At 38.6% G+C, this 144179-nt stretch overlaps 1 protein-coding gene and 1 pseudogene across 1 annotated transcript; one reads left to right on the top strand and one right to left on the bottom strand.

Annotated features, from left to right (window-relative positions):
- Window positions 1-73133: 73133 nt before the first annotated feature.
- On the bottom strand, window positions 73134-93006 carry LOC132518408 (eukaryotic translation initiation factor 3 subunit E-like; annotated as a pseudogene).
- Window positions 93007-128111: 35105 nt separating this feature from the next.
- C3H5orf46 (chromosome 3 C5orf46 homolog) lies at window positions 128112-140161 on the top strand. Its single transcript, XM_060146469.1, has 4 exons — window positions 128112-128231; window positions 132604-132751; window positions 135952-136010; window positions 139121-140161. Exons 1-3 carry the CDS (start codon window positions 128162-128164, stop codon window positions 135998-136000), a joined length of 267 nt encoding a protein of 88 aa, XP_060002452.1. The 5' UTR covers window positions 128112-128161; the 3' UTR covers window positions 136001-136010; window positions 139121-140161.
- Window positions 140162-144179: the final 4018 nt, after the last annotated feature.

The raw sequence follows: 144179 nt of genomic DNA, 5'->3' as shown, positions 1-144179 counted from the left end.
CCCTAACCCCTGGAAACCATCATTCTACTTTCTGTTTCTGAGTTTGACTACTGTAAATACCTCATACAAGTGGAATCATATAGGGACACCCTGGTGGCCCAGTGGATAAGACTCTGCAGTCCCAATGCAGGGGGCCTGGGTCTGATCCCTGGTCAGGGAACTAGATCCCACATGCATGCCACAACTAAGAGTTCGCATGCCACAACTAAGGAGCCTGAGAGCCACAAAAAAAGGAGCCCACCTGCTGCAACTAAGGAGCCCTGCAGCCACAACAAAGGAGCCCATGTGCTGCAACTAAGACCTGGTGCAACCAAATAAATTAAATAAATAAATAAATATTTTTAAAAGTGGAACTGTAGTATTTGTCCGTGTGTGTCTGTCTTGTCTCACTTAGCATAATTTCCTCAAGATTTGTCTATGTTGTAGCATGTGACAGGACTGCTTTCTTTTCTGTGGCTGAATAACATCCCACTGTATGTATATACCACACTTTCTGTCTATCATCCTTCTTTCTTACTGCCACATGATATCCTCACAATTCATTCCCATTACTAGCGGTAGCTTGGGTAAAACCTCTTCTCCTCAGAGCCTAAAGAACTAACTAATATGTTTTTCACCTGTCATCTGATTTAATGTTCCCCATAGACCTATGTGATATTTTATCTCCATTTTAAACTTAGAAAGTGAGGCTAAGAATCTTAACCTAAGTCACAAAACTAGAGAGTGGCACAGACTGGATTCAAACCTAGAAATGTGTGACCACAGAGGCCATGCTATTGTGCTGCCTTCCAGACTTAAAATGCCAACAGTTGGGAATGTAAATTGGTGTAGCCACTATGGAGAACAGTATGGAGGTTCCTTAAAAAACTAAAAATAGAGCTATCATATGACCCAGCAATCCCACTCCTGTGTATATAACCGGAAAAAACTATAATTTGAAAAGATACATGCGCTCCAGTGTTCATAGCAGCACTGTTTACAATAGCCAAGACATGGAAACAACCTAAGTGTCCATTGACAGATGAATGGATAAAGAAGATGTGGTACATATATACAATGGAATATTACTCAGCCATAAAAAAGAATGAAATAATGCCATTTGTGGCAACATGGATGGACCTAGAGATTATCATACTCAGTGAACTAAGTCAGACAGAGAAAGACACATTGATATTACTTATATGTGGAATCTAAGAAAAAGATACAAATCAACTTATTTACAAAACAGAAACAGACTCACAGACATAGAAAACAAACTTATGGTTCCCAAAGGGGAAAGGGGGTGAGAGAGGGACAAATTAGGAGTTTGGGATTAGCAGATACAAAGTACTATGTATAAAATAGATAAACAACAAGGTCCTACTATATAGCACAGGGAACTATTATATTCAATACCCTGTAATAAACAGTAATGGAAAAGAATATGAAAAAGAATGTTTATACATGTATAACTGAATCACTTTGCTGTACACCAGAAATTAATACAATGTTGTTAATCAGCTATACTTCAATAAAAAAAATTTTTTAATGCCAGCAGGCTGTGATCTCACACTTCTAACTGAAAATAATAGTGTAATATTTTTCATAATACTTTCATATCTTTAGCCAATTGGATAATAAGACTGTTTTACTTGTTCCTATGTGGGATATAAATGAAAAAGGTAATAACATTCTCATTTACAGATGAGGAACCCTAAGATTCCACCCAATTTGGAGACTGTATAAAGTAAACCACTGCAGAGCAAAAGACACATGCTTTAGAGCCAACCTGCTCCACATAACAGGTATATGAACTTCTGCACCTCTTTAGTAGAGAAGGAGAAATAATGACATTGATCTCACAGAATAATGGGAGGATTAAAGTTAAATGAAATCTAGCCCAATAATGGGCAAATAAAAGGTGTTCAATAAATGACTGTTCTCTTCCTCTTCCATTCCAGATCCCACCCACCAATTCTAAGAATGAAATCACACTGTCCTTAATAGCCACAAAACTCTTCAAGGTCAAACTATAATGTGAAATGCATGAAGTATGATTCATCATATAGGATTTCCTTAGATTTAAAGAATGTCATTTTATCCAGGACTACTCATGTCTATTTATGCTTACTTGCTAATTTATTTCCACCCCACCTTCTTCTAAAAAGTATTTGAGGCAGACAACTCAACTCCTAAATCAAATTTCCTAGATATAAACAGTGACATAAACACGAAAGAGCTCATTCTTTCTGAAATCTTCCAAGGAAACAATTGCCTATAGAAAAGGAAAGACGTGTTAAGGCACAAAGATCTGAAAGCCACATACATTTAGAATTGAGTACTGACTTTATCGTCAAAAAAGCTACATTCTAAAAATTTGCCCTCTCTGAGCCCTAATTTCCACATTGGTGAAATGAGAAAGTGGGATTAGTTGATCCTTCATTTTCTTCCCAATTTTATGATGTAATGACATTATGGAAGAAGAGCATCAATCATGGAGTCTGCCCACTACCTTAAAATTGAAGTGCAGGAGAGTGCCAGCTGCTACAAAGAGTCTTCCCTGTCCACCTGGCTTCAGGAAACACTCCCTCCTCTAACCTCCTCTAGCATATATATATTGACTTGATCACCCATTTGACACATTATTTTAAGGATTAAATTATGACTTGCTTTTGTTTTCATAGCTGTATATCTAACAGAACAGAGACAGTACCTTATACATTTTCATAACCACAATACATGATAAAGTATCAAAAGACAGTGACTGCCTGCTGATAAGGGAAACTTTTCATTCGCCCAGAATTTAAATTCTTTAATCCGTTTACAATTATGAATACTCCCTGGTCCATGCAGAACATTTTCTGTCATTAACATTGGTCTCAGACATTATAAACCACTTTCACCTTAATTATTACATTTGTTGCCTCCAATAACCTCAAATCTTGCACAGTTTTGTCTGATCTACATTTCTAGAACATTTTACAAGCAGGGAAGCACGACAAGTAAAGGACAATACAGATTAGGTTATGGGGCCTAAATCCACCATTACCAGCCATGAAAACCAGAAAATTACTTAAAATTTCTGAGACTTGGTTGAGATTAAACTATTTCATAGAATTATTGTGAGGATTAATTAGAAAATATTTGAAAATTCCTAGGATTTAGTAGGTACTTAATAAACGGTAACTATTAGTTCCATAAAAAATTAAGGTATTGGGAAGGAAAACATAAAACTATCTTTGTGCACAGATGACATGATCGTCTATGTAGAAAATCCAAAACAATCATAAAAAGACTCCCAGAATTAATAAGCGATTATGGCAAGGTTGCAAGATACAAGGTTAATATACAAAATCAATCACTTTTCTATATTCTAGCAATGAAAAATTGAATTTAAAATTAAAAACACAGGGTAGCTTGTGCTCTAGAGCATAAGCTTGTGCCTCTCCATTCTTCAATCAAAGAATGAAGCTTTCCTTTGCTTCTGAACTGAGCTCAGTTTTGTTCTATTGTCCTGAGAGACACTGGGCAGGAGGACTGTTGTTAGGGACTGACTCCAGAGGGTGGTAACAAAACCAGCCATGTGGCTGACAGGGTCTCAGTGCTCCAGTAGGGGGTCAGGTCTGAGCCTCTCAGGTGGGAGAGCCAAGTTCAGGACATTGGACCACCAGACACCTCCAGGCCCCACGTAATATCAGTTGGCGAGAGCTCTCCCAGAGATCTCCATCTCAACACAAAGACCCAGATCCACTCAAGGACCATCAAGCTGTGGTGCCGGACATCCCATACCAAATAACTAGCAAGACAGGAACACAACCCCACCCATTAGAGGAGAGGTTGCCTAAAATCATACTAAGTTCACAGACACTCCAAAACACACCACCAGACGTGGTCCTGCCCACCAGAAAAAAAGATCCAGCCTCATCCACCAGAACACAGGCACCAGTCTCCTCAAGCAGGAAGCCTACACAACCCACTGAACCAACGTTACCCACTGGGGGCAGATACCAAAAACAAGGGGAATTACAAACCTTCAGCCTGAGAAAAGGAGACCCCAAACACAGTAAGTTAAGCAAAATGAGAAGACAGAAAAATACGCACCAGATGAAGGAACAAGGTAAAAACCCACCAGACCAAACAAATGAAGAGGAAATAGGCAGTCTACCTGAAAAAGAATTCAGAGTAATGATAGTAAAGATGATCCAAAATGTTGGAAACAGAATGGAGAAATTACCAGAAACATTTAACAAGGACACAGAAGAACTAAAGAGCAAACAGACAATGATGAACAACACAATAAATGATATTAAAAATTCTTTAGAAGGAATCAATAGCAGAATAACTGAGACAGAAGAACGGAGAAGTGACCTAGATGATAAAAGAGTGGAAATAACTACCAGAGAGCAGAATAAAGAAATAAGACTGAAAAGAATTGAGGACAATCTCAGAGACTTCTGGGACAACATTAAATGTGCCAACGTTCGAATTATAGGGGCCCCAGAAGAAGAAGAGAAAAAGAAAGGGGCTGAGAAAATATTTGAAGAGATTATAGTTGAAAACTTCCCTAATATGGGAAAGGAAATAGTCAGTCAAGTGCAGGAAGTGCATAGAGTCCCATACAGGATAAATCCAAGGAGAAATATGCCAAGACACATATTAAGCAAACTATCAAAAATTAAATACAAAGAAAAAATATTAAAAGAGGTTGAGGGAAAAGCAACATATAACATACAAGGGAATCCCCATAAGGTAAACAGCTGATCTTTCAGCAGAAACTGCAAGCCAGAAGGGAGTGGCAGGATATATTTAAAGTGATGAAAGGGAAAAACCTACAACCAAGATTACTCTGCCCAGCCAGGATCTCATTCAGATTCAACAGAGAAATTAAAAATTTTACACAGAAGCAAAAGTTAAGAGAATTCAGCACCAACAACACAGGTTTACAACAAATGCTAAAGGGACTTCTCTAGGCAGGAAACACAACAGAAGGAAAAGACCTACAATAACAAACCCAGAACAATTAAGAAAATGGTAATAGAAACATACATATCGATAACTACCTTAAATGTAAATGGATTAAATGCTCCAACCAAAAGACATAGACTGGCTGAATGTTTACAAAAACAAGAGCCATACATATGCTGTCTACAAGAGACCCACTTCAAACCTAGGGACACATACAGACTGAAAGTGAGGGGATGGAAAATGATATTCCATGCAAATGGAAATCAAAAGAAAGCTGGAGTAGCAATACTCATATCAGACAAAATAGACTTTAAAATAAAGACTATTACAAGAGACAAAGAAGGACACTACATAATGATCAAGGGATCAATCCAAGAAGAAGATATAACAATTGTAAATATTTATGCACCCAACATAGGAGCACCTCAATACCTAAGGCAAATGCTAACAGCCATAAAAGGGGAAATCGACACTAACACAATAATAGTAGGGGATGTTAACACCCCACTTTCACCAATGGACAGATCATCCACAATGAAAATAAATAAGGAAACACAAGCTTTCAGACACATTAAACAAGATGGACTTAATTGATATGTATAGGACATTCCATCCGAAAACAACAGAATACACTTTCTTCTCAAGTGCTCATGGAGCATTCTCCAGGATAGACCATATCTTGGGTCACAAATCAAGCCTTGATAAATTTAAGAAAATTGAAATCGTATCAAGTATCTTTTCTGACCACAATGCCATGAGACTAGATATCAATTACAGGAAAAAATCTGTAAAAAATACATAAACCTGGAGGATAAAAAATATACTACTTAATAACCAAGAGATCACTGAAGAAATCAAAGAGGAAATCAAAAAATACCTAGAAACAAATGACAATGAAAATATGACAACCCAATACCTATGGGATGCAGCAAAAGCAGTTCTAAGAAGGAGGTATAGAGCAATACAAGCCTACCTCAAGGAACAAGAAACATCTCAAATAAACAAATAAACCTTACATCTAAATCAGTTAGAGAAAGAAGAACAAAGAAAACCCAAAGTTAGCAGAAGGAAAGACATCATAAAGATCAGATCAGAAATAAATGAAAGAAATGAAGGAAACAATAGCAAAGATCAATAAAATTAAAAGGTGGTTCTTTGAGAAGATAAACAAAATTGATAAAGCACTAGCCAGACTCATGAAGAAAAAAAGAGATAAGACTCAAATCAACAGAATTAGAAATGAAAAAGGAAAAGTAACAACTGACACTGCAGAAATACAAAGGATCAGGAGGGATTACTACAAGCAACTATATGCCATCAAAATGGACAACCTGGAAGAAATGGACAAATTCTTAGAAAAGCATAACCTTCCAAGACTGAACCAGGAAGAAATAGAAACTATAAACAGACCAATCACAAGCACTGAAATTGAAACTGTGATTAAAAATCTTACAACAAACAAAAGCCCAGGACCAGATGGCTTCACAGGCGAATTCTAACAAACATTTTGAGAAGAGCTAACACCTATCCTTCTCAAACTCTTCCAAAATATAACAGAGGGAGAAACACTCCCAAACTCATTCTACGAGGCCACCATCACCCTGATACCAAAACCAGACAAGGATGTCACAAAGAAAGAAAACTACAGGCCAATATCACTGATGAACATAGATGCAAAAATCCTCAACAAAATACTAGCAAACAGAATCCAACAGTACATTAAAAGGATCATACACCATTATCAAGTGGGATTTATCCCAGGGATGCAAGGACTCTTCAATATACACAAATCAATCAATGTGATACACCATATTAACAAATTGAAGGATAAAAACCATATGATTATCTCAACAAATGCAGAAAAAGCTTTCAACAAAATTCAACAGCTATTTATGATAAAAACCCTCTGGAAAGCAGGCATAGAAGGAATTTACCACAACATAATAAAGACCATATATGACCAACCCACAGCCAACATCGTTCTCAATGGTGAAAAACTGAAAGCATTTCCACTAAGATCAGGAACAAGACAAGGTTGCCCACTCTCACCACTATTATCCAACATAGTGCCGGAAGTTTTAAACACAGCAGTCAGAGAAGAAAAAGAAATAAAAGGAATCCAAATCAGAAAAGAAGAAGTAAAGCTGTCACTGTTTTCAGATGACATGATACTATACACAGAGAATCCCAAAGATGCTACCAGAAAACTACTAGAGCTAATCAATGAATTTGGTAAAGTGGCAGGATACAAAATTAATGCACAGACATCTCTTGCAATCCATACACTAATGATAAGAAATCTGAAAGAGAAATTAAGGAAACACTCCCATTTACCACTGCAAGAAAAAGAATAAAATACCTGGGAATAAACCTACCTAAGGAGACAAAAGACCTGTATGCAGAAAATTATAAGACACTGATGAAAGAAATTAAAGATGATACAAATAGATGGAGAGATATACCATGTTCTTGGATTGGAAGAATCAACATTGTGAAAATGACTTCACTACCCAAAGCAATCTATAGATTCAATGCAACCCCTATCAAACTACCACTGGCATTTTTCACAGAACTAGAATAAAAAATTTTGCAATTTGTATGGAAACACAAAAGACCCCGAATAGCCAAAGCAATCTTGAGAACGAAAGAAGGAACTGGAGGAATCAGGCTCCCTGACTTCAGACTATACTGCAAAGCTACAGTTATCAAGACAGTATGGTACTGGCACAAAAACAGAAAGATAGATCAATGGAACAGGATAGAAAGCCCAGAGATAAACCCATGCACATATGGACACCTTATCTTTGATAAAGGTGGCAGGAATGTACAGTGGAGAAAGGACAGCCTCTTCAATAAGTGGTGCTGGGAAAACTGGACAGGTACATGTAAAAGTATGAGATTAGATCACTCCCTAACACCATACACAAAAATAAGCTCAAAATGGATTAAAGACCTAAATGTAAGGCCAGAAACTATCAAACTCTTAGACGAAAACATAGGCAGAACACTCTATGACATAAATCACAGCAAGATCCTTTCTGACCCACCTCCTAGAGTAATGGAAATAAAAACAAAAATAAACAAATGGGACCTAATGAAACTTCAAAGCTTTTGCACAGCAAAGGAAACCATAAACAAGACCAAAAGACAACCCTCAGAATGGGAGAAAATATTTGCAAATGAAACAACCGACAAAGGATTAATCTCCAAAATTTACAAGCAGCTCATGCAACTCAATAACAAGAAAACAAACAACCCAATCCAAAAATGGGCAGAAGACCTAAATAGACATTTCTCCAAAGAAGATATACAGACTGCCAACAAACACATGAAAGAATGCTCAACATCATTAATCATTAGAGAAATGCAAATCAAAACTACAGTGAGATATCATCTCACACCAGTCAGAATGGCCATCATCAAAAAATCTAGAAACAATAAATGCTGGAGAGGGTGTGGAAAAAAGCAAACACTCTTGCACTGCTGGTGGGAATGTGAATTGGTTCAGCCACTATGGAGAACAGTATGGAGGTTCCTTAAAAAACTACAAATAGAACTACCATATGACCCAGCAATCCCACTACTGGGCATATACCCTGAGAAAACCAAAATTCAAAAAGAGTCATGTACCAAAATGTTCATTGCAGCTCTATTTACAATAGCCCGGAGATGGAAACAACCTAAGTGCCCATCATCGGATGAATGGATAAAGAAGGTGCAGCACATATATACAATGGAATATTACTCAGCCATAAAAAGAAACGAAATTGAGCTATTTGTAATGAGGTGGATAGACCTAGAGTCTGTCATACAGAGTGAAGTAAGTCAGAAAGGAAAAGACAAATACCGTATGCTAACACATATATATGGAATTTAAGAAAAAAAAATGTCATGAAGAACCTAGGGGTAAAGCAGGAATAAAGACGCAGACCTCCTAGAGAACGGACTTGAGGTTATGGGGAGGGGGAAGGGTGAGCTGTGACAGGGCGAGAGAGAGTCATGGGCATATACACACTAACAAACGTAGTAAGGTAGATAGCTAGTGGGAAGCAGCCGCATGGCACGGGGATATTGGCTCGGTGCTTTGTGACGGCCTGGAGGGTTGGGATGGGGAGGGTGGGAGGGATGGAGACGCAAGAGGGAGGACATATGGGAACATATGTTTATGTGTGACTGATTCACTTTGTTATAAAGCAGAAACTAACACACCATTGTAAAGCAATTATACCCCAATAAAGATGTTAAAAAAAAAAAAAAAACTACAATGAGCTATCACATCACACTGGTCAGAATGGCCATCATCAAAAAATCTGTAAACAGTAAATGCTGGAGAGTGTGTGGAGAAAAGGGAACCCTCTTGCCCTGTTGGTGGGAATATAAATTGATACAGCCACTGTGGAGAACAGTATGGAGGTTCCTTATAAAACTAAAAATTGAACTACCATATGACCCAGCAATCCTACTACTGGGCTATACCCTGAGAAAACCATAATTCACAAAGAGTCTTGTACCAAAATGTTCATTGCAGCTCTATTTACAACAGCCAGGACATGGAAGCAACATAAGTGTCCACTTACAGATGAATGGATAAAGAAGGTGTGGCACATATATACAATGGAATATTACTCAGCCATAAAAAGAAATAAAATTGAGATATTTGTAGTGAGGTGGATGGACCTAGAGTCTGTCATACAGAGGGAAGTAAGTCAGAAAGAGAAAAACAAATAATGTATGCTAACACATATATATGGAATCTAAAAAAAAAAAAAAGGTTCTGAAGAACCTAGAGGCAGGACAGGAATAAAGACTAAAGATGCAGACGTAGAGAATGGACTTGAGGACACAGGGAGGGGGAAGGGTAAGCTGGGACGAAGTAAGAGAGTGGCATGGACATATATACACTACAAAATGTAAAGAGATAGCTAGTGGGAATCAGCCGCATAGCACAGGCAGATCAACTCGGTGCTTGATGACCACCTAGAGGGGTGGGATAGGGAGAGTGGGAGGGAGATGCAAGAGGGAGGAGATATGGGGATATATGTATACGTATAGCTGATTCACTTTGTTATACAGCAGAAAGTAACACAACATCGTAAAGCAATTATACTCCAGTAAAGAAGTTATAAAAAATTAAAAACACAATATCATTTACATCAGCACCCATAAAAATGAAGTACTTAGGTATAAATATAGCAAAATGTGTACACGATCTATATGTGGAAAACTATAAAACCATTATGTATGAAAATTTTTAAACAACTTAATAAATGAAGTTATATTCCATAGTCATGGATAGGAGGACTCAATATTATCAAGATGTCAGGGGCTTCCCTGGTGGCGCAGTGGTTGAGAATCCACCTGCCGATGCAGGGGACACGGGTTCGTGCCCCAGCCCACGAAGATCCCACATGCCGTGGAGCGGCTAGGCCCGTGAGCCATGGCCGCTGAGCCTGCACGTCTGGGAGAGACCACAACAGTGAGAGGCCCGCGTACAGCAAAAAAAAAAAAAAAAAAAAGATGTCAGTTTTTCCAAACTTGATCTACAGATTCAATGCAATCACAATCAAAGTCCAGCAAGTTATTTTGTAGATACTGACAAACTGATTCTAAAGTTTGTATGAAGACACAAGACCCAGGATAGTCAATACGATGGTGAAGAAGTAAAACAAAGTTGGAAGAGAGATGCTATAAAGCTTAGACTTACTATAAAGCTACAGTAATCAAGACAATGTGGGATTGGCAAAAGAAGACAAAAAGATCAATGGAACAGAACAGAGAGCCCAGAAATAGACCACATAAATATAGTCAATTGATCTTTGACAAAGAAGCAAAGGCATACAATGGCAAAAAGACAGTCTTTTAAATATATGATGCTGGAACAAATGAACATCCACAAGCAAAAAATAAATAAATCCAGACATAGACTTTACATCCTTCACAAAGATTAACTCAATAGAAAGATTACCTTAAAATGTAAAATGCAAAATTATAAAACTCCTAGAGGATAATGCAGGAGAAAACCTAGATAACTTTGGGTACAGTGATGACTTTTTAGATACAATACCAAAAGCATGATCCATGAAAGAAATAATTGATAAGCTGTAGATAACCAAAATTGAAAACTTCTGCTCTGCAAAAGACAATGTCAAGACAGTGAGAAGACAAGCCACAGACTGGGTGAAATACTGGCAAAAGATATCTGATAAAGGGCTGCTAACCTAAATATACAAAAAACTCTTAAAACAACAATAAGAAAACCTGATTTAAAAATGGGCTAAAGACCTTAAAAGAGACCTTACCAAAGAATATATACAGATGACAAATAAGCATATTTTAAAAATGCACCACATCATATTTCATCAGGGAAATGCAAATTAAAACAACAGTGAATAAAAACAATGAATAAAAAAACATATTAAAACTACACAGCTATCAGAATGGCCAAAATCCAGAACACTGGAAACACCAACTGCTGGTGAGAATGTGAAGCAACAAGAATTCTCATTCATCGCTGGTGGGAATGCAAAATGGTACAGCCACCTTGGAAGAGAGTTGGGCAGTTCCTTACAATACTAAACATACTTTTACAATACAATCCAACAATACTGTCCTTGGTATTTACCCAAAGGAGTTTAAAATGTATGTCCACACAAAAACCTCCAATGGATGTTTATAGCAGCTTTACTCATAACTGTCCAGACTTGGAAGCAGCCAAGATGTCCTTCAGTAGGTGAATGGATAAGTAAAGTGTAGTACATCCAGAAGCAGGAATATTAATCAGTCTCAATAGAAATGAGCTATCAAACCATTAAGATATATAGAGAAACCTTAAATGCATATTACTAAATGAAAGAAGCCAATCTAAAAAGGCTACACACTGTAGGATCCTAACTATTGATATATGACACTCTTGAAAAGGCAAAACTGTAGAGATAGTAAAAAAAGTCAGTGGTTGCCAGGAGTTGGGTGTGGGGTGGTGTTTAGAATGAATAATACAAGCAAAGAGGATATTTAGGGGAGTGAAAATACTTTGTATGATACCATAATGAAGGATACGTGTCATTACACATTTGTCCAGACCCATAGGTAATCATAGGATGTACAACACAAAGAGTAAACTATAATATAAACTATGGACTTTGGGTAATTATGATGTGCCAATGCAGGTTCATCAGTTGTAATAAATGTGCCACTCCCATAGGGGATGGTCATAACGGGGAGGCTATGCATATGGATGTTGCAGGGGGTATATGGGAAATATCTGTATCTTCCCCTCAATTTTGCTGCTATTTTAAAACTGCTCTAAAAAACTGTCTTAATTTAAAAAAATTTTTAAATTAATCTTACCTTGTGACTTCCAGCCTCAAAAGTCTTCCAATGACTCCTCCCAGCTTCAGAATAAAAATCTTCCTACTCATCTCTGCTTTCAAAGTTCACATAATTTAGCTATGACTTACCTATTGGAATATATGTTGAATCTATGTGAGTTCTTGGACTTTGACAACATCCTGGCTTGTGAATATATCTTCTTATTCCTCCACTTGGCACTGTAGAAAGAGTAAGAATTTTAAAGCTAGACACAAACTGAGTTTGAATTCAGGCTCTGCCACTTCATATCCATGGGACCCTACACATTTCACTTAATCTAGCTCCATCTGTGAAAAGGTGATGGTAACATAAGGATTGCTGATAATATCTATAGTACTTATAACTCAGGACCTGGCACAGAGTAGGCACTCACTAGTTGGGAACGGTAGTGATAATGAGGATGATGGGTTTTTGGCCACTGAGCAGAGATGCAGAAAGTGGTAGGTAGTGGGAAAGAAAGAAGGTGATCTGATCAGAAAAGGGACTTTAGTTTTGCATCTTGGGGACTGAGGATTTCCATGTCATGATGAGGCCTAGGGTGTGTCTGCCAATGTGGAAAAGAACACATAAATGAATAGAGAACAAAATCAGCCTTCTGTTAGGAGAAGCGTGGAACACATGCTGAGTAGAAAACAGCACTGGTCACTAGAGGCCAATACATGGGCTTATCTCCAGTGTGGCAACAGGACCCACTTGAAGGAATGCTTCAGTCCCAAGATTAGATGATAGCATTTGCTTCATAAATTCCTTTAAAATTGAAGACCTGATATTTTAGAGTGACAATACAATAAATACATTTCCATGGTTTATTAACTTGAATGACAGAAAATAATCATTTGTGAAGGATGTAAGAATTAAAGTAACGGCATGCTATTTTTTGTCATTCATTCACAAAGTTCATTACTTTAACAAGCAGTCACTGAGCAAGTGCTGTATGCTGGATAGAGTTCTAGACAGTGAGTATACCAACATAAATTCATCAATGTGTGTGGTCTAGGGGTGGGGGGAATGGTGACAAACATGTAAGTTATCACAATGCAACATTTTTCTTCCTATTCTATACAAAGTAGAATGGAAAAATGGTCCAATACACTGGGTCAAGTATATACATATACGATGAGAAATAATAAATATAATAAATAAGCATATGCATACTTTCATCTTAGTAGCAACAGAATGGAGGATCTTTATTGTTGACCCTGTTACATAGACCCTAAGTATTATAGGTATTAATTCTAATTGAAAAATGAAATTGCATACAGATATAGATAGGTAGCACGGCTACTTTCCGAAGTGCAGTTCTAACAAGTCCAGCAGGCTGACAGCTAACTAACTACAAGATGTATTTGCTAAAGATATTACAGACAACTCTCTATAAAGAATAATAATTTAAAAGTGGAACTCAGAGACCCTCTAAGATCCCCCCAGACGCAGGCCCTCACTGATCCCCTGCGGATACCAGGGTCTCACCTGGGGGCCACCTCAGTGCCTGCCACCTCCCAAAACCAGTGCAGGGTCGGGGGTAGGGAGAGATGCATAAACAGTAACAGGACCCGGGATGGGCACTCTCTGTATGGAAGCCTAGAGCCTAAGTGTTCAAAAGGCTGCAGAGGAGGAAGATGGCGGAAGAGTAAGACGCGGAGATCACCTTCCTCCCCACAGATACACCAGAAATACATCTACACGTGGAACAACTCCTACAGAACACCTACTGAACGCTGGCAGAAGACCTCAGACTTCCCAAAAGGCAAGAAACTCCCCCACGTACCTGGGTAGGGCAAAAGGAAAAAAGAAAAAACAGAGACAAAAGAATAGGGACGGGACATGCACCTCTGGGAGGGAGCTGTGAAGGACGAAAGGTTTCCACACACTAGGAAGCCCCTTCGTGGGTAGAGACTGTGGGTGGCGGAGGGGGAAAGCTTCGGAGCCACGGAGAAGAGCACAGCAACAGGGGTGCGGAGGGCAAAGCGGGGAGACTCCCGCACAGAGGATCGGTGCCGACCGACACTCACCAGCCCGAGAGGCTTGTCTGGTCACCCGCCGGGGCGGGCGGGGCTGCGAGCTGAGGCTCGGGCTTCGGTCGGAGCGCAGGGAGAGGACTGGGGTTGGCGGCGTGAACACAGCCTGAAGGGGTTAGTGCACCACTAGCCGGGAGTGAGTCCGGGAAAAGGTCTGGGCCTGCCGAAGAGGCAAGAGACTTTTTCTTCCCTCTTTCTTTCCTGGTGCGCGAGGAGAGGGGATTAAGAGTGCTGCTTAAAGGAGCTCCAGAGATGGGCGCGAGCGCGGACCCCAGAGACGGGCAGGAGACGCTAGGGCTGCTGCTGCCGCCACCAAGAAGCCTGGGTGTGAGCACAGGTCACTCTCCACAACTCCCCTCCAGGGAGCCTGTGCAGCCCGCCACTGCCAAGGTCCCGGGATCCAGGGACAACTTCCTCGTGAGAACGCACGGCTCGCCTCAGGCTGGTGCAACGTCACGCTGGCCTCTACCGCCGCAGGCTCACCCCGCACTCCGTGCACCTCCCTCCCCCCGGCCTGAGTGACCCAGAGCCCCCGAAGCAGCGGCTTCTTTAACCCCGTCCTGTCTGAGCAAAAAACAGACGCCCTCCAGCAACCTACACGCAGAGGCGGGGCCAAATCCAAAGCTGAGCCACTGGGAGCTGTGAGAACAAAGAAGAGAAAGGGAAATCTCTCCCAGCAGCCTCAGAAGCAGATTAAAGCTCCACAATCAACTTGATGTACCCTGCATCTGTGGAATACATGAACACACAACGAATCATCCCAAATTGAGGAGGTGGACTTTGAGAGCAAGATTTATTATTTTTTCCCCTTTTCCTCTTTTTGTGAGTGTGTATGTGTATGCTTCGGTGTGAGATTTTGTCTGTATAGCTTTGCTTCCACCATTTGTCCTAGGGTTCTATCCGTCCGTTTTTTTAAATTTTTTTCCTTAATAATTATTTTTTTTATTTTAATAACTTTATTATATTTTACTTTATATTATTTTATTTTATTTATTTCTTTTTTCCTTCCTTTCCTCCTTCCTCCCTGGTTCCCTCCGTCCCTCCCTCCCTCACTCCTTTCTTTCTTTCTTTCTTTCTTTCCTTCTTTCATTTCTTTCTTTCTTCCTTCCTTTCTTTCTTTCTACTTCTACTTTCTTTCTACTTTTTCTCCCTTTTTCTTTCTTTCTTTCTACTTTTTCTTTCTTTCTTTCTAATTTTTCTCCCTTTTATTCTGAGCCATGTGGATGAAAGGCTCTTGGTGCTGCAGCCAGGAGTCAGTGCTGTGCCTCCGAGGTGGGAGAGCCAACTTCAGGACACTGGTCAACAAGAGACCTCCCAGCTCCACATAATATCAAACGGCAAAAATCTCCCAGAGATCTCCATCTGAACGCCACCACCCAGCTTCACTCAACGACAAGCAAGCTACAGTGCTGGACACCCTATGCCAAACAACTAGCTAAACAGGAACACAACCCTACCCATTAGCAAAGAGGCTGCCGAAAATCATAATGAGTCCACGGACACCCCAAAACACACCACCAGACGTGGACCTGCCCACCAGAAAGGCAAGATCCAGCCTCATCCACCAGAACACAGGCACTAGTCCCCGCCACCAGGAGGCCTACACAACCCACTGAACAAACCTTAGCCACTGCGGACAGACACCAAAAACAATGGGAACTACGAACCTGCAGCCTGCAAAAAGGAGACCCCAAACACAGTAAGATAAGCAAAATGAGAAGACAGAAAAACACACCGCAGATGAAGGAACAAGATAAAAACCCACCAGATGTAACAAATGAAGAGGAAATAGACAGTCTACCTGAAAAAGAATTCAGAATAATGATAGTAAAGATGATCCAAAATCTTGGAAATAGAAGAGACAAAATGCAAGAAACATTTAACAAGGACCTAGAAGAACTAAAGATGAAACAAACAATGATGAACAACACAATAAATGAAATTTAAAATGCTCTAGATGGTATCAATAGCAGAATAACTAAGGCAGAAGAACGGATAAGTGACCTGGAAGATAAAATAGTGGAAATAACTACTGCAGAGCAGAATAAAGAAAAAAGAATGAAAAGAACTGAGGACAGTCTCAGAGACCTCTGGGACAACATTAAACGCACCAACATTTGAATTATAGGGGTTCCAGAAGAAGAAGAGAAAAAGAAAGGGACTGACAAAATATTTGAAGAGATTACAGTTGAAAACTTCTCTAACATGGGAAAGGAAATAGCAAATCAAGTCCAGGAAGCACAGATAGTCCCATACAGGATAAATCCAAGGAGAAATATGCCAAGACACATATTAATCAAACTGTCAGAAATTAAATACAAAGAAAACATATTAAAAGCAGCAAGAGAAAAACAACAAATAACACACAAGGGAATCCCCATAAGGTTAACACCTGATCTTTCAGCAGAAGCTATGCAAGCCAGAAGGGACTGGCAGGACATACTTAAAGTGAGGAAAGGGAAAAAACCTACAACCAAGATTACTCTGCCCAGCCAGGATCTCATTCAGATTTGATGGAGAAATTTAAACCTTTACAGACAAGCAAAAGCTGAGAGAGTTCAGCACCACCAAACCAGCTCTACAACAACTGCTAAAGGAACTTCTCTAGGCAAGAAACACGAGAGAAGGAAAAGAGCTACAATAACAAACCCAAAACAATTAATAAAATGGGAATAGGAACATACATATTGATAATTACCTTAAATGTAAATGGACTAAATGCTCCCACCAAAAGACACAGATTGGCTGAATGGATACAAAAACAAGACCCATATATTTGCTGTCTACAAGAGACCCACTTCAGACCTAGAGACACATACAGACTGAAAGTAAGGGGATGGAAAAAGATACTCCATGCAAATGGAAACCAAAAGAAAGCTGGAGTAGCAATACTCATATCAGACAAAATAGACTTTAAAATAAAGACTATTAGAAGAGACAAAGAAGGACACTACATAATGATCAAGGGATCGATTCAAGTAGAAGATATAACAATTGTAAATATTTATGCACCCAACATAGGAGCACCTCAATACATAAGGCAAATACTAACAGCCATAAAAGGGGAAATCGACAGTAACATATTCATAGTAGGGGGCTTTAACACCCCACTTTCACCAATGGACAGATCATCCAAAATGAAAATAAATAAGGAAACCCAACCTTTAAATGATACATTAAACAAGACGGACTTAATTGATATTTATAGGACATTCCATCCAAAAACAACAGAATACACATTTTTCTCGAATGCTAATGGAACATTCTCCAGGATAGATCATATCTTGGGTCACAAATCAAGCCTGGGTAAATTTAAGAAAATTGAAATTGTATCAAGTATCTTTTCCGACCACAACGCTATGAGACTAGGTATCAATTACAGGAAAAGATCTGTAAAACATACAAACACATGGAGGCTAAACAATACACTACTTAATGACGCAGTGATCACTGAAGGAGTCAGAGGAAATCAAGAAATACCTAGAAACAAATGACAATGGAGACACGACGACCCAAAATCTATGGGATGCAGCAAAAGCAGTTCTAAGAGGGAAGTTTATAGGAATACAATCCTACCTCAAGAAACAGGAAACATCTCAAATAAGCAACCTAACCTTGCACCTAAAGGAATTAGAGAAAGAGGAACAAAAAAACTCCAAAGTTAGCAGAAGGAAAGAAATCATAAAAATCAGAACAAAAATAAATGAAAAAGAAATGAAGGAAATGATAGCAAAGATCAATAAAACTAAAAGCTGGTTCTTTGAGAAGATAAACAAAACTGATAAACCATTAGCCAGACTCATGAAGAAAAAAAGAGATAAGACTCAAATCAACAGAATTAGAAATGAAAAAGGAGAAGTAACAACTGACACTGCAGAAATACAAAAGATCATGAGAGATTACTACAAGCAACTCTATGCCAATAAAATGGACAACCTGGAAGAAATGGACAAATTCTTAGAAAAGCACAACCTGCCAAGACTGAATCAGGAAGAAATAGAAAATACGAACAGACCAAGCACAAGCACTGAAATTGAAACTGTGATTAAAAATCTTCCAACAAAGAAAAGCCCAGGACCAGATGGCTTCACAGGCAAATTCTATCAAACATTTAGAGAAGAGCTAACACCTATCCTTCTCAAACTCTTCCAAAATATAACAGAGGGAGAAACACTCCCAAACTCATTCTACGAGGCCACCATCATCCTGATACCAAAACCAGACAAGGATGTCACAAAGAAAGAAAACTACAGGCCAATGTCACTGATGAACATAGATGCAAAAATCCTCAACAAAATACTAGCAAACAGAATTCAAGAGCACATTAAAAGGATCATACACCATGATCAAGTGGGGTTTATTCCAGGAACACAAGGATTCTTCGATATATGCAAATCAATCAATGTGATAAACCATATTAACACATTGAAGGATAAAAACCATATGATCATCTCAATAGAGGCAGAGAAAGCTTTCGACAAAATTCAACACCCATTTATGATAAAAACCCTGCAGAAAGTAGGCATAGAGGGAACTTTCCTCAACATAATAAAGGCCATATATGACAAACCCACAATGAACATCGTCCTCAATGGTGAAAAACTGAAAGCATTTCCACTAAGATCAGGAACAAGACAAGGTTGCCCACTCTCACCACTCTTATTCAACATAGTTTTGGAAGTTTTAGCCACAGCAATCAGAGAAGAAAAGGAAGTAAAAGGAATCCAAATTGGAAAAGAAGAAGTAAAGCTGTCACTGTTTGCAGATGACGTGATACAGTACATAGAGAATCCTAAAGATGCTACCAGAAAACTACTAGAGCTAATCAGTGAATTTGGTAAAGTAGCAGGATACAAAATTAATGCACAGAAATCTCTGGCATTCCTATACACTATGATGAAAAATCTGAAAGTGATATCAAGAAAACACTCCCATTTACCACTGCAACAAAAAGAATAAAATATCTAGGAATAAACCTACCTAAGGAGACAAAAGACCTGCATGCAGAAAATTATAAGACACTGATGAAAGAAATTAAAGATGATACAAATAGATGGAGAGATATACCATGTTCTTGAATTGGAAGAATCCACACTGTGAAAATGACTCTACTACCCAAAGCAATTTACAGATTCAATGCAATCCCTATCACACTACCACTGGCATTTTTCACAGAACTAGAACAAAAAATTTTGCAATTTGTATGGAAACACAAAAGACCCCGAATAGCCAAAGCAGTCTTGAGGGGAAAACACAGAGCTGGAGGAATCAGACTCCCTGACTTCAGACTATACTACAAAGCTACAGTTATCAAGACAGTATGGTACTGGCACAAAAACAGAAAGATAGATCAATGGAACAGGATAGAAAGCCCAGAGATAAACCCACGCACATATGGGCACCTTATCTTTGATAAAGGAGGCAGGAATGTACAGTGGAGAAAGGACAGCCTCTTCAATAAGTGGTGCTGGGAAAACTGGACAGGTACATGTAAAAGTATGAGATTAGATCACTCCCTAACACCATACACAAAAATAAGCTCAAAATGGATTAAAGACCTAAATGTAAGGCCAGAAACTATCAAACTCTTAGACGAAAACATAGGCAGAACACTCTATGACATAAATCACAGCAAGATCCTTTTTGACCCACCTCCTAGAGAAATGGAAATAAAAACAAAAATAAACAAATGGGACCTAATGAAACTTCAAAACTTTTGCACAGCAAAGGAAACCATAAACAAGACCAAAAGACAACCCTCAGAATGGGAGAAAATATTTGCAAATGAAGCAACTGACAAAGGATTAATCTCCAAGATTTACAAGCAGCTCATGCAACTCAATAACAAAAAAACAAACAACCCAATTCAAAAATGGGCAGAAGACCTAAATAGACATTTCTCCAAAGAAGATACACAGATTGCAAACAAACACATGAAAGAATGCTCAACGTTGTTACTCATTAGAGAAATGAAAATCAAAACTACAATGAGATATCATCTCACACCAGTCAGAATGGCCATCATCAAAAAATCTAGAAACAATAAATGCTGGAGAGGGTGTGGAAAAAAGCAAACACTCTTGCACTGCTGGTGGGAATGTGAATTGGTACAGCCACTATGGAGAACAGTATGGAGGTTCCTTAAAAAACTACAAATAGAACTACCATATGACCCAGGAATCCCACTACAGGGCATATACCCTGAGAAAACCAAAATTCAAAAAGAGTCATGTACCAAAATGTTCATTGCACCTCTATTTACAATAGCCCGGAGATGGAAACAACCTAGGTGTCCATCATTGGATGAATGGATAAAGAAGATGTGGCACATATATACAATGGAATATTACTCAGCCATCAAAAGAAACGAAATTGAGCTATTTGTAATGAGGTGGATAGACCTAGAGTCTGTCATACAGAGTGAAGTAAGTCACAAAGAGAAAGACAAATACCGTATGCTAACACATATATATGGAATTTAAGAAAAAAAATGTCATGAAGAACCTAGGGGTAAGACAGGAATAAAGACACAGACCTACTAGAGAACGGACTTGAGGATATGGGGAGGGGGAAGGGTAAGCTGTGACAAAGCGAGAGAGAGGCATGGACATATATACACTACCAAACGTAAGGTAGATAGCTAGTGGGAAGCAGCCGCATAGCACAGGGGGATTAGCTCGATGCTTTGTGACCGCCTGGAGGGGTGGGATAGGGAGGGCTGGAGGGAGGGAGACGCAAGAGGGAAGAGATATGGGAACATATGTATATGTACAACTGATTCACTTTGTTATGAAGCAGAAACTAACACACCATTGTAAAGTAATTATAGTCCAATAAAGATGTAAAAAAAGATAAAATAAAATAAATAAAAGTGGAACTAAAATCTTATTTAAAAAATAATAATAAATATGAACCCATGCTTTAAGTACGTAGACAGAATACAAATACAATATTATTTAATCATCAGAAAGCCCCTGAGTAGGTATTATTACTACTACTACTACTATTATTATTATTATCACTACCATTTTACTGATGTTGAAACTGAAAATCAGAGGAGGTTCAGCAATTTGCTCCAGGTATATGAGTAATGACAGATGAAAGGACGGATCCCAGACTTTCTTTTCTCCAAAGCCTGTGCTGTTAATGATTCAACCAGTGTTTTTCAAAACGTGGTCCATGGTCTACCTACATCAAAACCACCTGAGATGCTTGTTAAAAATGCAAACTCTTTAGTTTCACCCAGGCCCACTGAATCAGTATTGCTGAGATGGAGCCAAGAATTGTGCATTTCCTTGTGTTTTTTTGCCTACTGACTGTTAACACATTGCTAAGCTACTCTGCCTTCTGACATTTAAGACACCATTATGGCAAAAAGATGAAAATCTTACTAATAAGTGCATATGACCAAAGACCTTCTGAAGGTTATCCCATCTAGAAGCCTTCACCGAATAGATAGGAAAACCCAACATCTAGAAAGTATAGGGTCTAAGCTTTGTGTAACAATCCTAAAGTTACACTATGAGTGGGAAGGCCTGCTGATACCTGAGAATTCTGGAACTTTTCCCCTCCTTTCCAACTCCAATTTGCTCTATGACTTTGAAGAGGTCAATTTTTATGCCTGGGCATTGGTTTCTTTGCTGTTAGCTCTGGTGAGCTGACCTATGCTTCACAAGGCTGATCCCAAGATCCACACAGAGAAGGAACTTTCCCAGACTATATAGCTGAATCAAATGCTCCAGGATTTCTAGCGAGGGCAAAGATATGTTCAACAAAGCCAGGCAACAAAATATCACTTTTCACTTCTCTGTTTCAATGTCTTTGAAAACATTTTCCTATTATCATTTCCCACTATCCCTAAATTCTTTCAGGAGTAGAAGTGAATATAACATGTAAATAAATGTCTCTCCTACTTTCTTCCATATGGCCACAAAAAGTAGCAAGTTTAATAAAGTTTCCCCCAATTTTTTAAAGTGATAAAGAAGGGACCTTAAAAATATTTATTTTAACCCTCTTTGATTTTTATAGGTGATAAAACCAGCCAGTGAATGGACCCAGTGGAATACTCCTGGTGTTATTCCACTACACCTAATGAATGCTTATGCTTCTAGTCTCTGCTTCCTCAAAGCAGTGCTAGTGTTGCTATAGCTGCTGTGTGTTTTTTTATAACAGTAACCTTAGCCTGTTGCCCTGGGGCAGGGCAGTATTTCTCAAAGTTTGGGACTCCCTACTCTGGTCGACTATAAGAAGATTTAGTTGGTTTTAAGTAATACTGAATCACATAATAGAAAAATAATTCCTCTATCAATTTAAAAAATATTTTTACTTACTTCAAAGAGAAAGTCTCAGGATGACTCTAATACAGGCTTAGTAGCTCTGTGACTTGGTAATCTTCCTTTTTAAGAAATTCAAAGTAGGCAGTTGATCACCTTTTCTTTATGGCAAGTGATATAAGCTTTCCAAATATGATAATGATGTGAATTTTTCTTTTAAAATCAATCAACTTAAAGAAGAGTATTAAGCTAATAATACTATAAGGGACATGATAAAAATTCATAAAAATTGTATGAGAATGATTAAAATGATGAAATGATTCAAAATACAGACTCTGGAGTCAAACACACATGGGATTCCAATGTGCGGAATCTTCTAGATGTCTAAGATGTAGAGTAGGTTATATATCCTTTCAGTGATTCACTGTTACTGTTGGCAGAATGAGGACATTTGTAATGCCTACCCATGGTTTGTTGTGAGGATTAGCCAAATGATCACTGTCAAGTTCTTACCACAGGGCCTGGCCCATGGTGAGTGGCCAGCAACTGCCAATTGCTATTTTATCAGCAGTGGCAGCGCCAACATTACCTTGGCTGAGGAATGTTGATACATTTTATCTCCTATAATCACAGATTATAAAACCTAGGGAATATAAAAGAAAAAAACCTCTAAAGATTATCTAATCTAAATTTCCCCAGACCCCACCACCTGAGGGTGTTGAGAAAAGGGAACCCTCCTACATTGTTGGTGGGAATGTAAATTGATACAGCCACTATAGAGTTTCCTTAAAACACTAAATATAAAACTACCATATTACCCAGCAATCCCACTCCTGGGCATATATTCAGAGAAAACCATAATTCGAAAAGATACATGCACCTCAATGTTCACTGCAGCACTATTTACAATAGCCAGGACATGGAAGCAACCTAAATATCCAACAACAGAAGAATGGATAAAGAAAATGTGGTACGTATGTACAACGGAATGTTACTCAACTATAAAAAAGAACGAAATAATGCTATTTGCGGCAACATGGATGGACCTAGAGATTATCATACTAAGTGAAGTAAGACAGAGAAAGACAAATACCATATGATATCACTTATATGTAGAATCTAATAAAAAATGATACAAATGAACTTATTTACTAAACAGAATTCACAGATCTCAAAATCAAACTTATGGTTACCAAAGGAGAAACGTTGGGGGAAGTAATAAATTAGGAGATTGGGATTAACATATACACACTACTATATATAAAATAGATAACTAGCAAGAAACTGCTCTATAGCACAGGGAACTCTACTCAATATTATTTAATAACCTACTTGGGAAAAGAATCTGAAAAAGAATGGATATATATATATATTGATATATATATATGTATAACTGATTCACTTTGCTGTATGTACACTTGAAACTAATACAACATTGTGAATCAACTATACTCCAATAAAAACTTTTAAAAAATAAAAATATTTCAAAAAATAAATAAATAAATAAATAAAAATAAAATAAAAGCAACATGTTTTCTAGAATAGCATGTCTCCTTTTAAGCTAACCAATGAATAAGAAAAATAATATCTGTTTAAAAAATTTTTAAAAACAAACAACCTCTAAAGTTTATCTAATCTAACCTTCCCCAGACCCCACCACCTGAGGCTTAAAGTTCCTCTAAAGGAGTTTTTAACCTTTATGGTTTATGACTTTTCATTTGTTTTAAATATTTTTAATGCTTTTATTAATCTTAAACTAAAATTTAGCATACATTTTAATTCTGATGTAGGCAGTAGTATATGCAGTACTCTGATGTTGTCACTAATAGAAATCACAGCCATTTTCACATTACATCTCTTGAAATATTTATATTCTTTGCCACTTAGAGATTTATGATCGCTATTAGATCATCTGATTATTAACATATTAAAAAGAAGCAAATTTATTACTAGATCACAAATTTATAATATTTTGATAACTGCATTTCAATATAATTGGTTCCTTGTAATCCTATGTGTTTTATGTTATGCATTTACAAGCATTCTGAGAAGAAAACCACCGGCATTATCACACTGCCTCAGCTGTCCACAGCACACACAAAAAGTTTAAAGACCCCTGCTCTATCACCTTGCCAAGAAACGTCGATGCAGTCCACTTGCACACCTTGGGAGATTCCCCATCTCCAGAGAAAACCAGTTCTTATCTGCCCCATGAGCCCTTAACACCATAGACAACAAATTCTCCTTGGTTATAGAAGAAACAAAAACCACTGTGCTAAAACAAATTTCTGAAAAACAGAAACTAATTCTGATATATACCTTGCAAAAGTATTTGATTTACCAGCCAAGAAAAATATTAACATAGGTGGCTGAATTTCCAAGATTTAAATCACCGAGTGAATCAAAGTAGCAAGATTTCATTCTATTTCATAGCATACTCTGTCTACAAGCCACTTATCTACTAAGTCAGAACGAATACTGCTTCACTGTTGCTCACACATCACTTGTATTGCTAACGACAAGAAGAAAGCGGTGTGGGGGGAGCATCAGCTTTCAATCATCTTAACTAACACACCTTCTCTGCAAAAGTCATGTAGCTAATTAAATCAATTTTGTTTTATTTTTTCAACAAATGTTTTTCTCTTTTCAAAATTAGGAGGCAGTTACCTAATTCATGACATAACAAAGGACAAGAGAGTTAGGTTGGTGGTCAAGCAATGTGCAGATCCAAGGCATTTTTGCTTCCAATCGAATGCTCTCTCTAGCACTCAGGACCAGAGAAGAGGATTTGGGGAACAGGAGGTAGACGGAAGAAGAGAGAGAAAAGGAAGAATAAATTAATAATTTTACATTTAACAAACGATTTCCATAGAATAGCTTTTCATGCTTCCCCCCAAACCCTGTGTAATATTATCAATACTTTTTTGTTAAAGAAATAAAAGACCAGAAAAGTTAAGTGATTTGTTCAAATTCATGAAGCCAAAAGGAGCAGAGTCAAGGTTTGAGCTCAGGAAGACTAGTTAAGAGGCTGCCTCTGACTTTTCCTTGCCCTGCCTCAATCCATCCCCTTACAGAGCTGGTGGCACAGTCTTTCTAAAGGAAAGATCTGATCATGCCACTTTCAGATTCATTATCTTTTCAGAACCTTTGCAAAAAAGTCCAGGGCTTAAGAGATCCATCTTGATCTGGCTACTGCTTACTTCTGCTGTGCTACAGCTGGCTCCACTGGCCTTTGAGAAATGATTGTTAAATACTCACGAATTTCCAAGTCAGTTGATAAACTGTTGGTAGCTTGAATTTGGCCTTGGTGAGAATATTTACACCACAGAAATTGGCAAAAGTTACAAACGAAGGCTCTTTTTTTTTTTTTATTTTTTTGAGAAGAAATTTACCAACACACCTCTGCTCCGTAGCACACATCATTTGAACACACCCCCCCCTCTTATTTTCATCCATGCTGAATTACTTTCTGTTCCCTAATAAGCCATGCTATTTCTTTGCCTAGAACACTATTTTCCTTCTTCTCTTTCCCTGGCTCTAATCCTATGAATGTTTCAAGTTTTAATTTTTGTATGGCTTTCTTCCTGACCTTCATTGCCTTCTAACTTTCATCCCTGCAAGGCTGGGTGAGATATCCCACCCCAACACCCCATTCCCATAGCACACTAGGCTTTCCCCTCCCAAGACAGTGCTGTAATTACCCTACTACTGGCCAGATTATGTCACTTGACTACAAACTACTCAGGTGCAGAAACTTCTTATTTTTTTATTTTAATACCATTCTCTACCATGTGTCTGACATCTACTGAAAGATCAATATTTGGTAAATAAACATGGTGAATGACAGAGTTAAGAAGGTCCCCAGGGACAAAATCCCTGAAAAACAGGACTTGTAACTTATTTATATTCAGAGGTGTGATACCAGGAATTGGGAAAATCATTCTCAAACCATAAAAGAACCCAAGGGAAGAAAAAGACAAAATGAGGGTCTTAAGAAACAGGGATGTCAGTTTATTTCTGGTTCTAGCCCAAGGATGACAAACAGTTATTTAGACGGCACCACTACCTATTACCAAGGGCATGAGATCCCCGTTTGATCTCTGCACCCTTTTCTGCTGGGCCCAGGAGACTCCTCCATGCCAGCGCCACTGTCATCAATCAAAGCCAGCATCTAAAGTGAAACGCATTTGCCAACCCAGAGGAGGTCATGTGACACAACGAATACTGCCTTCCTCCTAGAAGCCTTTCTGCCGTACTTTCAAGTATCTCACCAGGTTGCTTCCTCCCTTTTGGAGTCAGGATTGAAACTAAGAGAAGTGAAGAGGCGTAGGAGGAGGAAGTAAGGAAGCTGCATGGAAGGGGAAACTTCAAAAAGAGGATGTTAGGGAGGGCCCCCTGTAATCTGTTCTCACATTCCTCCTCCCCTTTCCTTTCTTCCCTTGAGTTTCTTCTTTTTCCTTCTTACTAATTCTCTCTGTGATTGTTTTCCCTTCTGCCCATCTCATTCCAGCTTTTGAGTCTTTGTTTACCTTTTCTCTCTGCAGCAGCTTCTCATTTCTTCTCTGTTCCCTTTTCTGACCTCCCCATCTCCCTTTCTCCTCTACCATCCTCCTTCTTTCTCAACTTTTGTTTCTTACCCTTCCTCCTGCCTTTTAACAGGTTCCAGTATCTCTCTCTGAATTTTTTTTCTTCTGTCTCATTTCCCTCTCTCTCTTTGTCAACTAGATTCTAGAAGAATTAATTACCTTTATTTTGGACACCATTTTCCTCCTCTTTCCCTGGTCCTACTTCTGCTTATCCTTCAAGTTTTACCTTCTGTATCACTTACTTTCTGACATCCATTCCCTTTAATTTTTATAAAGGAAAAAATTTATTTAGAGCACATTTTTCCCCCTAATAGATCTTTCAACTAAATAGCAAAATATTTTATTTCATCTAAAGGCAATAGATTAAAAAACAAATTGTACCACATACATAGTAATGTAATCTTGCAAATTATTTTCCAGCTGGCTTTATAAATTTTGCATATATTCTAAATGGATAATTTCATCAAACATAGTTCTCTTTAAATTAAAGCCTAACAAGCAGTGGCACAAAAAGAAAATTAATCTTGTCATTTCTTGAGCATTTACTATGTACACATCGTTCAATATATTACTCAAATTCTAAAGCCTTTGATTTTCCTATCTATCTTTACACGTAATCTGATTTCTAAAGATGTTTCATGGGAAATATTGTTTTTAAGTGAGCGCAGGCTGATTAGAGCATTTACATTTTTACTACCTGTTAGGGAACCTTGACTACCTGTAGTTCTTGGATAGAAAAATTATGTGTGACCTCCTTTCTTAATGAATATCTGTGCCTTATCTCTCATTAGTTTAGAAATATAAAAATGTAATACTGAAAAAAATGTAATGCTCTTTCCTACAAAATGGAACACAAAAATTCTGAGTTAATAGAAGTGTCATAACTAGGAAGACGCAGGTCATCATAGGCAAGGCATTCTGCAGAGGGTGGAGAAGCTTGGTTAACCTTGTTTTAGTAGAGAGGCATCAGTGTTTCCTCAAAGTCTGTCATTCCAGTGGCTGACCAAGTGCAAAAACAAGCTTAGAGCTAACAAACAAAAGAAATTCAGCAAATCTCTTAAGAAAATCCCCAGTTACCAGACCAGAAAAAAAATGGAAACATCCTACAGAGAACTCTCTTATTTCCACCAAAAACTTACGACAGAAGAGCAATTAGGGAACATTAAGTCCAAATCCTCCACTTTACTAGGAAACACTTTGGTTATAATTAAAAATATGAGCTTTAGAGATAAAAAGACTTGGGTTTAAATTGTCACTCAGAAACTCACAACCTGTGTTCTAAGATAATAATAACACCTGAATATCAGGTTGCTCTAAGCATTAAATAGGTGAGGCTCATAAAGGTATGGCAACATAAGAAATGTTCAATCAATATTAACTATAAGTTCCAGAGAAGGAAAGGGTATTTCTTGAAGTCACATACTTGTCGAAGAGCAAGTTTAAGGCCAGCTCACTGTCAAATTGATTTTTATGTCAATGCTCTTTCAATTTCCTGAGATCATTAAACTATGGCCCACGGGCCAAATCTGGCCTCTTGTCTGATTTTGACAAGAGCCACACTCATTCAGTTAGGTACTGTTGATGGTTGCTCCAGTGCCAACATGGCAGAGTTGAGTAGCTGTAAACTGCAGAGCCAAAAATATTTACCAAAAATCCTTTACAAAAAAGTTTGCTGAGCCTTGTGACTAGGACTTGATTTCAAGTCTAGATCACTTAGGGAGACTGAGTTAGCTTTACTATAATCCTTCCTCTACCCTTAGCGGTCTTAGTCAAAAAGGTAAAGGTTTAGTGGTGAATTCTTACCTTCCCAAGTCTTAGTTTTGGTAGCTTAAACCAAAAACAAAAATAAAACAAGCAGGAGAGTAATTTGTTTCCTGTAATGAATAGACTTCAGATTCAAAAGGGTGTTCAGAGTTCCTCATTCAGGTCTTCCAATTCCATGCAAATCTCAAATTTCTACCCTATTTTGCTCTCTACCAATTTGAGAATCTCTAAATGCAGTTAAAATTTATAGGCACCCCTCCTCCCCATGCAGCTATGTTTTCTTTATCAAGGTCAAGGAATGACAGTGCTAAATCTGTCCTTAGCACCCTCTTTGCCCAGATGGAGAAACTGATGTCCAGACAGGGACACTCTCTTGTCATAGATCCCAAGCACAGTGTTTTTTTTTTTTTTTTTTTCATTAAACTAAAACTTCCCCCATGATTTACTTTATGTTGCTCAACTATTTAGAGTTTCAGTGGTGGCAAGTAAGATCACAGATTTAGAATTTTACAGTAAGAATTGTATCCTTTATTAATTTTTTTTTTTTTGGCCGCACTGTGCAACTTGCAGGATCTTATTTCCCCTGCCAGGGATTGAACCCTGCCTGGGTAGTGAAAGCACCGAGTCCTAACCATTGGACCACCAAGGAATTCCTATTAAATTATTTTTTAACTGCTTTGCTGGGAGAATGAAAGTCAGTGCTCACCAGCCAGGGATGAGAACCAACCAACTTATTTGAGTTCCTTAAAATATTAAAGTTATAGACTTACTTTCACACACAATTATAAATATTCCTCTGAGATTGCCTTTTTCGCCAAGACGTGAGAAGAGGCCCTAATGGACTCAAAAGTAAAGGAGACCGCATGACACTGGGAAAGGGAGAGGAAGGAGGTCCATGCAGCCATGAGCAGCAAAATTCAAAGAGGTCCTTGGAAATGTTGCTAACAATATATATTTGGAAGAAATGGTGAATTTATCTGGAAAAAAAATTATGATCTATAAAAGGGTTACATTACATTTGCCCCTTGAACTGCAAGAGTGTGAACTGCATGGGTCCACCTATATGCAGATTTTTTTCACTAAATTTGTACTCCATACAAATTATACTACATAATCTGAGGTTAGTTGAATATGCATATGCAGAACCACGAATACAGAGGGCCAACGGTAAAGTTACACATGGATTTTTGACAGTGTGAAGGGTTGGCACCCCAGCCCCTGCATTGTTCAAGGGTTAAATGTATTTATTAAGGATATATCTTTAGTTGAGACTTTAAACTCCAGCCCCTCAACCACTCCCCCCCTCATTATTGACAAAAGGCACTGTCATATATTCTGCAGGGCTGATGGATTGATTGCTTTATCTGTGATTCACCGGTCTGTGGATATACAATAACATATTCACATCTATATGTCCACTAGGCTATAAATTTTATAGTGATGATATAATTGTTCATCATCCCAGTCAGGTCCTCCTCTGACTCCTGAGCTCTCTTAGGGTCAATCAACAAAGCATGAACACTTGAGAATCTCTCCTGACTCTGGTATCCAGATTCAATCAGTGACCAAATCTTTTTAGTGTTTCCCTCTGAGTTATTTCTTAAACCTATCCTCCACTTTCTATTTCTATGATATCACTCCAGTTCAGACTACCAGTAGTTCATGTCACGTTATTTCTCATCTGCGTGTGGTCCCTCCTAATTCTAATCCTGTCAAACTACCACCAAACCAATATTCCTAAAAACAATTTTGATCAGGTACCTCTCCTGCTTAAATACCTACAATATATCTCCTTTAAAGTCCAAACTTTTAATCAGGCATTCAAGCAACATTCTTTCCAATCCCATTTCTAGGATTTTGTTTTCCTCTTTGAAAACAAGGAGGAATAGCCTGCGTTTCATATGTCTGCATGTGTCGGGGAAGAAATTTTCCCTTCTAGATTCTTTTGGCTGGTCTAAAAATTAAATTGACATGAGATAGATTAACAGGAGAAACATCAAACAAAAGTCGAAAAACATAAATATACAGGAGAGACCCAGGTAAAATGAGTAACTTGCCCAAATGGTCAAAGACCGCACCTTAAATATCATCTTTAGCTAAAGGCAAAAGAGGATGTTCGGGGTTGTCGTTTGGGACTTCAAAGGGGAGGAAGGTAATTTACACGGTGATGGAAAAGCAAATGTTAAGTAAAAAAATGTTTGCTGGCCGTGCAGAGACAATTGGACACAGACTGGACTCTGATATCTAGGTCTTGCCTGAGTTTCCCCCTCACCACACCTAGCCCATATTCTTTGCAGACATCTCTGATGATAGCTCTATTCCTGGAACAGATCTTTTATCTAAATTAGTTAGGCAGCCAAGGGGGAGGTAGAAAGAAAGGCCTCCTTAGTCTTCTGGTTCTTAAAAATAACCAGCCTAAATCAATCCTCATGCCAAAGAGGCACCATTTGGGCTGGCAAATTTGGTTCTCCTACAGGGACAATTGGAGGAGATGGACATAGTGAGAAGTGAGGAAAAACCATCTGTCTTTGGTGCTATTAGATTTGTGCTTTTCCTGATCAATACCACAAGTCCTGAAGTTACTTGTTCTGTCACTAAACCTTGATTGGCAGTACCTTGAGATCTGCTGTAGAGGCCACAGAATAATACCTTTTCTCTCTAAATTAAAATTGCCTCAGGCAGTAAAATCTTAGAGGTTACCTTTGAAGCAATTAATTTGCAAATCTGTTGTTCCATTTATAAAACATTTTAAATTAACCATATTTTAAAAATCACTTTGTCAACTGAAGGAAAAATGCACAATATTAAGAGTTGTAGGTTTCAGCTTTATTCAAGGAGCTTACTGAGGACAATAGGCTGGGAAACAGCCTCTCAGTAGCTCTGAGGGAATTGCTCCAAAAAGGTAGGGGGAGAAGCCAGTATATATATGATCTTTGGCTAGGGAATACGCTCAGTCAAGCACACATCTTGGTAAAAGAAAACTGCTAGTCACAAGGAACAGATATCTCAGTCAATGATTTCAGTTCTTTTCTATGTATGGGAAGATGAATGAATTTGGGTTTATTAAAATTCTTCCTGAGATATACATCTAACTATCTAAGGGGCCTGTTTTTCCAAAGCACGGAGTGCCTCATTCTGCTTTCCGTCTTGAATTCCTTTCAGGGTGCACTGTCTGTCAGTGACTGCAATAGCTTATGACTTAATCCTTGTAGAACTGGATGGTGGGCAACATTCTTTATTTTACAACTTTAAAACAGCCTCTGAAAAATACTTGATTGATAACTTTTTAAAATGTAGTCAATTAAATACCCTAAAATTTTTAAAACTACATTTACAAACTTAATTTCCCTTTCAAGTATTTTAATTGTTTGATTTAACAAATAAATAATTTTTCAGTACTAATGAATTTTCATAAATTTAGCAAAATTGATAAACTTAACTGTCTTAGATATTGAAATTCTGAGAATAATATAGCAAAATATCAACATGAAGGGATAAATGTAAATCAATTATTCAATTAACCATTTCAAATCTATTTATGAGGTTATAATTTCAATTAACTAAACTTCCTTGTTTATTATAAATATATGAAATTACAAATATGCACACCCTACTCTTTCTTTTGAGATGTAACTGGCATACCCTAAATATTTTAAATGTACAATTTCATAATTTTGGACATATGTATACATATGTAAAACCATTACCACAATCAATGAAATAAACATGTCCATCACCCCCCAAATTTTCTCGTGCCTCTTTGTAAAGAATTCTCAAAACTCAATAATAGAAACAGGATTTCAAGCCAAATTGAAAAATGGGGAAAAGATTTGAACAGATATTTGACCAGAAAGAAACAATTAGCACATAAGCACATGAAAAAATGTTTGGCATCATTAGTAACTGGGGAAATGAAAAGTACAACCACAATTAGATACTCTCACACACCTAATCGAGTGACTATACAGTAAGTCCCCTACACACGAACCTTCAAGTTGTGAACTTTCAAAGATGCGAACGTGCATTCACATGTCCAATCACATAAGTTGGTTCACGTGTCTGGTGTACATTGTCACATGTGTGCATCCTCTACAAATGGTTGTGCTTTTGTGTACTTTACTGTACATACTGTATAGAGTACAATAATATAGTATCTTTATTTCAAGCCCAGGATGTCTGGAAGCAAGTGTAAAAGCAGCAGTGATGTAGCTGGTACTGTACTGTACTTTTCAAGGTACTGTACTATAAGATTAAAAATGTTTTCTTTACTGTTTGTGTTTGTTTGTTTTTTATGTATTATTTGTGTAAAAAGTACTATAAACCTATTACAGTACAGTGCTATATAGCTGATTGTGTTAGGTGTGTATCTAGGCTAACTTTGTTGGACTTACCAACAAATTGGACTTACAAACGCACTCTCCGAACGGAACTCATTCGTATGTACAGGACTTACTGTAATTAAAAAGATTGACCATACTAAGTGTTGGAGAAGATGTGAAGGAACTGGAACTCTCATATACAGCTTCATGATACACAGTGGTACTGCAGAGTGGAACACCACTTAAAAAAAATAATTTGGGGGCTTCCCTGGTGGCGCAGTGGTTGAGAGTCCGCCTGCCGATGCAGGGGACACGGGTTCGTGCCCCGGTGTGGGAAGATCCCACATGCCTCGGAGCGGCTAGGCCCGTGAGCCATGGCCGCTGAGTCTGCGCGTCCGGAGCCTGTGCTACGCAACGGGAGAGGCCACAACAGTGAGAGGCCCGCGTACCGCAAATAATAATAATAATAATTTGGCAGTTTCTTTAAATAGTTAAGCTTACACCTACTATTTCTAGCAATTCTCCTCCTAGGTACTCAAGACAAATGAAAGCATATCTTTATGTAAAGACTTGTGCTGGAATGCTCAAAGCAGTTTCATTGTAATAGCCAAATACTGGAATCTACTCAAATGTCCAACAACATTTGACGGAATGTATCAGTAGTCTGGGGAGGGAGGGAGGAGTGGGAGAGAGAAGTTACAAGGGCCTTACAGAAAAGTTTGAAAGTTATGGAAATATTCATTGTTTTGATTGAGGTGACAGTTTGATGGGTGTGTGCATGTGTCAAAATCTACCAAGTTATATACTCTTAACTATGTGCAGTTTATTGTCTATTGTCTATTGTCAATTGTCTATTGTCTATTGTTTATTGTCAATCAAGTTTTTAAAAAATAAAACAATTGATCCAGTGCCAGTTAAAAAGCCTTTCATTTTTATCGCAGAGGATCAAGAAGATCCTCATTTTTTGGCTGTCAAGGAACACCTATAAAAACAGATAAAATTTTAAAAATAATTTATGACTCATGTCAAAATTAGACCTTGTTTCATATATCTGTTACTACCATTCTCACTTTTTAGATTATATAGAAACCACATGTATCAATGGGGATATGGCAGGTGATGCTGCACTGCAAACAATCCTAAAATCTCAGTATCTTTGAACTATAAAAGTTATTTTTTAAAACATCACATGGCCATTGTGGATCAGGGACTCCACTTATTTTATGACTCAGTGACCCAGGCTGAAGAGGACTCACAATACTGAATGCTGCCAGGTAATGCCCAGGCAGGGTGCTCTGGAGGGAACTTACAGTGAAATGCTCAGCCCAGAAATGACAAAGCTCATCTCCACTCGAAACTCTTTAGACAGAGGAGCTAAGGCGTAAGGTCCCACTCAAGTTCAAGTGCTGATTCACACCCGGAGCGTGACAGAGCAGGACTGTGAGGTTTCATCACACAACTCAGAAGAGCGTGCAATTTTAAACTTATGATTTATTTATGGAATTTTCCATTTAATATTTTTGGACTGCTCTTGAAATAGTTCACAATAATCCTCATTTATCTGTCATGATAAAGGAGTATCACAAAGAGAAGACAGCCTTCTGTTTTTGTTTGTTTGCTGTGTTTTGTTTTTCATTATGTTTTGCTTCACTGTTCAAAAACTAAAATTCTCATTTATTGAACTGAATGTCAAGGACCTTCAGGGTTAGTGTATATTGATGAAGAATCATGCCTCCCTTTCATGTTGGTCACCAGTTTCATTCACCTACCATATCACATTCTTTCCTTTCTTTCACTTTGAGCACACCTCAATTTAACAAAGTCCTGTTAACTCAAACTTAAGATTCTCTTTGGAATCCAGCACCTACTCTTTACTGCCATCAATACCACGTTAGTTCACATCCTCATTCTTCTCAAACCCGGGTCATTTCAATTGTGTCTATACTGATTTCTGTGCTTCCAGTCTCTCTCCTCCTTCTCATCACACACAGAAGCACACACAGGGTCATCTATTTGACATAAAAATATTATTGTTTCACTATTTTCTGAGTAATAAAGAACTGTAAAGGTCTTTAAGTAAGGGAAAGTTCACAATCATTATGATTGCATAAATATTCCTCTTAATCTAGTCCAGGAGACCCTGCCAGTCTCCTCTCCAGTAACTGTCCCTCACAACAACAACCTACACCCTCACACTAGTCTTTCCCCAAATCCAGTAATTTCTTACAGGTCTCCTTGTCTTTGTTTGTGCTATCACCTGTGCTTGGAATGATTCCCTCCCCTCTGTCCATTTGACAAATTCCTGCTTAACTACTCAAATGTCTTCTTTGATGCCTCTTGACTTTCTGAAGTAGAGACATCTCTCCTCTCATGCCCATAAAATTGTGTGTTTTCTCTAACATGATATTAGTGATATGACACCTAGTCACATGTGTGAGTGTATATAGAGGTCTTCTTTACTAGTATTAGCTTCTCAAAGTCTTCACTATGTCCTTTTCATCATCTTGCCCAATATATGTGATACCCATATATATGATATGCAGTATATGTGTTATAATGTGCTTCCTATATATTATACACAGTGCCTTGCCCAGTGGCTCGTAATGAATGGATACAAGCAAAACATCCAGTGAATGTTTGTGGAATGAAAAAATGGGGTCCATGGCATTAATCCAAAGAAGTACCTGAACCATAAAGATCTTTATTTGAAATCCTAGAAAGTATTGGGTGCATTCTATAGGTAATGGGTTGGGATTTGGAGTATTTAAGAAATCTAAGCAAGAAAAATGCCTGATTTTATTTATTTTCTTTAGAATTTAACTTTGACAACTTTGCCAAATATGGATTAAAGAGGAAGGGTGAGGCTGGAGACCCAGGCGAAAAGCAATAGATCAGACCACTTTCAATTAAGTCAAGTAACCATGGAAATGGAAGGAATAGAGACAATGGTTATTCAGAAGGTAAATTTAATAGAATTTAGTGATTAATTGGATGTAGAGAGTGGAGAGTGAAAAGGCAGAAAAGATTAAATTCCAGAGTTCTGGCAAGTTAGAATGAGTAGATAAAGACCCATCAACAACACCAGGGATATAAAAGGAAGGGCATATTTTAGGGGTAAAATTATCAGTTTTGGAAAGGTTGAATGAGAGATTTCTGAGATAGGCCTAGTTACTAAGTCACAACACCAAAATATTACAAGTGCTATAACTAGGAATATGAATAAGGAAGGTTTTTGTTCAAAAATGAATTCAACATATGGCAAAAAGCATGACACATCCAATTACCTATAATACTGTGTAATAAATATTACTCTAACAGCTTAGAGTGCAACAGAAACAAAGGGAGGTAACAATTAAATCAAATCAAATCTGATGAGAACTTCACAGTGCAGGTTAAGTTAGAGCTGGAGTTTGAAAAGTAAATTCATTTTTGTAGGAGACAAAAGGGACCTGGTTCTGTCCCCACGGGGCTTGCAGTTGCTCAGAGTTGGAGATAGGTAATTAAACAGAATTGTCACTGGAATTATAATGCAGTGTAATAATGACAATATCAGTGCTGGTTGGGACAGGAGACATTTTAAAGAAAAAGGTCAATAAGAACAAAAATATTATAAGGCATACTTCTCTATGACCATTCACATAGACATTCAGAAAGTAGACATCCAAGTCCTATATCTGGTATCCACCATTGAAACTAAATATTAAGAAATGTTATCCCATCTGTGGAGACATTTGGGGAATACAGTGCACTGGGAAACATACAATGCTAGCAACAGAAATTAATCGTTAGACTTTTGCTGAGCTTCCTTCACTTCTTGTCCAACCCACCAAAATAACACAGGCATCTGGTGAGTTCCTGCTTTTAACCACGTGATATACAATTCTTTCACTGTAATTGCAATAATTATTCCGTGAAAATGATTTTAATAGGCATCACATTCTCAGGAAGATGCTCGTTGAGCATTTCTTGAACATGAAGTTGAAAAAACAAAAGTTTTAATCTCATTTATCACGCCTTATGATAATCTTTTACTTTCTTTCTTTCTGATGGATGATTTCTCATATAAGTGTATTTTGCATTTTAAATCAGTACGTTTTTCCCATATCTGACGGGGATCCACCTGCAAAGGGCACTCAAATTTCTCTCCAATTGGGAAATGATGGCACATTTAAAGTTTGCAATGCATCCATTTTCTTGTAGAATAAGGTCTGATTGATCATTCATGAGGCAATCTGCTCAAGTAAGGAAAAAGAATGAAAGGATCACAGGGGCAAGTGGCATGTCTGCCCCTCTGTCTCACTTCTGTTGGGCTGGCCATCGCAGAGGGGCAAGCTATCTGGCTTTCTGCACATGCAGCCCTTGAATCTGTATGTACTGGTCACACAGGTGCTCCTTCAGGCTTATCCTGCCCAGGTTCTGGGCCAGTCATTGTCCTAGTCAAGAGAAGTATAAGGCTAAGGGACCAAGGGAGCCGTCCTGCTCCTACAACCCTAGGCTCATTTCTAGTAGAGCATAATATAAGGGAAGTCTGAGCCTTCCACTCCAGGTCTGCCATTGCTTGCTTCCCCTTGGAACTTAATGAGTAACTCCTGCATTTGAACTTTAGTTAGCTTTTCTATAGAATCAGAAAATTGTACCACATGGTCTTTCAGTCTCTTCTGAACTGCAACATTTCTAATAGTTAAGAGTAGACGTGCTACAGTAAAATAAAAACAACCTGGATTCAAACCTCACCTCTGCTACTTACTCAAATGTGTTGATGAGCAAATTATTTAACATCTGCACCTTGCTTCATACATCTTTAAAATGAGGATAACAATAGCACCTGTTTCATAGAGTTACTATACAGGTTAAAAGACACAATGCATACACAGCTCTTAGCACAGCGGCTGGTGTATAGTATTTGCTCAATAAATGTTGGCCATTATTAATATTATGATTACCTGTTCTCCGGGGTTTTCCCCCACATGTCAACTCATATTGGTTAGCCCTGTCTTCTGAAGCTACCCACAAACCTCAGTATAGTTCTACACCCTGTATGTGGCCAGAGCACCTAGACATATCAGAGCCCTCTTTTAAACTACCTTTGCGGCCCTCCTAGATTGTGTGCCCAACTCATCACAGGTATATTAAGTCTCAAAATCTCACCTCTTCCTGCTCTACCCTGTTTCACTGAGAGCATTAGCCTTGGTTCTGACATAAGTCTGTGATGAATCCATCAGCTAGGCTCCTGGTAATGACTTCGACCACAAATTGACATCATCTATCTGACAAACTGGGCTTTGTACCGAAACAGGTTCTGGCAGCCAAGTGGAACTGTTTACTTCAGACTGAAAAAGCAGGGTTTTAGTTCACGTTCCCTGAACCGCGCATTCCCATTCAGTCTTTTGCATTTCAGCCCCATGCTCTTCATCTACCCACTGCTCTCTGATGTTGTGCCGTCTGCTTTAGCACACAGCATTCTCTCTGTGCCGTGGGAAACTTCCAATGAGCTCCTATGAGTGCTCTCAGTAGGGCCGGCCTCATTATCCACTAAGTCCCCTAATTTCTATTGCAAAAAATTCTTTCAGAAGCTACTTCCCTCTGAGGGGTTAGAACTGGCATGTATCATTTCTGTATTAGTTCTATAATCAGTAACTTTAAATTCCTGACACTTCCCTTGTCAGTCTTCACGAGTAAATCTCTTATTCATCATCACCAAGCAAAGTATAAAACAAATTGATCTAGCCTGCCTATTTCAGAGAAAGTTGACAATAATGATAACGGTTATGTTGAAAATTAGTAGGTAATACTTATAAACACTTACTATTTTCCAATCTGCCAAGCTCTATGTCAAGCACTTTTCCTTCATTTTTATTTAATTCTCAAATAACACTAGGCAGTAGCTACTACTTTATCCCCATTTTAAGAGTGAAGAAATAAAACAGAGGGCTAGTGAGTTAAATTAGTGAAATTAATTCACCCAAGGTAACACGGCTAGTTAGTGAGTACTAGGATTCAAACACTGTTCTGTTTGACTTTAAAACCCACAAAGAAAAAGGAAAAAACACACACGCACATACCTAATTCTGACACAGATAGGTATTACTAAGAGGCATAAGAGTAGTATTGGTAGAAGTTTGTAGGTGTCTAAAGAAGAATGAAACACCTTCTCGCTTAAAGGGAGAAAGTGGGAATGTGCATCTTTGGTATTTGAGCTTAGCTTTGAAGGATGGAGAGAAATCAAAGGACTAGGACAGAAAAAAGAGCAGGGACATCATGGAGATAGGAAGCCATAGGACATATAAAGTGAACATCTTTATTTTTGACTAGAGCCAACCTTACCCATAAATAAGTGATGAAAAAACACTTTTGAAAGAAATACTGGGACCAGAATGTGGGATACCTTTAATATTAGGCTAAGGATGGCTTCTGAGTAAAGTTTTACGCAGGAAAGAAATGCATTATCATATTATCATATTTGTGTTTCAGGGAGAGTCTTCAACTAGGGAATGAATGATGTAGTTTGAAGAGGGGAGAATATAGGCTGGGAGATCAGCTAAGTTATTTCAACAGTTTAGGTAAGACTTATGAGGGTCTAAACTGGGGTGGGGTGGGAGTGGATGACATTAGGAATGGAGAAGAGAGAACAAAGATGAAAGATGCTTGCTTCCAACATTGTATTAAATATAAAAGACTTTGTCTTCAAAAACTTCATAAGCTTCTTGGGAAGACAAGGTGTATAAAAAACAAAATCAAATTATTTAAAATTTGGCAATAAGTGGCACAAGAATACAGTGGAAGAATATATCACCTAAGGTTGAAACTTCTGGGCAACATTTTTAATACAGGAGGTAAACTGAACTTAACCAGGGAAACTTTGACAGTGTCTGTAGACCTATTTGATTGTCACAGCTAGAGGGGGAGTCCTACTGACACCTAATGCATAGAGGCCAGGGATGCTGCCAAACATCTTAAAAAGCACAGGACAGCTTCCCTCAACCCTTACCCAACAAAACAATTACCCAGCCAAAAATGTCTATAGTGCTGAGATTGAGAAAGCCTGTTTTAAATGATTGCCAGGAATTTGATAGACACTGGGAAAGCTGACCCTGCTTCCTCATTGTAAAATGGAGCAATAAGAGCAACAGTATGTCCTTCATAGGGTTCATGACAACTTTAAAGAAGATGCTGGGGCTTCCCTGGTGGCGCAGTGGTTGAGAGTCAGCCTGCCAATGCAGGGAACACAGGTTCGTGTCCCGGTCCGGGAAGATCCCACATGCCACGGAGCGGCTGGGCCCGTGAGCCATGGCCGCTGAGCCTGCGCGTCCAGAGCCTGTGCTCCGCAATGGGAGAGGCCACAACAGTGAGAGGCCCGCATACCACAAAAAAAAAAAAAAAAAAGATGCTGGTTAACTATTTATCATATGGTAAGTGTTTAATAAACCTCTATTGAATATCATCAGTTTCTTTTTAAAAAATGGGAAACTGAAGGGACAATAAATGAATTCACAATGAAAAATTTCAGCTCATCTGAAGTCACCATCTCTGTGCTACCAAGTCTAAAATATGTAACCTCAGTTCTGACCTCCCTACCAGACTCCCTTCCCACCACATGCCTGCCATTTTCATTTGATTGTCTCACCATTTTTCCAAACCAAACCTATATAAAATATAACTCATAATCCCCTTACTAACTCACCTCATTGTTTGTAGCAAAGACACATTCCCTTAGTTACTGAGTAAAAAAAAGACAATGAGTGTGATTCAGGAAATCTGTCTTCATGATTCCTGTCTGTTACTAATATGGTGTATGCTGTGCAGCATTAGCAGTTCTGTTTCTTTTCTTGGCCTCAACTTCCCAACTGTAAAGTTGAGAATGTTACCTGAGATGATCCAATAGGGTCCTTCCAGAACTAATATTTTATCACTTGTAGTGAGACTTACTTTCTTTCTCTCTCTCTCTCTCTCTCTCTCTCTCTCTCTGCCAGATAAGGCTAACAGTAATGTCAATTCTTTTCTGGAAATGTCACTCACATCTGCCCACTCTTCCCCTGTCCCAATGGAAGCAGACCGAAGCAGGTGCTTGATGGTTTTTAAAAGGTAATATTGCAACAAATTCCTAACTGGGTTTCCCCCCTCCAGCCTTTCTTTTCCAATCCACTCTACATGCCACCTGCATCCTCTTTACACAAATCATTTATGCTCCACACCTGCTCAGAATGCTTTGACGGCTCCCCACCACATGAGTCATTCACTAAAACACTTCCACCTGGTACCCAAGGCTCTCCATGATCAAACCCAGTCCCCCTTTCCAGTCTCATCTCCTATGGCTCTCCTCCACATACTACTCTCTGATCCAGACATTCTTTTCTCCTCATCAACACTCTAGCATGACATATTCATTCCTTACATGTTTCTTACATTGTTATGCCCTCTGAAATGCTTTTATGCATATCCAACCATCCCACAAATCATTCGGAAATATTAATCAAAGGCCTACTCAGACATAGCAAACACATAGAACATTATAGTGAGCAAAAAAAAAAGCATGGTTTCTGCCCTTACAGAGCTGGCAGCCTAGAGGGAGAAATGGACATTTCTCAAGTAGTCTCATAAGTAAATGTGAAATTGTAGCTCTGTCGAGTACTCTAACTAAGAGGCACATTGTGCTATTGAGACAGGCAGACAAGAATGCAGCCATTTTAGAAAAGGACCAGGGAATGTCCTTGGACAAAATAGGCCCTGGAAGCTAAAAAAACAAAGGCCCAGGGGGCCTGAGCCCCAGAGGAAAAAAAAAAAAAACGGGCTCGAAGGAATAAAAGATTAACTTTACCTCTGTTGCAATAAGGAGTATACCTAATTGCCACAAGACAATAAGCTCAACTACAGATTTTAACTTTATCCATTCCTATGCTCTCTAGCAGAAAATTCTCATGCATTTCTTTTCCCAAGGAAAATCAGTCCCTATTCCTGATAGCTACCACGGAGCCACAGGCTGCTGATCAAAAACGTTTGATGATTTCTGAAAATTATCAGTGATCAATGAGAGAAACCCTCCCTATTGTTATTAAAGCAACTCGTCCCTCCTATTCAGGGAACTGGCATTTCTCCCTAGTGCACAAGCTATCTCTTTTAATAAAAAGCTTGCTTGCGGCTACAGAGAAAGATGGTGGAAGAGTAAGACGCGGAGATCACCTTCCTCCCCACAGATACATTAGAAATACATCTACACGTTGAACTGCTCCTATAGAACACCCACTGAACGCTTGCAGAAGACCTAAGACCTCCCAAAAGGCAAGAAACTCCCCACGTACCTGGGTAGGGCAAAAGAAAAAAGAATAAACACAGACAAAAGAATAGGGACGGTACCTGCACCAGTGGGAGGGAGCTGTGAAGGAGGAACGATTTCCACACACTAGGAGCCCCTTCGCGGGCGGAGACTGCGGGTGGCGGAGCGGGGAAGCTTCGGAGCCGCGGAGGAGAGCACAGCAACAGGAGTGCGGAGACCAAAGCGGAGAGATTCCTGCACAGAGGATCGGTGGCGACCAGTACTCACCAGCCCGAGAGGCTTGTCTGCTCACCTGCCGGGGCGGGAGGGGACTGGGAGCTGAGGCTCCGGCTTCGGTCGGAGCGCAGGGAGAGGACTGGGGTTGGCGGCGTGAACACAGCATGCAGGGGGTTAGTGCACAACGTCTAGCCAGGAGGGAGTCCGGGGAAAAGTCTGGACCTGCCGAAGAGGCAAGAGACTTTTTCTTCCCTCTTTGTTACCTGGTGCGCGAGGAGAGGGGATTAAGAGCGCTGCTTAAAGGAGCTCCAGAGACGGGCGCGAGCCGCGGCTAACAGCGCGGACCCCAGAGACGGGCATGAGACGCTAAGGCTGCTGCTGCCACTACCAAGAAGCCTGTGTGCAACCACAGGTCACTATCCACACCCCCCTTCCGGGGAGCCTGTGCAGCCCGCCACTGCCAGCGTCCCCTGATCCAGGGACAACTTACCCGGGAGAACACACGGCGTGCCTCAGGCTGGTGCAACGTCACTCCGGCCTCTGCTGCAGGCCCGCCCCGCACTGCGTGCCCCTCCCCCCTCCCCTCCCCCGGCCTGAGTGAGCCAAAGCCCCCGAATCAGCGGCTCCTTTAACCACGTCCTGTCTGAGCGGAGAACAGACGCCCTCAGGCGACCTACACACAGAGGCGGGGCCAAATCCAAAACTGAAACCCTGGAGCTGTGAGAACAAAGAGAAAGGGAAACCCTCCCAGCAGCCTCAAGAGAAGCGGATTAAATCTCTACAATCAACTTGACTACCCTGCATCTGTGGAATACCTGAATAGAAAACAAATCATCCCAAATTGAGGAGGTGGACTTTGGGAGCAAGATATATTATTTTTTCCCCTTTTCCTCTTTTTGTGAGTCTGTATGTATATGCTTCTGTGTGAGATTTTGTCTGTATAGCTTTGCTTTTACCATTTGTCCTAGGGTTCTGTCCGTCCGGTTTTTTGTTTGTTTTTTTACTTAAACAAATTTTTTTTCTTAATAATTATTTTTGTTAATAACATTATTTTATCTTTATTTTATTTTATCCACTTTCTTTCTTTCTATTTTTTCTCCCTTTTATTCTGAGATGTGTAGATGAAAGGCTCTTGGTGCTGCAGCCAGGACTCAGTGCTGTGCCTCTGAGGTGGGAGAGCCAACTTCAGGACACTGGTCCACAAGAGACCTCCCAGCTCCACGTAATATCAAATGGGGAAAATCTCTCAGAGATCTCCATCTCAACACCAAGACCCAGCTTCACTCAATGACCAGCAAGCTACAGTGCTGGACACCCTATGCCAAACAACTAGCAAGACAGGAACACAACCCCACCCATTAGCAGAGAGGCTACCAAAAGTCATAATAAGTCCACAGACACCCCAAAACACACCACCAGACGTGGACCTGCCCACCAGAAAGACAAGATCCAGCCTCATCCACCAGAACACAAGCACTAGTCCCCTCCACCAGGAAACTTACACAACCCACTGAACCAACCTTAGCCACTGCGGACAGACACCAAAAACAATGGGAACTACGAACCTGCAGCCTGCGAAAAGGAGACCTCAATCACAGTAAGATAAGCAAAATGAGAAGACAGAAAAACACACAGCAAATGAAGGAGCAAGGCAAAAACCCACCAGACCAACAAATGAAGAGGAAATAGGCAGTCTACCTGAAAAAGAATTCAGAATAATGATAGTAAAGATGATCCAAAATCTTGGAAATAGAATAGAGAAAATGCAAGAAACATTTAACAAGGACCTAGAAGAACTAAAGATGAAACAAGCAATGATGAACAACACAATAAATGAAATTAAAAATACTCTAGAAGGGATCAATAGCAAAATAACTGAGGCAGAAGAACAGATAAGTGACCTGGAAGATAAAATAGTGGAAATAACTACTGCAGAGCAGAATAAAGAAAAAAGAATGAAAAGAACTGAGGACAGTCTCAGAGACCTCTGGGACAATATTAAATGCACCAACATTCGAATTATAGGGGTCCCAGAAGAAGAAGAGAAAAAGAAAGGGACTGAGAAAATATTTGAAGAGATTATAGTTGAAAACTTCCCTAATATGGGAAAGGAAATAGTTAATCAAGTCCAGGAAGCACAGAGAGTTCCATGAGGATAAATACAAGGAGAAACACACCAAGACACATATTAATCAAACAATTAAAAATCAAATACAAAGAACACATATTAAAAGCAGCAAGGGAAAAACAACAAATAACACACAAGGGAATCCCCATAAGGTTAAAAGCTGATCATTCAGCAGAAACTCTGCAAGCCAGAAGGGACTGGCAGGACATATTTAAAGTGATGAAGGAGAAAAACCTACAACCAAGATTACTCTACCCAGCAAGGATCTCATTCAGATTTGATGGAGAAATTTAAACCTTCACAGACAAGCAAAAGCTGAGAGAGTTCAGCACCACCAAACTAGCTTTACAACAAATGCGAAAGGAACTTCTCTAGGCAAGAAACACAAGAGAAGGAAAAGACCTACAATAACAAACCCAAAACAATTAAGAAAATGGGAATAGGAACATACATATTGATAATTACCTCAAATGTAAATGGATTAAATGCTCCCACCAAAAGACACAGACTGGCTGAATGGATACACAAACAAAACCCATATATATGCTGTCTACAAGAGACCCTCTTCAGACCTAGGGACACATACAGACTGAAAGTGAGGAGATGGAAAAAGATATTCCATGAAAATGGAAATCAAAATAAAGCTGGAGTAGAAATTTTCATATCAGACAAAATAGACTTTAAAATAAAGACTATTACAAGAGACAAAGAAGGACACTACATAATGATCAAGGGATCGATCCAAGAAGAAGATATAACCATAGTAAATATTTATGCACCCAACATAGGAGCACCTCAATACATAAAGCAAATACTAACAGTCATAAAAGGGGAAATTAACAGTAACACAAGCATAATAGGGGACTTTAACACGCCACTTTCACCAATGGACAGATCATCCAAAATGAAAATAAATACGGAAACACAAGCTTTAATTGATACAATAAGAAAATTGGACTTAATTGATATTTATAGGACATTCCATCCAAAACAACAGAATACACATTTTTCTCAAGTGCTCATGGAACATTCTCCAGGATAGATCATATCTTGGGTCACAAATCAAGCCTTGATAAATTTAAGAAAATTGAAATTGTATCAAGTATCTTTTCCGACCACAGCACTGTAAGAGTAGATATCAATTAGAGGAAAAGATCTGTAAAAATTACAAACACATGGAGGCTAAACAATACACTACTTAATAACGAAGTGATCACTGAAGAAATCAAAGAGGAAATTTAAAAATACCTAGAAACAAATGAAAATGGAGACACGACAACCCAAAACCTAAGGGATGCAGCAAAAGCAGTTCTAAAAGGGAAGTTTATAGCAATACAATCCCACCTTAAGAAACAGGAAATAACTCAAATAAATAACCTAACCTTGCACCTAAAGCAATTAGAGAAAGAAGAACAAAAAATCCCGAAGTTAGCAGAAGGAAAGAAATCATAAAGATCAGATCAGAAATAAATGAAGGAAACGATAACAAAGATCAATAAAACTAAAAGCTTGTTCTTTGAGAAGATAAACAAAATTGAAAAACCATTAGCCAGACTTATCAAGAAAACAAGGGAGAAGTCTCCAATAGAATTAGAAATGAAAAAAGAGAAGAAACAACTGACACTACTGAAATACAAAGGATCATGAGGGATTACTACAAGCAACTCTATGCCAATAAAATGGACAACCTGGAAGAAATGGACAAATTCTTAGAAATGCACAACCAGCCGAGACTGAACCAGGAAGAAATAGAAAATATGAACAGACCAATCACAAGCACTGAAACTGAAACTGCGATTAAAAATCTTCCAACAAACAAAAGCCCAAACCAGATGGCTTCACAGGCGAATTCTATCAAACATTTAGAGAAGAGCTAACACCTATCCTTCTCAAACTCTTCCAAAACATAGCAAAGGGAGGAACACTCCCAAATTCATTCCACGAGGCCACCATCACCCTGATACCAAAACCAGACCAAGATGTCACAAAGAAAGAAAACTACAGGCCAATATCACTGATGAACATAGATGCAAAAATCCTCAACAAAATACTAGCAAACAGAATCCAACAGCACATGAAAAGGATCATACATCATGATCAAGTGGGGTTTATTCCAGGAATGCAAGGATTCTCAATATATGCAGATCAATCAACGTGATACACCATATTCACAAATTGAACAAGAAACGCCATATGATCATCTCATTAGATGCAGAGAAAGCTTTTGACAAAATTCAACACCCATTTATGATAAAACCCTGCAGAAATTAGGCATAGAGGGAACTTTCCTCAACATAATAAAGGCCACATATGACAAACCCACAGCCAACATCATCCTCAATGGGGAAAAACTGAAACCATTTCCACTAAGATCACGACAAGACAAGGTTGCCCACTCTCACCACTATTATTCAACATAGTTTTTGAAGTTTTAGCCACAGTAATCAGAGAAGAAAAAGAAATAAAAGGAATCCAAATTGGAAAAGAAGAAGTAAAGCTGTCACTGTTTTCAGATGACACGATAGTCTACACAGAGAATCCTAAAGATGCTACCAGAAAACTACTAGAGATAATCAGTGAATTTGGTAAAGTAGCAGGATACAAAATTAATGCACAGAAATCTCTGGCATTCCTATACACTAATGATGAAAAATCTGAAAGTGAAATTAAGCAAACACTCCCACTTACCACTGCAACATAAAGAATAAAATATCTAGGAATATACCTACCTAAGGAGACAAAAGACCTGTATGCAGAAAATTATAAGACACTGATGAAAGAAATTAAAGATGATACAAATAGATGGAGAGATATACCATGTTCTTGGATTGGAAGAATCAACATTGTGAAAATGGCTCTACTACCCAAAGCAATCTACAGATTCAATGCAATCCCTATCAAACTACCACTGGCATTTTTCACAGAAGTAGAACAAAAAATTTCACAATTTGTATGGAAACACAAAAGACCCCGAATAGCCAAAGCAATCTTGAGAACGAAAAACGGAGCTGGAGGAATCAGGCTCCCTGACTTCAGACTATACTACAAAGTTACAGTAATGAAGACAGTATGGTACTGGCACAAAAACAGAAATATAGACCAATGGAACAGGATAGAAAGCCCAGAGATAAACCCACACACATATGGTCACCTTATCTTTGATAAAGGAGGCAAAAATATACAGTGGAGAAAAGACAGCCTCTTCAATAAGTGGTGCTGGGAAAACTGGACAGGTACATGTAAAAGTATGAAATTAGAACACTCCCTAACACCATACACAAAAATAAGCTCAAAATGGATTAAAGACCTAAATGTAAGGGCAGAAACTATCAAACTCTTAGAGGAAAACATAGGCAGAACACTCTATGACATAAATCACAGCAAGATCCTTTTTGACCCACCTCCTAGAGAAATGGAAATAAAAACAAAAATAAACAAATGGGACCTAATGAAACTTCAAAGCTTTTGCACAGCAAAGGAAACCATAAACAAGACCAAAAGACAACCCTCAGAATGGGAGAAAATATTTGCAAATGAAGCAACTGACAAAGGATTAATCTCCAAGATTTACAAGCAGCTCATGCAGCTCAATAACAAAAAAACAAACAACCCAATCCAAAAATGGGCAGAAGACCTAAATAGACATTTCTCCAAAGAAGATATACAGATTGCCAGCAAACACATGAAAGAATGCTCAACATCACTAATCATTAGAGAAATGCAAATCAAAACTACACTGAGATATCACCTCACACCGGTCAGAATGGCCATCATCAGAAAATATGCAAACAGTAAATGCTGGAGAGGGTGTGGAGAAAAGGGAACCATCTTGCACTGTTGGTGGGAATGTAAATTGATACAGCCACTATGGAGATTCCTTAAAAAACTAAAAATAGAACTACCATACAACCCAGCAATCCCACTACTGGACATATACCCTGAGGAAACCATAATTCAAAAAGAGTCATGTACCAAAATGTTCATTGCAGCTCTATTTACAGTAGCCTGGACATTGAAGCAACCTAAGTGTCCATTGACAGAAAAATGGATAAAGAAGGTGCAGCACATATATACAATGGAATATTACTCAGCCATAAAAATAATCGAAATTGAACTATTTTTAGTGAGGTGGATCGACCTAGAGTCTCTCACACAGAGTGAAGTAAGTCAGAAAGAGTAAAACAAATACTGTATGGTAACACCTATATATGGAATCTAGGGGGAAAAAAAAATGTCATGAAGAACCTAGGGGTAGGACAGGAATCAAGACACAGACCTACTAGAGAATGGACTTGAGGATATGGGGAGGGGGAAGGGTAAGCTGTGACAAAGTGAGAGAGTGGCATGGACATATATACTCTACCAAATGTAAAATAGATAGCTAGTGGGAAGCAACCGCATAGCACAGGGAGATCAGCTTGGTGGTCTGTGACCACCTAGAGGGGTGGGATAGGGAGGGTTGGAGGGAGGGAGATGCAAGAGGGAAGAGATATGGGAACATATGTATATGTTTAACTGATTCACTTTGTTATAAGGCAGAAACTAACACACCATTGTAAAGCAATTATACTCCAATAAAGATGTTAAAAAAAAAAAAAGGTTGCTTGCTTAAGTGTATTTTGGAAGCAATATTCATTTCTATGGTATTGCTGTCCAAGAATCTGGAAAGAGTCCGGTAACACCATAAGAGAATAATGTGAGATTTGACCTATTTGAGGAGGGGTGGGGTGTGGATTCCAGCAGAAGGTCAATTGATCTGATACCTGCATAACAAGCTAACCAGGCCAGGGGGGCTAGAAAGCCCATTGTGACAAAACAGAGGAGGTTTAAAATGCAAAGTTGACTTCTTATATATGTAGATATCAAAAATTTTTTAAATGGCATTAAGCTCAGTTACTTGGCGTTCCTTTAATTTATGCAGAAACAATATATGCTAACTCATTTGATCTTGATGGGAACTCTGTAATCATTAATAAGAGCCATTTTATAGATCAGTATGTGAGTTCAGACTTGTTAACTGGCTTGTCCAAGGGACAGAGTCTGGAGTAAAACTATGGTCTCTGATCCCTAGTGCAGGACTTTTTCTCCTCAACTACTGTCACTGCCCCTGCAGTTTGCAAAACCCATTTGTCTCTGCTCAACAGGCAGACCAAGTGTGACTTTTTTCCTGAGGCCTTCTCAGTCCTTTTTGACCCACAATCAAATATAACTAGAGGAAAAAAATGGTATCTTACAAACCAGAAAAATACCTGTAACATAGATGACAGATAGGAAAGGGTCACCATAAAAAGAGCTCATAAAATTAATGGGAAAAAAAAAAATGAGAATCCAGTTAACAAATAAATAAAATTCTTGAAAAAGAACTACAAGGGGCTAAACAAATACAAAATAAAATGTCAACCTTTGCTAGTAATCAAAGTGCAAACAAAAGGGATAACTTTCACCCATTAAGCTAGTATTCTTTAATATATAACAAAAGGAAGAGCTGTCAAAGTTGCCACAAAAATGGCATTAATGGGCTTCCCTGGTGGCGCAGTGGTTGAGTCCGCCTGCCGATGCAAGGGACACAGGTTCGTGTCCCGGTCCGGGAAGATCCCACATGCCGCAGAGCGGCTGGGTCTATGAGCCATGGCCGCTGAGCCTGCGCGTCCGGAGCCTGTGCTCCGCAACGGGAGAGGCCACAACAGTGACAGGCCCGCGTACGGGAAAAAAAAAAAAAGAAAAAAAAAAAAAGAAAAATGGCATTAGTGTACATTGTTGGAGGGAGCACAATAAAAATAGCGAACAGTTACACAGAATGTGCAGTACCTTCCATATATCGCCTCAACTCTATAAAGTAGGTACATTGTGATTCCTGTATTAGAGATGAGGATGCTGAGGCACAGAATGTTTAAGTAACTTTCCTAGACCCAAATACAGTAATACAACCATACTGATGATTACTGAGACTCTTTACAAGAAAATGTAAAGTATCAAAATTTGACCTAGTATCGATATAATAGCTTACTGAAAAGATTTATGGACGAATGTATTCAAGACAGTGTTAGCATTCAGATTGTTCCTGATTTTTCTCACTGTTATAAATGTGAATAGTAAAATGAAAGCGGGAAAACTTGGAATAATAAGAGAGGAACTGTTAAATAATTACAGTCTATCTGAACGGCAGAATATCATTCACCCCTCCAAAATAATATGAGTAATAAATTGTTGATCGACAATAAGAAAATGTTTTGGAATATTACTGAAAATGTTAAGGGAGAAAAATAATACAAAATCATATACAGTATAATGACTCCAACTTTGTTTTGAAAAAGTAGTCAGTAAATATTTGAAATGCAGTAAATATTTGAATGCAGCTTCAAAGACAGATACATCATCCTTGGCTTGGAGAAGAAAAACGTATGTATAAATGTATAAATAAGAATATGGTACATCTCCTTTGAAGGAGCAACACAAAATTTACTGATTTAAGAACACTAGGGAGAATCTTGTTTTAAAAAGAGAATTGTGATTTATATTATATTATTATCTTCGTAAAATTGTTCAGAGTTTACAAATTGGAGGAACCTAAACTCTGTTACTTTACACTTAAATCTTTCAAAAATGAATCACATCCATGAAGCTTTTTTAGTATTACATGAACAAAACTTAACTAAATCTGAACTACTTGGTCAGAACCCTGCTCTTCAGGTTTGGCCAGTCTCCTTGACCAGCTGGGGTTAGGTCCAGCTGACCCTCTGAACCCAGGAAGTGAGATTTAGGTGTCCTGTTGACTCCTTAAAGTATAAGAGTTCAGTAGAAAGAGCCTCACCCTCTGGTCCACCCAAAGGAAAACCTGCAGCCATCTCCAAACTCTAAGAATCTTCCTTCCTCTCCTGAGCCTGTATGGTCCCCTGAGATTCCAAAGCTAGCTACTGTCAACTCTATCTCTCTTCTTTTACTCAAGGCCTGAATATAATCCCCATGCCTCAGAATGATCCTCACTGGGTTTGGAGACTGCACTGTACTAATGCGATACTAACAGAGCCTGGCCTGGTTCAGACCCTAACCACAGAGATCAAGATCCAGACAGACCCAAGTTCCTAGGATGTGGTGAAGGAATCCTACATCTCCACTTTGTCCTGCCCACCCTCACAATGAATGCAGGCTATAAATTTGGGCCAGTTACCTTGTCTATACATCTCCACTTTCTCAGCTGAAAAATGGCTATAATAATAATACTTATCTTGTTAGAAATATGCCATTAAAAAGTTTTTAGCACATAGGCACCAGGTCCATAAATGCTAACTACTATTATGGTAATGAGGAGGTAATGATCACCAAGAAGAGCTGGCCAATTCCCAGCCAGAGCAAGTACAGAAATTTAGCCAGACTGTAAACTCTTGGCTGTTTTAACCCATTATTTTGTCTTCAGTACGTATAGTATAGTGAAGGCACAGAGTTGACCCTTGAAAAAATATAGATAATTGAATAAGTAAATGGATTTGGCAAATCCCTTCCAGCAGCCCAGATTTTAGGCATCCCTGAGGAGTAGTGAGCTCTCACATATCTGGATCAAGACCATGGGATGTCTGGGAGGGGTATCTTGGTTTCCTAGCTGCTTCCAGAACCAGTGTCTAGGTATACTTTTCCTCAAGTGGCTGCCTTTTTTCCTAGATCTCTATATAACCCTAGGCAGAACTAAAAGTTCCAGTTAAAACTGAAATTTGTGCAAACACTGTCTGAGGTCACTCCCTCAGTTTGGGCAAAACAAGCTGGCACTGTTAGAATTGGAAGTCTGGCCGTGCAGACACATCCTGCCAGACCCTTGTCAGTGGAGAAGAAATTATATGAATTGCTCTGATTCAAGAAGCCACTCCCTGTAACAACCATCTGAGAAGTCCTGCAGCTTCTCTGTATGGGATGAACCTCATTAAACTCCATGAGGCAACAGCCACAGATTCAAGCAATCAAAATCTTAGGTTTACACAGCAGAGTGCAAGGGAGGGACTGTGCATGGGTGGAGAAAGCTGCTTCCAAAAGTACCTTCCCTACCCACCTCCTCCTTGCCTAATTCTCATCTGCCCTTCTATCCCTTAGAATAAGAAATTCAGTAGCACAGACAGGTCCCCGCGTGCCTGGACAGGAAATCTCAGAAACTGGGTTTCTATTTTTTGATTCCCAGAAGACAAGCAATGCTACCACTTTAGCATTCCTAATTACCTAATATGCCATATTGTTTGTATTATGGACACAGATTTTAATGGGTATTCTTCAAAAGCAATTTGGCCCATTGGTTTTCAATGTTTAGTCCCTTGAACTGTATATACAGGAATAACCTAGGCAGCTCATTAAAAATTCAAATTCCTTGTCTCAAAACCCAGATATTTCAATTCAGTAGAGCTTAGATGGGGCCCAGGTATTTCCTTCCTTTCCTCCTTCCTCCCTTCCTTTTTTGTCTTTTTTTTTAAATAAAAACTAAGTTAGAAGATGATGTTCAGTCAGGGCTGAAAGTCACAGATCTTCCAAATTCTAATTTCTGGTTTAACTCTTGAATCCTCTCCAAAATAGTCACATCCAATGATTATCAAATCCATGTTTGAAAACTACTAGTGATGGGAAGCTTGACTTCTAGAACTAAACCATCTTTTTACATAGTTATCCAGCTCATCATAATTTTACACTTTCAGTCTAGTTTTATCCCTCTTGGGACCTTGAAAAGTAAGTACAATCCTTCTTTCACATCCTAAGTTTCTTTGTTTGACATGGCTCTTTGTACAAAAATTAAAGGAGTATTCATAATTCAGTCTTTCACAAATTATGTTCCTGAGAACAGTGCTGCTAGGATGTGTTCCATGAAAAAGGTGGTCTGTTGTCAAAGAAGTTTGCTGCTTATCAAACACATAGGCTACATTCAGTGGTAGCAAATACATGCTATACAAGCAGAAGAAAGATGGTGATCCCCTCACACATGCACTGGAGGGGATTTTCACACTGGATGAAAGGACTAACTTTAATCTATGATCTCTACTCCCTTCATCACTGATATCTTTATGAAGAGGATAGAGTAATTCCTTCCTGCTCACAATACCCCAGTCCCATTTGAAACCTCATAGAAAAGCAGGGAAAAGTGAGCATTCTGTGTGTAATTCATCCCCAGTCATCAAGAGTCAGCCCTAGGTCACACCCCATCAGGAGGGTTTGTCAATTAGTCATGATCTTGAGGGATGGGCGGGGTCTGTCTACTCCCAATATAATTCACTTAGTTCTCATCAATGGCAATAGAAGAATTCACCCTTCAATTAGTAAAGGCTCAGCAGATTTCAGATGAAAGAGGATCAGAAGTCAAGGAGGTCCACACCTACTCTTTCCCAGACACTTGGGAAACTGACCTAGTTTTGTTTTATACCTTGTATACACCTTTTGGTAGTGTTAAATAAATTGTTTAAGAATGTGCACGTGTTATGACAACCTGTTTCATCAACGGCTACTGTTTTCTCACACATTATTATAATCCTACAGCAACCACATACATATTTTACATAGCTGTAATGATAGTGCACATATAATTTTGTGCTCTTTATTTCATATATATTGTACACATCTTTCATATTTTTATGGTAGTCCTATTTATCATACAATATATATTCGGGAAGTTCACACTAAGTTCCTTAACATTTCCCCAACTTTGTGATTTGAACTCACTTCAAATATTCACTATGATAGAGTTTTAAACATTTTTGTACATAAGAATTTTTCCTTGTCTTTAACCCTTTTCTAAGTGTGGATTTTTATGAGTGGGATTATTGACCCAAAAAGCATAAACAATTTAAGGCAAACTAATCTTTTACAATATTACACTAATTTATAATGATGCCAACAGGTATTAGAATTAGTATTTTAGAATACACATTTCATTACAAATTTACCACTACAGTACAATATATTTTTCTTCTACATTCATCTACATATACAGAGCTTTTACAAAACTTTTAGAGAGAAGTAATGTACCGCTAGAATTTCTTTTCAAACATCACAGTACATATTCATACAGAAAGAAATTCTCAAGTAAGTCTTTAAAAATATTTCTCAAAAACCATGCAAAACTTGTATGATTTAAATTAGGTGTCGTGGTGGCAGAATTCTAAGAAGGCCCCACGATTCCTGCCCTCTGTTGTACATACCTGGTGAGTGCCCTTGAGTGTGGCAGGTCCTATAAATAGGAGAGCAAACAACCACCAAGATTACGCTATGTTATATGACAAAGTAAAGGAATTTTGCAGGTGTAATTAAGTTCCCTGATCTATTAACTCTAAGTTAATTAAAAGGTAGATAACTAGGTAGGCCTGACTTAATCAGGTGAGCCCTTGAAAGGTAGTCTAGCAAGAGGTCAGAGACATAAAGTCAGAAAGTTTCAAAGCAGTAACATACACATTTCTGCAGATCTTGGAGAATAATACTGCCATATTTTGAAAAGGACCATGTCTCAAGTAATAAAAGGTGACCTCTAGGAGCTGAGGGCCTCAGTTCAACAGCTGTGAGGAACTAAGTTCTGTCAACAACCAGTGACTTGGGAATAAACCCAGGGCCTCAGATGAGATTTCAACATCAACTGACATCTTGATTTCATCCTGTTGAGACCCTGAACATGGGACCCATCTAACCCTTGTCTGGATTCCTAACACACAGAGACCGTGAGATAATAAATTCATGTCATTTTAAGGCAGTAAGTTGGTGATAATCTGTTACTCAGTGAAAGAAAACTGACACATTAAATACTAAAGGTAAAAAAGTCTTACAGGGCTTCCCTGGTGGCACAGTGGTTGGGAGTCCGCCTGCCGATGCAGGGGGGCACGGGTTCGTGCCCTGGTCCGGGAGGATCCCACGCGCCGCGGAGCGGCTCAGCCTGTGAGCCATGGCCGCTGAGCCTGCGGGTCCGGAGCCTGTGCTCCGCGACGGGAGGGGCCGCAGCAGTGAGAGGCCCGCGTACTGCAAAAAACAAAACAAAACAAAACAAAAAATCTTACAATAATCAAAGAAGCCAACCAACATTAGAGAAAGAATAAAATAAAATAAAGCATTAACTGCAAAGGGAACAGTTGGAGCTAATAAATATCCCAAATTAATGTAATGTTTTGAAGAAGTCTAAGTCATGATGAAAAAATAAAAAAAAGTAGTTATAGATGGTTTCATTCTCCAGATTAAACAAAACAAAAAAATGCCAATAAGGATGGTCTCTTTGGGCTTCCCTGGTGGCGCAGTGGTTGAGAGTCCGCCTGCCGATGCAGGGCACACGGGTTCGTGCCCCGGTCCGGGAGGATCCCACATGCCACGGAGCGGCTGGGCCCGTGAGCCATGGCTGCTGAGTCTGCGTGTCCGGAGCCTGTGCTCCGCAACGGGAGAGGCCACAACAGTGAGAGGCCCGCGTACCGCAAATAAAAAAAAAAAAGAAAAGAAAAAAGAAAAGAATGGTCTCTTTTTCCTATAAAATTAAGTTTAAAATTTATTTTATATGAGCATAAATAGATAATTTCATGGTTAATAATGTTTGAAATTATATTAGGAAATAACTAATGGCATAAAAAAAACCTTTCTCCTCACACAAAATTTTAAATATAAAATCAAAAAAGGAGATCATCTGTGCACTAATAGTCAATCAATATAAATAAATCCAAGGAAGTAAGCAAAAAGATAACAAATACCAAATTATGAAAAATCATTCAGTGAATATAAAGGGTAAATATTCCTGATCAAAGGCAAGCAGTTTCCAACTGCACCTGAAAAGAAATTTAGTAACACTGCTTTTAAGAGACATTTCTAAAACAAAATTACAAATTAATTAACTACTATTTAATTAATTTAAAAGGCCGGGGGTGGGGGTGGGGTGGGGAAAATGTTTTAAAATAATGTTTAAACAAAAGAAGAACAAGGTTGCCAATATCAATCTCAGAAAAAAATATATGAGAAAATTAAAACATAGTAAGCAAGTTTCAGAGGCTTATTTTATAATAATTAAAGTTATAATAATTTAAAAATATACAAAAACATTATGAATGAAAGGAATTATAAAGTGTAATATGTTATACATATTTTTAAGTGATTAAAAACAAATATAATTTTTATGTTAATGCAAGAAATGAATCTATAGCAGATGAAACAGAAATTTGTGACAAAAGCAGACCACTGAAAAATATTTAAAATAATAAAAATTTAAATCCTACATACTAGTATTTATAGAATCTGGTCAAAGAATTACTTAGAGCAAAATATAAAATAAAACTGCACTACAAGAAAATTAAAAAAAAAATCAATTACATAAAAGTTATGTAATTGTTATGTAATAAGAAAAGTTGTTATGTAATAAGAAATTAGAAGCACATTTAAATTAATCAAGCCCAGCTCCTTAAATATTACTAGCAATATAGACCAAAAAAAATCATGGAATCTAATCAAGAAAAAAGCAGTAGCATAAACTTTGTAATATGGGAGAATACATTAGTAAAATGGTCATTTAAAGGAGTATGAGTATTTTAAATAGTGCCATCAACATGAATGATGTTATATCAAAACTTTCAAAATATCAAAAATACAATGCTAGAAGAAAACTGAACAAGGCTGAAAATAATAATAATAATAATAAAGGAAATGTAACTTTATCAAGATGATTTTCTTTTCTTCTTTATGTTTTATGATAGAGGCAGTAGTCATATTTAAAGACCTTCCTAAATTAATAAAAGGGCCTTTTTGTGTTAAGCCTCTTACATGGTTTATACTTTTCTTAAAACTCTTACTTATACATACACTTTTTTGGACAAAAGAATTTTCATTATTCCCTCCTGTGTGTGTGTTTAGACTTAGCACCAAATAAGGATACTCCAACATCCTCAGTGTGATACTAGTAAAGCTCTCAGAATCGCACTGAGAACGCTGAAGTGTCCTCACTTCTTCTATGAAGTGTATTTTGGTAGAGGGTAGATTTTTATAAGGTCAGATATATGTTAGGCAGTCATTAAAAAAAGCTTCCTTCAAACAACCTAAGCATCCATCAACGGATGGATATGGAAGATGTGCACATCTCCTCCTTTCTCACTCTCTCTGTCTGTCTCTCTCTCTCCTACAATTTGCTCCTCATCATGTGAAGAATACCACACTGATGCTTACCTAGCAGCTGATGAGGGGAAGAAATACAGACCTGGCATATAAGGAACAGGCTTGCAAAATGATTAAGAGCTCTGGATCTGGACTGCCTGCACTCAACTCCTGAACATCTACTGTGAACTTGGGCAAATTGTATAAGCCTCTCTGCCTCAAATATAAAATACAAAAAAAAAAAAAGAAGAAGAAGAAGAAGAAAATAATAGTAGCTCCCTCATAGAAATGTTATATCACATGAGCTAACATATGTAAGCATGTAGAAGGGAGGGTGACACAGCTAATAATGTTCAGAGTGTTAGCAATTACTGATATTATAGCATAAGTAGTATTTGAATGTATGTTGAATAAAATGTCCATAGCTAAGTATAATCTACATACTCTAGGCTTCACCAGGATGTGACAATAAAGTGAGGGTATACTTTCTTTTCATAACCAAATTGTGATGGGATTAATGATCCTCTGGTCAAAAATCATCCATCCTTACAGATCCCTCAAGTATTTCCCAGATTTTCCCCATTCCTGCTATTTATGTAGTTAGGAAATAGAACTTCTAGTTCATCTGCCCTCAGCTCTTTATCAAGCTTCCATTCTAAAGTCTCTGTTGCTGGTGACCCTTGGAACTTAATATTTTGTTGGTTACATTGTTGTCCGGAGGAGATCAGCATTGCTACTCTCTTTGCTATCAGCTGGAGGTGGTTTCCCCAAACTGTTGTGCCTTTGCTATTCAAAACATCCCTGAACAAAGGCTCTACTTTTTGACTGGAATTTACTGAAGCTTTGTGAATAATGAAAGGAAGGTAAAATACTGAGAATAACTTTAAAAGGCTTTTTGCATGGCTGGTTCCTCTTAATTTAAGGGTCATTTCCTCAGAGCGACCTTCCCAGATTATTTTCCCCTAACACATTTTCCTATGCAATTATCTTCTCCTCCTCCCTCCTCCTCCTTTTTATTCTTTACCAGAACCTGAAATTATCTTATATATTTGTTTACTTGTTTATTTATTCCCTTGTTTTAGAAAAGAAGTGCTTGTTCATTCCTGAGTTCTTGGAACCTAGAACATGGCATGTCTCACTGTAGGAAAACAACACACGTTTGTCATAAAAAATGATGAGTGAATGAATAAATAGATGAATGCACAGAACCAGACCTTCCTTAGGGTGTAGCTAATTTTTGTTCATTTTTTACATATCAACTTGCACATGACTTCCTCAGGCAAGATCCTCCATGACCCACTACACAGAATGAACACTCCCTGCTACATGATCCTTCTGTACCCTTTATTTATCTAAAATCATTCATTTCATTATCTGTCTTCCCTGCTTGATTGTCAGGTCAAGAATTATGTCTGTTTCATCTCATAATGGGTCCCCAACTCCTAGACAAGTGCATCCCATACAGTTGGTGTTTAACAAAACTTTTCCAAAAAAAAACTATTAAAAGATTATTCAACTTGATGAAATAACATACAATTAAAAAGTAGCCTTCTTATTTAATGGAAAACCCAAAATTGAAACTATGTGAAGAAATCATTCTAATATAAAGGTGACCTGCCCAAGTTTTTACAAATTGCTCTTTTCTTTCTTGACTCTTAACATCTCTCACTCATGAGTCATTCTGTTCCCACCACGAACAAATATTACAAATTCTTTCACTGTCATTATAAAGAACTTTTCAGAATACCACTCAACAATAAATGCATCATTTAACCAATAAAGTACTAATACCTGCCACTGACAAATCTAATGACTAAGGAAATAGTTTCCCAATGTATACTTCCACATTATTCTGTAAGGGGGAAAAATTGTAATGGTCAGTGCTCACATTTGTTACATTTGGTGTAATCATTACATTTGGTGTAATCTCTTCATCAGAAGAGAGCCACATTCAAAGTGACGTGTCTGGGAGTCAACCTGCTTAAGGATTCTCAGTCCTCAGGAATGTGAAGATGGTAGCATATTCCTACCCAAATTTCCATGGCCAAAGCAGTAAAACAGTCACTCGGCTATTTTCATGCTTAGGCTTTTTTTTTTTTTTTTTTTTTGGCTGCGTTGGGTCTTTGTTGCTGTGCGCCGGCTTTCTCTAGTTGCGGTGAGTGGGGGCCACTCTTGGTTGTGGTGCGTGGGCTTCTCATTGCAATGGCTCCTCTTGTTGCAGAGCACAGGCTCTAGGTGCTCAGGCTTCAGTAGCTGTGGCATGCGGGCTCAGTAGTCGTGGCACACGGGCTTAGTTGCTCCATGGCACATGGGATCGTCCCTGACCAGGGCTCAAATCCGTGTCCTCTGCATTGGCAGGCGGATTCTTAACCACTGCTCCACCAGGGAAGTCCTGCTTAGGCCTTTTTTTGTATTGTTTTTTGTTTTTCATGCTTAGGCTTTAAACACTACTTTTCACATATGTTCACACAACAGCAAAAAACACCATTTAATTAAAGAAAAAAATCACAATTTAAATAAAAATTAAATATACAAGTATATAAAAACAATATTATACTATTTAATTTTATGGCAAAATCTCTCAGCCTAGAAGCACACTTTTTTTCTGCTTTGGAAAAAAATATGTATTTTTTACAGTGCCGCAGTTTCCTCATTTGTAAAATGGATATAATAATGGCCATAGAGTTCAGAGAATTGCCTTATGGTTTAAGGGAGTTAGTAATCATGAAAACAATAATTATAGCTCCCATTTATGGTTTACCATGTGCCAAGTATTGTGTTAAATATCTTACCTAGATAACCTAAATAAACTGTACAAAAACCCTATTTTATTGATAGATTTCAAATGAATAAATAAGGAACCAAGACACAAGAGATTAAATAACATGTCAATGAGAACTGTCATAGTGTAAAACTCTAGTTGGCACCATTGATGTTGTAGTCTATATGTATGGCAATCCCTGGAATCACATACTCTGAGTGCCAGAGCCAGGATTAAGTATGGGGACAGATGGTTACTAGACTTACTGTGGTGAGCATTTTGTAATGTATCTAAATGTCAAATCACTGTGTTGCACACCTGAAACTGACATAATGTTGTATGTCAACTATACTTCAATAAATAAAAAAGCTCTTAAACATAACACTCTACCACTTGGTTAACTATAAAGTACAGCACTAATGCAACAATATTAGCTAGTATCTCCATAAATGATTATAAATATTAAAATAATTTTATTTTGAATGTCTTGTTTAGACTTTCAAAGTACGCTAATTAAATGTATTTAAAAGAGAAAAATGGTTACAAAATTTACCAGAAATGAATTCAAGAGAAAGAGCATCTGATATGGGCTTGGAAGAAGCACAGGTTGACCCAAATAGGGTAGAAGAGAGTAGACCACTGGCTGAGTTTAAATTAGCATGATGGTACCATTCCCTTTCTCATTAACATCATGTAATGAGGTATAACTATGTTTTGTGGGTTCAGAATACAACAGATATAGAAGCAGCAATATCACATGTGCTTTATGCAAAGAAAAACTGAGATTCAAGTCATATCTTATAAGGATCCATTGTATTTTCTGAGCAAAGTTTTTAGTCCAAGTTTCAGGAAACTAGTGTGTATCTTAAAACAAATCTTAATGCGAACTTAAAATCTCTTTTGTTTCCTTAAGAATAATACAGAATGATTTACTAATAATAACTAACAATACTTATACTTAGTGAGGGCTTACAATGTTCCAGGCTCTGTGCTAATAATGTCACATTGATGACCTAATCTAATCCTTCCAACCACTCTAACAGTTATTAATATTATTATAATTTCATTTTACAGATGCAGAAACTGAGGCATGAAAACATTATGCTGCTTGCCAAAGGTCATAAGCTAGATGTTCATTTTTGAAATGAACATCTTTACCAGTCTATGCCAAAGAGAAAAATAAGGCAATCATTTTAGGGAATAACAAGTTTCCAAAGGAGAAACTTCAGGTTCTTAGCTATTAAAAGTAGCCCCAAAATTACCAGTTTGCTAAACACTTAACCTGTATTACCTCAACTCAGTGAGAAGTGTACTGTTTTTTTATTTCCAGTTTGTACTTTACAGAGAATTTAAGCAATTTGCCCAACTACACACAGTTAGTGATAGAACTGGAATTTGAACCCAGCTTTGCCTGATCTTAAAGTCACCTCTTGTAACCACTATGTTTTGCTGACTCTCTCCACTCAATCTTATAGATGGTTCCACCAGCTGTCCCAACTATGCCCATGTGTCATTTCTTCTCTAGCCTCTTTACTGGATGAGTATCATCACCTTCCTTGTTTTTCTCCCTATTCATCTAGCTTAATTCACTGAATGATTTTGGAAGAGGCTATAGACAAAATTTTATTCCTTTGTTTTTCTCATTCATAATTCCCAGAACCCACAAGCTTCTTCCATTTCTAGAAGCTTCAGTGAAAAGGAATAGAGAATCAAATCCTGACTCTAATTCTGGAAACTTCCTCCACAGACCAGGGAGGTGCAAACCCCAGAAATGATGTTCCTTCCTCACACAAGTGATCATCTCTGCTCAACTGTCCCATAATAGGAACTGTCACTCAGGCAAGAGTCTCCAACCATCCACACATGTGCACAGAGTGAGTTTTATTATTAATAACAAGAACAATGACAACAATTAGCATTTATTAGAGTCTTCTATTTTTCTCAGTACTTGCTAAATGTTTCTTGTACTTTACCCTATTTCATTCTCACTTCCACACCCTAAAGTAGGTATTACTATAACCACTTTGCAATTGATGAAACTAAAGTTCATGCAAATTAAGTAATTTTGTCACAAAGCCTGTAAGCTGGTGTATGAACACTGGGCTTTCTGATTCCAAAGCCCTTGCTCTGAACCCTTGTTCCATATTACATCTGATCCCATCCCATCAAAATATAGTAATGTTTGAGCATAAATATAACACTGATGTATTAGTACAAACAAATGCACACATGAATACACATTAAATCACCATATTTACACATTATGCAATTCCACACCTACAGGTATTTTCTCACAGTGTCTTTCAAGTTTCACTTAGCAGCGCTGTGACCAAGCAAGCCATATGAATCCACAAATAGTATTGCTAGTCTGATGCAATTCAGTGGAAGCCCTACTATTATAATAAAACTGTCTGTGGCTTTTTACAGTTTACATTTTATCTAGTTCTCACTTGATGTTCATATCAGTCATAAAATGTGCAATTATCTCATTTTGCAGAAGGGGGTACAGCTTCTGATAATTAGACAACAACCTGAAATTAGAGGCTAGCAGAGGAAAGAGTGGGGAATTTAATCTCAGCTCAAACTTTCGTATCACTTCCCACTGCCTTTCTTCCTGTGTTTCATGGATTATTTCATCCTAAGCTATTCTCTTCACTCTGTAGTTGCTGATACTGGTCATCTTGTGGAGTCAAATATTTCCCAGATGGAAATCTCCAATCAATTGTATTACACCAGAATGCTTTTACCTGGATGGAGTACTTATTTCTTCCTCTAAGTATTTTACTTCCCAGTGAAATGCCCGCATACAGTCCAAAGTAAAATGAGTTAAATGGTCCCATGTCCTCTAATGCTGAGTCAGCTCAAGTGGGGTCTACGTGACTGAAGACAGTCTATCTCCAAAGGCAGACCTCTTTATCTTCTGGGTAGTCCCAGGGCTAAGAATCCAACAAGCCAGCACTTTGTCTTGGATGGTTTCTGGCTTCTACACTGCAGCACTTTTGTTTGTGACCTCTGTTTTCTAAGTGGATGAGTAGGAAAGATAAAAGCCCTCTCCCGTCTGAAACCCTGCATCTATAGTTATTCAATGCCTGCACATGTTCTGATTCCATACACTTATATGAATAGGACATTCAGCAATAATTCCAAGATAGGACTTCTTGTGAATTAATGTTAACTCCTACAAACCACTACCTGTAACCCCATAAAAAAACCTACAGTCCCAATCCAGCTAAGAAAAGCCACTTATAGGATTTATAAGCAATTCCACAACACGGCGCTGCCAAGGCTGGTAAACAAGCTAGATAGCATGACCTATTCTTTACGTCCCATAGGCCAAACCACCATATGACCTGCCTACACTACTGCAATAGCCACCAAACTATTCTCGTATATATTCTTGTACCCTTACAGTCTAATCACCAAAGATCAGCCAATGTGATATTTGAAAACATAAATTATATTATGTCACTCCCCTTCTTGCCACCATCTTATGGTTTCTCCTCCGTCTTAGAATAAAATCCAAACTCCTTATAATGCTGGTTAGATTTTATTCAGAGAACATCCTCAGAGGGACTCTTGGTAAATTCAAGAAGATCATCAGTCTATGAACACTCAGCAGAGAAAAGTTTTCCTATAAAATATTCGAATTCATGGGGAAAACCTGAGTGCTGCAAGACAAAGAGATCTTTACAACGAAAAGTGACAGATTGAGAGATAACCACCCAAAGAAAAAAATCTGTTTCTAATGGAGATCTGAAGAAAAGCATTAAGAATCTATGCTGTACAATCCCACTACTGGGCATATACCCCAAGAAAACCATAATTCAAAAAGAGTCATGTACCACAATGTTCATTGCAGCACTATTTACAATAGCCAGGACATGGAAGCAACCTAACTGTCCATCGACAGATGAATGGATAAAGAAGTTGTGGCACATATATACAATGGAATATTACTCAGCCATAAAAAGAAATGAAATTGAGTTATTTGTTTTGAAGTGGATGGACCTAGAGTCTGTCATACAGAGTGAAGTAAGTCAGAAAGAGAAAAACAAATACCATATGCTAACACATATATATGGAATCTAAAAAAAGAAGAAAAAGATTCTGAAGAACCTAGGGACAGGACAGGAATCAAGATGCAGACGTAGAGAATGGACTTGAGGACACGGGGAGAGGAAAGGGTAAGCTGGGACGAAGTGAGAGAGTGGCATGGACATATATATACTACCAAATGTAAAATAGATAGCTAGTGGGAAGCAACCGCATAGCACAGGGAGATCAGCTCAGTGCTTTGTGACCACCTAGAGGGGTGGGATAGAGAGGGTGGGAAGGAGGGAGATGCAAGGGGGAGGAGATATGGGGATATGTGTATATGTATAGCTGACTCACTTTGTTATAAAGCAGAAACTAACACACCATTGTAAAGCAATTATACTCCAATAAAGACGTTAAAAAAAACAAAAAAGAACCTATGCTGTAGTTAGATTTTTACCAAAAAGGATTATTTGGCTTGAAATCAAGCAATGGAGCTTTACTCAGTCATTTTTTATTTAAAAAAATATTTTAAAGATTCTTGGGATTATGGCATCTGTGAAGCTAAAATGGAAACTAAAAGCCAGCTATTCAAAGACCTCTAATCCATGGATGAGGAAAGTAATTCCCAAAGGAGAATGAGCTGCCGAGGGTCTCATATGAGTTGGGGTCAGAGCAGGGCTAGAACCGATGACTCCACACTGCCTCAGCACTTTCAAACAATTAGTTACAGAGAACCAACCATCTTCTTTCTTTTCTTTCTTCTTGTTTGTTTTCTAGGCTTCACAATGCTTTAAATTAAATGAAACATACACAGCCAACCCTCCATTTCTGTGGGGGATTGGTTCCAGGACTCCTCATGAATACGAAAATCCACAGATAACTCAAGTCCCTTACCATGCGTATGCCAAATGTGAGTCTACACTTCTCTACTGGTAGATTTAACAGACATAAAGCCACTCTGTAAGACTGATAAACAGCTGTTTAAAGGCTTATTCCCAATCCTACAAATATCACATGCAGATCAGTAACAGTTTGAGGACCAGCGGCAGACTGCACTTTGAGCAGCGATGTTCTACATGTCGTGCCTAAGCCATCACCCTTCCAGGTTCACAAGATCCCTCTCAGTAGCAAGTTGGCACTCAGCTTGCATAAACCATTACAAACCAGGCTGTGGCCATCTCCAGATGCAATCTTTGTTCCTTAGAAATTAATCTCATCGTGAACTCACTTCCTCTGAGGAGAAATTCTGAACCTAGAAGTGACTTCAGGTAGAGGAGAGAAGGCCCCTCATGCTGAGCATTTTGGTCATCTTTAAAAAGACTCAGAATGACCGATGTTAAAGGACATACCAAGAATTTCTTCAGACATTTATTTCCCAAAGAAGATCACTGAGGAACATATCGTTTTCCCAAAACTGCCCTGTGGCATTTTCCTGTTCCTACCAACACTTCTCAATCTGTCTTGTTCCATTTTTTTCCACATAACCATTCAGTCTTCAACATATTATATTTTATTTGTTTTCTTATATCCTCCAATAATAGCAATATACATAAGTAAATTCATCAGTTACTCTCCTAAGTGCTTTATGCACATTCATTCATTTAATCCTTAGAACTGTGAAGTAAACACTATTACTATCCTTATTGCAGGTATGGGGCATAGAGAGAAAATGGATGGGTTCAATTTTGAACTTGGTGAGATTAAAACACCTGTAAGATACTCATGCATAGATATCCAGCAGGCTGCTGTACGTGATCCTGGAACTCAGGAGAGTAATGCCATTTGAATTAGACATTAGAATCCTCAGTCATTTGCATATGCAAATTAGGGCAGCAGACCTGGAGGAGATCTCTTAGGCTCATTTGCAGAGTTCAAAAGGGGGCCAGACCTCTAAAGAGCACCAGATACACCATGATCTGTCATTAACAGCATCACATAAGTACAGTTACTAGATCCTGTGTAACTGAACTGCTACTGAGAGCATCTCCCTTTATAAAGAAAAAGGGGCCTAGTTTCCACAATCTTTTGCCTTCAAAAAAGGACAGAGACAAATTATATTAGAACATGATGTCAATGACCATGCTTGACAGAAACAGTGTATCTGTGGGAACAATGAAGAATGGCGTGGAAATCAATAACAACAGGGCAAACACTCCATCAGCCTGCAGCCTTCTGAAGGATTCCCACTGGAGGCAATGGGGAGACTTGTTCTTTGTGGTTGAAGGAGATGAAACTAGGACAAGTGGGTGAAAGCTACAGAGAAACATGTTTCAGCTTGTTTAAAGAAGTGTTTCCCATAGCTCGAGCTCTCAAGGTGGACCTGATTGCCTGTCAGCAGTCACTATTGGGTAAAGGCCAGGTTCCAGTTGAGGGTTAGACAGGATGGGTCCTCTCTGTACCCATGAGAAATGCTCACAGCCTTTCCCACGGTTGTGAGGACAGAATGGGTATTTTTCCTGGTTGGGCAAGAACTATGGGACAATAGCTGTGTGGTTCTCTGACAGCTCTCCTTGACAGTGACGTGGGTTGTGAAAAGGCCAACAATAGTGCTCACCGAGCAATGGCTCTTTGAGTCCTGTTGAGCAGTACCTTAAGTGACCTCCCAACATGTAGTAGGAAAACTCTAGTTGCAAGTCTCTCTTGCATCCTGGAATTCACTAAAAGGCAGACTTACAGAAATCTCCCAGCTGGAATGACCTCAAAGTTCTAGCTGACCTCCCACCCACATAGGAATCTCCCTTGCAGCATCCCTGACAAATGCCTGCCTAGTCCTGTTTACATACCTTCCATGATGAGGAGCTTTCTGCTTCACAAGGTACCTGCCCATAGTTCAGCAGTTCTCATGTTTGTTGATAAAGATAAAAACAATAGCTAACATTTATGCAGTTCTCACTATGTGCCAAACTCCGCCGAATACTTTCCATGCATTGAACTATTAATCCTTGCCACAAACTTATTAAACAGATGAGGAAATTATAATGGTAAGAATCAGAATGTTAAGAATATTTCCAAGTCCATGAAAAGTGATAGAGCTAGTTTCAAAGAATATGATTTTCACAAACTTCAATCACTCATCTATCATTTCATTTGTACATGCCTGAAAATTCACCCTTGCTGTTATGCACCAAAAATTTCTCTTTAAATGATTTTGTTTCATTTTTTTAAAAAGTAAAATATCTACTTTAACCACTTCTTATATATCTGAAATCACAAAATTTGTCTACTAGTTATATATTTTCCCTAGTATGTATTAAAATAAACTCAGAACTAATGAAAAATTTCAAAATGTTCAATCATGTCCTAAATAAAAACATCTTTCTTAGCACCATTTTGTGCTAAGAAAATACACTGTATTTTGGTAAACACTGTTCTAGGCTATATTACTTCTCTTTTTGTAAATATGTATTTTTGAATCAAAAACTTGATTTTTGCAATTATTTTTCACTGTTGGTATTAACTCTGCCCTGTGAGCTTGCAGAGAAAAAGTCTTGGCAATTTTGTCTTTAAGACTGGTTTTCAAGCATCTGAGAAGATTATATCTCCCTGAAGTCTTCTTCAGGTTGGTCATTTCCTGTTCCTCCAACTCTTGGACAGGGTTTCTAGCTTCCTCTAGACCCTCTTAGGCTGGTCACTCTTGCTTGAACTACCCTATTTTGTAAAACAGCCACAGTTGTTATTATATAAGGGCCTATACAACCCTAGATGTAGAGCCCAGAATCTTTACACCTATATCCAGTAGCTGCTTCTGTGCTCAGGTTCAGATCTACCCAGGGCTGGGGACGGAATACATACCCAGCTGGAAAGAACATGGTCCCAGCCCAGAAGACATGAACTATTTCACAGCTCTGCCTACCCTTTGGCAATCACTTGATTTATAGGAGTCTGAGTTTACTCAACGGAGAAATGAATATGTCTTGTCTTGCCAGCCTCCCAGCATGGTTGTGGAGATAAAATGGACAAGTGACATGTAGATTTTTGTAAACTATGAAGAGTTACAGACAATAGTTATCATTAAAGTAGACCACACGGCCTCAGTACACCATTACTTAACCCTATGAGTGACCTGTGAACCCAGGCCGCCTTATAGATCTTTTAGAAAATATCGAGTTCAAGAAAGCATATGTGGACAACACTTGATAGTCAAGTAAGTCACCATGTGAGGGATTGCTATATGCTAGTCACTGTTCCAGGCCTGGGATATAGTGTTGAATATAGGAGACAAGTAGGGTTGATATTCAAACAGTACAAACTAATGGTCATACTGATTGCTAAGATCAGTATGCTAAGATTTCCACAATAATGGGCACATAGTTCACATGCATTGCTTAGTTAATAGGCATTGCTAATTAACATGCATTGCTTATGTACTCCAACCCCTCCCTCAGGACTCCTGGGCCTCCCCACACACCAACAATTTAAAGGTCGGAGGGCAGGTTAGGGGGCCTCCTGGACCCTGTCCCAGGACTTTGGCCATGGTCAATTCTGATTGATTAGTGCCATGTGATACTGGTTGCTAAATATTTGGAATATCACCCTGGGAAAATGGGTTCCATTCTACGGAGAAGATACAGAGTAAACAAGTGAATGAAACAATGTATAATTCAGTTGCAGATTGTGATAAGAACTATAAAGGAATGAGATGGTGATGTGGGTGGAGCGGGGGGTGGACCTCAGATTGCATGATCAGAAAAGGCTTCCTTGAGGAAGTGAGATGTGTGTTGAGACAGGAAGAAGGAAGAAGGAATGAGAGCCAGCCATGCAAATATCTAGGGGGAAAGCATTGCAGGCAGAGGAAAGAGTAGGAGCAAAAGCCCTGGGGCAGGAGTGGGTTTGGCATGTATGGAGAAGAGAAAGAAGGCCTATGTGTGTTGCCCAAAGTAGGCCAACGGAAAAGCATGCGAGTGCTGGCAGTCTCCAGTAACAAGTCTGGGTTTTATTCCAAGTGCGAGGAGAAGTCATTAGAATGACTTAAGAACATTGAAATGTGGTTATCATATTTACAAAATGCCTTGTTCTGAGAAATTCAAATCTCGGAAGAGAGTTCATTTCCTATTTTCTCTCAACTACAATTGCAAACCTGAGGCTGATGAATGATCTGATAGATGTATATGTGGTGGATGATAACAACCAATTCACCAGCCTAGAGGGACCAACTTAGGAGGGAAATCAGACACCTAGAATTCTTGTCATGCAAGGCGGGAAGAACAGGAAATGACCAACCTATAGAAATCTTAATGGGAACATAGTTAATCTTTTCAGACACTTAAAAGCCAGCCTTAGAAACAAAGTTGCCAAAATGTTTTCCTTTCTTTTTTTTCTTGAAGTATAGTTGATTTACAATGTTGTGTTAATTACTGCTGTACAGCAAATGATGACCATCATTAAAAAGTCTACAACTAACAAATGCTGGAGAGGGTGTGGAGGAAAGCGAACGGTCCTATAAGCCTGGTGGGAATGTAAATTGGTGCAGCCACTATGGAGAACAGTATGGAGGTTCCTCAGAAAACTAAAAATAGAACTACCATATGATCCAGCAATCCTACTCCTGGGCATATATCCGGACAAAACTATAATTAAAAAAGATACATGCATCCCTATGCTCATAGCAGCACAATTCACAATAGCCAAGACATGGAAACAACCTAAATGCCCATTGACAGAGGACCAGATAAAGAAGATGTACATATATACAATGTTTTCCTTTCTATAGTCTGATTTCCACAACAACAGGGTAAAGTGATTCAAGCAGAAGTTATCATTTCTTACCATTTTATCAGAAGTATCCGATTCTGAAAAGAAAATTACATTCGTGCTCTACAGAGCCATCAGCAGGAGTTATTTCACCTACTTTGCTTATTGAGAAAGAAATCAAGAATATTTGCCTGATGTTACATACAATTATCACCGTTGGCTTAACACTAGAATACAGGTGCTCTGAGCCTCTTTATAGTACTCTACTACCTCCTTATGACATTTGGGGAGCAGGAGAATTTTGTAACTTTTGGGCTAGTCAGTTGAAGAATGACCCAGCCAATTCCCAAGGTACTATTCAGCCCACACATGTGATGACAATCTGGTCAGGCATTCAGACAAGCTGCATGCTTTATCTAGTGTAGAGAAGGCATACATGCATTCAGTTTGGCATACATACACTGCAGTTCATTTTCATTTTAAATGTTAGAGATGGCTAAAATCTGCCCAGGAAATTACCTGTGATTGAACTGCCATCCAGTCAAAAAAAAACAAAAACTAAGCTTTCTAAAGATGACCCAGACAATCACAGTGGTGTAAGGGAAAGACAGGTGGATGAGGAAGAAAGAAACGCTTCTTTGTTCATTTTCCTAGAGACCCCTAACTCACCCATGGGTATCCAAAAAGTACAGCATAATAGAGGCATACATGTTCATGGTCATGATATGGCACTACTGAATAAGAGAATCTCAGAAACATGGGGAAAGGCTGTTGCCCGCAGGATGGAACTGTATGTCAAGGCGGCCTTTCCCACACCTTTGCAATGGAGTTCCCCTCTGGACCCTCCTCCATGCTGCGTAGGTCTAACTTCATCTTCATTCAGTTCTTTCCCCATAACTTTACCACTCCTTCACCCATTCCCTTTGCTTACTTTGGTATTTTCTCTCTCCCATTAGTCTGCAATGTTCTTTGCGGACAGGGACCATGTCTCCTTTTCCTACTTCCATAGTACCAAGCGTGGTATTTTTCAGCACATCTTTATTAAATAAAATAAAATATAACTATGACTGCCATTTATGGAGCAACATGTACCAGGTATGACATTAAGTGTTTTACCTAGTTTTATTTTATTTAATCCTTTTAGCAATCCAGTGATGTGGGTGTCTTCAGTCTCATTTTACAGAGGAGCAGACAGAAGATTGAGGAAGTTAAATAACTTGCCCAAGGTCACATAATTAGTAAGTAGCAGAACTGGGACTCCATCCACATTTTTTCTGATGCAAACACAGAGTAACTTACACACTAATCTTGGCTGCCTCTCTGTACTGATTATTTCATTATAATATTGAAAGAAAAGAGCTGGAATGGTGAGACAGAGTTAGACAAGCAGCCACTTGCATTAAGGAAGCTGGACCAGTCGAACGGCCAGCAGAGTCCACATTCTTGCTGTGTACCTGGGTACTAGAGGGTGGGCAGGTATCTGTGGGAAAGAACTCATTCAGACCTTAAGCTAGTTGTCATGCCCTTTTAATACCAGACAAACAAACTGAAAAGGAGCTGCCCTGTGCTGAGGTGTACTACATGCTAATCTGCTAATCCTGTACTCCTTGGAAGAAGAGAAGGAGTAGGAGATGTTTTCTACAAGTCCTTTGCTTGGCAGAGAGCTGAGTCAGAGACAGTTGGCTGAAATTGTGAAAAGGCAGACCAGCAGCTTAAGAGAGGGTGGTGCAGATCTCTTGTTATTCAGCCTTTCCCAGGAGCTAGAAAGCAGGATGCTCTCACCACAGTGAGAATGGGGATTTAGAAAGAGTGGGAGGTGTCCTGGTGAAGGGGAAATATGCCAATTTGGAAATCCAAGGTCTTGGAGTTGTTGAAAAAGTTATTGAAATGAATGAGGTAAAGGCAACACAATGGGGTGTGGTTTAGTAGAAACGAGCACTAGCCTTGGACTTAGGAATCGTACCTTTGAATTTCAATGTTGGAACAAATATTAAAAATTATGAAGATGGATAATATTTTGAAATATTAATTGTTTGTTTCCAGAATTTGCTTCATTCCTTGTTCCTTCCCACATTCAATCAGCTAAGCATTCTCCATAATTGCCTTGGAGGTGAACTGACAGAAGAAAGCAAAGAGAGTTGGTTGCTGGTTTTGAGTTTAGCAACCTACATATTATGACTCAGCTATAGACACATGAGATTTTGAGAGAATATATGATATGATGATGATATAAATGATAAGAGAAAAATTACCTTAAGGCAAAGGATGGGTTCCCAAGGCTGAGAAGAAAAAGATAAGAGAGACTTAGAAGACAGTTGGACAAAGAATGAGGAGACGTCGCCAGAGGGACCATAAGAACGGTATTGAGTCAATATCCAGGGAAAGGCCAGTCTCCATCAGAGCATGATCATATGTAGCTAGGGCCCAGGGACAGAAGCTACTGCCTTCAAACATGAAGTCTTATATGCTGCCTGGACTGAGGAGCTATGATGAGTCCCTTCCTTTGACAGGAGTTAGCATCTGGCACACTGTTCATCAAGCAGGAGTGATAGCCATTTATACCTTGACCCTTAAGATTGTTCTGTTCCCATCCAGCATACCCTACCTAGAACTGTCAAGTATTTTGTTTTAATGAAAAACAGCCCATTTTATTCAAATTCTCCAAAATTTATACTCATTATGTTGTTTCCAAAATGCTTCACGTTTATATAATGGTTTTATTATTTCACCTTTCTTTTATAGTTTTTATATTTTTTCTGTACAGTTCTTCAGTAGAAGCCAAAGTCCTGAGTTGCCCAGTTAAGAGCCTCTGACCTACCATTCTGATTATGTTTCTTCTCAATATTCATGACCAACATCTGGCTTCTAAATGAAAGGCTTTTGGCCTTTTCAATCACTTGCTGATAGGATGAGACTACACTGTCACCCATAACCACATGACCTAATTTAGAATCAATCTTGGCATCCAGTCTTGCATTTCTAATCAAATTTACAATCCACCTTTCAGCTTCTTCTGGAGTCACGATCAGTTTATCTGCCAACATGTTAATGCTGATACACTGATGAATGCAACAAAAAGTCTCAAATACAAAGAGATGGGTATTTTCAATGGACTCCTCCGGACAAGCCACCAAGAAGAAATCATTCACTAGCACTGATTCATAGTCCTTCAGCTTTTTCTGAGCCCCATAAAAGTCAAAATTAATATATAAGCACTCAACAAACTCTGTAATGGGTTTTTTATATGTGTAAGACTCCTATTGAATAACTTTGACCAGATCATTTAGCACCTGCCGGCGTTTTCAAACATCTTTGTTTGTTATGACTGCTGTGGTCAAATAGCCGAGAATATGTGGACACATCATCTGAATTACATTAAGGTACTGTGGCTGGTAGAGGAAGAGATCAATAATGTTACCACGTCCTTTGGGGTGATTGAAGAAAACATAGAGACTAATGAATGAGCATGTTTGCTGCTGAAGAGACTAGAGTGGCAAACTCACAGAATTATTATCTATGGTCTCTTTTAGCTACATAAGGTCTTCCACGGCTGCATTCCAATTCTGCATTAAGATTTCAGAGACCAGTTTTCCCCAGAGAGAACTCAAAGCATTTCTGTCCATTGTGGGAACCAACACTCTAAAGAAGTAAAGATATTCTGCTGCTCCAGAGTAGTTTCCACATTTATATTGGAATTTTGCATATCTTTAGGGTGTATCTAAATATGGAATTGTCAAGTCTAAATCAGCCTGCCGGGACACTTGTATACCAAAGAAATAGACACTTAGAGGGGTGGTAGTGTAGAAGAAAAATCCCCCAACACATGGACTTACTAGGTGGGAATGAATGAAGTCATCTAGGGATTTCTCGTGTAGCTGACAGTCCAAAAAAACGTTATCCTCTATGATTTTCGGGATAATGACCCCCCAAACGTACCTACATCCTAATCCCTAGAATCTGTGAATATGTTGCTTTACACGGCAAGAGACTTTGCAGATATGATTAAGTTTAGAATCTTGAGATGGAAAGATAACCCTGCAATATCCTGGAGGATCCAATGTAATTATAAGGGTCCTTATAACAAGGAGGTAGGAGGGTCAGAGTCAGAAAGGGAGCTTTGTCAATGCATGGAGAAGTTGGAGTGATGTAGGGCAGTGAACCAAAGAATGTGGGTAGCCTCTAAAACCTAAAGAAGGCAAGGAAATGGATTCTCTCCTAGAGCCTCCAGAGGGAAACAGCTTGTCAATAACACAGAATCTTGAGCCTTTCTCTAAATCTACTAACTCAGATTATCTGCATTTGGGCCCAGACTTATGTATATTTTAACACTATCCGAGGCTATGCTATACAGCCAGTCTGTACTAGCCCATGCACAGCAGGTAGAAAAACACTGGATCTGAACTGACAAATGGGTCTCTGAGACCACTATCACATTCAGAAATGTTAATGCCCTTACCACATGAACACCAAGTGGTCACTCAGTTTCATAAGAACACTTAAAGGGATTATGATCTCATCACCTCTTGAATATTACTAACAACTTCCATTTATTGAACATATCCTAAGACAATCAGTGTGCTAATATTCTTATGCATTATCTCATTTAACTTCAGAGCAACCTTATAAAATAATTATTAATGTTATAATTTACAACAACAGCAAAAAAGGTCTAGGAAAGTTAATTGTAACCACATGGAAAGTCAAAAGTATCGTTAACATGTAACTGGAATTGCTGTTTTTAATGCAACTGGGTTGGAGCAGACAGGATCTCAAACCAGTTCTATTCATTCCTACCAAGGTACCGATGTGAGGATTCCCTTCCACATGATCTCTCCTCCTACAGGTGTTCAGGAGACATCCTGTCATCAAAGCAACACCTTAGAATATACCTAGTGAGTAAGAGTTGTTTCCACACAGGGAAGGTAAAATAGAGCTGAGCAAAGTTTTGGCCCCAAAGAGCTGCAACTCTCATAGGACAAAGACCAGCACTCTGCTAGTGTTTCATTAGGAGGTCTTTACAAGATGTAATGAGGACAGCTGTATGGCATTGATGATTTACGACACTGGTCCAAATGCCTAATGTGATCCCATGATATCCATTAATGAGCTGACTCCCACCTTGTGATAGATGGTGTCTCTCTATTGGTAGTTGATGAGTCTTAGTGCCAGTTCCACAGCTCTCCCCCTGGTTCCCTTTGGTGTGTTGAGTCCCAGGCAGGCTAGCCTCCACCAATCTCCTCCCTCAACATTGTCTTTCCTCCACACATTAACTTCCAGCCCATGGAATTTTTATTTGGTCTTAGTGGGCAGTGCTGTGTGACTCCTACTTTATATTTCCAAACCTACTATTTCAGCATATACTTTGTGTTCTACTTCCTTCCAGACATTCTGGCCTTAGATTCTAAAAGCCAGACTCAAAATTCCTTTTCTCAAACTATTCTCTCAGCCTTGAATTTCAAAATCCTGACAGTATAAACTGGCAGTTGGCTGCATGAGGTTCAAGGACATGTAGGAGAGGGAAAAAAGAGAGCTATACATACAATATTGCAATATATTCTTCTTCTCCATAACCATAATCCCCAGGGTCAAACAGGCAACAAGAGATGAAGCCAAGAATTATTCTCACTTCTCTCTGATGTCAAAGTCTATACGACACCCAGTTCATCATTGGGCATCTCTAGCTAGTGAACCCAAGCCTAAATCCCAGCAAATTTTACCATACGTCCTAGATCTGGGCTTATGAAACAGCTAAGTTCCTCCTTTTCCAGGACAGTCATTAAGATACTTGAAGATAATTATTTGGGCACCTGAGTCATTTTTGAGCTAAGTTACCACCCAGTTTATTCTACTCTTCTTCACAGACACGCTGTTTCTTATTTTTCATTATCCTGGACCTCGTTTTGAATGTGCACAATTTTGTGTGTGTGTGTCCCTCTTGACTTGTGACTTTCCTAAATAAGCTGCATCATCCCAATTAGTGAAGTCCAAAGTCAACTACAGAAACTTTTCTGATCTTGTTCCTGACACCACATTCCTAAAGCAAAGGATATTTGTACGATGCAGCATGTGTGCAGATTTCTACTTCATCTGTCTATGAGATACGTACAAGCTCAGGGAAGACATTTGGGATGAATTTAGGGTATGCCTCAATCTCTTGCTTCAGCCCAAAGAGCACTCACATGGCCAGCACATACCAAGGTTCATAAAAAGACTAGGAAAAAGGCTTGTGAATGTATTACACAGTAGTAGGTCTAGTGCTAGAGAGAATCTGAAGTCACCACAGGTGAGCCTTACTTCAGAAACCCCAAGCTGGAGGACAGCAAAAGATGGGGTGGGCAGTGAAAGGGGCAAGGAGCCTGTAGCTTATCGGCCAATAACTTGCTCTGGGATTTTGAACAATCGTTTCATCACTCTGGATTTTATTTTTCCCACAAGTAAAACAATACAGTTAGACTAGAGTGGTTTCCAAAAGTACTTGATTACACACTTTGATCAGAAAAACATTTCTGCACATGCACATGAAATTATGTCTATTTTATTCATTTATAAAGAATATACATTCAACCCCAATATATAATATATAGTATAAAACATAATGCAAAATGTTTCTAAATAATTAGACTTCTAAAATGTAGTCAAAACCTTAATATATTTTCCTGTATCCCAGTGAGTCATCATAAGCATCTAGAACAGGAGTTAGCAAATTTTTTCTGTAAAGGACCAGATAGTAAACACTTCAGGCTTTGCAGTCCATATATACTCTGTCCTAAAGACTATTTTGTCTGATATTAGTATAGCCACTCCAGCTTTTATGGTTGCTGTTTGCATATTACATCTTTTTCCATCCTTTTACTTTTAACCTATTCATATCTTTGAATCTAAAGGTGTCTCCTGTAGACAGAATGTAGTTAGATCTTGTTTTCTAATCCAGTCTGACATCTCTGCCTTTTGACTGGATTGTTTAATCCATTCACATTTAATGTTATTATTGATATAGTTGAATTTATATGAGTTATTTTTTTTCTATTTGTTTATATCCTATTGTTCCTATATTCTTATTTTGCTGCTTTCTTTTGCATTAAGTAAATGTTTGGTAGTGTAACATTTTAGTTCCTTTATTTTTATTTTTTATTTTTTTTTACCATTTTTAGGGTTTCTTTTGTTGTTTGTTTAGTGGTTGCTCTAGGGCTTACTATATACATTTTAATTTATCACAACTTACTTCAGATTTATACTAATGTAATCAAAGTGAGATAGAAATGTCACTCCTATATAGCTCTATTCCCTCTTTCCCCTTTTTGTGCTATTATGTTATACATATTATATCATATCTGTTACAAATCTAATAATACTTTATTATAATTATTACCTTATATCATTTTACATCTATTAAAGAAACTGAGATACAGCATCCATTGCAACTACTCAACTCTGAAATTATTGCATTAAAAACAGCCTTGGGCAATATATATATGAATGAACATCACTGTGTTCCAATAAAACTTTATTTATGGACACTGAAACTGAATTTCATATAATTTTCATGCATTATAAAATATTCTTCTTTTGACTTTTTCCCTGTTATTAAAAAATGTAAAAACTAACTCACAGGCTGTGCAAAAACAGGTAGGGGGCAGGCTTTGATTCAAGAATGCAGTTTGCCAACCACCTGACTTTCAGCAATGATTTTCCAAACTCTTTTATGTGGCACCTTGGGGTTAACAGACATGCCTCCGGGCCTGCCATGGTGGCAAAGGTAAGATCAGAGACTGGGCTTCAGCATCCTACCTCCATTTCAAGAAGAACAGTTCTGCTTATATTTTGCTTATTTTTTCCAAACTGAAAAGATTCTGTTTAACAAAGTGTCCCTGGAAGGAAGAAGGAAGGAAGGAAGGGGGGGAGCAGGATAGAAAAAAGGAAAGATAATCTCAAATGTTCTTTCTAACTTTGAAATTCTATTACATTCATCTAAAATTGTACAAAATCATCAGCGACACTGGAACTATACTTCAGTTAACCTTGAAATCTAAACATTTGATATTATGCTGTATTTTCATTATTTCTATTAAGTTTTTCCTGAGTTTGGTAATCAAAGTTCTTTTCTGAAAATGGAACGAGCATTAAAGGAAAGAGAACGTTCTACACCTGGGCCTAAAGAACCAGAAGAGAGATCTTTTAGCACTGTCTTGTGTCCATAATTAGTGATAACAGCAACCCTGCTAAGTATTGGGGACATCTAATAAGGCCTAAGGCATCAGGGTGAAATGCATGGAACAAAGAACTTGAGGTAGTGACAGGGTTTGTCATTCCTTTTTCATACGGAAATTTCTGCTCTATTCAAATAAGTCTTCTACAAACAAGAATCCCTTACAAAGAAAAGTTCTTCCTTCCTCCTCTTTATCAAAATGCTACCCACTCTTTGAGAAAAAGTTGATCATCTTGAGTTCACCATAATAATTTCTTCTCTGCATAATTAGAGAAGTGAAGATTACTGGTTTTATTTATTTTTTCACATTCAGTTCCTTTATTAGCTTAGATAGCCAAAGGTTATTTGGAGAGATTTTTTTTTTTCTTTTTGCGGTATGCAGGCCTCTCACTGTTGTGGCCTCTCCCATTGTGGAGCACAGGCTCCAGACGCGCAGGCTCAGCAGCCATGGCTCAGGGACCTAGCCACTCCGCGGCATGTGGGATCTTCCCGGACCGGGGCATGAACCCGTATTCCCTGAATGGGCAGGTGGACTCTCAACAACTGCGCCACCAGAGAAGCCCATTTGGAGAGATTTTTAAGGTAAGATTACTGGTTTTAACATCAGGTATAAGTCTCAACTCTGCTCTTTACTAGCTGTGTAACACTGGGTACATCAGTTAACCTTCTCTCCTAAGTGCTTCTGCCACCACTTATCAATGAATGGAATCCCACACACCTAAGCATCGTAGCTTCCCCTATGATTGAACTAAGCAAAGTCACCTCCCCTCAAAAGTTAGAATTGGAGGCATAAGCCACAAAACAAACATTAAATTAGTCTTCGTCAAAATGAAAAACTTTTATGTGTCAAAGGTGTAAAAAATTAATAAACTAAAACCTCAATTGAATGGAGTTGGGAGACCAGAAGGGGGAGCTCTCGTGCCCTGCAACAATAGCAGAGACCAACACAAAGTAGAAAGACTCTTCTTTCCTGGCAACAACTCAGTCAATGAAAATCCATGGACTCTTTGTTTACTACGGCCCTCCCAACTTCCTTTTCCCCTCTATAAAAGAGTTCTTCTCTCCTTGCTGTGTAGGGACTTGCATGTGGCTAGCTAGCCATGGTTGCAGGCCCCAAATTGCAATTCTAATCCCAAGTAAGTCCATTTTTACTGGAGAAATAGCTGGCCGTCTGTTTATTTTAGGTCAACATTTTGGTGGCACATACAGGAATTTAGAGGAGACCCCCCAATGACTCCAGAGCTGGTGAGAAACAGGTGCAGTACCCACACTGAGCCCATTGTTGCTCATTGATTTTCTCCCTGACCGCGGAGTTCAAACGTATGTCTTTCTCCTGGATCCAAGCTTCCCCGCTCTTTGGATCTTGAAGTTCTCTAGGGTTTGTTTGAGATCTGTTTGAAGGTTTCAACTTTTCTAGTTAAGGCCTTGTTCTATCTGCGAGTGCTCATTTAGCACTTCCATCTGATTTGAAATCAGATTGTTCCAGTTGGGACTGGTTCAGCCTTTGGCCATATATATTTGGAATATATATATATATATATATATATATATATATATATATATATATATGGAATATATATATATATATATATATATTTGGAATGAGGGCTGTTCTATGGGAACTGAGCTGAGAAGGCTTCAGCTAGGTTCTTCTAGGACCAGACTGTTCTCTTAGAAATGGCTGGTATTAGGCCTACAGGTTGGTAGAGATATCTGAACTGTTTGAGCTATAAGCTGTTTGAGCTGAAAACTGTTTAGGTGGTTTGAAAATTATTCTGAAATAATTTTCAGAATAATAATAAATAAAATAATAATAAATCGTAAAAGAAATTAATAAAAAGAAAATTATTCTTTTTCTGGAGGAAAAGTTATGAGAATGGGACTGCAGTTATCTAAGTATTTTGAGGGCACTCCCCTACAGGGATTTGAGCTGATTTTATGTTTAAAAACCACGGTCTTTCCTCAAGTGCGTTTCTAACTAAAGAAGCCAACATAACCAAAGGCAATTTAGAATATCAGTGGCCATTAAGAGGAATTTTGAAATCCCCAAACTTACTCTTCTTAAAAATAAACTGGACTACCATAGTTCTAAAATGTCTCAAACTAAATAGAATGTCTATTTCGATTTGTATTTTGAGGATTCCAAACTTTATCAGAAGGCTAAAATTGCCTTTCTGCAAAATAAGATTTTAAGATTAACTGATGCAAAGAAAGGATTAAAGAAAGTGAAAATGGCCCCAAAAGCCACAGGGCCTTCCTCCTTGGCTCCTTCGCCCCTGGTTCTTTCTCCAGGGCCGTCGTGTCTCTCCCTCCATTCCTTGTGCCCAAGCCCTGCCTCTGGCGCCATCCTCCTCCTTTCTTTCTAGGCCACCTACAGGCCTATACCCTCAGTTCCCCCATCGAATTCTCTCACTGAACTTCCTTTTTTCTCAGAAACTGACCTCACTTCCTTTGCCTCTGAACTTATCAGAATGTGTCCCTTTAAAAATTAAGCTTTCTGAGGATCCAGAGACTAACCCTTAATTTCTTATATTTCCTGGACTAAAGCTAAACTGTAAGCCACAAAGATCTTCCCAAAGCAACTGAAGATCCTCGCCGATTTGCTGAGGAATTTAATGCAGTCATTCAGACCTATCAACCTAGTTTCTGACTTATGTCAGCTAGTTCATATGCTTGTCAATGAAGGCCAGACAGCATTGGATGAAAATCACTAACTGGGAACATTCTGAAAAGTCTCTAAAATTACAACTGGGAGACCAGCCTGCTAACTTATCATACGATTAGGCTCAGGCAATGGGTGGGAGACTTCATCCAGTAATTTTTAGGGTGTTTCCAAAGCCTACTGACTGGTACAAAATTCAGGATTGCACATAAATTCTGATGAATCTTGTCATGACTATTACAATGAACTTCAGATTATTTTTAAAGAAAATTCTGGTCTTCCTTCAGATGTTGATTCCACCCAGGTAGCTTTTATTTTTTTTATTTTTATTTTTTTTGAGTTTGGTGATGACTTTTATTTTATTTTTTTTACACCTTTATTAGAGTATAATTGCTTTACAATGGTGTGTTAGTTTCTGCTTTATAACAAAGTGAATCAGTTATACATATACATATGTTCCCATATCTCTTCCCTCTTGTGTCTCCCTCCCTCCCACCCTCCCTATCCCACCCCTCCAGGCGGTCACAAAGCACCGAGCTGATCTCCCTGTGCTATGCGGCTGCTTCCCACTAGCTAGCTACCTTACATTTGGTAGTGTATGTATATCCATGCCTCTCTCTCGCTTTGTCACAGCTTACCCTTCCCCCTCCCCATATCTTCAAGTCCATTCTCTAGGAGATCTGTGTCTTTATTCCTGTCTTACCCCTAGGTTCTTCATGACATTTTTTTTTTCCTTAAATTCCATATATATGTGTTAGCATACGGTATTTGTCTTTCTCTTTCTGACTTACTTCACTCTGTATGACAGACTCTGGGTCTATCCACCTCATTACAAATAGCTCAATTTCGTTTCTTTTGATGGCTGAGTAATATTCCATTGTATATATGTGCCACATCTTCTTTATCCATTCATCCAATGATGGACACTTAGGTTGTTTCCATCTCTGGGCTATTGTAAATAGAGCTGCAATGAGCAGCTCATACAGCTCAATAACAAAAAAACAAACAACCCAATCCAAACATGGGCAGAAGACCTAAACAGACATTTCTCCAAAGAAGATATACAGACTGCCAACAAACACATGAAAGAATGCTCAACTTCATTAATCATTAGAGAAATGCAAATCAAAAGTACAATGAGATATCATCTCACACCAGTCAGAATGGCCATCATCAAAAAATCTAGAAACAATAAATGCTGGAGAGGGTGTGGAGAAAAGGGAACCCTCTTGCACTGTTGGTGGGAATGTAAATTGATACAGCCACTGTGGAGAACAGTATGGAGGTTCCTTAAAAAACTACAAATAGAACTACCATATGACCCAGCAATCCCACTACTGGGCATATACCCTGAGAAAACCATAATTCAAAAAGAGTCATGCACCCAGGTAGCTTTTAACTTTACGTCAAAATGGGTTATTCATGGGCTGAACCAGGACCTTGCACTTCTAGTAAAAAGAACCAGGATGGAATGGGAAACTATGTCCACTCCAGATTTAGTTAATCTGACAGACCAGGTCTCTCTCACTGTGGATGAATCACCTCAAAGGAAGACAGCTAAAATTCTCTATTTTCTTTTTAGGATTTTTTTTTAATTGAAGTATAGCTGATTTACAATGTTGTGTCAGTTTCTAGCATAGAGCAAAGTGATTAAGTTATACATATATGTATATATATATATTCTTTTTCATTATAGGTTATTACAAGTTATCAAACATAGTTCCCTGTGCTATACGGTAGGACCTTGTTGTTTACCTATTTTATATAGAGTAGTTTATATCTACTAATCCCAAACTCCTAATTTATCCCCCCTTTTCCCCTTTGGTAACCATAAGTTTGTTCTCTATGTCTGTGAGTCTGTTTCCATTTTGTAAATAAGTTGTTTGTATCATATTTTGGATTCCACATATAAGTGATATCATACGGTATTTGTCTTTCTTTGTCTGACTTACTTCACTTAGTATGATAATCTCCAGGTTCATCCATGTTGCTGCAAATGACAGTATTTCATTCTTTTTTATGGCTGAGTAGTATTTCATTATATATAGTATACATATTATATGTATTATTACATATATTATAAATTATATATACATATTGTATATGTATATATATTATATATGCGTGTGTGTATATATATATACCACACCTTCTTTATGCATCCATCAGGACAGATAAAATTCTTAACCTTCAACTTCAGCAAATGAAGGTCCCTAAAAAATATCAAAACCCTCTTGGTTTCTGCTATTATTGCAAAGAGCCAGAACAATGGAAAAAAAGATTGTTACAAGTTTAAGCACTTCAGGTGCCTTCAGCCTTTCTAACATCCTCCCAGTTTTAAATGACAGGGCTTTCCCCATTCCCTTCTATTCATCGGCTTGGAGAAACATTTTTCCAGATTAGGGATGAATCTCTTCCAGTTCTAACTGACACCAAAGCCACACTCTTGGTGCTCAACCCCACTATAATAAAGCAGCCCCTGCCTTGGAGTACTAAAATAACTCAAATACAGAGGATCTCTAATGAACCTTAAGAGGTTCCTGTCCATGAACCTGTTGTCTTTTGTTTAGGTCCCTTGAGAGATACATACCCTTCTCTCTTTAGTCCTGCTGCCCTTATCCATTTATAGGCAAAGACTTCTTAGAGAAATATCATGCTGGAATTTCTTTCTCCCAAACAGGGAAAATAAGTCTAGAATTTGACAGTAAAAAGTCAAAGCAGCCAACCAGATGAATTAAATGATGCTTTTACGTCTTTATTTTCTCCATTTCTGACTATACTAGAGCTCATTCTGGAAATACTGACCACGTGTCTCTATTGAATCAACAACTACCTTTCTTATGGGCAAAATCTCCAACTGATATTGGCAAAATTCATAGCACATCTCCCATCAAGATTCAGATAGATCCCTCAAAAGCTCTCCCCAGAATGAATCAATGCCCTATGAGTTGAGAAGCCCTTCAAAGCATAAAGCCCATAGTAGAAGATTATAAGGCTCAAGACCTCATTATCCTTGGTACTAGTCCCTGTAATACTCCCACAACAGTGAGAAAACCTAAGGGCCAGGAGTGCAGGTTTGTTCAGGACCTCTGAGCTATAAACATTGTTATCCCTTGATACCCTGTTGTTCCTAACCTTCATATGTTATTAACATCCATTCCCACTGGAAGAAAATTCCTTACTATAATTGATGTATGCAGTGCATTCTTTAGTATTCCAGTTGATGAAGGTAGTCAATACCTTTTTGCCTTCACTTGGGAAGAAAAACAATTCACCTGGACAGTAACACCTCAGGGTTTTACTGAGAGTCCTTATTTCTCACCAATCCTGAAGGCTGATCTGGATGAAATAAAGTTCCCTAGAGGTTCTACTTTTTGTAATATGTGGATGATTTACTTCTTCACTCTCATTCTCAAGCCTTCTCACAGAGACAGTATCCACTTTGTAAAGCTTTTAGCCTTAAAAGGACATAAGATCACCAAGGAATAGTTGCAGTTTGCCCAAACCTGGGTTTTATATTTATGGCATCTGCTATCAGAACAAGGACTTCACCTAGATCCAGATAGCATGGTGTTCTAAGTCTCCCAAACCCCCAAACTAAGCACCAGCTGTGAAGTTTTCTCAGGCTCGTTGGTTATTGCTGGAACTGGATTCCAAATTTCTCTCTTATGGCTGAACCTCTGTGTGTTTTACTGAAGAATAAGAATGCCAACACAATTTTATGATAAGAATCAGTGACATCACCTTTAAGGCTTTAAAGAAGAGTTTGGTGAATCCACCTGCCCTTGAGCATGCCAATTATCAGATTACCTTTTTCCTTTTTGTATATAAATAAAAAGAATTGGAATGCCCTTGGGATACTCATCAAAAACACGGGGACCAAAGACAAAATGAAATATCAAGGAGGTTTGTGCCTGAGATCATGTTGATGTGAAACCATGGATGGCCACCTTGTGCCAGATACACCAGAAACACATCTACACGTGGAACAACTCCTACGGAGCACCTACTGAACGCTGGCAGAAGACCTCAGACCTCCCAAAAGGCAAGAAACTCCCCACGTACCTGGGAAGGGCAAAAGAAAAAAGAATAAACAGAGATAGAAGGATAGGGACTGAACCTGCACCAGTGGGAGGGAGCTGTGAAGGAGGAAAGGTTTCCACACACTAGGAAGCCCCTTCGCGGGCGGAGACTGCGGGTGGCGGACGGGGAAAGCTTCGGGGCCGCGGAGGATAGCACAGCAACAGGAGTGCGGAGGGCAAAGCGGAGAGATTCCCGCACAGAGGATCAGGGCCGACCGGCACTCACCAGCCCGAGAGGCTTGTCTGCTCACACGCCGGGGCGGGCGGGCTGGGAGCTGAGGCCCGGGCGTGTCGGTAGGAGCGCAGGGAGAGGACTGGGGTTGGCAGCTTTGTTTCCTGGTGTGCAAGGACAGGGGATTAAGAGTGCTGCTTAAAAAAAAAAAAAAAAAAAAAAGAGTGCTGCTTAAAGGAGCTCCAGAGACGGGCGCGAGCCCCGGCTAAAAGCGCGGACCCCGGAGACGGGCATGAGACACTAAGGCTGCTGCTGCCGCCACCAAGAAGCCTCTGTGCGAGCACAGGTCACTATCCACACCCCCCTACCAGGGAGCCTGTGCAGCCCGTCACTGCCAGGGTCCCGGGATCCAGGGACAACTTACCCGGGGGAACGCACGGCACGCCTCAGGCTGGTACAACGTCACGCCGGCCTCTGCCGCCGCAGGGTCGCCCTGCATCCGCATCCCTCCCTCCCCCCGGCCTGAGTGAGCCAGAGCCCCCGAAGCAGCGGCTCCTTTAACCCCATCCTGTCTGAGCAAAGAACAGACGCCCTCTGGTGCCCTACACGCAGAGGCGGGGCCAAATCCAAAGCTGAGCCCCGGGAGCTGTGAGAACAAAGAAGAGAAAGGGAAATCTCTCCCAGCAGCCTCAGAAGCAGTGGATTAAATCTCCACAGTCAACTTGATGTACCCTGCATCTGTGGAATACATGAATAGACAACCAATCATTCCAAACTGAGGAGGTGGACTTTGAGAGCAAGATTTATGATTTTTTCCCCTTTTCCTCTTTTTGTGAGTTGTATGTGAATGCTTCTGTGTGAGATTTTGTCTGTATAGCTTTGCTTCCACCATTTGTCCTAGGGTCCAATCCGTACTTCTTTTTTTTTTTCTTAAAAAAATTTTTTTTTCCTGTAATAATTATTTTTTATTTTAACAACTTTATTTTATTTTACCTTACTTTATTTTAATTTACTTTATCTTCTTTCTTTCTTTCTTTCCTCCTTCCCTCCTCCCTCCCTCCCTCCCTCCCTCCCTCCTTTCCTCCTTTCTTTTTCTTTCTTTCTTTCTTTCTTTCTTTCTTTCTTTCTTTCTTTCTTTCTTTCTTTCCTTCCTTCTTTCTTTCCTTCTTTCTTTCTATTTTTTCTCCCTTTTATTCTGAGATGTGTAGATGAAAGGCTCTTGGTGCTGCAGCCAGGACTCAGTGCTGTGCCTCTGAGGTGGGAGAGCCAAATTCAGGACACTGGTCCACAAGAGACCTCCCAGCTCCCCGTACTATCAAATGGCGAAAATCTCTCAGACATCTCCATCTCAACACCAGCACCCAGCTTCACTCAACGACCAGCAAGCTACAGTGCTGGACACCCTATGCCAAACAACTAGCAAGACAGGAACACAACCCCACCCATTAGAAGAGAGGCTGCCTAAAATAATAATAAGTCCACAGACACCCAAAAACACACCATCAGATGTGGACCTGCCCACCAGAAAGACAAGATCCAGCCTCATCCACCAGAACATGGGCACTAGTCCCCTCCACCAGGAAACCTACACAACCCACTGAACCAACCTTAGCCACTGGGAACAGACACCAAAAACAACGGGAAATACGAACCTGCAGCATGCAAAAAGGAGACCCCAAACACAGTAAGATAAACAAAATAAGAAGACAGAAAAACACACAGCAGATGAAGGAGCAAGATAAAAACCCACCAGACGTAACAAATGAAGAGGAAATAGGCAGTCTACCTGAAAAAGAATTCAGAATAATGATAGTAAAGATGATCCAAAATCTTGGAAATAGAATAGAGAAAATGCAAGAAACATTTAACAAGGACCTAGAAGAACTAAAGATGAAACAAGCAACGATGAAGAACACAATAAATGAAATTAAAAATACTCTAGATGGGATCAATAGCAGAATAACTGAGGCAGAAGAACGGATAAGTGACCTGGAAGATAAAAAAGTGGAAATAACTACTGCAGAACAGAATAAAGAAAAAAGAATGAAAAGTACTGAGGACAGTCTCAGAGACCTCTGGGACAACATTAAATGCACCAACAGTCGAATTATAGGGGTTCCAGAAGAAGAAGAGAAAAAGAAAGGGACTGAGAAAATATTTGAAGAGATTATAGTTGAAAATTTCCCTAATATGGGAAAGGAAATAGTCAATTAAGTCCAGGAAGCACAGAGAGTCCGATACAAGATAAATCCAAGGAGAAATACGCCAAGACACATATTAATCAAACTGTCAAAAATTAAATACAAAGAAAACATATTAAAAGCAGCAAGAGAAAAATAACACACAAGGGAATCCCCATAAGGTTAACAGCTGATCTTTCAGCAGAAACTCTGCAAGCCAGAAGGGACTGGCAGGACATATTTAAAGTGATGAAGGAGAAAAACCTACAACCAAGATCACTCTACCCAGCAAGGATCTCATTCAGGTTTGATGGAGAAATTAAAACCTTTACAGACAAGCAGAAGCTGAGAGAGTTCAGCACCACCAAACCAGCTTTACAACAAATACTAAAGGAACTTCTCTAGGCAAGAAACACAAGAGAAGGAAAAGACCTACAATAACAAACCCAAAACAATTAAGAAAATGGGAATAGGAACATACATACTGATAATTACCTTAAATGTAAATGGACTAAATGCTCCCACCAAAAGACACAGACTGGCTGAATGGATACACAAACAAAACCCATATATATGCTGTCTACAAGAGACCCTCTTCAGACCTATGGACACATACAGACTGAAAGTGAGGGGATAGAAAAAGATATTCCATGCAAATGGAAACCAAAAGAAAGCTGGAGTAGCAATTCTCATATCAGACAAAATAGACTTTAAAATAAAGACTATTACAAGAGACAAAGAAGGACACTACATAATGGTCAAGGGATCGATCCAAGAAGAAGATATACCAATTGTAAATATTTATGCACCCAACATAGGAGCACCTCAATACATAAGGCAAATACTAACAGCCATAAAAGGGGAAATTGACAGTAACACATTCATAGTAAGGGACTTTAACACCCCACTTTCACCAATGGACAGATCATCCAAAATGTAAATAAATAAGGAAACACAAGCTTTAACTGATACATTAAACAAGATGGACTTAATTGATATTTATAGGACATTCCATCCCAAAACAACAGAATACACATTTTTCTCACGTGCTCATGGAACATCCTCCAGGATAGATCATATCTTGGGTCACAAATCAAGCCTTGGTAAATTTAAGAATATTGAAATTGTATCAAGTATCTTTTCTGACCACAACGCCATGAGACTAGATATCAATTACAGGAAAAGGTCTGTAAAAAATACAAACACACGGAAGCTAAACAATACACTTCTTAATAACAAAGTGATCACTGAAGAAATCAAAGAGGAAATTAAAAAATACCTAGCAACAAATGACAATGGAGACACAACGACCCAAAACCTGTGGGATGCAGCAAAAGCAGTTCTAAGAGGGACGTTTATAGCAATACAATCCTACCTTAAGAAACAGGCAACATCTCGTATAAACAACCTAACCGTGCACCTAAAGCAATTAGAGGAAGAAGAACAAAAAACCCCAAATTTAGCAGAAGGAAAGAAATCATAAAAATCCGATCAGCAATAAATGAAAAAGAAATGAAGAAAATGATAGCAAAGATCAATAAAACTAAAAGCTGGTTCTTTGAGAAGATAAACAAAACTGATAAACCATTAGGCAGACTCATAAAGAAAAAAAGGGAGAAGGCTCAAATCAATAGAATTAGAAATAAAAAAGGAGAAGTAACAACTGACACTGCAGAAATACAAAAAATCATGAGAGATTACTACAAGCAACTCTATGCCAATAAAATGGACAACCTGGAAGAAATGGACAAATTCTTAGAAATGCACAACTTGCCAAGCCTGAATCAGGAAGAAATAGAAAATATGAACAGACCAATCACAAGCACTGAAATTGAAACTGTGATTAAAAATCTTCCAACAAACAAAAGCCCAGGACCAGATGTCTTCACAGGCAAATTCTATCAAACATTTAGAGAAGAGCTAACACCTATCCTTCTCAAACTCTTCCAAAATATAGCAGAGGGAGGAACACTCCAAAACTCATTCTGCGAGGCCACCATCACCTTGATACCAAAACCAGACAAGGATGTCACAAAGAAAGAAAACTACAGGCCAATATCGCTGATGAACATAGATGCAAAAATCCTCAACAAAATACAAGCAAACAGAATCCAACAGCACATTAAATGGATCATACACCATGATCAAGTGGGGTTTATTCCAGGAATGCAAGGATTCTTCAATATACGCAAATCAATCAACGTGATACACCATATTAACAAATTGAAGGAGAAAAACCACATGATCATCTCAATAGATGCAGAGAAAGCTTTTGACAAAATTCAACACCCATTTATGATAAAAAACCCTGCAGAAAGTAGGCATAGAGGGAACTTTCCTCAACATAATAAAGGTCATATATGACAAACCCACAACGAACATCGTCCTCAATGGGGAAAAACTGAAAACATTTCCATTAAGATCAGGAACAAGACAAGGTTGCCCACTCTCACCACTCTTATTCAACATAGTTTTGGAAGTTTTAGCCACAGCAATCAGAGAAGAAAGGGAAATAAAAGGAATCCAAATCGGAAAAGAAGAAGTAAAGCTGTCACTGTTTGCAGGTGACATGATACTATATAGAGAGAATCCAAAAGATGCTACCAGAAAACTACTAGAGCTAATCAATGAATTTGGTAAAGTAGCAGGATACAAAATTAATGCACAGAAATCTCTGGCATTCCTATACACTAATGATGAAAAATCTGCAAGTGAAATCAAGAAAACACTCCCATTTACCATTGCAACAAAAAGAATAAAATATCTAGGAATAAATCTACCTAAGAAGACAAAAGAACTGTATGCAGAAAATTATAAGACACTGATGAAAGAAATTAAAGATGATACAAATAGATGGAGAGATATACCATGTTCTTCGATTGGAAGAATCAACATTGTGAAAATGACTCCACTACCCAAAGCAATCTACAGATTTAATGCAATCCCTATCAAGATACCACTGGCATTTTTCACAGAAGTAGAACAAAAAATTTCACAATTTGTATGGAAACACAAAAGACCCAGAATAGCCAAAGCAATCTTGAGAACGAAAAACGGAGCTGGAGGAATCAGGCTCCCAGACTTCAGACTATACTACAAAGCTACAGTAATCAAGATAGTTTGGTACTGGCACAAAAACAGAAATATAGATCAATGGAACAGGATAGAAAGCCCAGAGATAAACCCACGCACATATGGTCACCTTATCTTTGATAAAGGAGGCAGGAACGTACAGTGGAGAAAGGACAGCCTCTTCAATAAGTGGTGCTGGGAAAACTGGACAAGTACATGTTAAAGTATGAGATTAGATTACTCCCTAAAACCATACACAAAAATAAGCTCAAAATGGATTAAAGACCTAAATGTAAGGGCAGAAACTATCAAACTCTTAGAGGAAAACATAGGCAGAACACTCTATGACATAAATCACAGCAAGATCCTTTTTGACCCATCTCCTAGAGAAATGGAAATAAAAACAAAAATAAACAAATGGGACCTAATGAAACGTCAAAGCTTTTGCACAGCAAAGGAAACCATAAACAAGACCAAAAGACAACCCTCAGAATGGGAGAAAATATTTGCAAATGAAGCAACTGACAAAGGATAAATCTCCAAAATTTATAAGCAGTTCATGCAGCTCAATAACAAAAAAACAAACAACCCAATCCAAAAATGGGCAGATGACCTAAATAGACATTTCTCCAAAGAAGATATACAGACTGCCAACAAACACATGAAAGAATGCTCAACATCATTAATCATTAGAGAAATGCAAATCAAAACTACAATGAGATATCATCTCACACCAGTCAGAATGGCCATCATCAAAAAATCTAGAAACAATAAATGCTGGAGAGGGTGTGGAGAAAAGGAACACTCTTGCACTGCTGGTGGGAATGTGAATTGGTTCAGCCACTATGGAGAACAGTATGGAGGTTCCTTAAAAAACTACAAATAGAACTACCATATGACCCAGCAATCCCACTACTGGGCATATACCCTGAGAAAACCATAATTCACAAAGAGTCATGTACCAAAATATTCATTGCAGCTCTATTTACAATAGCCCGGCGATGGAAACAACCTAAGTGTCCACCATCAGATGAATGGATAAAGAAGATGTGGCACATATATACAATGGAATATTACTCAGCCATAAAAAGAACCGAAATTGAGCTATTTGTAATGAGGTGGATAGACCCAGAGTCTGTCATACAGAGTGAAGTAAGTCAGAAAGAGAAAGACAAATACCGTATGCTAACACATATGTATTGAATTTAAGGAAAAAAATGTCATGAAGAACCTAGGGGTAAGACAGGAATAAAGTCACAGATCTACTAGAGAACGGAGGATATGGGGAGGGGGAAGGGTAAGCTGTGACAAAGCAAGAGAGAGGCATGGACATATATACACTATCAAACGTAAAATAGATAGCTAGTGGGAAGTAGCCGCATAGCACAGGGAGATCAGCTCAGTGCTTTGTGACCACCTAGAGGGGTGGGATAGGGAGGGAGGGAGAAGCAAGAGGGAAGAGATATGGGAACATATGTATATGTATAACTGATTCACTTGTTATAAAGCAGAAACTAACATACAATTGTAAAGCAATTATACTCCAATAAAGATGTAAAAAAAAACCAACAACACGGGGACCACTATCGACCCATAACAAACAACTGGACCCTGTGGAATGGGGATAACCCCCTTGCCCTAGAGCCATCACTGCCACTGCCCTTTTGCTTAAGACCACTGAGAAAATCTTTGTGTGATCTCCTTTAACCATTTTTGTACCTCATGCAGTAGAAGGCTCCTAAAGTCCCATTACACTCAATATTTCATAACCAGTCACCTCACCTCCTATGAAGTCCTTTTTTCAAACTGATGCTCACATAACTCTTTTAATAATAACATTGTAATAACATTGACCCTGCTACTCTTCTCCCCTTTGTCACCAATAATGTCCCTCACAACTGCTTAATGCTGATGGATCACTTCCTTACTCCTAATGATGACCTGCAGGAAATACCTTTTGGTAACACTGACTTCTCATGATTTACTGACGGTTGTTATTTAAAAATATGACAATGATAATTAATATGGTATTGCCACTCCTTTTGATATTCTTGAGACAGCATCTTTACCTATGGCTACTTCAGCCCAACAGGTTGAATTATATGCTTTTACATGGCCTTTCACTTTAGTTAAGGGCAAAACTGCCAATATTTTACTTACAGTAGATATGCTTTTGGAGCAGCGCATGGTTTTGGAATGTTGTGAGAACAATATGGCTTCCTTACTTCCAACAGAAATAAAATTTTAAATGGCCCCTATGTTCAAGAATTTTTAGATACAATACTTTTACCTGCCACTTTCGCTATTATGAAGATTCCAAGGCATTCTAAATTTGGATCTCTGGAAGCTAAAGGAAATCACCTAGCTGATGTTTCTGCAAAGAATGCTGACCTTAAAGGGACCAACAGCAGCCAAAACTCTGCAATGGTCCAGAGGGATATTTCCCCAAATGATAACTTAGAAAAATTGACTAGAGAAACCCAACAATTGGCCTCAGAAAAGAAAAAAACAAGATTGGAAATTCAACGACTTTTGGTTTGATACAAAGAAAAAGCTCTGGTTTGGGCCAGATAACAATTCAGTCCTGCTGGAGACTCTAAAATTACCACTTCTAACCACTCTACATGCATTAAACCATTGGTCTACTGACAAAATAATAGCATTCATGAATCAATATTGGTAGGGAAACATGAACAAAGCCGCAAAAACTGCCTTCCTTACTTGTCCCACTTGTCCAAAGTACAACCCAGGGAAGCATGTTGGTACTGCTTCCTGACATGCTACACTGCCTAATGGACCATTCATGGTCTGGCAAATGGATTTCATACAACTTCCTCCATCTCACAGATATAAATATGTGTTAGTCATGGTCTGTATGCTTTCACACTGGACTGAAGCCTTCCCTTGCAAATAGACTACTGCCTCTTCTGGGGTTAAAGTCCTTTTGGAAAAGATTATCCTTACCTGAAGAACTCCTCTTAAACTCTATAGTGTTCAAGGAACCTATTTTACTGGTCATGTATTCAACAAGTCAACATTATTTGACCGGTTTTACACTTCCACTGTGCCCTCAATCCTCTGGTTTCGCTGAACACAATAATGTCATTTTTAAGACTCAGCGGGCAAAATTTGTAAAGGCCCTCCAAATACCTTGACCAAAAGCATTGCCATTGGTCCTTCTAAATCTTAGATCCACCTCTTTTGGAACTCATAAGCTCTCGCCCTTTGAGATAGTCATAGGACATCCAATGCACTTGGTCCCTGCCTCTTATGACCTACAACTGATAAAAAGAGAGATACTCCACTATTGCAAACGTCTAATTGCTTCTATTAAAAATAATCATGTTCGGGCTTCCCTGGTGGTGCACTGGTTGAGAGTCCGCCTGCCGATGCAGGGTACACGGGTTCATGCCCCGGTCCAGGAAGATCCCACATGCCGCAGAGCGGCTGGGCCCGTGAGCCATGGCCGCTGAGCCTGCGCGTCCGGAGCCTGTGCTCCGCAATGGGAGAGGCCACGACAGTGAGAGGCCCATGCACCGCAAAAAAAAAAAAAAAAAAATCATGTTCTAGTAGAGCAGTCTTTTCAGAGTGCACTCTCAGGAGATAAAGACCTTAAGTATCACACCTTGCAACCTGGAGGTTTCATCTATTGGAAAAAACATCTCCAGAAAGACTCTCTTCAACCTCACTGGAAAGGCCCTTATCAGGTCCTGCTAACAACCCTCACGCCTCCAAATTCCAGGGAATAGACTCTTGGATTCACACTTTAAGAAAGCACTGAAGCCTGACTAGACTTGTATTTCATCCGGCAACCTGAAAGTAAAGATTTCCTTGAATTGAAGCAGACAACATTGGATGAGACCACTTTCCCAAGATATCTAGACCAGGCCTGTTGGAAATCTGTCATCAAACCTTTGATGATGACCTAGTGCTTTAGATGATCTCCAATATCTATGATCTTGATAACATATGGACTTTAGATAAAAAGTAGAGAGTTTTTACTGAGAGTTCTCCCTCCTACCCTTCCTAGTTACTCATATGTGACCTCAATAGGTTTCCAATCTGTGCACCAACATGAGACACTATGCCTAAGAAAGGTCCTTCTTGGCATGAGAGAGAAAAAGCGACTAAAAATGTAAAACCTGTCTCTTGATCAGTGATGCCTCAGAGAAAGATCTTGATCAAAACGGGAAATGTAAAAAGAAATTAATAAACAAAAAAATCAATTAAATAGTCAGGAGACCAGAAGGGGGAGCTCTCATGCCCTGCAACAAGAGCCCAGCTAGAAGGACTTTTTTCCTGGCAAGGACTCAGCCAATGAAAAGCTATGAACTTTTTGTTTACTATAGCCCTCCCAACTTCTTTCCTTAAAAGAATGCTTTTTCCCTTGCTCTGTAGGGACTTGCAGTGGCTCTGTGGTTGCAGACCCCAAATTGCAATTCTTTCTGATCCCAAATAAACCCATTTTTGCTGAAGAAATATCTGACAGTCTATTTATTTTAGGTCAACAAATGATACTATTAAGAAAGTGAAAAGACAACATAACAAATGGAAGAAAATATTTGTAAATCATGCAGTCTATTCTTGCAAACAATGAATTAGCAAAAACTGAAACACTGCTCCTAGGTATAGATAGATAGATAGATACATACATACATAGATAGATAGATAAACAGATAGACAGAGCTCAAGATAGAGAGTAAGATATATATACATGAATGGTATATATGGAGAAGAGATATATACAGAGAGAAGAGATCCCTTCTATCGCTCTCTCTCTCTCCATATACATGTATATATACACACACATGTATAATGTATGTGTATCCTTTCTCTATATTTTTAAAAAGAGAAAACAAAGTTCACAAAAGTTTAGTGACTTGCCTGAGGCAAATGCCAGAGTTGGGATTCAACTATAAGGGACTATTATCAGAATATATAAAGAACTGTTATAACTCAACAAGAAAAAGATAAACACACAATTTTTTTAAAATGGGCAATGGACTTAGAAAGATATTTCTCCAAAGAAGATACACAAATGGCCAAAAAGAACATTAAAAAGGAGATCCATATCATTAATTATAGAGAAATAAGAATCAAAACTTCAAGGAGATACCTTTTTACACCAACTAGGATGACTACATTTTTTAAAGAAGAAAGAAAATAAGTTTTGGCAAGGATGTAGAAAATCAGAACCCTCACACATTGCGGATAGGAGTGTAAAATGGTGCAGCCGTTGTGGAAAACACTTTGTCAGTTCCTCAAAAAGGTAAACATAAAATTACCACATGGCCCAGCAATTCTACTCCTAGGATATACTCAAAAGAATTAAAAATAGGTATTCAAACAAAAACTGCAGCACTATTCACAATAGCCAAAGTGTGGAAACAAGACCAATGCCCATCAACAGATGAGTAGAAAAACCAAAGTGATATATCTATACAAAGGAAATTATTCAGCCATAAAAAGTAATAGTGTATCTATACAATGGAAATTATTCAGCCATAAAAGGAATACACGTTACAACATGGATGAACCTTGAAAACCTTTGCTAAGTGAAAGAAGCTAGGTACAGAAGTTCACATACTGCATGATTCCATTTATATGAAATAGAATGGGTACATCCATAGAGACAGACAGCAGATTAGTGACTGCCAGGGCCTGGAGTCAGTGAGAAGAGGAGTGACTACTTAATGGGTAAAAAGTTTCTTTGGGGGTGATGAAAATATTTTGGAGCTAAATAGAGGTGATGGTTTTACTCTGTAAGTACTAAGTGCCATTGAATTATACAGTTTAAAATGGTTAACTTTATATTACATGAACTTTACCTCAATAAAAAAAAGTGTATAACCAAAAAAGTTGAAATTGAAACCAAAAGAAAGCTTTATCTTTTTTTCAAGATTGCAGCATCTGTTGACATGTCGGTTCAGAAACAATCAAATGGTTATCTACCACCTGCCAAGTGGACAGAGGAACTGAGAGAAAGCTGTTCTAGAGAAAAGTAAAGAAGAAAGAACTATAATCTACAGGCAGGAGCATAAATTCTGGATGGAGAGAGAAGACAGATGACATTCCAGACTCTAGTTTCAATTCTTTCTTCTGCCTATGGACTTCTTGAGACACCTCCTGATTCTTATAATTCACTTTTTTTTTCTTCAGAGTTATTATTCTAGTACTTGTAATCAAAAGCGTCCTATCTATTGCACAAATCCAGCTGAAGGATTACTTCTGCCATGAAGCCTACTGTGGTCCAGAGAAATTATTGCATTTTGAAATGTACTATAGAAATGTTGACTCTTAAGATTTGAAAATACCTTAATGGCTCTTCTTGGTGAGACACAATCCCTACACTACCTCTTGCAGTTATCAGCAGACTCTGCTTAAGAAAGCCAACTAATGAAGACATTATTTCCAAGGGCAGATGATTCCATATTTGGGCAACTCTGGCTATTAAGACAATTATTCTGTATAAATGGGTGGAAATTTGTTCATCTAAAATATTATAACATTTGGAGTCATTTGGAAAAAAAACATGGGATTCCTTCCCCTATGACAACTATTTAGCAATTTGAAGACAGAGACCATACCTCCACCATACCCCTTCCTCTTTCTTCCTTTGTGTATAACACGCATACACACACAGACTTCTCCCTGTAAATATTATTTCCTTTCCTACCCCTGTCACAATATCTTAGAATGGCTAAGATGACATGTTGTAACATCAGACTTGGATTTGATTTCAACTCTGCCTTTCCTTAGATGTGTAACTCTGGACACATCAGTTACTCAGTCTCAGTTCCCTCGTCTGTGAATTGAGCATACTAAGAGTATTCAACACAAAGGACTGTTGTGAAGAGTAAATAAAATAATTCAGCGTCTGCCACAAGCAGGCATTCAGTAAATGCTAGCTATTATTATCTTATTAATAATATTATTAATACTTGCTATTATGATTGCTCTTATCTAGCAATCTAGTTTTATTTGATAATGTCTTCAAACTGTGATACACAAAGACATCCTTTTTGAGCTCTCTGTGATTACTATAATACCACGTACCATAGGACTGGTAGAATATCCCCTTTTACAGAGGAAACTGAGACAAAGGTTAAGTAGCTTGCCCACGTCATCCAGCTAATTCATGGCAGAGTAAGAATTTGAATCCAAGAATTATGGCCCAAACACTGTTGTAACATGCCAGCTACACCAGCATAGCTCATTATTTATCCACAAGGTGATGCTAAGCAATACATTATGGCTTGTTCAGCTAAGCCCTCTCATGAAAAGTACAAGCAACTCAAAAAAGGAGGCCCCTGGTGGTGAGTCAGTATTTTCAACAAAGGCATTTTTCCTCCAAGGGCAAGACTTTAAGTTAGTTTTTAAGGAGAGTAAATAAGTCATGGGGATGTAATTTACAAGGTGACTATAAATAATAATATTGCATTGCATATTTGAAAGTTACTAAGAGAGTAAAAGTAAAATAAAAAATAAGAAGATTAGGGCTTCCCTTGTGGCGCAGTGGTTGAGAGTCCGCCTGCCGATGCAGAGGACAAGGGTTCGTGCCCCGGTCCGGGGAGATCCCACATGCCGCGGAGTGGTTGGGCCCGTGAGCCATGGCTGCTGAGCCTGCGCGTCCGGAGCCTGTGTTCCACAATGGGAGAGGCCACAACAGTGAGTAGGCCCGTGTACCGCAAAAAAGAAAAAAGATTAGATAGGTGGTTTGGTCAGTAGCACAAATTTAGGCACAAGAGAGGCAATTAAATGCTTGAAGAAAATATGAAGGAAAAACTTTTATGAATGTTAACCAAAAAATAAGCAACTTTTTGCAACTACCTACCCTATGTCTGGGTCTCATTCGACAAATTTCACATACCCTTATCTGCACTATGAATTCAGTCATTCCCTTGGAGAGATGAAAACAAACTATAATGAATTTAAACTATGTATGTATTAATTCATGTGTTCATTATCTTTCACCCTTTCCCACTGTATTAAAGAAAATTCTGCCTTATTCTGGGTTTTTCACTACACCTCAATCCCTCCTCAACTTCGAAAGGCAGATTCAGCGTGCTCCAGTTCTGCTTCTAGTCCGTTTTTGACATAGAATTGGCAAATGAGAAGAGAGAAAAATGGAGAAGTGAAGTGAGAGAAAGGCAAATACTTAACTCAAGAGCATAAAATATAGAAGCTAAAGGATAAGAGAAGAAAAGCAAAGAGTTACTAAGGCTTAGTTTTGTTTTGTTTTATATTTTTATCAAGATGAGTTTCGTGGAGGATTGAGGTACCTGCAGAGTTTGAGAGTTGTGAAGACTGGGAGGAACAGGGACAGAGCAGGACTGTAGATGGACTAAGTATGAATTACATTCCTGTTGATGTTTGCCAAGAGATTCAAGTAAAGATCGAATCACTTTCAGGACTTCCCTGGGGGTCCAGTGGTTAAGATTCCACACTCCCAATGCAGAGGGCCAGGGTCAATCCCTGGTCAGGGAACTAGATCCCACATGCCACATCTAAGAGTTCGCATACTGCAGCTAAAAGATCCCATGTGCCGCAACTAAAAGATCCTGCATGCTGCAACTAAGACTGGTGCAGCCTAAATAAATAAATAAAAATAAAATCTTAAAAAAAAAGATGGAGTAACTTTAATTACTTTTGGATATTGAACTTTATTCCGTGGAAGATGAATGCACGGAGAACTTCAGCCAGCTGGAATCCTCAGGTTTATTCTGGCTAGAGCAACACTTGTCAGAGATATCCACACATGCACCCACCTTGCTGGAATGCACAATTCTTTTTCTTTTTTAATTGTGGTAAAAGTCACATAATATGGCGGAGGAGAACACAGCAACAGGGGTGCGGAGGGCAAAGCGGACAGATTCCAGCGCAGAGGATCGGGCCGACCGGCACTCACCAGCCGAGAGGCTTGTCTGCTCGCCCGCCGGGGCGGGCGGGACTGGGAGCTGAGGCTCCGGCTTTTGTCGGAGCGGAGCGCCGGGAGAGGACTGAGGTTGGCGGCGTGAACACAGCCTGCAGGGCGTTGGTGCGCCGCGGCTGGCCGGGAGAGAGTCCGGGGAGGGGTCTGGACCTGCCGAAGAGGCAAGAGACTTTTACGTCCCTCTTTGTTTCCTGGTGCACGAGGAGAGGGGATTAAGAGCGCTGCTTGAGAGGGCTCCAGGGACGGGCGCGAGCCGCGGCTAAGACTGCGGAGCCCAGAGACGGACATGGGACGCTGAGGCCGCTGCTGCCGCCGCCAGGAGGCCTGTGTGCGAGCACAGGTCACTAGCCACACGCCCTTCCGGGGAGCCTGTGCAGCCCGCCACTGCCAGGGTCCCGGGATCCAGGGACAGCTCCTCCGGGAGAGCGCACGGCGCCCTCAGGCTGCAGCGTCACGCCGGCCTCTGCCGCTGCAGGCCCGCCCCGCACTCCGTGACCCTCCCTACCCCCCGGCCTGGGTGAGCCAGAGCCTCCGAATCAGCGGCTCCTTTAACCCCGTCCTGTCTGAGCAAAGAACAGACGCCCTCCGGCGACCTACACGCACAGGCGGGGCCAAATCCAAAGCTGAGCCCCTGGGAACTGTCAGAACAAAGAAGAGAAAGGGAAATCTCTCCCAGCAGCCTCAGAAGCAGCGGATTAAAGCTCCACAATCAACTTGATATAACCTGCATCTGTGGAATACCTGAATAGACAACGAATCATCCCAAATTAAGGAGCCCTGTGGATGAAAGGCTCTTGGTGCTGCAGCCAGGAGTCAGTGCTGTGCCTCTGAGGTGGGAGAGCCAACTTCAGGACACTGGTCCACAAGAGGCCTCCCAGCTGCACATAATATCAAACAGCAAAAATCTCCGAGAGATCTCCATCTCAACGCCAGCACCCAGCTTCACTCAACGACCAGCAAGCTACAGTGCTGGACATCCTATGCCAAACAACTAGCAAGACAGGAACACAACCCCACCCATTAGCAGAGAGGCTGCCCAAAATCATAGTAAGTCTACAGACACCCCAAAACACACCACCAGACGTGGACCTGCCCACCAGAAAGACAAGATCCAGCCTCATACACCAGAACACAGGCACTAGTACCCTCCACCAGGAAGCCTACACAACCCACTGAACCGACCTTAGCCACTGGGGACAGACACAAAAAACAACAGGAACTATGAACCTTCAGCTTGCAAAAAAGGAGACCCCAAACACAGTAAGATAAGCAAAATGAAAAGACAGAAAAACACACAGCAGATGAAGGAGCAAGATAAAAACCCACCAGACCTAACAAATGAAGAGGAAATAGGCAGTCTACCTGAAAAAGAATTCAGAATAATGATAGTAAGGTTGATCCGAAATCTTGGAGATAGAATGGACAATAGAATGGACAAATTGCAAGAATCAGTTAACAAGGACCTAGAAGAACTAAAGATGAAACAAGCAACGATGAACAACACAATAAATGAAATTAAAAGTACTCTAGATGGGATCAATAGCAGAATAACTGAGGCAGAAGAACGGATAAGTGACCTGGAAGATAAAATAGTGGAAATAACTACTGCAGAGCAGAAAAAAGAAAAAAGAATGAAAAGAACTGAGGACAGTCTCAGAGACTTCTGGGACAACATTAAACGCACCAACATTCGAATTATAGGGGTTCCAGAAGAAGAAGAGAAAAAGAAAGGGACTGAGAAAATATTTGAAGAGATTATAGTTGAAAACTTCCCTAATATGGGAAAGGAAATAGTTAATCAAGTCCAGGAAGCACAGAGAGTCCCATACAGGATAAATCCAAGGAGAAATATGCCAAGACACATATTAATCAAACTGTCAAAAATTAAATACAAAGAAAACATATTAAAAGCAGCAAGGGAAAAACAACAAATAACACACAAGGGAATCCCCATAAGGTTAACAGCTGATCTTTCAGCAGAAACTCTGCAAGCCAGAAGGGAGTGGCAGGACATATTGAAAGTGTTGAAGGAGAAAAACCTGCAACCAAGATCACTTTACCCAGCAAGGATCTCATTCAGATTTGATGGAGAAATTAAAACCTTTACAGACAAGCAAAAGCTGAGAGAGTTCAGCACCACCAAACCAGCTCTACAACAACTGCTAAAGGAACTTCTCTAGGCAAGAAACACAAAAGAAGGAAAGGACCTACAATAATGAACCCAAAACAATTAAGAAAATGGGAATAGGAACACACATATCGATAATTACCTTAAATGTAAATGGACTAAATGCTTCCACCAAAAGACACAGATTGGCTGAATGGATACAAAAACAAGACCCATATACTTGCTGTCTACAAGAGACCCACTTCAGACCTAGAGACACATACAGACTGAAAGTAAGGGGATGGAAAAAGGTATTTCATGCAAATGGAAACCAAAAGAAAGCTGGAGTAGCAATTCTCATATCAGACAAAATAGACTTTAAAACAAAGACTATTACAAGAGACAAAGAAGGACACTACATAATGATCAAGGGATCGATCCAAGAGGAAGATATAACAATTGTAAATATTTATGCACCCAACTTAGGTGCACCTCAATACATAAGGCAAATACTGACAACCATAAAAGGGGAAATCGACAGTAACACATTCATAGTAGGGGACTTTAACACCCCACTTTCACCAATGGACAGATCATCCAAAATGAAAATAAATAAGGAAACACAAGCTTTAAATGATACATTAAACGAGATGGAGTTAATTGATAGTTATAGGACATTCCATCCAAAAACAACAGAATACACATTTTTCTCACGTGCTCATGGAACATCCTCCAGGATAGATCATATCTTGGGTCACAAATCAAGCCTTGGTAAATTTAAGAAAATTGAAATTGTATCAAGTATCTTTTCTGACCACAACGCCATGAGACTAGATATCAATTACAGGAAAAGATCTGTAAAAAATACAAACACATGGAGGCTAAACAATACACTACTTAATAATGAAGTGACCACTGAAGAAATCAAAGAGGAAATCAAAAAATACCTAGAAACAAACGACAATGGAGACACAACGACCCAAAACCTGTGGGATGCAGCAAAAGCAGTTCTAAGAGGGAAGTTTATAGGAATACAAGCCCACCTTAAGAAGCAGGAAACATCTCGAATAAACAACCTAACCTTGCACCTCAAGCAATTAGAGAAAGAAGAACAAAAAAACCCCAAAGCTAGCAGAAGGAAAGAAATCATAAAGATCCGATCAGAAATAAATGAAAAAGAAATGAAGGAAACAATAGCAAAGATCAATAAAACTAAAAGCTGGTTCTTTGAGAAGATAAACAAAATAGATAAACCACTAGCCAGACTCATCAAGAAAAAAAGGGAGAAGACTCAAATCAATAGAATTAGAAATGAAAAAGGAGAGGTAACAACTGACACTGCAGAAATAAAAGAGATCATGAGAGATTACTACAAGCAACTCTATGCCAATAAAATGGACAATCTGGAAGAAATGGACAAATTCTTGGAAATGCACAACCTGCCAAGACTGAATCAGGAAGAAATAGAAAATAGGAACAGACCAATCACAAGCACTGAAATTGAAACTGTGATTAAAAATCTTCCAACAAACAAAAGCCCAGGACCAGATGGCTTCACAGGCGAATTCTATCAAACATTTAGAGAAGAGCTAACACCTATCCTTCTCAAACTCTTCCAAAATATAGCAGAGGGAGGAACACTCCAAAACTCATTCTACGAGGCCACCATCACCTTGATACCAAAACCAGACAAGGATGTCACAAAGAAAGAAAACTACAGGCCAATATCACTGATGAACATAGATGCAAAAATCCTCAACAAAATACTAGCAAACAGAATCCAACAGCACATTAAAAGGATCATACACCATGATCAAGTGGGGTTTATTCCAGGAATGCAAGGATTCTTCAATATACGCAAATCTATCAATGTGATAAACCATATTAACAAACTGAAGGAGAAAAACCATATGATCATCTCAATAGATGCAGAGAAAGCTTTTGACAAAATTCAACACCCATTTATGATAAAAACCCTGCAGAAAGTAGGCATAGAGGGAACTTTCCTCAACATAATAAAGGTCATATATGACAAGCCCACAGCAAACATCATCCTCAATGGTGAAAAACTGAAAGCATTTCCACTAAGATCAGGAACAAGACAAGGTTGCCCACTCTCACCACTCTTATTCAACATAGTTTTGGAAGTTTTAGCCACAGCAATCAGAGAAGAAAAGGAAATAAAAGGAATCCAAATCGGAAAAGAAGAAGTAAAGCTGTCACTGTTTGCAGATGACATGATCCTATACATAGAGAACCCTAAAGATGCTACCAGAAAACTACTAGAGCTAATCAATGAATTTGGTAAAGTGGCAGGATACAAAATTAATGCACAGAAATCTCTGGCATTCCTATATACTAATGATGAAAAATCTGCAAGTGAAATCAAGAAAACACTCCCATTTACCATTGCAACAAAAAGAATAAAATATCTAGGAATAAACCTACCTAAGGAGACAAAAGATCTGTATGCAGAAAATTATAAGACACTGATGAAAGAAATTAAAGACGATACAAATAGATGGAGAGATATACCATGTTCTTGGATTGGAAGAATCAACATTGTGAAAATGACTTTACTACCGAAAGCAATCTATAGATTCAATGCAATCCCTATCACACTACCACTGGCATTTTTCACAGAACTAGAACAAAAAATTTTGCAATTTGTATGGAAACACAAAAGACCCCGAATAGCCAAAGCAATTTTGAGAACGAAAGAAGGAACTGGAGGAATCAGGCTCCCAGACTTCAGACTATACTACAAAGCTACAGTTATCAAGACGGTATGGTACTGGCACAAAAACAGAAAGATAGATCAATGGAACAGGATAGAAAGCCCAGAGATAAACCCACGCACATATGGTCACCTTATCTTTGACAAAGGAGGCAGAAATGTACAGTGGAGAAAGGACAGCCTATTCAATAAGTGGTGCTGTGAAAACTGGACAGCTACATGTAAAGGTATGAAATTAGATCACTCCCTAACACCATACAGAAAAATAAGCTCAAAATGGATTAAAGACCTAAATGTAAGGCCAGAAACTATCAAACTCTTAGAGGAAAACATAGGCAGAACACTCTATGACATAAATCACAGCAAGGTCCTTTTTGACCCACCTCCTAGAGAAATGGAAATAAAAACAAAAATAAACAAATGGGACCTAATGAAACTTAAAAGCTTTTGCGCAGCAAAGGAAACCATAAAGAAGACCAAAAGACAACCCTCAGAATGGGAGAAAATATTTGCAAATGAAGCAACTGACAAAGGATTGATCTCCAAAATTTATAAGCAGCTCATGCAGCTTAATAACAAAAAAACAAACAACCCAATCCAAAAATGGGCAGAAGACCTAAATAGACATTTCTCCAAAGAAGATATACAGAGTGCCAACAAACACATGAAAGAATGCTCAACATCACTAATCATGAGAGAAATGCAAATCAAAACTACAATGAGATATCATCTCACACCAGTCAGAATGGCCATCATCAAAAAATCTAGAAACAATAAATGCCGGAGAGGGTGTGGAGAAAAGGGAACCCTCTTACACTGTTGGTGGGAATGTAAATTGATACAGCCACTGTGGAGAACAGTATGGAGGTTCCTTAAAAAGCTACAAATAGAACTACCATATGACCCAGCAATCCCACTACTGGGCATATACCCTGAGAAAACCATAATTCAAAAAGAGTCATGTACCAAAATGTTCATTGCAGCTCTATTTACAATAGCCCGGCGATGGAAACAACCTAAGTGTCCATCATCGGATGAATGGATAAAGAAGATGTGGCACATATATACAATGGAATATTACTCAGCCATAAAAAGAGACGAAATTGAGCTATTTGTAATGAGGTGGATAGACCTAGAGTCTGTCATACAGAGTGAAGTAAGTCAGAAAGAGAGAGACAAATACAGTATGCTAACACATATATATGGAATTTAAAAAAAAAAATGTCATGAAAAACCTAGGGGTGAAACAGGAATAAAGACACAGACTTACTAGAGAATGGACTTGAGGTTATGGGGAGGGGGAAGGGTAAACGGTGACAAAGCGATAAAGAGGCATGGACATATATACACTACCAAACGTAAGGTAAATAGCTAGTGGGAAGCAGCCTCATAGCACAGGGAGATCAGCTCGGTGCTTTGTGACCGCCTGGAGGGGTGGGATAGGGAGGGTGGGAGGGAGGGAGACGCAAGCGGGAAGAGATATGGGAATATATGTATGTATATAACTGATTCATTTTGTTGTGAAGCTGAAGCTAACATACCATTGTAAAGCAATTATACTCCAATAAAGATGTTAAAAAAAAAAGTCACATAATATGAAACATACTATTTTAACCATATTTAACTGTACAGTTCAGTGGCACTAAGTACAATCACATTGTTATGCAACTCTCACCATCAACCAACTCCTGAATTTTTCACCTTCCTAAACTGAAACTGTGTCTGCATTAAACACTAACTCCCCATTCCCCTCCCCAACACCCCCACCCCCGGCCCCTAGCATCTGCCAATGTACTTTCTGACTCTATAAATTTGACTATTCTAGATACCTCGTATAAGTGGAATCAAACAGTATTTATCTGCACCTCATGTATATTGGAATGCATTTTTAAAGTTAACTTTATATTTATATAAAGTTAACTCTGTATTTATATATAACTTTATATGTCCTGCAAAGAGATTGTACCTTCTTTTTTGTTTCCCTCTGTGCTATACAGTAGGCCCTCACCAGCCATCTACTTCATACATAGTAGAGTACATAGTAGTCGATCCCAACCTCCCAATCCATCACACTGCCCCGCCTTGGTGTCCATACATTTGTTCTCTACTTTTGTGTCTATATTTCTGCTTTGCAGATAGGTTCATCTGTACCATTTTTCTAAATTCCACATATATGTGCTAATATATAATATTCGTTTTTCTCTTTCTGACTTACTTCACTCTGTATGACAGTCTCTAGGCCCATCCACATCTCTGTAAATGGCACAATTTTGTTCCTCTTTATGGCTGAGTAATATTCCATTGTATACATATACCACCTCTTCTTTATCCATTCCTATGCTGATGGACATTTAGGTTGCTTCCATGTCCTGGCTATTGTAAATAGTGCTGCAGTGAACATGGGGGTGCATGTATCTTTTCAAATTATGTTTTTCTCCAGGTATATGCCCCCAAGTGGGATTGCTGGGTCATATGGTAGTTCTATTTGTAGTTTTTTAAGGAACCTCCATACTGTTCTCCAGAGTGGCTGTATCAATTTACATCCCCACCAACAGTGTAAGAGGGTTCCCTTTTCTCCACACCCTCTCCAGCATTTATTGTTTGTAGATTTTTTGATGACAGCCATTCTGACCAGTGTGAGGTGGTACCTCATTGTAGTTTTGATTTGCATTTCTCTCATAATTAGTGATGCTGAGCATCTTTTCATGTGCATCTTGGCCATCTGTATGTCTTCTTTGGAGAAACTCTATTTAGGTGTTCCACCCATTTTTTGATTGGGTTGTTTGTTTTTTTTGATATTGAGCTGCACAAGCTGTTTGTATATTTTAGAGATTAATCCCTTGTCAGTTGCTTCATTTGTAAATATTTTCTCCCATTCGTAGATCAATGTAACAGGACAGAAAGCCCAAAGATAAACCCATGCACCTATGGTCACCTAATCTATGACAAAGGAGGTAAGAATATACAATGGAGAAAAGACAGTCTCTTCAATAAGTGGTGCTGGGAAAACTGGACAGCTACATGTAAAAGAATGAAATTAGAACACTCCCTAACACCATACACAAAAATAAACTCAAAATAGGTTAAAGACCTAAATGTAAGGCCAGACACTGTAAAACTCTTAGACGAAAACATAGGCAGAACACTCTTTGATATAAATCGCAGCAAGATCTTTTTTGACCCACTTCCTAGAGTAATGAAAATAAAAACAAAAATAAACAAATGGGACCTAATTAAACTTAAAAGCTTTTGCACAGCAAAGAAAACCATGAACAAGATGGAATGCACAATTCTTATTCCATTTGCCATTCCCTGCCCCAAGGCAGAACTGGTCATATAAATCATTTTCAAAATACTGATAAACCAATATGAAGCAAATGATGCTCCCTGGCCATTTTAAAGTATATAATATAAACACAAACCCCTTACACACATGCTGGTCTTTACAGTTTCCTTTTTCATCTCATTTGAACTTCACAACATTCGTGAAAGCAAGCAAGGGTCATTACTACTATTTTGCAAGATGAGGGAAAGGAGGGTCATAGAAGTTGCATGGCTTTCACAAGGTCACACAGTCTGTATGTGGCAGAACTGGATTTTAACTTCGATTTTTGACTACAAGTCTACTGGGTTCCATGGGACTTGTCAGCATACTTCTCCACTGTTCAAATGTGCTTCAAATACTATGTAATGGAGACCACTGTGTATGTAGAGGCAAAAACACTTGGCTTAGAGTTTGAAGATATTGGTTCCAGTCCCTACATTCTATAACTTTGGATAAGTCATTTTTCTGCTCTGGACCTATGTTTATCAACTTCTTCATCCATTTGTATTTTAGAACTTCAACGTTCTACATTCGTGATGAACATAGCTATTATTACTGAAAGTTATAGCAGACAGACCCTAATGACAGGTATATGGATTCATCATCCGTTTAATCTTCATAACCTTGCAAGGTTTCAGAGAGGTTAAAATAACTTTCCCTAACTGGTAAGGAGCAAAATCAGGATCTGAACAGAGAGGTCTGACAGATTATTTTTCCCAGTACGATATAGCTTCAAAATCTCTTGTTGAATTATCAAAACATGTGAATGATTATGAAAGAGGCAGACCACTCTAAATTGGTAGATGGCAGGCTTATTAAGTAAGGGAACATACATTTGAGGTTTGTCTTGGATGCCACAAGATGAGTAGATCTCTGCATCTGCCTGCCAGAATCTTAAAAGTTTATATGGAAGCCTTGAAGAGGGTTCAGTCATGTATCTAGTCCAGATGGTCTCAACAACACATTACACTTTCAAGGCTGTGGCTTGAAAGCGGCTCCAGCTATGGGACTGGTGGGTGGAACAGACATTCCAAGGGCAGGGGAGAGGGTGAGGAGCCTCCATCTGCCTGGGTTTGACTCTTTGGTTAACCAGCAGTCATGTCCTCTCAATAACCTCCTCCCCAGGTTTGGATCTGGGTTTGCCTTCCTCTGAATCTATGTTCTTAAAAACTACATTGCAATGCCCAGATAAGTGGGACTTTTGTGTGGTTCTTATACCTGAGCCTCTGTTTTGAATCTAGATGTGCAGAAGAACTTCTTTAAGTGTGACTAGAAGCCTCTGCTCCATGACCTCAGTACCCTTTTCTCCATGCCTACTTCCTCTTGTTGGTTGAATCCCCTGTCCAGAATTGCTGGTGTATTTCCATCTACCTTCCTTTCCACTGCACTAAACCAGGATCTACTAGCTTATACAATTTCTATTTATCAGTATACAGGAAGGTAAACTTTAGGAACTTGATAAGAAATCCTTCTCTTCTTCCCATTAAAGGCTTGGGAACTTTATGTGGGAGAGTAGACAACGTCAAAATACCTGTTCAGACAAGCTTTTGGCTTCATTCTGGATTGTGGCTATATTTTTGAAACCCACAGCCTAAGCAAGTGGGACAGGTTTGGGCACTTAATCTATGGCAGAAGGCCCCCTTCAAGACAAATGTAGGACTCTCCAAATCCTTACACTGGGAGAGGAAGCCAAGCTTTCACTGGGGAAAACACCATCTCCATGTCAAATAAGAAGATCACCAGAATTCACCTCTGAACTTCATGGGCACCAACCCACGGTGCTCTCCTCGCCCACAGGCAAGTAGGAATTTCCTACTCAGCTCAGACATAACCCTAGCATTCTAGACCATGACAGAGTCACCAGGCTGATCCCACGCCCTCTGACAGAGGCAGAAACTAAGGGCCAGAGACTTACTCAGTGACAGACGACTCCTATAAATTGTGCTCCCAATCCCCACCCTTTTATGAAAACTTGATGCCTCCTCTTGGGAAACCCAATATCCACTGGGAGTTATCCTGACCAGCAACTCCTGTTGGCAAAATCCTCCTTCCTTCCTGACTTTTCTAAGACAGATCCACAAACTTTAATACTCACAAATGGCCTTAAAGAGCCAGTCTAACATCTTCTCCAAATTATTGTGACAGAAAGAGAGAAAGAAAGAGAGAGAGAAGGAAAGAAAGAAAGAGAGAAAATGAGGGATGGAGGGAGGGAAGAAGAAAGGGAAAGAAAGGAAAGAAGGAAAAAAGAAAGGAAGGAGAAAGGGAGGAAAGAAATCTTTGTCAGCAAGTGCCAGAAATGCTGGATTATTCCAAGTTAAAGAGGTGTTTTACTTAGAACTTCTTGAAGCCTTTAATATGGTAAGAGTGTACCGTGATCTCCTGATAGAGGAATAAGTTTGCCAACTTAATTTGTAACACGTATCCTTTTTATTTTCTCCATTGAGAAGCACACATGTTTGATGTTCTATGAAGCATACTTCAGGATATACTAATGTAGTCCAGTATTCTTAAGATCCCATTTGCAATGTTCAGAAAGCTGAAATGGCTTAATGTCTTGCAGTGTGCATTTAAAAGAAGGAGGCATGACGATCCGTGAAATATTAGAAGAAAGAAAAATCATGATTTGTTTAACTATGAGATCACAGTCCTAAAAGTTGAAAAAGTACTTTTTAACTGCTGCAGCAAAACATTCTTAGAGGGAGTTGGTAGGAAACACAATGAACATCAGCTCTGAAGAGGAAGAGGATGAGGATGAAAACAAAGATAATGAAGATAATGTGGAGGATGGAGCTGGTCCACCCAAAGAATAAGAAGAAGAGAATAAGGAGAATGATGACAAAATGAAGCAAACTCAGAGCTGGGAAAGGATGCAGACAAAATAGATCTCTCATACTCAAAGAAAGAAGAATTTCAGGATGCATATTATGATGACTATGTTGACAGGGAGAGAGGAGAAGACAAAGAAGAAGGTCTTCAAGGGGAAGAGAAAAAAAATTTGAAGGATGAAAAAGAGAAAAAGACGGCTACATCATTTTAAAACCACATCCCTTAATGCAATAAAATGGTCATTAGTTATTTCTATAGAAAGTAAGTAACATGTTACATTTCACAGGAAGAATGTATTTTACTATTTTCACATTGTCTTCATTCAAAATAAGCTTTATCTACAGTAATCAAAACAGTATGGTACTGGCACAAAAACAGAAATATAGATCAGTGGAACAGGACAGAAAGCCCAGAGATAAACCCACACACCTACGGTCACCTAATCTATGACAAAGGAGGCAAGAATATACAATGGAGAAAAGACAGTTTCTTCAAAAAGTGGTGCTGGGGAAACTGGAGACCTACAGGTAAAAGAATGAAATTAGAACACTCCCTAACACCATACATAAAAATAAACTCAAAATGGATTAAAGACCTAGAATGCAAGGCTAGATACTATAAAACTCTTGGAGGAAAACATAGGCAGAACACTCTCTGACATAAATTGCAGCAAGTTCTTTTTTGACCCACCTCCTAGAGTAATGAAAATAGAAACAAAAATAAACAAATGGGACCTAATGAAACTTAAAAGCTTTTGCAGATCAAAGGAAGCCATAAACAAAATGAAAAGACAATCCTCAGAATGGGAGAAAATATTTGCAAATGAAGCGACTGACAAAGGATTAATTTCCCAAAATATACTAACAGCTCATGCAGCTCAATATCAAAAAAAGAAACAACCCAATCAAAAAATAGGTGGAAGACCTAAGCAGACATTTCTCCAAAGATATATGGATGCATGACAAACACATGAAAAGATGCTCACATCACCAATTAGAGAGATGCAAATCAAAACTACAATGAGGTATCACCTCACACCAGTCAGAATGGCCATCATCAAAAAATCTGGAGAGGGCCTTGAGAGAAGGCAACCCTCCTATAGTGTTGGTGGGAATGTAAACTGCTTCAGCCATTATGGAGAACAGTATGAAGGCTCCTTAAAAAACTAAAAATAGAGCTAGCATGTAATCCAGTAATCCCACTCCTGGTCATATATCTGGAGAAAACCATAATTTGAAAAGATACATGCACCCCAGTGTTCATGGCAGCACTATTTACAATAGCCAGGACATGGAAACAACCTAAATGTCCATCAACAGAGGAATGGATCAAGAAGATGTGGGACATATATACAGTGGAATATTACTCAGCTGTAAAAAAAAAAGAATGAAATAATGCCATTTGCAGCAACATGGATGGACCTAGAGATTGTCATACTGAGCGAAGTAAGTCAGACAGAGAAAGACAAATATCATATGATATTGCTTATATGTGGAATCTTAAAAAAGGGTACAAATGAACTTATCTACAGAACAGAAAGAGTTACAGATGTAGAAAATAAAATTATGGTTACAAGGAGGTAAGGAGGGGGGTAGGGATAAATTGGAAGATTGGGTTTGACATATATATACTACTGTATATATTGTAAAATAGATAACCAATAAGGACCTACAGTATAGCACAGGGAACTCTACTCAATACTCTTGTAATGGCCTATATGGGAAAAGAATCTAAAAAAGAGTGGATATATGTATATGTATAACAGATCCACTTTGCTGTACAGCAGAAACTAACACAACATTTTAAATCAACTCTACTCCAATAAAAATTTAAAAAATAAAAAAATTTAAAAATTTTAAAATAAGCTTTATTAATCTGTCCTTATAAGTAGAGAAAAATTTTCATTGATCTCATTGTCAAATTCCCTAGAAATATATTGTCTTAATTTTTCTCATTATCTTTTTCTTGTTGGTTATTATTAGCCATCAATTAAAACATGACTTATTTTACACAGGTTTAATATGGTACATTTTTTTCATAATGTTTTAAACTTATTTTTAAAATAACAGAAGTTGCTATACTATGAAAAGGCAACAGATTTTCCTTTTGAATGGAATGTTGATTATTTTCAAAACTGACCCAGAGATCTCTAGATTGAAAGCTCTTAGGTTTTTGTTTGCTTTTTTTGTAAGAGTTTTTAATTTTTTAAAAATTTGTTTGTGTTTAACTGTTTTGTTACATGAGTAAGTTTGGAGAGTAGAAGCAAAGAAACAAAGATTCTATTCAGCCACATAGTGCATAGATTTTAACACTCATATGACAGTACACAGTATATATATATATACACACACACACATATATATATGCATATTATATACACACACAGATAGATAGATAGATAGCTGTATATACACACACGTATATAGAGTTAAATTCCTCATGAATCTCTTCTTAAAACTTTGAAATTATTACTCTTTGTGCAACCATGTTCTTTTCAGCTTTATTGGGTATAATTGACAATTCAACTCATGTATATGTAAGGTATACAACTTAATGATTTGATATACAGACACATTGTGAAATAATCACCACAATCAAGCTAAATAACATACCCATCACGTCACATAATTGTCATTGTTTTCGTGTGTGGTGAGAACACTTAAGACCTACCCTCTCAGCAAATGTCAAGTGTACAATACAGTATTGTTAACCACAGGTACAGTGTTGTACATTAGATCTCCAGAACTTACTCATCTTGCACAGCTGAAACTTTGTACACCTTGACCAATGTCTGCCCGTTTCTCCTTACCAACAATCCCTGGCAACCACCATTTTATTCTCTGCTACGTTCATTAAGGATATTAGCCTGTAGTTTTGTTCCCTTTTAGTGTTTTTGTCTGGTTTTGGTATAAGGGTGATGATAGTCTCATAAAATTAGTTTGGAAGTATTCCCTCTTCTTCAATTTCTTGGAAGAATTTAAGAAGGATTGGTATTAATTCTCTTTGAATGTTTGGTAGAATTTACCCATGAAGCCATTTGATCCTGGGTTTCTTGGTGTTGGAAGGTTTTAGATTACTGATAAAATCACCGTATTTGTTATTGGTCTGTTCAGGCTTTCCATTTCTTCTTGGTTGAGTTTTGATACATTGTATGTTTCTAGGAATTTATCCATTTCTTCTAGATTATCCAGTTTGTTGGCTTATATTTGTTCATAGTAGTCTCTTAAGATCCTTTTTATTTTTACTGAGGGATCTATTGTAACGTCTCTTCTTTCATTCTTGATTTTATTTGAGTCTTCTCTCTCTTTTTATTTTTCTTAGTCTAGCTAAGGATTTGTCCATTTTGTTTCTTTAAAAAAAGAAACTCTTAGTTTGCTGATTTTTTTTCTATTTTTTATTCTATATATAATTTATTACTGCTAGATTTTTTCCTTTTGCTAAATTTTGGTCTCAGTTTGTTCTTCCTTTTTTCTGGTTCCTTGAGGTTAAAGTTAAGTTGTTTATTTCAGATCTTTCTCTTTTTTTAATGTAGATGTCTTATCACTATAAACTCAGTACTGCTTATGCTGCATCTCATACAACTTCCAGAATAATGGGCCAAAATGACTGACCATGGCTCACACTCACTCCAGAAACATTGAGGGATCTCTGCTGTCAACTGAATAGAATTAATTCCTCAGAAAGGCATTTAAGCCTCTCGTGATCTGATCCCTTAACTTACATTCTCAAGCTTAATTTCAAATACTTCCCATCCCACAGCCTCACCGCAACTTAACCCTTCACCATCTCTGAACGTACCCCATAAGGTTCCACCTGGTACTTTGCTTGCTGGTTCCTCAGCCAGCAACACCCTTCACCTGCTTGCTCCGCCCCACTCCCAATTCCACATCTAAATTATGCCTTTTACTGTTAATCATCTCTCAACTATCAGACCAAATGCCACTATCTCCACTCTGAAGGATTAGGAACACCTTGGAGTGAATTGAAAAATAGCAACAAAGATGGAGAGGGGCTTTAAAAAACATGGCTTTTGAGGACAGTTTGAAGAAACTGGGATATTTACCACAGAGGAGAGAATATTTAATGATGAGAGGCTGTTGTGGGAAAGTAGATTAAACTCACTGCTGCTGTTGCTGCCCAGACCCAAGAACAAAAACTAGGGCCAATGTTTGGGAATTAGAAGGAAATATTTTAGGCCAAAACAATTAGGAAATATTCCATGAGTCAAAGTTGTGAAAAAGAAAATAAAAAATATCTATCATTTTTTAATATATTCTCTGTGCTGGAGGCTGTGCTGTTTGATCACACTTAAGTTTCTTAACAAGTCTGAGAGCTAAGTATTATAATCTCCACTTTACAGACAGGAAAACTGAGGTTTAGAGAGCTTAAGTAGCTTGCCCAAGATACCAATTGGTAGAGCAGCAACCAAACCTAGTTCTGTCTGACTTCAGAGCCTGGAACAGAGCAGAAGCCTGCAGCAAACCCCCCATCCCCCAAGTTCCAAGGTTCCTCCATGTCCCCTGCCTCTTGTTTGTAGAAAAGCTGAACTCTCCCAGGCCTCCCTGAGTCACAAAAGAGCAGGCTCAAGCAGTTAATGATTAGGATAACAGAGTCACAGATTCAATATCTGATCCACATTCCTGAGTCACTTGACAGATACTATAGCTGCCACCAGAGGGAAAAAGTTAACTGCACGATGACCAGACTGCAGCCGTGACATAAGCTGCCCCATCTTGTGCAGTACTGAATCTATGGCTAGCACAATTCCAAGAACTAGCCTTAAGAGAATGGGATTGGGCTTCCCTGGTGGCGCAGTGGTTGAGAGTCCGCCTGCCGATGCAGGGGACGCGGGTTCGTGCCCCGGTCCGGGAAGATCCCACATGCCGCGGAGCGGCTAGGCCCGTGAGCCATGGCTGCTGAGCCTGCGCGTCCGGAGCCTGTGCTCCGCAACGGGAGAGGCCACAACAGTGAGAGGCCCGCGTACCACAAAAAAAAAAAAAAAAAAAAAAAAAATAGAATGGGATTAACACTATTGCTCAGAATAATCCATATTTTTGTGGGCATCAAAATAATTGTAGCTTGTTCTGCCCGTATATGTAAACGGGCAACTCAAACTGTCATCAAAGAGATGTGACAGACCCATGTCCACATCTTCCACACTAAGAATACAGCACCCTATGTCAGCATGAAGTACAGAAGGCGGACCTTTGTTCCTAATTCCATAGAAATGGAATGATGTTCTGAGAAGTGGGGATTTGTAAGCAGCTTCTGGCAGGAAAGAACTCTCTGCAGGAGGCTCCTTTTCTCTTGTCACTTTAGCAAAACTATATTGTAACTAAACAAACCAGGCACCCCCATGCTCTACTCTTCTCTGGCCCAAGCACACCTTTTAAATCTTTTGATCACACAATATCTTGCCTAACCCATTCTTTCTACAGCTCAAAGAAGTAGAAATGAAGAAAAAGTAATTAGCAGATGACCAGATCTCTTCCCTAGCTTCCCGTTCAGTAATCTCAAGAACAAACTGTGTGACCAAACTGTGTGAATGAGATAGCATCTAAATAAAGATCACAGGAAGTTGACGAGCCTGTACAGTGAGGGATGGTGACAACTCTGACGCCCTATCTCAATGATTAACTGAGATTACTTCCCTCTTTCCCTTTAAAAACTTTCACGGCTGGACAGAATCTTGCGAGTTGGTGTTTGGGAACACTGAGTCTGCCCTCTCCCCAGATTTCTGGCTTTCTGATTAAAAGCAATGTTTTCCATTTCTACTAATACTTGCCTCTTGGGTAATGATTTTCGAGCTTCTGGCAGCCGGACCCGAGTTCAGTAACAAGCCAATGCCATGGAGCCACCACTATGCTGTCTGAAGAGGTAGTGAATGCCCGTCTCTAGAAGCGTAAAAGCAGTCTGGATGCACACTTGGGGGAACAATAGAATGAGGCTCTAAGCAGCTGAGGAGCTGAATGCAACCTTTGAGAATAATTCCAACCCCGACTTTAGCCTTCCCAATCACATGAACCTTTAAATTTTAAATAGTTCTATAATCTGGTAAATTCTACAGGACATTTAAGATGCAAGCGGCAGAATTAACAAGAGCAGAATATGATTTCTCTCTGTCTTCCTCTCTATGCCAAGATTATGACTTCATCATATTCTGCTTTACATTAAGGTTCTTTATATTTCACGTCCTTCTGAAGTGGAGTGGGGCTGTCAACACCTGTGTTTCACAGATAAGGAAACCAGCTCTGAGACATGCTTGTTCCCATGGAATCTACTTCTTTGATTCTCTCACAGCGTGTAATGAGGCTTATCACCACCACTCCACTGGCACTCCTACAAGTGACCAAAGACCTAGCTGCTATATTTATAAAATATCACAATCCTTGTCTTCCTTGATCTCTGAGCCACATCCAACACAGCAGAACGGTACCCCCTTCCGTTAAGCCTCTCTTCCCTTAGCTTCTGTAGTATCTAAATATCCTCTTTTTTCCTTCTTTATTTCTGACAGCTTTTTCTAAATTTCTCCTACAGGGCCTTCTTGCTTTGTGGGGTCCTTACGTGATGATATTTCTTAAGTTCCTGTGTAAGTGCTCGTCTAATTCTAACCACTATCCTTGAATAGTCTCATCTATTCCCATGGCTTTATTTTTCAGTGATGACTCTATCTTATGTGAAGTCCTCTCTTCTGAGTACAGGTCAGAAAATATTTGTTGATAAATGAGTAAATGCAGGAATTAATAAATAAGTTTATGAGAAGTAACCAGGTTCCCACATTTCAGACTAGAAACAAGTAAAATATATTCTTATCATTGGTTTTGTTCAAGTTTAAGCTCTCCCTTACTAGTAGCATGACACTGGATTAGTGAATTGAAAGACCTACACCTTAGTTTGTTTTACTTTGTCATTGTCGCTGTTAATTTTTTTCTTTTTAATAATTTACAAAATGAGGATAATTATACCGACTCTGACCTACATTTCAGGTAGGGTAATTGTGAGCAATGCATGAGTTCTCACATGGGAGAAGGCCTTAGGAATAGGAATTAATCTTACTAAACTGTATTGAACTCTTCTATCAAGAAAGACAGCAGGATGCCTAGCAGTGTGCAAGACAGATGTTTGGCTTTGTTTTGTTTATCCCAAGGCTCTGGGGAAATATTGATGGTACCTGTTCACAGCTCAGCCATTAACAGCTTGGTAAAGGAAGGCTATGAAGGATACACAGCGGTGGCCAGATTAACTCCAGCCCTAGACATCCCCAACACTCACCTACCTGTAATGTATGGTAATGGTTCAGAACGCGAGCCCAGCCCAAACCTCAACCAAAGTGCCTGGTCTCAAAGACTGAGGGAATACAAAGCAACTAGAGAAATCACCTCTTCAGTCATCATAGAATGCCAAGACTAGAAGGCATTTTATTCTAGTCATTATCCCATTCAACATTTTCATTGGAAAAACGGAGAAACTTGGGCCCCAAAAGGTGAAAAACAAGTTAGCTGCATAGCTGGAGTACAGATGTAAGCCACCACCCTACTATACATCCCAGCGTCTCCGACTACCTCCACCATCCACAAGGCTATTATAATATTTGTTTCTTTTTCTTGATTTGGATATAATTTACTTAAGGTAAAATATTAAGCTATAATTTACACACGGTTTAAATTTACCCTTTTTACCATGAAGTTCTGTGAGTTGTACCAAACAAAAAAAAGTATAACTAAAACCTTCCTCATGGCATAAAATGTCCATCACCCTGAAAATTCCCTCATGCCCATTTATAGTGCTATTAGAAATTATATATTTTAATTTCAACTTCTATTTGTTCTTCGCAAGCACAGAAAACATCCAATTGACTTTTGTACCTTAGTCTTGTGCCCTGCAATCTTATTAAATTCACTTAACAGTTCTAATAGCATTTTTGTAGTTTATTTAGGATTCTCTACATAGACAGTCATGTCTTCGAATAGAAACAATTTTATTTCTTCCTTTCCAATCAGTATGCCTTTTTTTTTTTTTTTTTTTTTTTTTGCGGTATGCGGGCCTCTCACTGTTGTGGCCTCTCCCATTGCGGAGCACAGGCTCCGGACGCGCAGGCTCAGTGGCCATGGCTCACGGGCCCAGCCGCTCCGTGGCATGTGGGATCTTCCCGGACCGGGGCACAAACCCGTGTCCCCTGCATCGGCAGGCGGACTCTCAACCACTGCACCACCAGGGAAGCCCCAATCAGTATGCCTTTTAACTCTTTTTCTTGCTGTACTGCACTGGTAAGGACTTCCAGTGCAATATCAAAAAGAAGTAATGACAGAGTATATCTGTATTTTGTTCCTGATCTAAGGGGGAAATCATCCATCTTTCAATATTAAACATGAATTTAGCTGTGGATATTTTATAGATACTCTTTATCAAGTTGAGGAATTTCCCTTTTATTCTTGGTTTGTTGAGAGGTATATGCATATAATGAGTATGGAATTTTGTTAAATGATTTTTATATCTATTGAGATGATTACATGGCTTTTCTCCTTTAATCTAGCCACATGATAAATTGCATTTATTGATTTTCAAATTGCATTCCAGTTATACACCTAACTTACTTGATATGCTAGTACTTTCTTTGGGGTTTTTATGTTTATGTTTCTGAGGGATATTGATCTGTAATTTTCTTGTCTTATAGTTTCACTTTCTGATTTTGGTAGCAGGGCAATATTGGTCTCATAAAATGAGAGGGCCAATAAGCACAATGAAAGATGCTTAGTATTAAGCTATTCAGGAAATGCATATCAAAATCAAAATTATATACTACTTTGCACCTACTAGGATGGCTAGAATCAAAAAGACAATAACAAGGGTTGGCTATGAAATGGAAAAACTCATACACTGCTAGTGAGAATGTAAAATAGTGTAGCTGTTTTGGAAGAGTATGGCAATTCCTCAAAAGCTTAAACACACAGTTAGCATATGACCCAGCAGTTCCACTCCTACCTATGTATATACTTACGAGAAACAAAAACATACGTCCATTTAAGCACTTGTACAAGAATATTCATAGCAGCATTATCCATAATAGCCAAATAGTGGAAACAATCCATATTTCTATCAACTGATGAATGGATAAATAAAATTCAGTATATCCATACTTTGAATATTATTTGGTAATAAAAATGAAGTGTGATACAGGCTACAACGTAACTGAACCTTGAAAACATTATGCTAATGAAAGAAGCTTGGTACAAAAGGCCACACGTTGTATGGTTACATTTATATGAAATGTCCATTACAGGCAAATCTATAGAGACCAAAAGCAGATTAATGACTGCCTAGGGCTGGAGGGGGAAGGATTAGGGAGAGATGAGGAGTGGCTACTAACAGGTATAGGTTTCTTTGGGTGAGCAATGAAACAATGATAAAATTGGTATGACAACTCCATTAATACACTAAAAAAGACTGAACTGTGTACTTTAAATGGTTGATTTGTATGGTATGTGAAATATATCTCAATAAATCTCTTAAAACAATTAGTGGGGAACAGTTCCCTCCTCTTCTACATGCTGAATGAGTGTTCTGTAGATCCATTATTATTTGTTCCCTGATAGAATTTACTAGTGAAATTATCTTATCCTGGAGTTTCTTCTATTGGAAAGTTTAAATTATGAATTTCATTCTTTAATAGATATGAAACTCTTCAAATTAGCAATTTATTCGTGAATGACCTTCTTCTGTTTGTGTCAAGGAATGTATCCATTTCATCTAAGTTATATCTATGGGCCTAGAGTCGTTCATATTATTTCTTATTATTTTTATAACTGTACAGTCTATAATGATATCCCCTCTCCAATCCTGATATTGGTAATTGTGTCTTTAATTTCTCTCTCTGTCTCTCTGATTGGCAAGTGTGCCCAGATATTTATCAATTTTATTGTATTTTTCAAAGGGACAGATTCTGGTTTTACTGATTTTTCTCTTTCTCAATTTGATTGATTCATGTTCTTATCATTATAGTTATTTATTCCATTTGAGTTTATCTTGATCTTTTTCTAGTTTCTTAAGAAGGTGAAGTCATTGATTTTTTTCTCTTTTAATATAGGTCTTTAACGCTATAAATTCACTGCTAAGCTCTGCATTAGCTGCTCTCATAAATTTTCATATATATATTTTTTAATTTTTATTGGAATATAGTTGATTTACAATGTTTAGTTTCAGGTGTACAGCAAAGTGAATCAGTTATACATATACATATATCCACTCTTTTTTTTTTAGATTCTTTTCCCATATATATAGGCCATTACAGAGTATTGAGTAGATATCCCTTTGCTATACAGCAGGTTCTTATCAGTTAACTATTTTATATATAGTAGTGTATATATGTCAGTCTCAATCTCCCAATTTATCCCTCCCCCTTTATCCCCTGGTAACCATATGTTTGTTTTCTACATCCGTGACTCCTGTTCTATAAATAAGTTCATTTGTACCCTTTTTTTTTAAGATTCCACATATAAGCAATATCATATGATATTTGTCTTTCTCTGTCTGACTTACTTCACTCAGTATGACAATCTCTAAGTCCATCCATGTTGCTGCAAATGGCATTATTTTGTTCTTTTTATGGCTGAGTAATATTCCATTGTATATATGTACCACATGTTCTTTATCCATTCCTCCGTTGATGGACATTTAGCTTGCTTCCATGTCCTGGCTATTGTAAATAGTTTTCTAATCCAATTCAAAATATGTTTCAGTATCCCTTGGGGCATCCTCTTTGATCCATGGATTATTTAAGACTTTTAAAATTTAATTTGCAAATATTTAAGAACTTTTGACATACCTGATTTTTTAATTTCTAGTTTGATTCCATTATAGTAAAAAATATACTTTGTATTATTTCAATTCTGTTAAATGTGTGAGGCTTATTTAATGATCCAATAAAGTCTATCTTGAACAATGTTTCCTTTGCAAACAAAAAAATGTGTATTCCACTGTATGAGGTAGCATATTTTATAATGTAATTTAGGTCAATTTGGTTAATAGTGGTATTCAGGTTTTTGCATCTTTCCTGATTTTCTATCTTGTTCTATCGACCACTGAGAGACTAGTTTTGAAGCCTTTATCTGTAATTGTGGACTTGTTTATTTATACTTTCTTGTCTGTCAGTTTTTGCTACATAGATTTTGAGGCTCAATTGTTAGCTGCATACACATACAAGATAATTTATATTCTTAAGGAATTGATTCCTTTATGATTATGTAATGACTCTGTCGCTGGTAATATTACTTGATCTGAATACTACATTTTCTGATATTAATATAACCGCTCCAGGTTTCTTTTGATTAGCGTTTGATGATATATGTTTTTACATTCACTTATTCTCATTATGTCTTTATATTTAAAGTGAGTTTCTGTATACAGTGTAGTCTGACAATCTCTGTCTTATTTTTATGGGTTTATACTGTTTACAGTTAATATAATTATTAACATGGCTGTGTTAAAATCTACAATGTTGTGAGATGTTTTCTTTTGATCCCACCTATTCGTTCTTTTCCCCTACTTTTTGCCTACTTTTAGATTAAATGAATATTTTTATGGATCTATTTTTATCTTCATTATTATCATTATTATTATTTTGGCTACATCATCGGGTCTTCGTTGCAGCATGTGGGATCTTCGTTGCGACATGCGGGACCTTTTGTTGCAGCGCGTGGGCTCTTCATTGTAGCCCATGGGCTTCTCTCTAGTTGTGGTGTAAGGGTTTTCTCTTTCTAGTTGTGGTGTGCGGGCTCCAGAGTGTGTGGGCTCTGTAGTTGTAGCACACAAGCTCCAGAGCGCATGGGCTCTGTAGTTTGTGGCACACGGGCTCTCTAGTCGAGGCACGTGGGCTCACTAGTTGTGGTACGCAGGCTTAGTTGCCCCGCAGCATGTGGGATCTCAGTTCCCTGACCAGGGATCGAACCTGGGCCCCCTGCATTGGGAACGTGGAGTCTTACTCACTGGACCACCAGGGAAGTCCCTATCTTCATTATTGACTCAGTAGACATGCCTCTTTTAATTAATCACAGTTTTTCTTCTATTTATAGTTCTCAATCTATAGTTTGACAATTTATAGTTTTCAAATCAATTCTGTATCTACTACCTCATTTGATACAGAAAAACCTTGTCATTTAAGTATTATTATACCCTGATCTGGCAAAGATAAATTATATATGACTGGCACAGAAATTTTTACACTGTGAATTTAGTGCTAAGGTCTTCATAATTTGGGGGAAGGTCACTATTTCCATATGATTAATTTATGCTTAATTTTTTGTTAACTCCCCAACATTCCATCCCGTGTGCCAAAGGCATGACCAAGTACCTCTTCTGGAATGTTGCCTCCACCCTCGCCCGTAGCTCTAGCTGCTAGAAAAACAAAAGCCACTAGACTCTTAACTAACCTTCCTTGTTTAGACCTAGTCTGTTAGTCTGAGTTTTGGCTCTCATTCCAGTGGAGCTCATAAATCACCTCTGCCGCTGACTCCAAACATTCATTTACACATTTAATGAGCATCGATTGAACACTCACTGTATTTATTCATCACACTGTGTACTTGGGAGTCATGGTTGTGGGCGAATGGTATTTGAGGACAAATAAGGCATGGCCCACACTTGAGGAACTTGTAGCTTAATGAAGGTGTCAGAAATAAAACAATAACTTATGATTCAATGCAATACATACTACAATAGAGGTGTGTGCAGTGTGGGCCCACAGCAGAAGTGGTGAATTCTGCCATGGATTAGGTCAGGGATGTGACCATGATGTTTTTCTGAAGGATGTAATATTTGAAGTTGAGTTGGTGTGGGTTGGATAATCCATGCAAAACGAACAGGGTGATAGAATAAGAATCAGTCTGGAGGTATGCCTAGTAAAGTAGGAGGGGAAGTCATGTGCTCAGAGAGTGGTGGGAAGTTATAATGCAAATAGTAACATGTATTAGACCCGCACTGTGCTGAGTTTTTGTAGCATGATCTCATTTATGCTATAAAAATTTTAAGAGGCTGCCACTCTTGTTATTTTCATAATGAAGAAGGAGAATTGAAGTTAGAAGAGTATCTCCAACTTGCCAAATCACACTGTAAAGGACTGGTAGGATATTGTACTATATAACAACGAGAATACAAATACTGACCCTTCATAGTGGACCGGATATAAACAAACAGTGTGAGCATTCCATACATGCCAGGCAAATACTAACCCTGATGAAATCAGAAATGGAATCCAGGCCATCAAACTGTAGACCCTGTGCTCTAAGACTTATTCTATACTACAACTAAGATAAAACTGGAACTATTGATTGAGAGTAAAACATGAAGGGCTTTAGGTATACACAGTAGGGAGACATGGAAATTATTAGAGATGGGAAATGACAGAAGATGTAAACATAATCATGTTTGAGAAAGATTAAATGACAGCAATGTTTAGGAGATGGGGGAGACATACATTAGGAAGACTAGACTACTATTGCAATAGTCAAGACAATGGCCCAAATTATGACACTATGTGGAAATGAAGAGAATTTGATAAAGCTGAAGGCTATTTGAGTGGAGAATTGATAGGACTTTGTGAGCAAATAGGTTCTGTGGTGAAAAGAGAGTTAAAGAACATTTGTACTTCAGGTAATTGGATGGATGGCAATATGCTTATCTAAGATTGGAACAGGGAAACAAGAGCAGGGGAGAAGCTGACTCTGAGCTCTAATACTTAGTGGTTTGTGATTTCTTACTCCCCCCAGTGTTCTCTGTTTCCTCTTCTCCCTTTCTCTCTCTCTATTATCTCTTCCTAGCATGTTCATTAATTAAAACGAATTTCAAGATTCAGTTAGCTCACTTTAATTTTCACTTCTAATATCAAAACTCAGGAATTTGAGGGGTCATTCTTAGAAATATGCTCACTCTTCCATGCCTCTGTGCCTTTGCAGATGCCATTCCTCCCACCAAGGAGTCTTCTCCATACCTTGCTTGCATAGTGAACACCTACAAACCCACTTTTCCAGGCTCCAAACAAATGATACCCGCATGATTTCCTCCCCACGCAATGTTCCCACTCCCTGATAGTCTTCCATAGGAATCAGTTCATACCTCCATCAGCGTTTCTCATATTTATATTGCAGTTGTTTGGTTACTTGTTCACCTCCTCAACAAAGGCGAGGTCAGGGACTGGTGTTTTGCATTTTTTTTGGTCCCTGGTGCCTAGCAGAGCACCTGGCAAACGATGAAAGCTCAAGATGTGTCCACTGAATAAGAAATTAATGAATTGATGGGTGGCATGACGATTGAATAAGTTATAATGTATGTGTAGAAAGGTGATTAGGGTGACAAAGCATATGGATACCATGGGAATGGGAGCTCTTCCTGCAGCCACGTGCATCCCTTCCAGAGCTGGTCTGAAACTTTAGGTACAGTGAACCAAGGACAAGAGAGGGGCTAATGATTTTCTTATGAGGAATACAGGTGTGAAATATGCCCCAGATGTGATATTAAAGAGGAACTGGGACTTTTCAGTAACTTCCACTTTCCATATATGATTTTAACTTCTCACATACTACCTTTTAATCAGTTCTTTGATTCCCCCCCCCCCCAAGTCCTGTCCTTAATTCTCTGATCTGAGGTTCAGAGTAAGAAAACACTGATGAGGGCCTCTCCAGGAAGGGTTGCCAGATTCAGCAAACAAAACTACAGGATGCCCAGTTAAATTTAAATTTCAGCTAACCAACAAAATTTCTTTCTTTCTTTTTTTTTTGTGTGTGTGTGGTACGCAGGCCTCTCACTGTTGTGGCCTCTCCCGTTGCGGAGCACAGGCTCCGGACGCGCAGGCTCAGCGGCCACGGCTCACAGGCCCAGCCACTCCACGGTATGTGGGATCTTCCCGGACCGGGGCACAAACCCATGTCCCCTGCATCGGCAGGCGGACTCTCAACCACTGAGCCACCAGGGAAGCCCCAAAATTTCTTTTAGTAAAGTATGTCCTGTGAAATGTTTGGGACATACTTATACTTAAAAAATTACTCACTGATTATCTGAAATTCAAATTTCATGATGCATCCTGTATTTAATTCTGTAGCCTTAGCTCCAGTTCACTTTCTGCCAAGGATCGAGAACACGCTCTGTACCCTGCACCTTTGATAGATCAACCTGAGCTCAAACACAGGTGAATGATGCAGGTCAATGGGAAATCTAGAGACGAATGGGGAAAACAGACCAGATACAGATGGATCTGTGCACAGACAGGCCGGTGACTGCAGGGTTCATTGCGTGACCCCGGCTTTCCACCAGTTACAGCACTGAGCACATGCCGGTGCAAATAAGTTAATAGTTAAGAGTACAGACTTTGACAGGGAACCTTACTCAATACTCTTTAATGACCTATATGGGAAAAGAATCTAAAAAAGAGTCGATATATTTATTATGTATAACTGATTCACTTTCCTGTACAGCAGAAACTAATACAACATTGTAAATCAACTATACTCCAATAAAAATTAATTTAAAAAAAATAGCACAAACTCTGAAGTCACATGTCCTTGAGTTCAATTCCTTGTTCTGGCTCATACATGATTTGTAACACTAGGCAAATTATTTAACTTCTCCAAGCTTGAATTTCCTTATATAAAATTAGGATAATAATGGCAGCCTCTCAATAGCTTTGTTGACATATTTCATCTAGTTTGATTCTTGGTCAGAGTTAACAACATTAGCCTACTACTATTACTATTACTACTACTATTATTATTATTATTATCATCATCCCTAATGCTGCTTGCATGACTCTCACTCCCTCCTCTGGGACGATCCAAGGTAGAACAGGATAGAACAGGATAGGGTAGGATAGGATAGGATAGAATAGAATAGAAAAGCAAGTTTACCATTTAATTTTTGCCTAGTATATACAAGATACTGTGTTGTTTGCATGTGTTTTTCATCAGTCCTCATAACAGCCCTGAGAGATAGCATTATTCCTATTTTGTAGACATTGGATCCAAGGCATAAAGAAATTAGGAACTATTTCTAAGATCACATAGATACACAACTTGTAAGTGGCAATCTGAAACTTAAACTCAGGTGTCTGATCCCAAAGTTCAACCACTAACACACACGTCAAGAGCTGGCTATGAGATTTCCAAATCAGACTACAAGCATTTCCTACCTGAAGAAAGAACTCTGATGACTTTCAGTTACACATGGAAATGTTCATTGGAATTACAGCATGCCATATTCCTTTTATTTTCATATCCTCTTGCCAAACTAGAATGGCATTCTGAAATAAGGTACTCATTTCCTCTTCCTAGCTTGGGTAAAACTGTCTTTCATAATCCCAGTTTCTCCTCTACCTAAAGTCAAATTCATTTGCATATGTCAATGGAGGGTAAGTCACAAGTTCTTGACTGCTTTTGATATGGTACACATTAAAGGTTCTCTACATTTTATCAGGCATTTTATCTGCTATCTCCTAGGTCCTTAAGATAGTGCAGATGACTAGGTGGGAAATTATGTTTCAGTTTTACAGATGAGGAATCTGAGACTTAGAGTGGTCTCAGCCATTTGCCAGAGTTACAAAGATAATAACTGATAGAACTATTACATGAGTCCATGCTTCTCTTCTGAAAATTATTTATTAACTCATTTATTCAGTACATATTGATGGGTATCTTTTATATGTAAGGCACTATCCTAGAAACCGGAGCTATCTCAGTTCTGCCCTTAACATATCTATAGGCTAAAGGAGAAGAGAGCTATTAAAGTACTTAGTTCCCAGACAACTGGTCAAGGGCAATATGGCAGGTGATGGCAGGTGATGGAGCAACCATCTGGAGAAGGGTGGAAGGGCCATGATGGAGATTTTGCAGAGAAGGGGGCATTTGAACCTGAGCCTGAGTAATAAGTAGGAATGTGTCAAGGAGAGATAATAGGGAAGCTATCCCAGGAAAAATAAAGGGCCTGAGCAACGGCATGGGAGTGTGAATGGACATGCCCAGGTGGAGACAAGACACTAGCTCAGAGCATGGGAAGGAAGCAGAGCGCACAGGGAGACAAGGAGACACGCCTCACCAACTGTTGTTGCTTGCTCCTTGGCACTGAAAAGCAGTTCTGCCTGATCCCCATCTAATGTCAATGCTGGCAGTGCAACTAACTCCAAAAGAATGATTCCGGTGCCATTTATAGACACACATTAGAAAAACCAAGAGGGTTTTTCTTTCCCTATCTGTAAAACCCTTAGTTTGAAAGCTAGGGCAGGGCTCATCAGTAGAGATCCAAAAGCAAGCTGTGTCTATCTTACGCAACAACCTGAATTCCATAGCAGATGATGTCAGCTATAAATGCCCTATAAATGGAGCAAGGCTTCAGGTGCATCTGAACAATTTAACTGCATCGATACCCACTGCTACAAACATGGCTGTCTCAGTGCTACAGCTGACAGTTGTCTGGGGACTGCTTGTCTTAATCCTGACTTGCCAAGCCGGTAAGTACCTGCAATCACAGCTCACGCATTGTGCAGTAGTTAGCCATGACTGGAGGAAGTCAGTGGCGCAGATCCAGAACATAAAGGGGAGAGAAGGGAACTTTGGGCACTGCAGAAAGAGCACTGGACTGGGAGACAAGAGACAGATCTTCTAATAAAAAGAAAGTAGGACTTTTATTCAAATGTGCTTAGGTTACAGTCTCTATCAGTGAATGTACGACGTTTAGAATGACTTTTTTTCTTATATCTTCATGTGATATAGTGACACTATTATAATTTCCTTGAGAGCTGGGGGTGTTTATTTTTTAATGATTATAACTAATAATATTCAAAGGCGAAGAGTCTGGAATAAGACTCCTAGGCCTCGCTCTACCACTAGTCAGAAATGTAACTTCAGGCATGCTCGTTAACTTCTAAGGGCTTCACACTTAAAAGGGAATATCAGTAGTTAACTTTCTCATTTAGCTGTCATGAAAATTAAATAAAAGAGACAAAACATATTGGAAAAGTATCTGGTCCATCATGAGCACCCAATAAATATTAACTGTTATTTTTATCATGTATCATCTCATTTGATTCTCATAATCTTTTTAAGTAAACATGCACAGTTTTATCATTTCCCTTTTTGCAGGTAAATAAACTGAGCTTGCAGAGGGAAAGTTACTTGAGCATAGACACAGGTAGAAGTGGCACACTTGGGATTGAAACCCAAGTCTTTCGATTCTTTCTATTATAAAGCATCTACTTCTTTCAAGTCTGTTCCAAGCACATAGAGGACCAAAAGGCAGCATGCAGAATTCTCACTAATTAATTTTTGGTCTACAGAAGGCAGTGAGCTCTTAACCTATCTCTGATCAGAATGATAGGTCAGAAAACACAGACAGTACAAATAGTAACAGAGCTTTCTGAGCTCTTCTACATGTAACTTGGCAGAACTCGCACCCTCCATCACCCACTGTCCACTGGCACAACCCACAGGCAGACACTCCAACAAAGCTACAGCAGGGATGGGCTCAGAGACTACTGTGTCCATCTACCCCTATAGTAATCACCGTGGTAAAGTAAAAAGTGAGATTTATATCTTAGAGACCAGTCCCAAGTCTGTCTCTCATGAACTCTGAAACTGGTTAAAATCAGTTCACTGCTTTGAACCTCAGTTTCCTCATCTGTAAAATGGGATAATTACCAACTGCACCAGGTGAAATGAGCATGCTTTTGTAGTCACTTTGTAAACTATAAAATCTGTAAAAATATCAGCATTACTGTATTTTTTCAGAACTTTATGATTATATTGACTAAGAAAATCAGGTAGTTAATGTAAATAAAGGCTACCCCATATTATAACTGAAAGGAGAAAATATTCAAATGTTGGCTTTGATAATTTGTTTCTGGTATGTCAAATGTCTTCATTTTTATTATTTTTCAGCATTTTCAAAGTTCTTAATATTTTAGCAGCATTTTAAAATTTTCGTATCTTTAAGCACTAGCGGAGAAAGCTACTATGAATCATACTGTTGCTACTGTTATTAACAATAGTAATAATCATACAGTGCGCATTTATTGTGGGCTCACCTTAGACCTGGTACTGCAATAAGTGATTATATAATATAGATATGCATATATATACATACATATCTATGATATACATCACAGATAAATAAAGTATCTTTCCATCTTGACAATAAGAAACTGAGAGAGTAATTAAATATTGTTTACACGGTTACATGGTGAACTTTTTGCTGAAGACAGAATCAAACTCAGGTATATAGGACTCCAAAACATCACCCACCATACTCTCATACCTCTCATCACATATGCAATCCAAAGGCTGGAGCCAAGGATTTGATCTTCACACACACTGCAATCCAGGGCTCCTTGCATTTTGAAAAGTTAGCATTTAGCATCATATTAAAATAAAACGTTAAAGTAAAAATAATAAAATTAAATTGTTATGCAAGTAGGCAGATAGGAACACAGAAAAAAAAAGAACTCACTTTTCATGCAAGGAATTTCTGGTTCGCAGCTGGTAAATGTCTCCAGGGGACAGTTGCTTGAAGGCAGTATTATATCATATAGGGAACATGCTCTGTGAAATTAAAAAAAAATAAAAGTTCAAACCCTGGCTCAGCCACTTTCTATATGTGTGACTTTAGGAATTTCTCTGAGCATCTGTTTTCTCTCCTGTAATCCTATCACTGAACTGAATAAGGATTAGGCATGTGATGAAAGCACATCCTAGTACCTGAGCATCACAAATATACCTTCTCTTTCCTTCCACTTCATGTAATGAAAACAAAGCAATTCTGGTCACCGTGGTTGCCCTGTGCTTTATGTAAGGGTCATGTCCATATATGTCCATTTTTGCCTTAACTCTTAGCAGCATATGATATGTACATAATAGTAGGCTCAAAAACACTGGTTGATGAAAAAAACCAACAGCTGAATAAATGAATACTTGGTGGTTAGTATACTGATCTTGGTTATAGGTCCCAGACTGGTAGTGCTCCTATTGAATCTTTTGCAGTGGCATAGTAAACAAAAAATGTTTGCAGAATTGAAAGCCATATTTTTTACTAAGACTTTCTATTTTAGGATATAATATAAATGCAACTCTTCTCACTAATTTGACAGCCTCCACACCAAAAGCTAGTTACATCTCCTTCATTCAGAGTAATGGGGTACATTGTACAGAAGTTGGGACTTCTTGAGTCAAAATTTGTGGTGGGGGGCTTCCCTGGTGGTGCAGTGGTTGAGAATCTGCCTGCCAATGCAAGGGACATGGGTTCGAGCCCTGGTCTGGGAAGATCCCACATGCCGCGGAGCAACTAGGCCCGTGAGCCACAACTAATGAGCCTGCGCTTCTGAAGTCTGTGCTCCACAACAAGAGAGGCCGCGACAGTGAGAGGCCCGCGCACCGCGATGAAGAGTGGCCCCCGCTCGCCGCAACTAGAGAAAGCCCACGCACAGAAACGAAGACCCAACACAGCCAAAAATAAATGAATAAATTAATTAATTTAATTAAATTAAAAAAAATTTGTGGTGGGATTGACAGATAAAATACAGGGCATCCAGTTAAAGTTGAATTTCAGATAAACAATAATTTTTTCATTTAATTATGCACTAAATATTTCATGGGTCATTCTTACACTAAAAAAGTATTGTTATTTATCTGAAATTCAACTTTAACTGGGCATCCTGTAATTTTATTTACCAAATCTGCCAACACTACTTGTGAGGCTACAGTAAAACTAAAAGATAAAGGTCCTACTTCATCCTGGCACCAGGGTGGAAAGGGGAGGCTGTTCGTGTCTTTAATTGCCGCTCTTGCATTGCTTTTAATCTCCCAAACCACTTAGACCACTAAGCAAAGCCAAACCCCCAGCCATGTCACCAACTTCACTCTGGACCTTTGGCCTCATTCCAAAAGGCACTTGACTAAATATCAAAAGTAAGAGACCTACAGTTACAGTACCATCTTCTCTTGCTATTTGTAAGATCTTCTGCAGGTCACTTAATGTTCTCAGTTTCTGAGTCCAGTGAGCTCTGCATACTCCACAAGATTGGTCAAGCTTAAACTTACACAGTAGATGTAAAATCATTATTTACAGAACTATCACATGCTACACAAGTGATAGAATTTCTCCTCGTCATCATTATTATACTACTTTCAACCTTATAACACACTTGTAGTTAGATCACACCTTTTCTGTCAAAGACTATGCAGTTCATCACAGAGTGCTTAAGAACCTGGATTTTAATACCAGGCAAACATGGGATTGAATTCTGATTCTGCCACTTACCGTCTCTGTGACTTTGACCCGCTTCTAAACCTCTCTCAACTTCCATTTCTTTACCTTTAACTTCGGATAATAACTTTGCCTCCCTCATAGTGTTGCTGTGAGAATAAAATGAGATAATGCATGGAGATTGCCTGTCATAGGTATGTGCTCAGAAAACACTACCTATTATTATATCATCCTCCTTATTATCATTTCCATAGGTCCAGGGATTACATGAGAAAAATACATTAAAACCAAGCAATCTGCATTTCAGTCCCAGCCCTGGCATTTACTAGCTGCTTTAACTCTGAACAAGTTACTTAACCTCCGTGAGCTTCAGTTTTCTCATCTGGAAAGAGAACCAATGTCTGCCTAAGCATCAATATCTGTTGCTCTGTTTGGTTTCAGGAATAAGTGACATAACGCACGTGAAGACAATAACCAGGCAGGCACTAGATATGCAATAAATGTAACTATATGAGGCTATATAATTAGTGAGAGGGGGTATAAAGAGCTCTAGGGTTCCCTACAATGAAAGAAACTTCCCTTTCTTCTTGCTGAGAATCACCCTGAGATTCCATTCTGTTTTTCAGATAACAAACCAGAGAGCAAGTCAGATGACAAGCCAGATGACTCGGGCAAAACCCTAGAACCAGCCTTTCCAAAATTCCTAAGCCTCTTGGGCTCGGAGATCATTGAGAATACGGTGGAGTTCATCATCTGCTCCATGATGAAGAGCAAGTAAGCACTGAGACAAACCTTGCTTTTGTCCAGTTCGCCGTTAGTAATGACCGCATTGCATTAAAATGAATGAGAAACAAAATTGCATGCATGCCAATGTATTGTTTTAATTGAAACTTGTTGCCTACCTTAAGATATATTTGCATCTGCATGAATTTCCCTGAACTCTTTTGGGGTGAACACGTTCCCAAGGAATTTATGGAACAAGGGGTTCCATCAAATATTTTTTATTTCAGGACCGAGTAGGGAGGAAGAAGGCCACCGGACCGAGGGACGGAAAGCCATGTTCTGGTCTTGACACAGGTGTTATTTACTGGGTGATCTGGAGTTAGGCTTTCCCTCCCTGAGTGCCTCAGTTTGCTAATCTGTAAAGTTAAAGGAATAAAGGACCCACCCAGTGCAGACACAGTAATTTGCTGATGAAGGTGGTGGGTAGAGGTGTGCTCATCAGTGAGAGGTATGGTGAGTCCCGTCTTTATTTTCTGGTTTGAGTAATTCAAGAGGGTTAGCAGACACAGTAGCTAATCTCTCCTCAGAGGCAATCTGAAGAACCTCTCTTATGAGGGTTTGTTTTGATCACGAGAGATTGCCTTGATGGCAAATTCCACAACCCTGACTCTTCCTATTATTTTCAACCTGCTTCCAAGCTCCTGTGCCCAACTCGTAATACATCCTACCCAAGTTTACATAGCTCTGATTTTTACATCTACTTTACCCTTTCTTCATTCTTCCGACATTAATCTCCCCAAGTTCAGCTCTCCAGGGTCTATTTCGTTCTTTTGAATTTCTAGGTGCTTTCAATCTCCACCTCTCTGAGGCTCTGCTCTCTAATTCTCTCCTTCACAGGCCCCTAAGCAGAGTTTGACAAAGTGCAGTCTATTACCTGCTTCAGAATCGCCTGGAGAACTTATCCAAAAGGCAGGTCCCTTCATCCCATCTTGCACTTTCCTGGAGCAAGGCTGTATAACAAGCCTTTATAACAAGCTTTGTAACAAGCGTTTTAACAAGCTTTCAGGTGATTCTTATATACAACAAATTTGAGAGCCCTTGATTGGATGCTCTGGGCTACATGGCTGAGCCTTAAAGGTCCACACAGCCTTTAAATTTGTATTCATCTTTTGTGTAGATGTGAATCTTTGTATTTTTCTAGGGAAAGTGCTTCTGACTTTATAAGATTCTCAAAAAGGTCTATTACCAGTAACAGATTAAGAGCCACTTCTATATAGAAGTGATCAGGGGCCATTTTGTATCCCTTGATCTGCTTAAATCCATATATTACTATCATGTGAATGGGCATAATTCTGCATACAATCATCATGAACAAACTGTTAAAACACAGATGTTTATTTTGTGTTTTTCTTTTTCATATTGTGGTTGCTTTTGCAACTGTTGAGTTCCCATGACTGTTAGTATAAACAAGGGAAAAACTGAATAACATCTATTATGTACAAAGTAGAGTTTAGACTCCAGTTGAATTCATATTGTTATAAATCACAACAATAGCAAGGCCAAGAATTAGAATCATAATTCTTTTTATTCCTTCCCTGGGGAATCCCCTAGACATAAAATAGCCCTTGTCTTCTCTGTTAACTCTGAACGTTGACCATCTGAAATGCTAAAGAATTGTTAGCTCTGGGTTCAGAAACGGCACATCTTCTACCATTTTCTTTTTCCCTCATTTTATTCTGGGTATATGATATTCTTTCTGTTCTTGGAACTTACAACTGTCTCAGGCTCTCTGCTCGTCCTTTAATTTCTGCCTAAAATGCTCTTTTTCCCCTCCTAGCTAGTGCTTTGTCTTGCCTCGCATCTAAAAGTCACCTCCTCCGAAAACGATGCTATAACCACTCTTATTAATACAACTTCTTTTATTCCCTGGTTATTCTCTATCACTATACCTTGTCATTATGTCATTATAACATATCACCATTTCACATGATTAATTTATTTTTAATCATGTAACTATATGAAAGTAGAGATCAGATCTCTCTAGCTCATTGCTATAGCACAGTACCCTGTAAGTCATATCGGGCACTTAGTAAATAATTGTTGAATTAACTAAATAAGGAAAGGAATCTTAGAGATCAGATCTAAAGCTCACATACCCCTATTTGACTGAGACATTTTGAGGGATCTTTGTTGAAAGATACAGCAGTCCTTGCTCAAGGGAACAAATCTAACTGTCCTCACTCTGTCCAAGAAAAGACCATAAATATAACAGGGAATGGGAAATGGGAAGAGACCAGCAAGAAGTATTCCTAAGAACTTAATACATGCTTAGGAAAGTAGGGGCAGGAATTGTGAAGGAAAAACGTCTAGACTTTAAGCCCCTTCTCCTCAAAGAATTTGCCGTCCTTATTGTATAAGATGGCATGAGCAAATACAATGATAACTAAAATGCTGAATAAGGTAAATGTCAGCCAAACATCACAGTTAATGTCTAAGGAAAGGAGCTGTCACTGGGGCCAGGATGCTTAGGGGAGAGTTTCTGGCAAAGGTAAGAAGAAATTTGGGTCATAAAAGACTCAATGAGATTTCATTAGAAAGAGAAAATTACAAAAATATGGAACTTCATAAAGATAGAAAATTTGCTTTATTTAGTCCTATGTACCCAATGCCTAAATACTGTGTCAAGCACATAATAAATGCTGGACCATAATTTACTCATCTCTTACCTTCTCAGCAGCTACCGCACACCCAATCCTTAAACAGTGGAATGGCCTCTGGTATTAATTCATGCTTCTGGAGACCTAAGTTTTAGACTTTGCTTTGCAATTTACCAGCCATGTGACTTGGACAGGTTTTTAATCTCTTTGAGCTTCAGAGGTTTTTTTCATATGTAAAATGATTAAAATTCATTCATGTATCCATTCAACAAATATTTATTAATTCATACTATATGGTAGGCACTGTTCTAGGTGCTGGGGATATATTATGAAACAAATATATCAAAATATCTGTCTTTATAGAGTTTATATAGGAATAGACATCAAACTAATAGATTTGTTGGCAGATTTAAAGAGATAATTATGTATAATGGCTTGTCAAATTTGAACTATTATGGAAATCTTAGACCTTACTACTTTATGACATAGGAAAACTTGAAGTATTGCTCAAATATTATAAGATACCTTAGTGATGATTCTAACATTCCTGATCAGTCTAAATCATAATTCATTTTTTCCTCTTTTTTTTTTAAGAGGATATATGAAATGTGATGAGAAAAAAGAAGAAGATTCATCAGAGTGACTTCAACCAGGTGATTTTAACCTAAAAACTTACAACCAAAAAATAGTATATTGAACAAAGGAAAAAGGGTCTGTCTGATTTACTTAATAAATTTGGGAACCCACATTTACCCATAAGCAGAAAAGGGGTATTTTTTGTGTGTGTTTTTGCTTTATTCTTGTAGTCGTTTTTTTAAAATTGATTTTAAGTAGATGTATTTTTATCATCTCAAAGTCACTGACTTAATAAGATTCTCTTAAGAGAAGAAGCACAGTTGTGGGGTGAAACAAGTAAGCACTGGAAGTGAGGAGATCTGGTCCTGTCACAACTCTGCTTGGAACTTGACTTGTGCAGGTTCCGCCTATGAAAGGAGGGGTTATATGCACTAAAATCTAAAGACCCAGGTAAACAGGCCATTAGTTACTCATGAGAAGAGTGAGATTTACTGAACCTAACTCCAGGAGAAAGGACTAGTAAGCTCTCTAATCCTGCAGTTAGATTTATGTGCAAACAGTCTGGTTTGAGTCCTCAGAGATACCTGCTGTTTCCTTATCCAGTTCTCTCCTGAGAATGGATATTGAAATATAAATACAGAAATGTCAGACTTGAGAAAGTAATTCTATAAGTAACTAGCATGAACTTAGTACTTCTGTTTTAGGCAGTAAATTAATGCTGTATATGTAGTACCTAATTTAATTCTATCTAACATTCCCTATGAAAAATATGTATTGCTATTCTTAAATTTTATAAATAATGAAACCAAGTCTCAGGGAGCTTAATTAATGTGGCCAAGTTAATAAGGGAGGAGGGGTGGATCTGAATTCAAACAGCCTGATTCCAGTCTGTGCTCTATCACTCAGCAATAGAGCTACTGAACAGCGAATAGTGTAGAAAGAGGCAGTAGAGAATAGTGATTAAGCTGTGTGATCTTAGACATACCTCAAGGTGCCCATAGAAGTAAAACCCTACCCCTTTGGTTAGTTGAATTACCTTATATGCATCTCCAGGAATTATGGCCTTTCCCAACTTTTTCCCTACTGGCTTCATTTCATAACAAGGGAGTGATTGGCGTGAGCTTAGAAAGCTATTATCATATTACCCTGGAACTTAGCCCACCCTTTTCCTTAAGCTTCTAAGGAGGGAAATCAGACTTGCGCATTGGAATCAAGATGTGCTCAATGCAGACACACCTGAATCTCACCCCAAAGAGAGCTAAGCTTCTAAAAACACTCACTTATGTTTGCATCTTCCCATTCCCATCTTCTCAGGGAACAGCCTACCTCTTGTTGCAGGTATCCTAACCCTTTGCCTTCATTCAGGCTCATTGGTGCTCACACCCTGAATCTTTGGAGTGCCATCCTAGAGGCTCAATGTATGAGACAGTCCAATAAGCAAGTCAACATGAAATTTTAGAAAGAGCAAAAGCCATAGAGAAGATGTAAGTTCAGCTTCTATCTTGGCCTCTTATTGGTTGTGTGACCATGGGGAGGTCAGTTGGTCTCCATGAGTCTCACTTTACTCCTTATTAATACTTAAAACATTTGGAACTTAATTGTTCCAGACCTTAATGTCAGAAATGTTTTAACTGCATATAAAAAATCTTTGAGTGGATTCACAAACCAACTGTAGATGCCCTAATGGGCAGAGAGGAATGGCTCTGTCTAGGGATATAAACCAAATGGACTAGAGAGAGAGAAGCTTCTAAGGCAGAGATTAAATTTTGAATGGTTTGATCAAGGCTGTCTCTCCAAACTCCAGTGACTGTTCATTTAATAAATAGTTTTAAAAGTTGCACTTGTATGATAAGTGTCTCATCAAATCAAAAGCAAATCATGACTTTAGAATGAGTGATTCACAGCAATGCCTATTTCTCCAGTATAGAAAATCTGGCCAAAGTTTTAGGTATTTCCTAAAGTAAGATAGGTAGATATATAGATATCCCGTTTTTCTCCTACGACATATGCCTCTATCTTACATAGTCCTTTAATGCTTATTTAACCCACGCCTACTATGTGTCACGCCTACTATGTGCCAATGCTATCAAGATGAGTAACACTGTCTCATCATTAACAAGTTTATGGTTTGGACTATCACCTAGCACAGTGCACCCCAGGATTGTGCAGGAAAACAATGAAGTTCTATGTACAAGTGCCGTGGACATGCCTTGGAGGAAAGGGTGGGCATTAAGAGGGCTTCACAAAGAAGGTGAATTTCCGCATGCAATCTCAGATGATGAGCAGAAAAGGGCAAGTTCTCAAAAACTAATCATCCAATAATTGGACACCTAATTAATCTGAGATTCTCCCAACCTCAGCTCAATCACATTGACATGATTTCCTTATGTTAATAATTTTACAATCTTAACTCCTAATATCCTGCATCACTTGAAATCATGGGGATTCAAGTCTCCCAGTGTCTTAAGTCATTTGACATCTTAAAGTATAAATTACCTTTCTTGTGTTAAAATAAGAATCCAATGAACCTCACCAAGATTATGAAACAAGTAAAAGATGGGAAAGCACTTTGTGAATTCTTAATATCTATGTACATTTTTTAAATTAAGAACATAATATACTTGGACACACTCGATGACATGTTTCGACCTGCTGAGTCAGAACTTCCTAGTGAGGGAGCTAGGAATAAATAAATTTAATAGGAAATCCTCAAGTAACTAATGAGTAAAATTGCAGATGGGCATGACATCATTCAATATCCACCCCATGAAGTCTGATGGGAAATATTTCTTTTAGAATTTAGAGCAAGAAAAAAAAAATTCCTTCCCTCAGTACTGCTTCCTCATTTCTGGTTATAAGATTTATGTAGCTTAGTTTATTTCATTTATTTACTTTTCCTGTCTATCCAGAAACTCAAAGAGAAACTGATGACTCAATTTACTCCAGTAAACATATGTGCATTCTCCCTTCATCCCTGTTGTTGATTCTTGCCTTTTCATTTTTGTTGTTGTTGCTTGTTTCTTCAAATATATATTATAGTTGATTTCATTATAAATCATCTCAAGTTCTAAAGGGCAGAGATGTAAAAATGTTAAAGAAAAGGTTAAAATATCTTTGTATTTTTCTTAAGTCTTTAAGCCCTCTTTAGCTGGTAATTGTTTCCCTGTCTCTGGTTTATATTTCTAAGGACACCTGCATGGCTCCAGAATAAGCCAAGGGCACCTGAATCCTGCTTTTCCAGTTTTCTGTTTCACAAGTCCTCCAGGACAGAGGCCCCAGTGCAGCTTCCAGCAAGTTCTCAGGATTCAGGTCCTGGCTTCAACCAAAGACAGCTTCTTTTGAACATCCTGACTTTGCATTTTTGCTTCTAGAAGTCAAAATAATTGTGTCCTCTTTGGGGACACATATCCTACTTCATTAAGATTTTTGTTGGTGGAAGTAATTTTTCCTGAAGCATGTTTAAAGTTTTTAATTGATGCAAAAAATATGAAATATATAAAAATTATTATTATCCAGAATAACTGAAGAACAATTCAAATTAAGAAAACTAAATTTCAGATAACATCAGGCCAAAGTCACAGAACCAGTAAACAACAGAAAGATTTGAACCTGACTCCAAAGAAAAAACCCTTAACCCCTAAAAATGCATGAGGTGAATTTCAGAGTTAAAAGTTTCATAAACCCTTTTAGGAGAAGTTTTTCAAAAAAATCTGAGCCTACACTCCTGGGCTAGTAATCTAAAAACTGACCTTTAAAAAAAAATTAACAAGGTTATTGCTGTTCCACAGTTTTTATTACTCTCATAGAATAGCAGAGTGCCCTTGAAGACATTTGAAACTGGTGGATGGAAGAGTCCTTGACAAGTCTAGCGCAGTTCTTTCATTTCTTCTACCACTTGTTACACAGATGTAGGTTCTCAGTGGCAATTGGTGTGGTTCTTGCCCACTTGTTCATAAAGGATTGAACCATTGTCAAACCTGACCCAACTGAGCCAAGAAAATTCTCCCAGAATTATTTAATATGGACATAAGACAAGACTGAAATCATAAAGCACAATGACAATTATGGCAGCACTCTAGTCTAGATGGAAGGGAAGCTCAAGAGGGAGGGGATATGGGGATATATGTATACTTATAGCTAATACACTTTGTTGTACAACAGAAACTAACACAACATTGTAAAGTAATTACACTAAAATAAAGATATTAAAAAAAAAATCTATGTGCTTCTGTCCTGGATTCCTGTTCTCCCAAGCACTTTGACTCTGAAAGCAACTCCAGTGTATTTTCAATAAACCTTTTTTTTTTAACATCTTTATCAGAGTATAATTGCTGTACAGTGGTGTGTTAGTTTCTGCTTTATAACAAAGTGAATCAGCTGTACATATACATATATCACCATATCTCCTCCCTCTTGCGTCTCCCTCCCACCGACCCTATCCCACCCCTCTAGGTGGTCTCAAAGCACCGAGCTGATCTCCCTGTGCTACACGGTTGCTTCCCACTAGCTAACTATTTTACATTTGGTAGTGTATATATGTCCATGCCACTCTCTCACTTCGTCCCAGCTTACCCTTCCCCCTCCACGTATCCTCAAGTCCACTCTCTACATCTGCATCTTCATTCCTGTCCTGACCCTAGGTTCTTCAGAACCATCTTCTAGTTTTTTATTTTAGATTCCATATATACGTGTTAGCATACGGTATTTGGTTTTCTCTTTCTGACTTACTTCACTTTGTATGACAGACTCTAGGTTCATCGACCTCACTACAAATAACTCAATTTTATTTCTTTTTATGGCTAATATTCCATTGTATACATGTGCCATATCTTCTTTACCCATTCATCTGTCGATGGACACTTAGGTTGCTTCCATGTCCTGGCTATTGTAAATAGAGCTGCAATGAACATTGTGGTACATGACTCTTTTTGAATTATGGTTTTCTCGGGGTATATGCCCAGTAGGCAATTGTTGAGTCATATGGTAGTTCTACTTTTAGTTTTTTAAGGAATCTCCATACTGTTCTCCATAGTGGCTGTATAAATTTACATTCCACCTACAATGCAAGAGGGTTCCCTTTTCTCCACACCCTCTCTAGCATTTATTGTTTGCAGATTTTTTGATGATGGCCATTCTGACTGGTGTGAGGTGATAGCTCATTGTAGTTTTGATTTGCATTTCTCTAATGATTAGTGATGTTGAGCATCCTTTCATGTGTTTGTTTGCAATCTGTATATCTTCTTTGGAGAAATGTCTATTTAGGTCTTCTGCCCATATTTGGATTGGGTTATTTGTTTTTTTGATATTGAGCTGCATGAGCTGCTTGTATATTTTGGAGATTAATCCTTTGTCAGTTGCTTCATTTGCAAATATATTCTTCCATTCTGAGGGTTGTCTTTTTGTCTTGCTTATGGTTTCCTCTCTTGTGCAAAAGCTTTTAAGTTTCATTAGGTCCCATTTCTTTATTTTGTTTTTATTTCCATTTCTCCAGGAGGTGGGTCAAAAAGGATCTTGCTGTGATTTATGTCATAGAGTGTTCTGCCTATGTTATCCCCTAAGAGTTTTAGAGTGTCTGGCTTTACATTTAGGTCTTTAATCCATTTTGAGTTTATTTTTGTGTATGGTGTTAGGGAGTGTTCTAATTTCACTCTTTTACCTGTAGCTGTCCAGTGTTCCCAGCACCATTTATAAAGAGGTTGTCTTTTCTCCATTGTATATTCTTGCCTCCTTTATCAAAGTTAAGGTGACCATATGTGCATGGGTTTATCTCTGGACTTTCTATCCTGTTCCATTGATCTATATTTCTGTTTTTGTGCCACTACCATACTGTCTTGATTACTGTAGCTTTGTAGTATAGTCTGAAGTCAGGGAGCCTGATTCCTCCAGCTCCATTTTTCTTTCTCAAGATTGCTTTGGCTATTTGGGGTCTTTGTGTTTCCATACAAATTGTGAAATTTTTTTTCTAGTTCTGTGAAAAATGCGATTGGTAGTTTCACAGGGATTACATTGAATCTGTAGATTGCTTTGGGTACTATAGTCATTTTCACAATGTTGATTCTTCTAATCCAAGAACATGGTGTATCTCTCCATCTGTTTGTATCATCTTTAATTTCTTTCATCAGTCTCTTATGGTTTTCTGCATGAAGTTCTTTTGTCTCCTTAAGTAGGTTTATTCCCAGGTATTTTATTCTTTTTCTGGCAATGGTAAATGGGAGTGTTTCCTTAATTTCTCTTTCAGATTTTTCATCATTAATGTATAGGAATGCAAGAGATTTCTGTGCATTAACTTTGAACCTTAGCTTTTTTTTTTTTTTTTTTTTACGGTACGCGGACCTCTCACCGTTGTGGCCTCTCCTGTTGCAGAGCACAGGCTCCGGGCGCGCAGGCTCAGCGGCCATGGCTCACGGGCCCAGCCACTCCGCGGCATGTGGGATCTTCCCGGACCGGGGCACGAACCCATGTCTCCTGCGTCGACAGGCAGACTCTTAACCACTACGCCACCAGGGAAGCCCTGTGCATTAACTTTGAATCCTGCTACTTTGCCAAATTCATTGATTAGCTCTAGTAGTTTTCTGGTAGCATCTTTAGGATTCTCTATGTATAGTATCATGTCATCTGCAAACAGTGACAGTTTTACTTCTTCTTTTCAGATTTGGATTCCTTTTATTTCTTTTTCTTCTCTGATTGCTGTGGCTAAAACTTCCAAAACTGTGTTGAATAAGAGTGGTGAGAGTGGGCAACCTTGTCTTGTCCCTGATCTTAGTGGAAATGGTTTCAGTTGTTCACCATTGAGAACGATGTTGGCTGTGGGTTTGTCATATATGGCCTTTATTATGTTGAGGTAAGTTCTATGTCTACTTTCTGGAGGGTTTTTATCATAACAGGTGTTGAATTTTGTCAAAAGTCTTTTCTGCATCTGTTGAGATTATCATATGATTTTTATCATTCTATTTGTTAATATGGTGTATCACATTGATTGATTTGCATATATTGAAGAATCCTTGCATTCCTGGATAAACTCCACTTGATCATGGTCTATGAACCTTTTAATATGTTGTTGGATTCTGTTTGCTAGTATTTTGTTGAGGATTTTTGCATCTATGTACATCAGTGATATTAGCCTGTAGTTTTCTTTTTTTGTGACATCATTGTCTGATTTTGTTGTCAGTGGATGGTGGCCTTGTAGAATGAGTTTGGGAGTGTTCCTCCCTCTGCCATATTTTGGAAGAGTTTGGGAAGGATAGGTGTTAGCTCTTCTCTAAATGTTTCATAGAATTCTCCTGTGAAGCCATCTGGTCCTGGGCTTTTGTTTGTTGGAAGATTTTTAATCACAGTTTCAAGTTCAGTGCTTGTAATTTGTCTTTATATTTCTATTTCTTCCTAGTTCAGTCTTGGAAGGTTGTGCTTTTCTAAGAATTTTTCCATTTCTTCCAGGTTGTCCATTTTTTTAGCATAGAGTTGCTTGTAGTAATCTCTCATGATCCTTTGTATTTCAGTAGTGTCAGTTGTTACTTCTCCATTTTCATTTCTAATTCTATTGATTTGAATCTTCTCCCTGTTTTTCTTGATGAGTCTGGCTAATGGTTTATCAATTTTTTTAACTTCTCAAGAACCAGCTATTAGTTTTATTGGTCTTTGCTATCATTTCCTTCATTATTTTTTCATTTATTTCTGATCTGATCTTTATGATTTCTTTCCTTCTGCTAACTTTGGGGGTTTTTTGTTCTTCTTTCTCTGACTGATTTGGGTGTAAGGTTAGTTTGTTTATTTGAGATGTTTCTTGTTTCTTGAGGTACGATTGTATTGATATAAACTTCCCCCTTAGAACTGCTTGGCTGCATCCCATAGGTTTTGGGTCACTGTGTTTTCATTGTCATTTGTTTCTAGGTATTTTTTGATTACCTCTTTGATTTCCTTAGTGATCTCTTGGTTATTTAATAGTGTATTGTTTTGCCTCCACATGTTTGTATTTTATACAGATTTTTTTTTACTGTAATTGATATGTAGTCTCATAGCGCTGTGGTTGGAAAATGTACTTGATATGATTTCAATTTTCTTAAATTAAGCAAAGCTTGATTTGTGACCCAAGATATGTTCTATCCTAGAGAATGTTCCATGAGCACTTGAGAAAAAAGTGTATTCTGTTCTTTTTGGATGGAATGTCCTATTTATATCAATTAAGTCCATCTTGTTTAAAGCATCATTTAAGGCTGGTGTTTCCTTATTTATTTTCACTTTGGATGATC

This window comes from Lagenorhynchus albirostris, chromosome 3, assembly GCF_949774975.1.
Source record: "Lagenorhynchus albirostris chromosome 3, mLagAlb1.1, whole genome shotgun sequence".
Taxonomy (NCBI): domain Eukaryota; kingdom Metazoa; phylum Chordata; class Mammalia; order Artiodactyla; family Delphinidae; genus Lagenorhynchus; species Lagenorhynchus albirostris.
The sequence above is the reverse complement of the archived record's forward strand: the minus strand, read 5'-3'. Positions and strand labels throughout refer to the sequence as shown.

Bases quoted from the DNA above. Each gene is read 5' to 3' on its own strand.
- C3H5orf46 (XM_060146469.1), top strand. From the start codon at position 128,162: ATGGCTGTCTCAGTGCTACAGCTGACAGTTGTCTGGGGACTGCTTGTC. The intron at 128,232-132,603 runs GTAAGTACCTGC...TCTGTTTTTCAG, and splicing joins AATCCTGACTTGCCAAGCCG to ATAACAAACCAGAGAGCAAG. The intron at 132,752-135,951 runs GTAAGCACTGAG...TTTTTTTTTAAG, and splicing joins TGCTCCATGATGAAGAGCAA to AGGATATATGAAATGTGATG.